The sequence below is a fragment of the Solea solea genome, chromosome 5, assembly GCF_958295425.1.
Source record: "Solea solea chromosome 5, fSolSol10.1, whole genome shotgun sequence".
NCBI classification, from domain to species: Eukaryota; Metazoa; Chordata; class Actinopteri; order Pleuronectiformes; family Soleidae; genus Solea; species Solea solea.
In genome coordinates, this window is record NC_081138.1 from 15506884 (window position 1) to 15651062 (window position 144179).

General features: G+C 39.9%; 1 protein-coding gene across 3 annotated transcripts; it reads left to right on the top strand.

Moving 5' to 3' along the window:
* The first annotated feature begins 28283 nt into the window (after positions 1-28283).
* LOC131459334 (protein unc-13 homolog C-like) lies at positions 28284-119258 on the top strand. Of its 3 annotated transcripts, XM_058629041.1 has the most exons (33): positions 28284-28819; positions 33881-38142; positions 45907-45929; positions 46520-46566; positions 47506-47584; positions 50251-50304; positions 54479-54698; positions 55686-55913; positions 59343-59484; positions 60740-60909; positions 62836-62951; positions 63167-63330; positions 69559-69715; positions 70178-70246; positions 76439-76528; positions 77411-77539; positions 83395-83528; positions 85435-85520; positions 95111-95237; positions 97313-97409; positions 97692-97835; positions 98075-98152; positions 99916-99993; positions 100697-100723; positions 103160-103248; positions 103596-103733; positions 105513-105636; positions 105941-106000; positions 107686-107766; positions 111049-111196; positions 114909-115001; positions 115355-115514; positions 117319-119258. In XM_058629041.1, exons 2-33 carry the CDS (start codon positions 34071-34073, stop codon positions 117602-117604), a joined length of 7710 nt encoding a protein of 2569 aa, XP_058485024.1. In that variant the 5' UTR covers positions 28284-28819; positions 33881-34070; the 3' UTR covers positions 117605-119258. The 3 variants fall into 3 exon arrangements, with proteins under 3 accessions (XP_058485024.1, XP_058485025.1, XP_058485027.1); XM_058629042.1 differs by lacking the exon at positions 100697-100723; XM_058629044.1 differs by lacking the exons at positions 28284-28819; positions 45907-45929 and having other exon boundaries at positions 38004-38142.
* The last annotated feature ends 24921 nt before the right edge of the window (positions 119259-144179 follow it).

Genomic DNA, 144179 nt, shown 5'->3' on the forward strand with positions numbered 1-144179 from the left:
TTTGGTACAGCAGCCATTCTGACATCTTCGAGCAGCAACATGTCAAAATGCACCCTGAAAATGAGGAAGCTGAATTCAACCCAGCCATCATTGATTTAATCATTTACATTACTGTGATTTTAAAGCTGAAATGCGCGTCATCTTGCCGAATGTTGTCTTTGTGTTAAAATGATTACACAGTGTAATGGTGATAGAAAAACAATACCACTGATGTAAAATGGATCCCTTCCTTTCACTGTTTCTGTCCTTTTATTCTTGCCCACCATGATGGTGTTTATGTGGAAAAACAAAAAAAAAGCAGCTTTCACGTTGTATCTAAACACCATGAAACACCATAACACCGACTTGTTACTGCAAGACACTCATAAGAACACAGGCACTGTTACTGACACCACTGCCCATTTAAATAACTGTATATTTGAGATGAAGTCCACACATTGGATTTTTGAATTGAATTTCCCAAGACTCACACATACCCTAAAGTGATACTGTAGTCATTTATTAGTGGAATAACAATGTCATAAATAACACATGCACACATCTTTAGTATTTTATACCGTATAAAAAGTGCCTCTATCAAATATGACATTTCTTTGGCCTCAAACCGGTTTAATTATGCAAAGTTGCCACACGTGCAGGTACGCTTGAATACACAGGTGACAAGCAAAGGTCAGTGACTACAAACTCAAAATTCTAAAACTTTAACCTCCTCTTGAACAGAATTTATACAGTAACTATGAAAGATTGGATTGTTTCAGAACCTACCAACTCTGGAAACGAGTAGGTTTGATCAGGAAGGGCATCAATATGAAGTCAGGGAATAGTGGTCATATACTATTATTCCAACCATGCCCAACGTGGTAAACTACTGTCTCACTTCACCCACCAGTTATGTCGAATCCCACAAGCTACAGCTTCAAAGCAAAGTAATGATTTCTCTCCGTGCTCCCTGTTTCAGGCTTTAAGAGAATCCTCTCTTCTGAATGAAGCTAAAGCTGTAAATCCTTAACACAGTCGACTTACCTTCTGAGTTTCTTGGCGATTCAATGGACAGACTGACAGGATAGCCTTTGTGTTAAGGTATTATTGATTATTTTACGAGCAACGGTCATTTCCTCTTCACATTGATCTAGCGAGGCATATGTTACTGTATGTGAGTGCATGTGTGTGTGTGTGTATGTTGCTCCATGTGGCTGTATACTGTATGTTGATATGATGACCACTATATTATGTACCCGTTTACCAAATATGACCACATTAGTAAAGCCAAACAGTCTGCTATTAAGTTTTGGTTTAAGAGAGTGACGTTAATAACTTTGAACAGATGGGTTTTAATTGACTTTTGAGCTTAATTGTAAATAATTGTGTCGGCTTGCTGGATGCAGAATAACCACTCTCAGTGAGAATTGCAGTTTCCATACTTGAAGTACAGGAACGATTGGGGGGGAGCTTTTGGCATTAACAGTTGTATAGAATTCCTAGCAAAGTCAAACTGAAAGTCAGATACTGGGCCAAGGGTCAAACATTGATTTCTAAGGAAAGGGAACACTGTGAGGGGGTGTGTGGGGGCGGTGGGGTGGAGAACATCAATAGTGGTGTTTTGTGTCTTTTTAAATAAATCCATCAGCTATATTTACCACAGCAATTTATTTCTTTATTTATTGTCAGGTATAGAACAGTTAAAGTGGGGTCCCACAAATAAAGTGACATACACATGGACCAAACGTTCCACGTTTTTTTGTGAGGAGAGAAAATGAAAAAAGTGTTGACTGTAGAAGTTGGTCTGTACTCCTTATGTTTTCATATTGGATTACATTTCCATGGAACAAAAGCAATCATTAAGCTCAGGTCTGATCCCTTTATGCTGCATCAGCACAGAATCTTTTAACCTAACTCTGACCTTGACCTGCAAAAGCACCGTGGTCAGCGTTACAGTATTAATGACCTACATTTGAACTTGGCTGCAGGTTATGCTTTTGTGAGGAGTTTCGAGAAAGTTCGATTCTTTTAAACATACTTAACTCGCTTGGTTTCCACAGGCCTAAAATGCCCTTTTTCTGAAATGTATTTCAGAAAGATTAACAAACTATTTCCTCAAGAAAACATGATTCGGCCCAGCCGTGTGTTTCAATTAGTGCCACTGTTTTAGTGTGTCTGTGCTTTACAAATTACACCCATTCATCACTGTCTTGTCGCTGCACTGTAGTTCCCAGCTGTGTGTGTGTGTGTGTGTGTGTGTGTGTGTGTGTGTGTGTGTGTGTGTGTGTGTGTGTGTTTGTGTGTGTGTGTGTGTATAAGAGAGAGGCTGCACTGGAGCTCGTGTCTTTGGCCCACATCGCATGTCATGCAATTGAGAATACAATGTCACAAGGCATTTTTATCACCACTCATCCCCTTGAATCTCCCTCCATCCAGTTGAGGATGTGTAGGAGGCAATAATGAAGAAAGAAAATGCCACCTCTAACCAGGAACATGCCTGAGGCACAGTGATGATATCACACGAGAGTTGACCCCAAAAGAGTCAGCTTCTCACCTCACATGCAATTACAGTAATTGAGAAGTAACTTGAGTTTTCAGCCCACACGTGTATCACCTTCAGTTTTTTCACAGATAATGTATTGAAATGACATTCTAATTCATTCCATGGCTTGTATTGTGACAGTAATACGACAAAGTATTAGACATGAAGAAACATTTTTATTTTTTTTGCCATAACACGATTAATCTTGACGTGCCGACTTTAAAATTGGACATCCGGACAGTCGTTCTCAGACGTGGTTGGAATGGGAACATGGGTTTTTGACCTACTGAAACTCTTGTACTCTTTTACCATCCTTCTACACCTCAGTGAAACATCAATAATGTAAAGTCTCTCTCTTTTGTGACATATAGTTACCGAGTGCAGGCTGAGACAGACTGTCCAGATTCAGAGGCAGCTTCCGTGGAACGGTTGCTCTCTGTTGGACAGGTCGAGACGAAATGTGGGACATGCATTATTCCAACTTTATTCTCGAAATGTGGAGTTTAAACTCGACAGGTCGAGTTTAAAGTCGACATGTCGTGATTAATCTCGTCTTTTTTTTCTTCATGCGTGACCCTAATACCCTGTCGTACAGTAAGCTGCTTTTGGTGATCTATGTCAAAAGTAAAGCAGTAGGTAAATATAGTAGAAAAAAAAAATAATGTTACTGGACACTTAGTTGTATGTCTCTCCACAAGCACCGATAAGATTGTACTGTAGCTTCCTACCTGTTCAGCAGGAAATAAAAGTGATCCAAAATAAATAAGTGGCTGGTGAAGAAAGTCAATTAAACAGGAAGCAGCAACGTTGTTGTCTTCACTGGCTGCCTGATAATGGGTCCTAATCAAGTTATATTATGGGCTTGTAGAGGGAGAGAGGAAGAGATCAGTGGTCGTGTGACCATATCAAAGGTCCAAGAACATCCAGACAGTGCTTAGCAGTACTAGGAGAAGTTCTGCTCCCCCTGGATGTGGATGCTAGACATTATTCCATCACAGAGTAGATTCCTCTCCTTTATGCTGAGTGGTAAGCAAAGAGGCTTTAGGTACCCTTTTCCATGTGTTAAGTATGATGTGGGTTGGGTTTTAAGCTGACATTAACCTGGCAAATTTACTTTTTTTTTTTTTTTTAAACCATTTAATTATCTAGCATGCTTCTCCCACTAATAAACTAACTAGGCTGATAGGCCTCTGGATGTAGCACTGTGTTTTTGTATATAGATGAGAGAAGAAGTGAAGTTTGTGTTGCGGCCAATAGTAGCTGCCTAACAGAGATTTGAGAATATATCATTCTTGTAACTCTCAGCAATTAATCAGCAGGACTCCCACATTTTGAAATAAGTTCTTAAAGGTGCTGCATTAATAGGGATATATCATGAGAAAATGCACTTTGTTTGCACAACATCAAGTCCATCCATGCTCAGCCCAACAGCAACAGAAGAATTTTTAATTTACGTGAAGCGGAATGTATGTTCTATATGTTTGGGGAAGGTGATGCTTGGGATGTTAAGTTGGACTTCACAGGTAGATGGCAATAAACCTGTCACAAGTTTTTTTTTTTTTTGACATTTTGAAAGCAGAACACAGTTTAAAGGAATACTTCACCAAATTGCATTTAGCTTTGTATTACTAGAATTGGGGTATTATTTCTGAAATATTGTGCTCCCCAACCTCAGTTTCCCCAGAGTTGAGAAATATCTTCATTCTTTTCTTTGTTACATACCCACCAGTGACACTTGGTCCTGTTAGCATAACTGTTAGCAAAGATGGTGGACACTGTTTACATTCTGGGAATGAGGTCCCATCCCCCTACGACTGGGTCTAAAAAGTGCGGAATTAGCATTGCAGTTTTGAAGCCTCGGACCACGTCTCGGACCAAGTTTCACTGCTGGGCACGGAACAAAGAAAAGAATGAAGATATTTCTCGACTCAAATGCAAATTGCTGAAGTATTCCTTTAAGGCGTTACTTAAGGCAGTAAGTCTAATGATGCATGCAAATGAGGTATGCTGCACTGCTCATATATAATGGATACATACATTTGTGAGGAGTACAAGTAGATTTGTTTGTAGTGTTTTTCTCTTCTATCCTAGAATTCAACTCAATCAACCTGTCAAGGACAATTAAAAGCATGAACAAATAGGCTCATATATTTAATCAGTCAGTTCCTCCTGCCTCTGCATTCTTTCTTCCCCTCTCTTTGTGCCAGCACACACACACACACACACACACACAGTCATCATCTGTAAACTCAGACTGGGTTAAAGCATCATTTGATATTTGTGACCAGAAACAACATAGATTTGGATGCTGCATCTTTAATCAGAAAAAACAAGCTGTTTTCTGTTCTTTTGTTCTCTGTCTTTGTTTGACAGCTAACTCTTTGTACGCAGCGCACACACACACACATATACACACACACACACGCACGGACCTACATGAATGGCTGATGAAGAGAAACCACAATGTGTTGCAATGTGTGTCTCAACATATTAACTTTAATATGCTCTCCTTTTAGTAACACTATCAGACTCAGAGAGTTTTTATTTGTGTGTGTGTGTGTGTGTGTGTACACGTGTGTAGTAGACAGTAAAGACAACCTCGTGAGACAATTTAGCCTTGAGAGGACCAAGCCCTATTTCCTCCAGGCAGTCCATATCAGTTCATTACTGTACGATATGCAATTACGTATGTTTCCATTGTCAAATATTCAAAAACAACTCGTCCATATCATCCCATTTCTTGGCCCCCTCCCGTGGTATGGATCTGTGGTAGGACATTATATATGAAAGGTTAAAGGTCGGTCAACAAAACAGCTCACCGGAGCCAAGTTCATCTCCTTGTTTTTGCTCCAAGTAGTTTAGGCGAGATGATCTCCCTGAAGTTATTGGATGGGTCAAAATTTTGATTAGAAAACATGCGCTGAAAAGGACTTGCTGACCCCTTAAAAGTAATGGAGTGGCTCAAGATGTTTTGTCACCATAATGGGGAAAACTGAGCGTGCACATGCTAGTTAGTGTATAAAAGATGGTTCGATCCGAGCCCGACAGAGGCTGAATTTGATTTGCATCCATGATCCATTTCTGTTAACCTTGTAAGGTTTGTTAACTCAAAATTAAGCTTGTTGCCTTGCTAGGCTGAACCTTCACATCTGCCTTCATCGTCCTCATTTTCTCCACAACTGATCCTGAAATGTGGCACTAGACACACTGCAGTCTGTTGATTAGTCGACAGAATCTTCAATTATGTGCAATGGCAGTGAAAAACAGCTTTGTTTTTTCGTGCCGTCTGCAGCCTTCTCTCAAATAAAGCTTTTTGTCTTCTTGTGATAAACAGCCACATGTCAAGAAACAACATGAACTGTCCTCCACTGTTGCTCCTTGTTTACTGTGTTGCCTTCTTCTGCTTCGTTGTGAAATCTATTGGTGAGCTACTACTGATATGATGTTATGCTATTTACATAGCTGGCCTACACTGTGTGTCCACTGTGGGGTGCACAGTGGACACCAGGTCAGATCAGGGTGTACCATATCCAAAACATACCGTGACGAGTGGAAATGCACCGCACCACTTGGTGGGAAGAGGCTTTATAATACCATCTTGTGTGACAGCAGTTGTTGATGCTGGTGAGCAATAGCTGGTTATGAGACTATTGAGACTAGAGGGAGTACAGATCATCTCGCCACCCCCCTGCAATATTAAAATGTTAGGTCTTAAAAATCTCAAATAAACTGAAATGATTACAGTGTGTTTGCTTGCTAATCTGCCAATGCTACCTCTTAACAATCAGAAATAACGGGTCATTTTCAAGTGCAACACCTGTAACATTCCTGAACAGTGGAAGCCACGCATACTTTAATAGAGACACAGGTAATTATAGCCTGTCACCTGTCATGTGCAAAGGTTTAAAACAGTCCACACATTTGTCAATGGAACACTAACACTGCCAGGATAATAACAAAAGCGATGGATGCAAGGGGGCAGTTAAATATGACTGCAGAAAACGAGTAACATCGCATAATTTTTGCTACAGAATACTCTGCTACTAGATACTGAGAATGCCAAGATTAGATGTAGGCTATACTCAGAAATATTCCCCTCTCTTTGGTATTGTCAAATTGATATATTGTTTTGACAACTGTTTCATTTTAATAGGTGAGGGACTTGACTTGCTTGCCCTAATGGCACACCACTGGTACGTCGGTAATTTCAGGGTTGGCCAAATATGGATACGCTGAGCTGTCTGACACATGACCTTATTCATTGTAAAAAGAACTGGGTGAAGAGGAAAATGTTTAGAATGCATTGAAGAGTGACTCAATGGCTTCAACTGTGTCACAGTACATTCCCCCTCTACTCCATGTTGTCATTGAAGTAGCTACAATGGATCCTTGTCAGGTAAATGTAGGCCTGCTGCTAGAGATTTGAATAAGTGACCGACGCAGAGCTGTGGGAGATAAGACACTCGTACTCAAATGAACGTAAGATGTTACAATATGGATTCCTGTGATCAGCTGGATCTCATCTCATGCAGTCTTGCTTTCTTTCATCTCTCGCTTTCATCCATATTCCACCTTCTGGAGTGGCTCATTAAGCACTGATAATAATGTGCTTTTTTGACAAAAGATTTATAGCAAATAGAAAATACATGGTGAGCAGGTGCTAGCGCCCATTTTTGTGCAAACTATACGTAGATATGAGATAGTTTTTTTTTTGCCCCACATCTATTGATCAAACAGTTGCCGTATCTGTAGAAGTAGTAACATGGATTTATCACAGCATTCTCCCTTACATTTAAGAGCTGTTGGTAAGTTGGAGATGTGAAGCTTATCAAACCAGAAAACATGACAGACAGCTGCCTGGGTGACGCCTCACTGCTGCTGTGGTTTTCCCCCATCCTACTTCAGCTATACCTCTCAACTCCTCCTTTTATCCCTGCAAGGTTATCCAAGTTATTATGGATCCTGAATATCAAGGGAATATCTAGTGCTACATCTCCCAATCGTAATGTCATCATTCTTTCACACATCATTTCCAACAGTGCACAAATAAAAAAAATAGAAGCAGACAGAAAGGTTTAACCTGCACCTTTAAACTAGCATTAAAATGTGTATCACAGCCCCCTGTCACCTCCTTATTCTACTTTTGCATTCCCCTTCTATCAACAGTGTCATATGGTTGTGCACTGAGCAATGTGTTGTCAGTGTTACTCCGCTATTCACTCAACACAGGCAACATTTTTTTTATTGCTGCACCACTGGGATTTTTGGTTGATTAAATGTCAGCCACGCAATCAGGTTTTTCATTTCTGCTCCCATACAAAGGCTGACAGCCATTCATGGTGATGCGTATGCATCCGTTAAGAGTGTGGAAGTGCATGAGCAATGAAATCACTTAAGAAAGAGAAAGGCTTCCCGAGGGTCAGGTCAAACAGCTATACTTGAAAATGAACTTGGATTTCAGGGGAAACAAAAAAATCTATTTTTCTTTTGCCCAGTACACATTCAAAAAAGTGTTTTGCCCTGTGTCACCTGGGATAGGCTCCAGCTGCGGTGACCCTCATGTGGAGGATGAAATGCTAGAAAACATGTGCAAGTGTGTCCTGGTCTGCCAAATCTATAAATGAGGTTTGTGAAGAATAGGCAGATGTTAAAGCAACACTTGCCTGTATTTCCTTATTAACAAAGGGTCACATCATTAACAGCATCATCATTAGCACTCCCATCAGTAATTAAACAGGATAATCTTCTTGTTTGTATTGCACATCATGGCCTCTTGGGGCATCTAGTTAAGCCTTGCAATTCATGTCTTGTTATGTTTCTGCCAACCATAAATAGGACCACAAGATGAAACTATATCCATGTCTTCCTCCTGTATTGACGACTAGTGGTTTCACAGGGGGAGGATGTAAAGTGCACAGGCAAAAGGAAACCAGAGCAACGATCTTCAAACCATTAATTTCATGTTTTCCAACTGGATTATGCTTCCTGAAACAGAGAAGCACTATGCTTGGCCTTTGGGGATTTTGATTAGGATGGCAAAGAGGTGGGAAGTGGGGGAAGAAGAGGGAAGACAACAGTTCAGTTTCAACGGAGCCATGAGGGATACTATCAGTCTCTAAGCAGAAAGGTAGTATTATCACCCTTATGTGTTTATCTTATGTAAACAGCACTTCTTATCTATCCTCACCTCCTCATCTGGAAAAAAAATGTATGCCTTTTTGCAACTGTGAGATGCATTGTAAAGCATAGTAAATCCACATATACTGTGGCTGTGTTACCCTTAACTGAATCATGTTCCTTTGTCAATGCATAGTTCTAAATTTCATTTACCAAACCAACTTAGAGAAGAAACACATCTTCCTTGTGTTTGTGTGACTCTGTTCTCTCTCTGTATGTCTTGTCTTTGTAATCTGTTTTGTTCCTGATGTATTCCTGCTGTTGGTGTGTCTGTGTGTGTGTCAGTGAGGGAGGGAGGCACCACGTGAATGTTGATAGTGTAGACTTGTGGGGACAAGATGTGGGCGAGTGTCAGCTCAGATTACAGCCGACCAGTTTCATCACTCTGGCACCAAAACACCAGGAACAGGAACTTCTGACGTGATCCAAACTGCCATAGAGCCTACGGAGGAAGACTATAATCAACTTCATCATTATCATGATTTTCATATTTAAGATCTTCACACCTTAATGCTGTGGCTCTTTTTGTCTCTTCAGTAGAGTGCAATAACTCTTGACAGCAAAAGTAGGGTTGTTTTTTTTGCTAGAAAAAAAGACCAACACAGAAATTTAATATCACACTTTTGAGATATTGAATTTCTGTGTGCTGTAACCCCAGGAAGCATTCCATGTCTGTGTGAACTACACATGTGTAATATACAATGGAATAATGCTTAGTCTGTCATATTCATTGCATCTAATTCTGCAAGTGAAATCCATGACTTAAATCATCAAAGAAAACAAAAAAACTACAGGGTAAAATAACAGTTGTTGCTTAGTTAAACAACACAAAAAGCAACACTGATTGCTTTAGGAAATGGTTGTATTGTGGGCCAGTAGAGGATACTGAAATGTATATTCACCTGCAGAATTACTTAACAGCATAATCAGCAAAAAAGGTGTTTTAGTCATTAATATTTCCAGCATTAGTGCTCTACCAGATGCCTGGGAGTTGTGTGGGTTCCACACAGTATCTTAGCACATAGTTCAATACATGAGCAGAGCCCAGAAAGGCAGTAACACCAGGGGAGCTCAGCTGCAACTACTGGTTGATAAAAGACTGTAATACAAGGAACACCAACCTGTGCACTGATTTGATAAGAGAGCCCTAGGACTTGATGCCACACACCAGGATACTGGAATACTTGGAGCTGTACAATTTCAACAGGACTCTGCTGGCCTTCATTAAGAACTCAGTGGAACTGTGGAAGACAACTCCAGAGACCAACTCAAAGCCCATTGCACAAGAGAGCTGTATGCCAAGAGTGAGTGGCATGTTGACTCACTGATCTACCTCACAAGGGTCTACAGCGAAGACATTGGAATATCATTCGGATTTGATAAATGGGGCCGAATGATATCAAAAAGGCGGAAGGTGACCAGAACAGAGGGAGTAGAACTACATGATGGCAACATATTTTATGTGCAAGACAGCTACAAATACCTTGGGCTTCCACAGGCATATGAGGCCATGAAGTGGCTGCAAGGAGATCTGCCACAGATACATACCTACACTGAGTAAGACAGATCCTCAAGAGTCAGCTGAATGATCACAACAAGATCCAAGCCATCAATACCTACTTCCTGCCGGTAATCAGATACCCTGCTAGCACAATTGGAAGAGCTAGAGATATAGGCCACCAACATCAAGACAGGAAAGCTCATCACCAAGTCCAGCACCCTGAGGTTGTACACTAAATGGAAGGAAAGAAGTCAAGGCTAAGTGGAAGGAAAGAAGTTAAGGACTAGTGAGTGTCAAAGCCACTATCCAGGATGAAACAAATGACATCCAAGAATACATCAGAAAGATGGCTAACAGTGAAGACCTGCTTTGTGTGTGCCCCAGAGCCAGAAGGGGAAACATGGAAGGACAAGCCTCTACATGGTATGTTCCATCGTCAAATTAAAAAAAAAAATTGACGATAGCAGAAAAACATACCAATGGCTGGAGAAAGTTGGATTGAAAGACAGCACAGAAGCGCATGGCTGCCAACCAGACAGGACCTCAGATGAAGGCTACGTAAAGATGCCCCTGAGACAGAGCTGCACATCACAGCAGGGTGTAATATGCTGGCTGAGGGGGCGTACATGGAACGCTACAACCAAGTGGCTGGAGTAGTGTTACAGAAACTTCTGCACCAAATTAGGTCTGGAGGTCCCAGGATCAAGATGGAAGATGCCTACAAAGATGGTTGAGTCAGAGAGAGCTATGATCCCATGGGATTCCCTAATCCAGACAGACTAACTGGTTAATAATCAACCGGACATAGAGGTTGTTGATAAGGAGAAGAAGGCAGTGGTGATACATATGGCAATCCCAAGCAACAGCAACACCCCGAAGAAGGAATTCCAGAAGCTTGAGAAAAACCAAGAGCTGATAGAGAAGCTAGAAAAGATGTGGGGAGTAAAATAATGTATGGTGATAGGAGTACTAGGGGCTGTAACTCCATCAGATTCCATGAACAACATCTGATTTACAGGTCTTCCCACAGGTCCTTGAAATCCTTGAAAGTGTGTCAATTTGAAAAGAAAATCACCCTAAATGGACATGGGTGTTGTGGACACTATACATTGTCCCTCTCCGTCGTTGTATGTGAGTTTCCATACAGAACAATAGGCGAGTAACTTTAAGCAAGAGAGAGCAAATTACGTGATGCCTGGGAAATGCAAATTCCGAGATCTCGGTCTCTCCAAAGAAAATTTCAAAGACTAACTTGCCCAAGATCCCAAGGATAATCACTCTGCCAGAGTGTGCTGCAAATCAATAAATGTGGACGCCATGGGCGAAGCTGCTCTTACAATTTGCCCTCCCATCTTAAGCTGCGTCAGCACATTCGGTCCTTGAATTTGAGGGTAAATGGTCCTGGAAAGTAATTGAAAGGTCCTTGAATTTGATGCCAACCAAGGTGTGGGAACTCTGGATTTAAGATATAAAGCCTGCATAGAGGATTAAACAAAAGTGTGATTTGTTAGAGTCAACCGTGGCATTTATTGCTGTAGAAGATCTAAGCAAAGGAAAGGAAAAACTCAATAGTATTGATTGTTCTCCTAAGGAGTCAAAGCCACTTTTACTTCAGTTGTCTTTGTTTAATTCCAGTCTGTCCCTTTCAGCAGCATCTGCTCTTTATTGTGACCCCTAATAAGTGATGTCATCAGCCATCACTGCTAGTGGTGGGAGGGCATTCCTCTGGGACAGCCCCTTTCCCGTCATTTGCAGTTAGAGAAGAACTCGGAATGTCCTCTCCCCGGGCCCTGATCACACAGCTTCCTGCAAGTGCAGAACTAACCAAACCCACAAGCAATATAGCTTCTCTGTGTGTGCATGTAGATCTGTGTATGTCGCAAACATGCATATTTACGTCATCACCGTTATGTAAACCAACCATATGAATACTGTATCTGTGCTACCTTGTCACATAAACATCCACCCACAGCCCTGCTTCATACACACATATGTATTTGCCTCTCTCTCTTTCCGCCTTTAGCACATGTTTATGAAATACAGTATGTCCCCCATTACACTGATGTTTTTAAAATCTCTGCTTTTTATTGGATGATTTTTGTTATTATTACCCTACCCACACGCACACACATGCATTCTCATACACACACGTGCATATTTTGTCCCCACATTTGCCTGCACACGGTCTTCCACTCACATACAAGCCAAACCGATAAATGATGTGCTTCAGCAGACAGCTTTAGTGCTTGGAAACAGACCGAACCCCCTGCAGTCACACACATAAACAAACAAACACCAGACACTGTTTGTGATTTGCTCAAAGTTCAACAGAATAAGTGAGCACGCAAATTACGGTTGTTTGCTGAAATTTGGTAGAGAGGCCGAATGTTATAATTTGAGTCTAGCGAGCACAAATCACTGTGTTTGACCAGCTGTGGTTTGGTAACTTGTGATTTTCAGTCTGCGGCAGATCTGCTTACAGATGCATTACGCTTTGTGACCTCAGTGCAGTCTATTCATGTGGTCCATAATTTATCCAGATAATATCCGAATGTACTCAGTCCCAGAGCTGCCAAAAGCAATACATTTCATTATATATTATTTTGTGGATTTACCTTTACAAGTGATAAATGCGCCTGAGTTTATTTTATCCATAAATTAATTACTTGTTTTGTTTTAAGCAGCCAAGCATGCAAGCAGTTATAAAAAAGAAAACAAGTTTTGCCTGTGGAGTTTTTGTGACAAGAAGACAACATGACCAGCATGACGCGCAGTTCAGTCAAAGGAGTGTTTGATGGTCAGTGCTGGTTTCAAACAGCATGCTATTTGATGCTGAAGAAAAATCAGCAAACATGCCAGACTGAGCAGGAGGATGGTGTGTTTCATCTCTGAAATATTAAACATTTGAGCAGATTTTTTTTTGGCTCTTTTTAGAGTTGAAACAACATGAGAAGTCTCATTAAGGTCTCATTTGTTTTTGTGGTTTTCTTTCTAGAAATTGATATCACCACCACGTCTTTGTTTTAGTCCGCCTCTTCTCGTCAGCTCGAACAGTGATCAAAAAAAGTATGGTGTGAGTGGAGGGGGTATGGTTGGCAGTCAGCAGCAGCAGGAAGCAGAAGTGTGCAAATGGCTCCTCAAAGCAGTTTCAGGTGAGCTGATCGACACAGCCGGCGCATGTTTTCTAATCATTCTCTCGTTTAAAATGCAGCAGCATGCTGGATGGATGATGGATGGATGGCTGCTTGCATTATTTATTTATGTCGTTTGTGTAAATTCAGACTTGACACACATGTCAAGACACGGGGCTGAATACAGTATGTTTATGTTGATTATTTTTTGGTCGCAGTGGAAATAAAAATCAATTGGCTGTGTGCGTATGTGTGTGCATGGTTAAGGGTTATCAGTGTGGGTGCGAAAATTAGATGGGCATTAATGATGATTAGATCATTTATATAAACCTGACCAGGCGAATTTTTCCATTGGTCTAAAAATTACATATAACTAATACTTATTAGCTGCAATGCTAGTAATGGAGCCTCATGTTTTCTTTTGGAATAAGCTCTAATGATTCCACCAACCCAGTCCTGGTTGATGAGTCTCCTCATTGTATGCTACACCAATGCTGCTTTCCTTTTTCACTGCTCGTTAATGTATTAATGTTTGGATTGGTAAAGTTAACAATGTTGTTTATCATTCTTATATTGGAAATTAAAAGTCATAAATCATGGTCTGACTGGTCTAGTCAGCCCTACAGTACAGAGTGTGGCTAGAAGAAATATGGTGGGATTAAAAAATACAGTTATTTAACACATGGAGGAAAATGAAAAAGCACTTGAATGAGGCTGAGGGTTCTTTATCAGTATGAGCAGGTTTGTTATTCCGAACCGAAGACATTGTGCCTGGGATCCCGTTTGTGTTGCTTTGGATGAATGGACGGATTATCCTCTCATATCTGAAGCATGAGGACCTTGCAAATATACAGGCATGAAGTTTACGAGATTTGCAGTGATTTGCAAGTCATTTTCAGGACAACATGGGGTTTGAGCCTCAAGATACAAAGAGGTGACACAGGCCTCTAAGCAAGGCAAAATGAATTTGTCTTGATCTTTTTTTTAGAAGGAATAACTAAAAAGATAAAAAATATTTAATTATCAGTATTTTTTGGTGATTCATGAGGTAATAACAAATGTTTGAAAAAATATTTAAGACATAAATCAATCACCTCCATTATTCATCCACTCTGCGCTCTGCATCTTTATATTCTGTGCCTGAATATACGCCTGTGCAGTCAATCCTCTGCCACTGTATATGATTTTTTTAAATAATATTAATATTGTTTTATACTTTTTCATACACTTTCAAATTCCTGTTCTATATCCTTTTGTAAAGCTCATTCTATTTCTATAATTGTTTTGTGCCTCTCCTTTGTTGCTGTTGTAATGAATATCCCCGGCATGGGATTAATAAAGTCTAATCTAATATAATATGATCTAATAAAAGTAGTCTTATTGAGATTTACTGAAGAATATCATAACCACAGGTTATTTTTGGGGGGCTGATACTGTATAATATAGTTAAAGAGGCCAAAAAAAAATCATTGCAGGTGAACACTGGAAAAAATGAGCGTCCAGTGCAGTGAGACTTCTGTGTTATAGTCTATAAATGTCAATGACTTGCATGATTCTCATAACGTCAGAGCAATCAAAATGACGAGATGAAGCAAGCTCTTCAGCTGAAACAGCCTGTGGGGAAAATCAATCCAAATAATATCACAAACAGACACTTTGGGCTGGATAATTGATTTATGGCAAAAGTTAATATGCTGTAGGTTTGCGGGCATTTTGTCCACCTACACTCTATCAGCTGAGCTACTGAAACCACCTCCTGGGTGGATCATAGACTCAAGGATTGGGGACATAGTGGCACCGCAGAGCATCTGTACACAGTGATTATACGTCCACGTATGAAGCATCTCTGACAATGTTGTCTCAAAAGCTGACATTGGTCAAAATTCGTTTTTTTATATATTGAATTCGAGGATTTTATTTTATTTTTTTAAATTGAGCTGGAATCACTGGTTTATTGTTGAGGTGATTGTTTAAGGTTTTCGGTCAAATAACTTAAAACCCGGGTATTGATGGTCTGATTATTACAGAATTTGACTGAGTGGAGGTGGAATCAATGTGCAGGCTACACTTTATTCCCATGAATCCATTGTGCATATTAATACAGAAAGCATTGGTCAGCTGGGTTCTTTTTTTTTTTTTAGCCACCAGCTACTCAACTGATTGGACCAACTTCCAATTAAACGTGGTGATTTTTGATTTTGTGTAATGAATGAAGTCCATTGTGATGATTGGGGGTTCTTGTCAATTCCTATATGTTTGGAGAGCCTACACACAAGTCAGTAGTAGTGGCTGATACTTTTGAAAGGGGTCTGTGACCCCTTTTATAGGAAGCAAAGAGAGGCAACATTCAAAATATGCTTCAATTACATTGCATCAAAAGCATCATAGACTATGCCATTATTGCTCAAAAAGAGTGTTTCTGGCCTGCATGTTTGAGATGTTTCCCTGCTCCAACACACCTGGTTCAAATGGTCAGCTTGTCATCAAGCTCCCCATTCATTTGAATCAGGTGTTTTATCTTTTCTTGGATTCTGTGTGTTTGTACATGTTTTGTTACCTCTTAATGACTCCCTTTTTTATTGCAATATATGCACTTGTAATAGGAACATTTAAGCAAAAAGCAATTTTATAAAGGTAGGGTCAGCACAGCAGTGACATGGGAGCTACTAGAGATTCACTGTTGACAAACAGGAAGCTTAACACTGTGGTCATCTGTGATCGTCCAACAGGCGTCTTGAGTACTAGAGTACTCGCTGTGATTCCGTGTGTGGGTGTGTGTGTGCTCGTGTGTTCATGATCCCTATATGGAGGAAGTCCAGGGAAAGACCATCTGTTGTGATCTTGCCTCGCCTATCTCTCTCCTGTTGTCTACCCTCCTCCTTCTCTTTCTACCTCTCAATAACCAGATTATTGTCCATAAAACTGAAGGCAATCACAAGCTTTCCTCACTAGCATGACGTTTGGAGGCTGAGGAGCAGATATGTCCTCATATCTGACATGGGTCACATTGGATTTGATCAAGAAATACAAATGTTTGTTTTTTTTAACCTAATATTTGGTTAGCATGTATGCATTTATACTCACTTAGAAGCTGACCACCGACTCTATCACCAAGAGTAAAATAAATTGATTTAGTTTCCTTTGACTGATAGCTGTGACATGTACATATGCAGTACATGCTATACCTGCCCTTTGGAGAATGCATTAGTCAATCATGTTGATAGCATTTCATTCCTCTTAAACCAATTGTATTTTTTTTTTTTCCCTTTTAGTACCATGAGCATGTGCAATCTGATTTTCACTCCCCCAAAACCTTGCGGCATGGTCGTCCACAGATGGCATACCCTTCTATTACAGAGGCATTTATTGTGAGTGCGCAATACACTTCAATATGCTCTAAACCGCTAGGCAGTTTACAGAGATACTAGTTTGTGAATGCGGAGAATCACATGGATGAATGTCTGTATTTCATATTTCGACTGTCTCGCACTGATGCATTGTTAAACGTCTGTGGTCAGTAGAAATTACATTAGTGCCAAAAAAAAGATACGACTTCTTCCTCGGTTAACTTTGTTAAATCTCTCATGGCAAGCATAAACCAAGCTCAAGTTGCAAGAAATCAGGAGCTGCAGGGAACATGTTAAACATCAAACATCACTTCCACTTTTGTGTTACATCACATTCCCCATCATTGAAGGGCCACTGTGTAATATTTAGGAGGGCTTATTTTGCAGAAAATGAATATGCTACCCATGGGTTGTATATGTGTATATAATTGCCTTTGAAATCACAATACGCCTTTAGGTTAAGGCTGTGCTTTATGGAGGTCAGCGTCTTGCAATAGAAAAAAAAAAAAAACACAGCCACAGTGTTTAACGTCTTTAAGAGGAAACTTACTACAAAAACTAACAAAAGTGTCAGAACGGTGACTTGTTAGCATGTGCACATTGATGCCGATGAATCAGTTAGCAGGGAAATCACTTAAAATATCAATATTTGATGCCAGCTCATTTATAATCATAGTGTACCAGTCATTGTGGTGATACATTACTGTGGTGATATTTTTGATCTGCCCTCTTGCACTGATCCTGTGGTTGTTTGTGTTTGTTCCTCAGGGAAGTTGTTATATACAATATACTTTATGTAACAGCTAAGACACTCTATAAGGTATATAGGGCCTCATAAGATACCTCACACTTTGAAGTGCTCGGATTATATAAGCCAGCCTGTTTGTGCCTGTAATCACAGACTGCGGTGAAATCTATTGGCCGAGAATTGTTCTGTAAAAAAAAAAAAAGGGCCATTTTGTCACAGCAGAGTCGGTGAAGAGATTAATAACACAAGTGCATCCTGTACTATTGATGATAATTGCTCTCAGGGGGAATGCAGCTTTGTGTGTGTGTGTGTGTGTGCGTGCATGCATGCATGTACAGTATGTGCACATGTGTTGCTGCGTGAGTGTGTGAGTGTGAGAGAGAGAGACAACAAGAAAGAACCATGGCTATGAATTCATTCAGTGAAGGCAGCTGCAAACTAAATCAAAGCAGAGCCTCATTTATCACTGAGGTTGAAATGTAATTAGCCTGTTGTAGCTATTGCAGGCATATTCTCCAACAACACACGCATACATACACCGCTTCACTTTAACCAGGTACCACAGGTTATACACACACCCTTATTTGACTATATTACACTTTTATTTGGCCTATGCGGTTGTAATGTACAGTATAATTGTTGTCTTTCTGTGCTCTCTGCATTCCAACAACACACTGCGCTAATGCCTTTTACATATAATGTAAGGCCGTAGCAGGTTTAGCTTGTATCTTGTCTTTTTTTCTTCCAAGTTACAGTTGTAAATTTACAGCATTATGGATCTCACAAAGACATGAGTAACCAACGTAAGTTTGGACTCGCTCTGAATTGATCCGTTTCCCACAGCTGCAGTGGACTAGACAGATTGGTGTGGCCTCTCTGCCCCTGCTGTGCTCTGCGAAAATTGTTGTTGAACTATTGAGGTGGAATCAGCAAAGAACCTCTCCAGGAAAAAAACAAAAAAACTGCTATTTTTGAGGAATGGCTGTGACCTTTTTATCTCAGCGTTAAACTTGGTATGCAGGGCAGCTTTGAAGGTTTGCCATTGTCAAGGAAATGCCAAAAAGACACGAGATGAAACCTTTTTTTTTTAAAGCACAAGTATGTCATGTGAAGCATCTTAAGAAGGCTTATTAACCTTCTAGCCACTATGTGCAACAGAGGTCAGTTGGTCCATCACTTTCAACTTTACAACTAGCTGATTAAATGCATTTACATTTTAAAAAAAGACATTCATGGTCACTAAATACTGTTATCATTATTTATAGAGGTGATGATTGCCAGACTAAACCTCTTATACAAATAATCACAGTGTAAATTTTGTCCAGTCACATAAATGTTGGAATTGAATTTTCTTTATAGCCAAATGCAACATGAAATAACCAAAACTACTGTACAGTAGTTAATATATTAAACTAGTACACTATGACAAACCCACTCATCTCAGCTGTGCACAGTTGTCTATAGGAGAGTACTCAGAATTAACAGTGATTGATGCCACATCAGCCAAACAACAAGCACTTTGGGGGCCCCATCACATTTTGTGGTGTTTCCCAGCATGCTTTGTGCTGCTCTTATCGGGCATCTGCAGCCTGCTGTGGGACTAAATACAGAAAAGTGCTGTGCTGACACAGCCATGCTGCGTATGCTGTACCGCAGGGAGCCCGAACAATGCTCAGAGCTAATTTTAATGACAATTAGCTACAGTCTGTCTCATTGTTGATGCATCAGGCATCTACACCTGAGCGACTGTGTGTTGTGTGTGTGTGTGTGATTGAGAGAGAGAGAGGAAATGAAAGAGAAAGAGAAGGGGAGAGGGGAAAATAAGACATGGGCGCTATGTGCTGTTATCTGAATACTTTATTTGGTTTGTTTATTTGGCTTTTGGTTTGAGAATTTAAGGTGAGCTTGTGATGTGTTGGCATGTGTTGCACTATATTTATATGTAGTTGACTCGCTGGTGTCATGCATGCATGTCTATGGTTGCAAAAAGTGTATGGTGATATTGTGCATCTGTATGATAATGAGACTCATTGACTCTTTTTACAAAATGTATGATCTTGTCTTAAAGGTAGGGTTGGAGATCCTGGAGAAACAATTAGAGCAGGCTACACTTTTCAAATTCAATTCTTCAGACTACGCCTCCAGAGCACAGGAACAGCAATGAACACAGATTCCCGAGATTGATACAGCATCGGTAACTTTCTGTACTTTTCGGTGACGCTAACTTACTTGCTCAGTTGACAATGTGAGGCCGAAAAACCACAAATACTCTCAAAAGATCACAAAGACATGAAGTTAACCTACTGGTCCAGTAGAAACAGAGCCCCCGTCACATCACTTTGCAGCCCTTTCTGGGCTTTCAGTTGTCGCCATGGTTCAAACGTAGCACCAATGTTTACACTGTTGTTGGCACCTTTTCTGTGACTGTCTTGTTGGATTTAGCAAGCTCACAAAAGCTCTGGCGTTGCCTTCTGAGCATGCGTGATTAGTGCACAAAGAGGGGTATGCACATAGGGGGAGTATGGGGGCAAATTGATTGATGCATCGCAATCCAATTAATTTGTTCGGGCCATTCAATATGATGAGATGGTGTTTTTACAGGCCTGTCCGTTCCACAGGTGACTAACATTCTGTGTGTGACAATGCATTAATTAATTGGTTACAACCGGGGTGTAACAGGATCTTAAGCAATACAGTTTGTAACTTGTTTTTGAAAAGTGCAAATGGGAATACATTTGACAACAAGCTACAAAGCATTTCACTAAAAAATAAAATAAAAAACACAATAAGCAGCAAGTATAAATCAACGTTACAATAAAATTTGCTCTAACAAACGGGCAATTCCACCACTCATACGTCCCTTTGCCGTGCACACCGTGATGATCTTTAGGTACCAGGAAAGATGAAAGGATCTTACTTCCATATTTATTTGTTCTTCTTCTTAGGTTTACACTTTGGGTTTATGTAGGCAGAGCCATTCTTCATTGATTACATAGTAAATTTCTGCTTCAGAACATAAAATGCCCACTCTGGCTGGTTTGTCCATTTGAGCTGCTGAGGAAACACAGAGCAAACCTTTTTTATTTTTATTTTAAAGCAATCATACACTTATACAAACTACTTATGGGTGCTCATTTCAATGTCTGACAATACATGAAAGCCTTGGTTTCAAATGTTTGACAGTCATGAGGTTACTTACTTATTTTCTATCATTTATACAGTTTCAATGATATAATTAGGGAGGAGACATCTCAGTCAAGAACATCATGCATCACAGTATTTGTTTTTAAAAAGAAGCCAACTGTGCCCATAGCACTGCCAGAGGTCATACTGTGGTTTCAAATGGCAGCTCATTCAACTTCTCTACGATACTAAAGAACAACAGGTTAGCCAAATGTGGATCGTCATTTAAATTGTGAATTACAGTCTGACAAATAAACCTCTAAATCCACGCTGACAGCCAGTCACAGTGCGGGTGTCGACAGCAGCAGTAATTGAGACCATTTTTGCTGTGAGGAAGTGTCAGCAATAAGCATATATGATTGTATCTGTGACATATTCCAACTCAAAAACAAATCCAGGGTTTTTTTAGAGAAGCAGGGCAGTTTGTTGTCTGTGTGAGCTAGCATACTGTTTTTTAAGAATAATCTCTCAGCTTATTAAAGTTTAATGTGTTGAGCAACACTCAACAGTATTTGCAAATGTCCTGGTTTACCTGTCACAGTCACCAGAAGAGATGATGATTAGCTCAGCGCAGCAGTGGAGACACAACATACTGCAGTTAAGTAGAGACCAATTGCTTTGCCATATTTACACCCCGAGAAAATAAGTCCAAAGGTTCATATCGCGTTGCATCATTGCTGTTCTTTAAAGACTTATCTTGTCATCATTATTTTCGGCAACGGTCATTGTTTTCTTATACCAGAGTTTTATAATTGTATAAAATATTTAATTTAACCCCCATCCCGAAACTGATTAGCACTTAATTATGAATTATGATAGGCCTTCAGTCTTACATTGCCTTCAGCTTTGATTAATGTGGCTTTAGACTTATTAGTTCACATTATGGGAAAGACATGTGTTGTTTTTTTGGATATACCTATACACAGTATATTAAGTTAGTATGAAGTAGTATAAAAAAATATCAGCAAAACAAAAAAGGCGAATATTGCTACTTACCACTGCTTGAGACAGCATATATTGCATAATGCTCTGCGATGGCCCCCCTTTAAGATGCCATACCACCTTCCTTTAAGTGCGCCCCTGCTTGTGTATAAGGTGTCTGGAAGAGGAGGGTTTTTATCTGCAATGCAGCAGCTGGACGCAGGACTCAGACTCTGCCATCATCTTAAACACCATCTGATTGATCCGGAGCATTGTATCTCAGCATCTTGTAAAGATCACTCCCCCGAAATCTAAACCCGTAATGGTGTTTTGTTTTGTTTTTCGTGCCCATGCATGACAAAAAAGGCTGAACATTGGAGTGCAAGGAATCCAGATTTGCTTCATAAATTAAACACAGCCCTCTTCATCTGCTGTATCTTAACATTGCAAGTCTACTACAGACCCCGCTCAAAAATTCACAGCTGTCCTTGATATTCTAGTTTGTATTCTAGTCTAGATTGAAACAATCTGTTTATAACCTTTTTTGAACTTTGGTGATCTTTACTTTTGAGTTTTGCAATAGTTCAATCTAAAAACAATGAATTTAGTTTGTAGCCTAGTTCATTCATATACTGTATATCCCAGTGATGGGGAAACAAGCAGGCCACACGGGTGGTGTAGTGGCTAGCACTCTTGCCTTTGCAGCAAGAATACCCCAGCCTGTGTTTTGTAAATACAGTCCAAAAACATGCAGATTTGGGGATTAGGCAAAGTGGACACTCTAAATTGACCGTGAGTGTGAATTTGTTGTTTGTCTCTGTGTGGCCCTGTGATGGACTGCGACCTTCATGTGGACGATATAGTAGCAGAAGATTAGTGAGGCTGCCATAGGATTAGATACAATATACAACATTATAGATATGAGATATTCTGTGGTCTCCCATGAACATCCTTTGTTGTCCCATAAGAGATCCCATTATATGTTGACCATATTTGAGTTATTTTTCCCCCTCATCTGTACTTTCATTTGTCCTCCATGCTACACAGTACTTGCCTGATGGTTCAAATACGTTTTGTGGCGTGTGTCTCTTTAAGGACAGCGTTGCTGGTTAATTTGTCCACAAGTTGAGCTGAGACACCTCAACAAATATTTGATGGATGACTGATATTTTATGCAGACATGCTTGGCACCGCCACACAAAGTACGCCAGTGGCTGTGGAGATAACCTGACTTAAAGTGCCACCAGAAGGTTACACATTTCATTCAGTGAAAATTGTCAACAGCCACATTTTAGATTACTAGAAAATGTTTCAGGTACCCTGAGGAAGAACCCTTCATTCAAGGGTTGAATTTTTTGTTCCATTTGGCATTGGGACTCATGTGGCCTTCAGGGTGACGGTAGCGACTCTGATCCCTTTACTCTCCACCTACCAGTATTATCAAGTTAAAAATCTAGATTTTTCCAGTAAATTAATGACATTCCAATCGGCCTCAGCAGTAGCTCATTAGAAAATGTTATACAAAACTAAACTAGAATTCTGCAGGACGAAAACGCCTATTATAAATTATAGCTGATGTAATGATATAGTAGACATGTGCTGTCATTTAGCTCAAACTCTGCAATTTACAGTAAGGACTGAACACCGTTTTCTTGGTGACAACATTGGAACACACGAAGGAACTGTGACGGTCATGCTCAACAAAACTCTACTCAAAAACAATTGTTATTCAATATGAATTAAAACCTATCCATGAACATGCTCCCCAGATTGCTGTAGATCGGAATTCATTGGTGCCCAACTTTCAGATTTTATCAGATGTGTACGAAAATGATTCCTCCACAGCAATTCCTCGCTTAAACACTTCTACTAAAAGCACAGAACATTTTCTTTCTCATTCAGTAAACCCTCAGCAACAGTGTTAATCTCTCGCTGGTTCACCAGGTGCTAATATGAGGAAATTGTTACTACTGTCCTAAATTAAAGAGTGGATGTCAGCTGTGTGTGAACAGCTGTGCGATCTGAATGTCGTCCTTTAATGCGCTCTCTCTCTATTGCGACATAAATGAAACGATATTTTCCCCTCAAGCCGATGCTCATGTGCTAGATTTACTGCTGCATCAGCCCACAGCTATCCCTCAGTGCTTGAATGGAAGGTTTCAACCACTAAAGGGCTACGCAAAGAAATACCATCTGCCAGTCTCATTAGTGCCGTCTCTCCTCTGTTTCTGCCTCCTAAGGATAAAGGTCAGTCATTGGAGATGTGGGTGCTATATTTTCTATTCATTCTGGGTTAAAATGAAAATGTCAACTTTGTAATTATGACCGCTCTTATATACAGTTGTATATATTTTTCTATCTGCATAAGTCAAAGGAACCCAGCACTTTAGCATTTACACATATGTGAACATTGACAAGGCCAGCCAAAGGTGTTTTTTGTTTTTTTTTTCTGTAGAGCAGTGAACAGAGGAAAAGATAACTTAACAATAATAGGAGCTTGGCATCAGACACGGGAGCACAATGACAAATGCAGTGGATGTAGAAAGCAAATGAGTACGTTCAGGGACACTCCCAAAAACAATGGCTGTAATTGCGTTTTAGGATTCTTTTCAAAACTCTGGACTTATTCGGTGTCTGACACTTCAGTAAATGCTGTTTTTAAACATGATGAGCAGTGATGGAGAACAGTCCCATCCAGCTTTTAGCCTTGACCCTTGAACAGCAAACAGTTTAGATGGCGAAAAACTAAATTATTGTACAAAATTGTATATGAAGAGAAACTGAAAATCCAGACTGTTGCACCAAAAAAAATAGTTTTTAACTGTCTGGGATTTAATTCACATTACTTTACTTGTTAGCTTACTAGCTTTTAATATCACAATGTCAGCATGATTACTGATAATACAAAAATGAAAAATGGTGTTACAGATTTGAAAAACATCCCAAAGGTGATGGGATCAAAATTAATCAAAAATATATTAAAGTGTCACACTCTGACTGGATAAGTTTTAGTTTGAGATTAATCACAGGAATACAATAGTTAGTTTTGTTGTAGAGTTTTATTCCAAAGAAATTCGGACATATTTTTTTAATCTCGCACAATTTTATATGGCATCTTACTTCAAACAGTGGGGCTTATTGGCAGAAACGGTGTCGCTGCAGCAGCGGAACGACGATAACGGAGCTCAAAAGACCAAATTCTATTTCCTATGGGGAACACGTACTGAACAAGAGAGGAGCGAAAAGTGAAGTCCGTGGAAACAGACACATGTTTGTTTTGTGTATACGTATATATTTGAACCTACTGTCTATGCAAAAGCATCAACACTATGGCACTGCATATAATGCGATGCAGCATGGAGTCTTGTTTTGAAAATGTAACTCAACAGAAATGGCATGGTGGCATTTTATAGCCAGAGACAGAAATGACTTAGACTTACTTTTTCTTCAGGGTCATTTGTGATCGGATGTGATACTTTTTTTGGGTGGGAAAAAAAAACAAGTTTCTCTGCAAAACAAGGTTGTTTATTACTTGTCCTGTCTTAATTAGTGTTTGAAACTATGCTATGGTATCCTCACAGAGAATGACTGGCAACTGGAAAATACCTTGTTTTTAACAGCACGTCGGGAGCAGTGAGGCTGAAAAGCGAAGCTCATTAAATTGTTTTGAGGCTCTTTAATGCCGCTGTTTGCCATATAAAAATGTTGCTGAACGATATATATCCGCTATAAATTTGAGGAAATATTCAGTTTACAGTATGTCTCTGTTACAAGGAAACATCATTAATCAGAGACATGTTTGTCTTACAGTATCGGACATGAGTGACATTGAAAGAAACCTTAGACGGTGAATGTTCACAGGCCATGACCAGTAAACCAAACGGTGGAAAAATACCTCAGGAGCCTTATAGTTCGCTGTCCCCCGAGGCAGCTGAAGGCACTGATATGAGCAAGGGTCTCTGTCTGTCTGTCTCAGGCAGGAAGAGGCAGAGGGAGATACACAAGAGAACAACGGAATAGTGCAGGCCACTGAAATATAGAGGTTGCGAAATGTTAGGAGAAAGAAAAGAACAATGTGCTATTTTATTTATAGAAACGCCTCCTTGTATTGATATGCATTAAATAGATGATGTGTAATGTCCAACTGGGACAGAACATTAGAGCATTACTCTGTCTCTGCTAACACTATCTGGACACTCAACTGCACCGCTCACTCACTCAACCAGTGTGTGCACACACACACACACAACATGGCCCTTAAAGGAACCCCAGCACTCTTACAAGACGGGAGTTGCATTAGCAGATTGTGTGTCTCAAGTGATCCCAACAACAACCCGACTCAGGTGAAACTAAAGGGATGTACACAAGCTCAGAAAAATCTGCTACGGTTTTTTATTCATCAGCTTTCTGGCCACACAGAACTGACGTTTTCAGCGCATTGAAGCGCTATTTTTTTGAAAATGAATCCCAGAATGGGAAGATCTCAAAGCATCACCTTTGCGTTTTTCTGTATAAACCATTCCATACTTTGGGAAGACGATGATGTCAGAGTCCCACCTCTCTCTTGAGCTTTGCTGTCGCCATCTTCTTTGTCTTCCTCTTGTGCTTGGCGTTTGTTTGGTCTATTCGCTTGGTTCATTCCGTCTCTCTGTGATTGTATACATTGTGCTATGTGATTATTCATACACAGTGTGTATGCGCTATGTGTGTGATCGCTGTCTCCCTCTCCATTTTTAACCCACAGCGCCACGTACCGACCTAGCATATGTACTACAGTGTTTAGAGTCATTTTGAAGACCTCGCGCGAAACAATGCTGTGTTTAGGGAAAACTTTTAACAAAGAGAAAGAAGAAGATAGTATTCAATTAAAAAAACTTTACTTGTCCCCACGGGGCAATTCAAGGTTAGTAAGTATATGTAAAAGTTCTGTTTCAGTGTAAGGCATAATAACCTGAAACTGGGTCACTGCATTGTTTAACATGAACTTACTCTCAAGACAGGTATTTAACCTATAGAGGCTAAATACCTGCAGTTAGTCAGAACTGAAGAAGCCTCTTGGATGAGAGCTTTGAGAACGTCTTGAACCTAACCAACTAAAGCAAGTCTACAGCAAACCCCTGAACCTTCACAACCAAAACATAAAACATATTCTAATAGTATTTTTTCCATCAACTTTATTTTACCTTTTGCTTTCATTTCTGCCCTTAGTGAAATTGTAATATTCAGTTTCACGTATAACCGAGGCTAAGATGAAATTAGCCTTGAACCGACTCACATAAAATGCTAAAACACATCGGCATTTTCCCTATTATGTCTGATTGAAGTGTTCAGCAGAAATTGGAAGTGATTATTTGGGTCAGATTGGATCAAAAATAGCTTTTTCACGATGCAATTACTCTCACTGTCGGCAGGGGACGAACGGGAGCCAGACACACATCCACAGCGTTCACCAGCCACCTCACCGACTCCCCAAACCACGCTGCTTGCGCGCGCGCGTCTCCAAACATCCTACAACACCACTCTCTCCCATGTGACAGGAAGGGAAGAGGGAAAGCGAGCACGAGGGAAATGTGATTTCGCTTGAAGGCCAGACAATTAGTGGCTGCTGGAGGAACGCATGACACACATCTCAGCTGAGAGAGGAGAGGAGGAGAGGAGAGGAGAGGTGGACTGTCAGCTGGAGGCAGACTCACACGCACCGGAGCACAGCTGAGAGAGAGAGAGAGAGGGGTGGCGTTTATGTATATGCTTAATAACCACCAAGGCTAGAGTCGGTGAAATGATGTGGACTATCAGGTGATTTTCAACCTGCAATAATTTCATTTCACTGTGTCCGTCTCCATTCTTCCTTTCCACAGGAAATTAAAAGGTCAATTAGTGAAATGTCACAGAAGGACAAATTAGATCAATTGTCTGTCTGCTGCCATTTTGTCTCGCGGATTCTGTGTATTATTACACATCCAGACAAATAAGGATCGTTTTTCTTTTCCCCAGCTGTGAAAATGGTGCACCATCAATGACCAATCTGCAGTGCCAATGAGCAATCATGTGTGATGATGTGAGTGTGTTTGTATTGGTTAACTCTTTAGGGCCTTTGTGGCATGGGCATTAACCTTGTCAGGACCAGTAGTCCTCACGGAGACCAAAACCTGGTCCTAATGAGGCAGAACCTAATTTCTGAGGAACTGGGCTAATAGATGAATCTGAATTGTGGTTAGGTTAGGTTAAGGTTAGGGTTCGGCATTAACTGGTTATGGTTAAGGTTAGAGATAACGGTTTTTTTTAGGCTGACCAAATGAATGGAAATCAATGCAGAGTCCTTAATATGATAGCAGTGCAGTGTGTGTGTGTGTGTGTGTGTGTGTGTGAGACAGAAGGACATGACAGTGCACTCCTCGTGCCCCTCCGACATGCCTACACCTGCACGCGCCAGACACTACAGGACATTACGCACAAACCCTTTTGAAAAATGAAACCTATAACTTTGTTCTTTGGCGCGTTTTGGTGGTTCCCAGGGTTTATTGGCCGGTTAATGCATAGTGTTGAATTATGATATCGCCAAAGCGATTTATTTGTTCATGCTCGTAATCCTCATCTTGCCCTCGTGCCTTTACTTACATCTCACTCACGGCTTCTCCCGCTCTCTCTCTCTCGCACATGTGAAAGTGTGTGTGTGTGTGTGGGGGGTGGGGGTGTGCGTAAATTCGCTCATTCTCTCAGCGAGCACAGAGAGAGAGAGGGGAGGAGAAAGTGATTTCCAACAGGAGAGGGACCGCAGACATTCTCCATTCTCTTGCCGGGCAGCACAGTCTCTGTCTGGGCAGCCATGAACAGCCGCAGCGCTGCCTGCCTCCTCCTCATCATCACCGTCAGCATCCGCTGTCTGCGTCCCATTTTGGACAATAAGTGACAGTGTAGTGTCTATGAAGAGTGTGGACCAGCTGACATTAACATGCAGCATCTTTAAGTCTCAGACGGCGGAGCTCGGCAGCAGCAGCGGAGGGAGAGGGGAGTAAATAGACGGCGGAATGGCGGAGAGGTGTGTGCGTTTTTCTGGGCTGTGGTGTCTGACGGCGGCGGAGAGATGCTCTGAGCTCTGGCATTAGACGGCAGCTGCGCACCGAGCTGCTCTCGCCCCCTCCCCTCCCCTCCTCACCCTCCTCCTCCTCCTCCTCAGCATCATCTCTGGTCTGCTCGCCCCGACCATTCACTGAAACCGGGGAATCGGCTCCACACTGCTCGCTGTGCTCACTACCATTGGCGTCCTGCACGGGAATTTGACACAACCAGGTATGTGCAGCGGTGTCGCCTCGGTTCGGTCGCGGTGTGCGTGCTTGAATGGTGTAGGGTTGTTGACTGCTCGACTTCCCCCTAAATCTTCTTGTTGCTTCCCTTCCCCTCCCTCTGTGGCCCTGTCACTGGATTAATGTAACGTTATCTGAGAAAAGATGCAGAGAGATGGCATCATCTGTGGATCTGTCTCAATCGGAAACACACACACAGAAATGTTGGGTTTTAATGTCGTTTAGTCCTTGTGCCTTTTTATTCCAAAATCCAGCTGTGACACAGTCACTGTAGATTCTACACATGTGCCATTGCTCCAATTCTCACCTTTTATACATGAGGCACAACATGAACGCATGTGAGCAAATGGTGTTTCACGTTTAGCAAAATTCGATGAGACTGGTTCCCGTCACTCTGGACAAAGAAATGGTAATATTTTGATTCATGGGGGGGCAAACAATCTGTTGTGATGTTGGCTGGCTCTCTGAGGCTGCAGGCTGTTATTTCACTGTTGGGGAAATACGCTGGGAAGAAGAAGGGAGGCAGAATGTAGCTGAGGATGGGCGTGCAGGCAATATGATCTGAGGATGCACACATCCTCACCCCCACCCCCCACTGGTACGCTTCTTCTCAGTGAGCAGCAAATGCATGCTTAAAAGCAGCCATGCAGGGATGGCGCACATGTGTGTGCACGCATGACTGCACACACACACACACACACAGGAGCATAGGCATGCACACAGTCACATGTCCACTAATCCACACTCGGCCATGATGCACAGTTCTATGTTCTGAAGACATGACGTAACACATGAGCATCTCTCATCTGTATGCATGTGTTCCCAAAGGTTTGCACTGAAATATTCTTGTCTCACTGGAACGGAAGGAAGGAGCGTGAGCGGCAAAGCACAGCGTGTATAGTATTATACTTACCTGCAGCATGTTCACATCAAATTAGCTTTTTCATTAAAAAGGGAGCGAGATTATTGTACAATTGTGAGAAAAACATGTTTGCACGCCCCAGTAGTCACTCGCTTTCATTAACGTCGTGGGACAGAGAATGATCCATTGTGAGAAACTGAGTTTATTTGTCTAATCAGATGCAGTTGGAGAGGGGAGTAAATCGGTCCCTGGGCATCATGGCAGTGCCTCGGAGCGTTTGGAGTGGGTGTGGCTGAGGTGCTCCTCGTTCTCTGGAGGTTTTTCTTAGTCTGACTCACAAATGGGAGGGACTTTACCTTGGGATCCCAACAGGAACTCCTAGAATTTATTTGGCAATTTATATATTAGAGCTGGAAGTTCAGCCTTACTCAGGGGTACGGTGTAATCTCAATCAAAAACACAAATATTCCTTCTTAGGTTATCCTCTATTTAACATTACCTGAACACATTTAAAATCAAATACCATCACTTACCTCATCATTTCATTTCATTATGTATTATATCATGGGGGCCACACGGTTGGTTTAGTGGTAAGCACTCTCCCCACGTGTGTGTGGGTTTTCTCTGGGTTCTCCAGCTTCCTCCCACAGTCCAAAAACATGCAATATGGGGATTAGGTAAATTGGACACATAGGTGTGAGGGTGGGTGGTTGTTTGTCAGTGCATGTGGCCCCGTGATGGACTGGTGAACTGTCAGCTGACATTGGCACAGCACCCCCGCGATCCTCATGTGGAGGATAAAGCGTTAGAGGATGGATGGATTATGTCATGGGCTTTAATAACACAATAATGGATGTAATGGAAGGACTGAATGCTCCAGATGCTACCATATTTATTTTACAGTGATCAGAAAGTGTGTACGTGTGAGCATGTGATACTTCAATACATCAAGTCCTATTATTAAAACAATAGCTGTCCACTTATCTATACATATAGGCACCACAGAATGCCTCCATCACAATGAATCTGCCTTTGACATGTTGCAACCCACAGATGGAGCGAACAATAGCTCCGATACTGCACTTGCGGATGAACCCGCATGTAATCTCATTTTCACATGTGCTTGTCATGAAGGTGTGGAATAAATGGCACCATTTCATTTGTGGCTCATCAGCTACCAAGCATGCACACTTATACAAAGACCCACACAGGCACACACACATGCATGTCTTTGCTTATTCTCGGTGGATCTTAATAAAACACATACAGACAAGCGGGATAAGGTGATCTAGTTATCTGTCATCCTTTTCTCCTAATTCTTGCATCATTACACTCTAATGGGACGATACAGGCGATACCTCATGGGCATTATCAAGTAATTTGCGTATCAACTCTAGCTCTGGAAGAGGGTAAACGCATCATTTGTCAAACCTTAACATGCATATGTCAGGGTGTTGGCTCTGTAAGGAGAAACACAGCTCCCTAATTGGTAATCAGAACTCATTAAACATTAGTACTCTCTTTGTGTGATTTGTCTGGACAGTGGGCAGCCTCAGTGCAGTACAGTGATTTGTACAAGTGATGTTCCGGAGTCTGTCTGCAACAGCAAACACTGACAGCAGTCAGGTGCTGTAGCCTAGTGTTTAAAGCACATTGCAAAATAGCACAATGGCCCATCATGGTGGAGTCATTCAGCAAGGTGCAGTTTCATAAAAATATGTTAGATACTTTCCTAAATCACTTTTACACAGTGTATGTGATGGACTAAAAGAATTTAAAAATCATGCAAAACCTACAATATGTGTTGGTGTAATGAGCAAATAACTTAGGTCTTGGTATATGTGATGTAATAAAACTGGTGTTGGCAAATAAACAAAACACCTACGAATTTACTTTACGCAGGTTGTGGTAAGTCTGTATTTGTCATTAAAAAAGGGAAACCAGAAGACCTAGTTGGCTCTGGCATATATACATTTTTAGTGATCATCTTATCACTTGGTATGCTCCAGATGGCCATGTCGTTGATGAAATTGAGCCCATATGTCCAAATTAAATAGGAAGATATGGAAGAAGGTTCATAATGTACGAGCCCCTTGTGTGCCGTCTTGGCGTAAGTTGTTTGCTTGCATAGTCATTTCCGTGTCCCTTTTCATTTCTGATTGGCTTGAACTAAATGGCCAGTCACAGTGATCTCTCTCGTTGATGGACGGTGGTGCCGATTCAATGTGCTGAATCAGCAGTAATGCTGTTGGCAGGGTTCCTGTCTGCGCCGACAAGGGCCATATCAGTGTTTTGGGTTTTCCCCATAAATCATTGATTTAAAAAAAATAAATAATAAAAAATCATATTTACAGTTTTATTCCTTGAAGCCAACCCATATTTTGAATAACCACTGGTGGCAACAATGCTGGTTGTAAAAATGAATAAAAACTCAGATTAAAGAAAAATCTGCCTATTTACCTCTCAATTTACAATGTCGGCACACAATTCCCTGAGAGGTTAATAGTCTTTGTGGCTAGTTGCAGGTCTTCTTCAATAGCATATGATATCAGTTTTGTAAATTCACATACACATACTGTATGACACAAGTTTAATCGACAGCTAGTATCATCCAGTAGGTACCTGAACACCAATTTACAAAATGTCAACATCTCACTGGGAGTTCAGATTCTTATGGGTGACGTCATGATTGGTTGCCGCTTAGTTTTGCCCTTTTTTGCATCATATAGGTGTTGCATGCTAAGTGAATTGCAAGTATGATCATTCCTGAAGGATTTTTCCTTGTACTTCAATGTGGTAAGACAAAAAGAATCATCCATCCATCCATTTTCTACCACTTTATTCTCCACAAGTGGGTCCTAGGGGGTGCTGTGCCAATCTCAGCTGATCGCAGGGCCCCATATAGAGACAAACAACCATTCAACCTTTCACTATTCTCTGGTAGAATAAGTCAAAAATACATATTCACTCTTACATCAACAACTAAAGGTCCCATAATCAGGCCCTCAGCTGCTCACTGATTAACATAAGTTGTGCTGTGGCACCTTTCAGTTTTGCATGCAGTCATGCATGAGTCTAAAGATGAGAGTTTAAAATGGTGATGAAAGTATTTGTGGCATGGCCAAACTATCATATGTGATTAAATTATAGGGGCAGTTTTGAGTCGTGACTTGTGACCCATCAGTTGCAAAGCTGCTCATTCAAGACAGATGAGTCATGAACCTCCTCTTACCATAAAATATGCTGTACTCCTTAACGTCACCCCCACCTTTTTAATTCCATTGCTTTAATGACAATTTTTGATGATGCATATCCTTTAGCATATTTTCAAGTATGAAAACACAGGACTTTTTAATGTTTTTAAGTGTTCTGTCTTATACATCTGAGTAACATTTTGGAATGAAGTAAGTCGTTTTTAAGTAGCAGATTAATTGTTGCTTAAAGATTTCGATTAAATGCCTTTATTTTATAAGACATTCTCTTTTTGAAGATTCTAGCCCAAGGCTTGCCTCAAACTTAATCCCTTAAAGTTTTCAAGTCGTCAAGCTCCTTATTCCACCACGCAACACTGGCAAGCTTGTCTTAAGCCCTATTTGCTAATTGTTGGTCCTTCATCAGAGCCCAGCAATAAAAGTTAACTGTGATGCTGTGTTTCTCTTCTGATTTGAAGCAAGCATGTGTTCGTGCTCATGAGATTGTAGACACACCAAACTCCTAAAAACACCTCAATTTATGTGGAGCAGCTGTCAAATACCATGCAGAACTAGCATCCCTCTTTCAATGTTGTTGGCCAGTTCTTCACTACAGAAAACACACCTAAGAACTAATCCAAACTGTTTATTTAGTCAGCTGTACAAAAGCTGACAGGTTTCTCTTAAGCTTATTATATTATTGTTATTATATTGTTGTTATTATTATTATTATTATTATTATTATTGTTATTATTATCCCCAACTAAGCTATACTAGGCTCTTTACCACATTGAGTACTTTAAGGCCATTAAATGAACTGCTGTGGGTAACAGTGGCTCCACTGTCATACACACAGTCATACTGTACACTGTAAATTATTAGTAAGCCTCCCCCTTACAAAATACACTCAGTATAGGATTTTTTCAGTTTGTGTTAAAGTCTAAAATGAGAAGTTGTTACCAAATTGTAAAGTACTTGTTCTTTGTTCTTTCAGAGAGATGTTCCTTCTCTGGAAGTGGGGGACTGGATTAAAAAGTAATTGTGAGCCTCAACGTGGACTGTGGTTTTAGTGATCGTGAGCTGCTCACTGCAAAGCTGTGTGATTGTGCTTGGCTCAGCACCGCTGCATTCTCAGCCAACTTCTTCTTTCACTAGATGATTAACAGTCCACAGGATTACCATCCATGGTTTCTGCCCTAATAAAGACTATATCATCCTACATTGAAAAGATTTGCAAAGGAATGTTTACAAAGAAATTGGCAAACCCAATAAAGAAGAAAGAGAGAAGTGAAAATAAAGAACCTAAATTGACCACCGATGTGCAAGCAAACAATCCAAATCTATCTATTACACTGAAGACCACAGTGAAAAAGATTTCCAAATGCTCTTCGGCACGTAACATATCACTTGAAGACGACGACGGAAAGAACGACTGTTCATCTCTGTCACCCACTTTTAGTTATCGTGTAGCTATAGCAAATGGACTCCCAAAAAACTCTCCTTTTTTGAACAATAATGAATGCATATTTCCTGAGGTTCTTTCAATTGATAGTAGTTACTCTGACTCTTTGAGTGAGACAAAACCTGTCCGGAGACTGGATGAGCATAAATCACACACCATGCCTGTAAGACGAAATAGAAAGAGCCTCATTAGTTTGGCTCCCTCTGACGGCAGCTCTGAAGGTGAAAGAGTGGAACGCTCAAGTCTTCACACACTTAGACTGGGTGCTCTACGCAAGTTAAGAAAATGGAAAAAGAGTCAGGAATGTGTCTCCTCAGACTCAGAGGTGAGCAATTGGAGGAAAACACTGGGCATCCGGAGCAAGTCCTTGGACCGTGCTGGACGTCAGCAGAAGAGTTCAACCCTGGAGCCTGGTTCCTCCTCCACAGGTTGTATCAGTCAAACACAGGATGTTATGGAGATGATTTTTAAGGAGCTTCAAGGAATCAGCCAGATAGAGACTGAACTGACTGAGTTGCGTGGCCACGTCAATGCCCTAAAAAGCTCCATTGATGAGATCTCCAGTAGTGTGGAAGTAGTTCAGAGTGAGATTGAGCAGCTTCGCTCAGGATTTGTCCAGTCCAGAAGAGAGACACGGGATATCCATGACTACATAAAACAAATTAGCCACCAGGCAAATAACTCAACTTTGCGGTTTCTCAATGTTCCTGAAGAAAGGTCAGAGAAAACAGAAAGCGTAATATATAAAATATTAAAAGACAGAATGGGTTTTACTGATGCCCGTAAAATAATAAAAATCGAACTTGCTCATAGGCTAGGTCAACAAAGAGAATGTTCTAATGCGAAACCCCGCCCCATTATTGTCATTTTTGCAACAACTCAAGATAGGGATGTAGTCTTGAAAAAATGCTATAAACTTAAAGGAACAGGAATCACAGTTTCTACTGATAGTTTAACTCATGATGGAAAGGAGAAAAAAGACAAAGCAATGTCCTCTTCACAAACATATGAAAGCATGGATTTAAAGGTTTCAGGGAAGGAAAAGGTAGTGGAGAGTGATGACTGGGACTCAATGGACAGTGATAAAGAATTAGATGAATTAAGCAGAAACAAATATGCAATGGTGATATCCAAGCCTGTTCACAAGAGTAAATCAGAGAAGAGACGGTCACATGACCATAGCCAGTCAGGAGAAGAAGCAGGCTACTCAGGAGCAGTTCATTATGCTGATGACTCTTACTATGACACAGACAAGCATGCTAAGGCATACTACTCTGATATGACCCCTGGTTGGCTTTCCCAGAGTGACTATTCCTCCCCTAAACTTAGCCGATCAGAATCTGACTGCTCAAAACTTTGCCAATCATACTCTGAAGACTTTTCAGAGAGTCAATATTTTACACGTGCTAATGGAGGCTCCTTGTTGTCCTCCTCAGACCAGGAATTGTGGCAGAGAAAACAAGAAGACATGGCTTCCTCATGGTATGCTAGCCCCAGTCATCAAAATCAAACCTATGAACACAATGAGGTTGAGACAACAGAAACGATTGACAGTGGAGTGAGCAATGGACTTGTATGCATGTCTGGTGATAGAAGCCACTATAGTGGCTCTCAGGTCTCTCTGCAAGGTGATCTGTCACCCTGGAAAGACTGGCATCATCTGGAACAGGGTGCAGACTCTGGCTTGGAAGCCTCCATAGAGGTCAGCAGTCCATTTGACCCTTCAACCATCCCAGGTTTTCCAGAGAACATAACTAAATGTCAGGAGGTTGATTTACAATTTGAAGGAGATGAAGAATTCATGATGTTTGACAGAGAATCTTCTCTGCCACCTGTAACTACCCATGTCATTCCTCACATCGCAGAGCGTGAGCCTGTCATCAAGCCATCTGCTCGGCAGTCTAAAGAGGGATGTAAGGTGAGCACAAAAGAAAGCATGAAACCATCATCTAAAGATGCGCCTAAAGCTGCTGCTAAAGCAACTCATAAACAAACTAAATTGGCTCCTAAAGAAGAAAGCACCAAGATATTACCAAAGGAAAGCCCCAAACTAACCGCAAAGGCTACACCTCAAGTGACCTCTAAAGCAGCTCCTAAAGAGTCATCAAAAGAAATTCAGAAATCAGCAGCTAAAGAATCTTCTCAAGTCCCCATTAAAGACAGTTCTAAACAAACAACTAAAGGTGCAACAAAGCCCATTGTTAAAGAGGTATCTAAAATTCCATCCAAGGTAACCTCTAGTGAGACTGTAAAAGTCACACCGATTATGTTTTCTAAAGAAAGTCCTAAAGAGTCACCCAAAGACAGCCCTAAAATAACTCCAATTGAAAGCCCTGTCTTAACACCTAAAGAATCCCCCAAAGAGTCCCCAAAAGAATCCCCTAAAGTCATAGCTAAAGAGTTACCACGTGTTCCATCTAAAGAAGGTCTAAAAGTTGTTGCTAAAGAGGTCACCAAAGAAGCTACAAAACTACCCCCAAAAGAATTATCAAAACTACCCCCAAAAGAATTATCAAAACTACCCCCAAAAGAAGCAACAAAAGCAACCACGAAAGTGGCACCTAAGGAGACAGTACCCACAAAAGACGTTTCTAAAGTTCCACCTAAAGAATCACCACCAGTTCCTAAAGAGAATTCTAAGGTGCCCCCAAAAGACAGCCATAAAGCTGCCTCAACAGAAGCCCCTAAAGTAGCACCCAAGGTAGCCTCGACAGAAGCCCCCAAGGATACCCCAAAAGCAGCTCCCAGAGAGAAATTCCCTGAACTGGATGTCAATCATAGTTTTCATCAAACCCAGAATAAGTCTACAGCTATGTACCGCAGTCAGAGTGAGATTCGGACAGAGAAGGTTGAAGAGGTTCCTAAGTCTTGGAGTAGTAGGCTCAGTATAGATCTCAGTGAGAAGTCCTTTGGTTTTGGTTTTGGCTCTACTCTGCAGAGGGCTAAGTCAGCTCTGGAAGTTGTTTGGAAATCTGGTGCTCCAAACACCCCTGCTCCTCCTGAGGAGCCAATCAATCCTCCTTCATCATTCATGGGACGTTTCCGCACCCTGTCCACCTCCACTGCAAATACCTCTAGTACGGCTATAGACTCCGATGTCCACAAAGAGCCTGTCTTCTACAAGGCAGAGGAAGAGAAACCAAATGTAGAAGCAAAAGCTGGTGAACAACAAGAAGATGGTGAAACCCACTATGTTGAAGTGATGGAGCAGGTACTAGCTAACTTGGAGAACAGAACTAATGCAAATGAATCAGATGAGTTTACACAACAGTGTGAGACTACTCAGGACTATAATGTGTCTGATGACATTGAGGCATTAGACGATAATGCCTTTCAGGATTTTGAAGATTCTCAAGATTTTGATGAAAGCAAGAATTATGAGGAAAGTAAAGAGGCACATGTTTTGGAGTATGATTGCAGTTTGGATGATCAATATGATGAAGAGTACATTGAGGAATATGGAACCGAACTCACTGAGGATACTGCTGCATATGATGCAATGGTGGAGTATGTAGATGTTGAAGAACCAGATGAGATGACTGAGGACAATGATGTTACAGAGGAGATGGACGAGGGTGACGAAGAGCTAGAGGAGATAGATGAGATAATAGAGGAAGCCACCGAGGTGACTGAAAAAGTGGAGCAAAAAGTGGAGGATGAAAACAAAAATGTTGCAGAGGAGAAGCCCATAGAGGCCCCACCCAAGAAACGAATCCGACCTACATTTAAGGAGGCAGCACTCAGGGCCTACAGAAAACAGATGGCTGAACTGGAGCAGCAGATCCTGGCAGGAGGTATGACTCATTTTGTTTGTCAATGTGTACCTTTTCTATCAAGTTTTACACTGTCAATTGTTTACAGGGCATAGTGATGATGTGTGATGTTTCAAGCATATGTCAAATAATACCAATAACGCATGAAGATGCAACACCATGGGACTTCAAATTATATATTGTCGGTTGTATTAGAGTACATGTACGAAGGTTTGTGAATACTTTGCATTGATGTACAATGAGACAATCTCAACAAAAGTTTTGAGAGGCAAAACTAAAATCCATTTGGAAAATGGTAGAAAATACATAATTTTTCCTTAAAAATAAAACTTACAAGCAAATAAGCTTTATTAGCATGGCCTGTCTATTTGAACCATCCATGAAATCCTTGGTCTTGCCATTGTCTTAATAACAATAAATTATTTTTTTACAAACACTAGCCTGAGATTTGAAACACCATTGGTAAATAATAGTAGATTAATGGGAAAATCTCATACTGTTACAATTCAGGGTCCTCTGAAGAGATTATTTTTTTGAATTGAAGAATGTAAGGGGATTATTGATGAAGCAATAACAATGTCAAGCACAGGCACAGAGAGCCGCTATCCAAAAATGTAAGTATTTTAATAACCTGCCACTCAGAGCCAGCAATTTATTACTTTCCTGCCTACAGCAGCTTTAATGTTTGCTTTATAATTTGGTGTCAAATTTGTCTGGCTACAGGTAATTAGCCTTTGCTTACTTGAAATGAAAATTATATATCTGGTGTTCCCTAATTGATGTTCAATGTTTGCAGTAATGTTGATGATACGAATATTCTGTATATAGCGAAGCTAACCATTGCTGGATATTTTGTCGAGTTGGTTACTAAACTTGTTTTAGCAATTACTTTGACTTTGCCACTGTGAATCAGTGTTCTTATTAAATGTTTTGTTTAAATGAAACATGCACCTCCAAATACATCCAACATTCATTTTTACAACAGTGTGAGCAGTTGTTTATAGTCCATGTTCTACTGAGAGAAATAGCCGTAGATGGGAGAATATGTCCATGCTGCTGGTAGGTCAAATCAGTTTCAGCTTTGGAAGTCCAGGTAAAACAAATCAAATAACTGTGTTGACATTTCAGTAAAATGAAGGACTTAAGCTTTTTATAGTGTAAGTCCCCCTCATTAGCATTGTGCCTTCATCTTTTATAGCTGATGTGTGCTCACCACGCTGGTCTGAGTCGGAGCTGTGAAGGGAGTCACACCAGTATTGCCACTCCTGCCAAGCCTATCTTCAACTGGCTATAGCAGTTTGTCTGTATTCAGATGCTAATTCACACTCCCAAGGGCATTCTGTAACCAGGTCAGCCTTGCTTGGAATATTTATAGAGGTCTGCTGCTCGTGAAGTTTGCTGCTTTCTCCTAAGGGAGTGAAGGAGGTAGATCCTCTTATGCTTAGTGCACCATTTCCAGAAAGAATGGAGAAATGAAAAATGCAGACACAGGAATGAAGAATCTCTAGTTGTTTTAGGCGAAACAATCCCCTTCAAAGCACTGACTGATTCAATATCAGCCTTATCATCTGACTATTGTAAACAGGGAAATCCTTTTCTCCATGGTTTACTTCACTACTAGGAGGAGCAACAGTATGACAATAGTTTTACCAGTGACACTGTTTTTTTCTTGCTTGTTTGGCTCTCTTTAGACCTGGTATTAATATCAATCTGATACCAAGTGGACAGCAGTATGAGTATACAATTAAGGCTGCCTATTCTGCTGATGTTGTCTGCCTCACTGCAGTTTTGCAATGAATTGAACTTCCAAATGAGTAAAATCTTGCTCGTTACTTACTATTGTGAAGCAGACCGCACTACGAAAGTCTACTTGTAGTACTTCCTTGACCCACCAAACTGGAGACAACCCTCCAACACTCAAGTGCATCCCAATTGAAAGGACAGAATGCTCCACCAAAGGGGCTGTCAATTTCAAACAATAAAACCAAACAAAAGTGTGTAGTAATGACTAAGTGGCTGCAGCACAGATGTCCCTCACAGATACCCCTTTAAACAAAGCCCATGATGTTGCCATGCCCCTGGTTGAATGTGCTCTCACCCCATAAGGCAACTGAAGACCTCTACTGTTGTAAGCCAGGGAGATATGTAGGTCTGTAGCACATGCACAGGACATAGGGAAGGCAACCTCCTCTGCTCATCCAGTGCAAACAGAGGGAGATGAATGGTAATTGATCAAAAGCCATAGAGCTATAGGCTACAGGGATAACCTCAGGCAAATGTTCTGGATTCAGGCATATAGTAATCTTGGAGCCATCTGAAGTGAACATGAGTAATGCACAGACAAAGCATAGGGCTCCCTAACCCAAATTGCAGAAGTCAAAGCAAGTCTCAGTGGAGACTTGTATGGAAGAAACTTCATATCAGTAGGGAACCACAACGTTTTCTCTGCTGGTTGATGAGAGGGACACTCCATCTCCAGTTTCTTAGCTCAATTGTCGTACAGAGAAATGAAGGATATATTGTCCTGGCTAACCAATGCAGCAGTGATGCCATACTAGCATTGGCATTATTATGAGGGATCAGCCTACGTTGCGGCTGGTTAGTTCTCTATGAAGGCTCTGGCTCATGTTCCCTCAATATATTTCATGTGGCCAGCTTAGTTACCACGTTGGACTTTCACCTAAACCTTCTTGCTGTCGGACTCGAATAAAGCTAGGTCTCTGTGAATAAAGGGGATCATTCTGTGTGACAGTAGTCTTTCCCAGGACTTTCACTACAAAAGTGACCTGTCTCTCCAGTGTGGAACACTCCTAGCATAAACAATTCCTACATGCTAAAAAGTCAAAATTACCCCACTGCAGGCAGCCACACTCTCAAACAAAGGCACCTGGTAGTGGTGTTCTCAACGAGGTGAAGAGCGAACAAACTGAGGAATGACTGTGGTTATAGATTCTTATACAGTATATACAGGCAGAGCCTTTACATACAGTACTTCACCACTATGCAGGGGTATCGTACATCATACTATATGTGTTGTACTGTTGAAGTAAGTCCCAGTCACACGTGATAGCTGTTAATCCCTGGTCTGAACAGAGACTTTGATTACATTACAAACCATTTTACTCCAGTTCTCTACCTTTGTTGGTATGAATAAAAATAAACAGAATAGAACAAAGTAAAGCCTTTAACATCTCCCTATCAAAGCCATACATTTGTTGCCATACATCATTCATCAAGAAAACAAATGAAACAAAACAAATTTAAACAAATGCAGTCTTTGAGGAGAACTGTCAGTGTGAATATTGCCCATCTACTATAGTTGATATGTTCCAATAATGGGATTATATGTTATAATTGTTAACAATAGTTTAGACACTTGGGGCATTCATATCTCAACTTCTTTTGTCAAATACTTAGTTTTGTCCAAAATTATTATGTAACATCTTTAAAGATCCAATTTGTGGCTATTATATGACACATCTGTGTGCTTAACAAAAATTCGAAGAATACTACATATTAAGTTATTAATCCTAAAAATGGATATAAAATAGGTGCAAACCATGAATAATCTCCAGAATAATTAATACATAATTTTAAAAGGGTCAGCTGAGATTGGCACAGCACCCCCCGCGACCCTCCTGTGGAGGATAAAGCGGTAGAAGATGGATTGATGGTGTAGCTATGAACGTCACGGTCAAATAAATGGTAATACTAAGTATAATAGTAATAATATAAAAAGTAAGTAGACACATACACACAAATAAGTAGATCAATACATAATAGAAAAAATGTACTAGTTGTTCTGAAGCCTTATCAAACATCACATTGTAATACTCAATAATTCAGTGAACAGAAACACATTATTTATTAGTGTCAAACATTATTGCCTTACACTAAAACACTAGAAAAACAAACGCAGAGCTTCTGAAACATCTTTGTTGTCCATTGGCATCATTTTAGAAAATAGCATACAGAATAATATGTCTCTCAATACACTTTGTGTTGGATGGGCTAAATTATTTCAACAATTTAAAAGATATTTTGTAAAGCTGTGTTCCATTTTTAGATGAAATTCGCAATGTATTTAATTCCAGAAGATTTATTGTGCTTAACTGGGTCAATATAAGTACAAATGTCCCTGTGTGTGAGCAGTGGTTAGTCCTAGTTGTATAATCAGCCATGTGCTGGCTTTCCTGCTCCAGTGAACTCTGATTTATGTACGGTGTGACCATGTGTGTCGGCACACTGAAATTCAGGATTTACCGCTCTTGTTGCTACCTCACACTTTTATCTGCACTGGCATGCACTGGTTTTCTCCTACACAAATATACACATTTAATTGATGTGTGATATGAAGTTTATATATCAGTGCTCTATAGCTTTTGTGGTTTTGCTGATGGAGGAGATGACTCTATATTGTAAGCTGTGTTGAGACGAGTTTAGCTGATCACTGTCTATGGCAGTTAGCTTGCTTTTGAGTGATGTTGCATTTCTTACAATGTTAGCATAATGTTGTATTAGTACCAATGCAGTGTCTTTAAAAAAAATAAGAATGTATGCAGTCTTAATGTCTTTGGACATTTGCTGTTATCCAAAGTACTTTATGACTACTGGACCTACTTGACCCCTTCTTCAGTCCTAACTGACTGCAGGTGATTCTCAGACGTTCAAAACTAAAGAGGCCTTTCAGATGAGATATAAAGCATAATTGAAGAATTTCAAGCAAGTCCAGTTGTCTGTCGTCGAATAGCATTTGGAAAGATGTACAACCTTATGTTTGCTAGAATGCGTTTTTAATGTTTTTAAAATATCAGCGCCTCCACAAGGACCACTCACTATGAAAAGATATGCTTGTGGTGAGCACTAATGGCTATATAAAGTGCTCTATGTGGCAGCATGCACCAAATATTATGTACTGTGAGCCCTGCAAGTGTGCAGGTCCAGAGTAATTGCTATGTTAATGGTGTCTATTAATATTTTTATGATGTGATTTGTTTTGTCACCTTTGAAAAAAAATTGTAAATTTTACTGGCAAACTTAAGCTGTAAGCATCATGTCATTTTAATCAGATCAGCTTCTTTCTTTTTTTTTTCTTTTTTGCACTTTAGAAAGTGACTGTGCTGCTAATCGTCATCCATGGGCCAATAGCAGTCCGTGTGTTGACGGCCAACACATTTTCATTTTGAAAAAATTAGGGATGCACCGAAATGAAAATTAATGGCTGAAACCGAAAACCAAAAATCAGGAAACAATTTGCAGAAAACTAATTATTATAGAAAAAATATTATGCCAATTCTGTACCTTTTGTGTTTTTTGTTTTTTTTTTTGTTTTTTTTTTAATCTAATTTTGTTGTTATGGCTGGGACTGTGTGTACTCACCTCACCAAAGTCAAGGCAGTGCAATTGTATAGATTAATATTCATGCTTCAAAGACTGCTTTTGCGCAAAGAGGCTTTCCAGCATGTAATAGGTGCTGTTCCACCGTGTACTCACATCTCGTTGGAACTGTTTTATTGGTGTTCCAAACTGATCTTGGACAGACTCTAAGGGGGAATAGACAGGCGCATGCTGGCCGCAGTTTTTTCATGCGTCATCACAACATCCTTTTTCGGTTGTGTTGTTTCGGTGTTAAAAGTCTTTCGACCAAAAACCCAAAATGGCCAAAAAAGGCATTTTCGGTGCATCTCTAGAGAAAATAGAACCAACATCGGAAAACAAGCCATTTCCCGATTACCGTTTAATTGTAGGGCAAATAATTGAAAACAGAAAAAGACAAAACAAACAGTTTTTTGATTTATTTTGGGATGTGCATATAAAATTTGTTTTTTGATTTTGCATAGTTTATTTTGTTGTGACCCAGGAAACTAATGTCACAATGCTATACAAGAAGTCAGGATTCAGGATTTTCAGATGCCCTTATGCTGTTAGTAAACTTCCTGTAAAACTCTCTAACTTTCATAATCAAGTCCTATTATGTTGTTCTCTTTGTACAAGCACAACTATTCACTTCATAAATGTTCTATATGGAATGATGCTAGCATCATATAAAAATAAGTCATTTTGGTTTAACAACAACATTTTTCTTGTACACTATTGTAAGAATTTGACAGTGACGGGGATTTGTCCATGTATTGCTTTAAAAGAGAAATATAATATTCCTGTCTCCCAACAAGCATATAAAACTGTGGTAAATGCATTGCCAACTGGCATTATTACGCTGCAACTCATATTTATGATGATATCTCTATAACCAATTACAGCATTACTGTGCCTGGAATCCTCATTTTTTGACAAGAAATTCAACAATACTTTCATTAGAAATGCCTTTATCCCGAGAACAGTAGCGCATGCCAAATATAAATGGGCAGTTCAGGCTCTTGATGGTGAGACATGGAGTAATATATTCACTCTTTCTTACAAATATGTGTTGCCCAACAAAATGAAAACAAAATGAAAACTGCTCTTCAAAATCACATTACAATAATACAATTTTACCCCCCGAAAATTGTATTATTTCTCAATATGTTCCTAATATAAATGACTAACATACCTCCTGCAACAATACGATAGAAACATTGAACATCTATTTTTTATTTTTTTTTCATATTCAAAAATCCAAACTTCTCCAACAATGAACAGAACATAATTAACCTGCTAATTATTCTAGCCAAATGTAATATTCATAAAGCAATTTTTTCTTAAAAAGCACATAGAAATAATGATCTTAACCTGTCTTACCTTAACACAATATCAAATTTAAGAACCGTTAATTTATTGAAATCAAACAACTTCATTACTGAATAAACCCTATATGTGAGTTTTTGAATGCATTATATGTCTGATCATATGTCTGTTATTCTGTTATCTTTGAGACTGCCAATTAAAAAAACCCCAAAAACTTCAAGTTGGCTGTCAGGGCAGATGTCTCTGCAAAGTCCCTGCTCAGCACACCACCTCTGCACATTCCTCTCAGAGAAACCTCCAAACTGAGTACATAACGCAGCAGAGATATCACCACAGGACTTTCCATTTATACTGTTTTCTGCTATAAAACTGGCATATTTGTGCAAAGACATGTTGTGTCTTTAGACTTGAAGCCTGTTTGGTGTATTCATTCAGCACAGTGCTCCTGACATCTGAGTGTAGCATTGGGACGATAGCTATTTTTCCCACACGGTTATTTTGTTTCCCGATTTCCATTTATAACGGATCGCTTAGTCTTTTTCCATTTGTTTTTCATTTTTCATTTCTAAATAGTGATCGGGAAATGGCTCATTTCGCGATTTTGGTTCGATTTTTTTTCCAACACGAAAATCCATTGGCCGTCGAGTACACGGACCAGTAGCACAGTATTACACCTCTGCAGTCTTGCTTATTTAGAGGCCAGGTTATTTTGCAGTTCATCTCCAAAATGGCAATATGATACGAAACGCTTAGCTAATGTTCCATGTCTGGTCAGTTAGAAGTGTTAACATAGATAATGTTATCGATTAGAGGGATCTTTCTTTCTTTTTTAATTTGCGCTGCATTGATTTTTCTATATTCAAGGATCTTCTTAACTCATCCTGTAGCTAAGAGCCTTTTGTTGTGTAACGTACTTTTCTGGTTGTGCTGTATTCACGGCCGTTCTCTTGGGGCACATGTTGACTGTCTCCATTTCTGCATAAACTGTTGTCACCGGGCTCTAATAGTAGATTAGTGTCCTTAATACGCAAAATAAGTGTGTGTTTTTAAGTGAGCTGCTCCTTTCTAACTCTGCATCCTCCTGTCATTTTCTCTTTCCAGACACCAGTGCTTTGGATTCTCAGGTTTTAAGTCCTTATTTATCTGTTATCATGTGCAGTATAACCTCAAAGACACCTGAGGTTTCTTGCATGTGCATGTTTATGTCTGTGTGTCTGTGATTTTGTGGTGTGATGGTGTGTTTGTGTCACATCTGCCTACAGTACATGTAGTGTGTAGATGGATTGAAGTGATATCTGTAGATATAGAATAAAAATGCAGCATGTGCCTTTGAGCCACCTCACAGTCACTCCGTGCTGGTTGTCCCTTTATTCCTCCCGTCTCAGAAAATGATTTGTGTTTCAAACTGGACATTTTGGTTCGTGAGGAGGGAGAATTACACAATAGACGAATCTGGCCTGAAGCACCAGGAGCGACAAACACTCAGTCTTGAGCCCACAAATTACATTGATGTGGAATAATTTGGTCTTTTGCCGGTGGTCCTTCCCTCCTTCCTCCCTTTACTGTATTTCTTCTCGTTTATCATTTATTTCCATCCCGAATTGACCTCTGTGTTTTGCCAAGTGCACTTTGTTTTTCTGTGTGCTTTTTGTTGAGACTTGTGCATTTACCTCATATTGCTTGTCTTACATTTTCTTGTCTTTTCTCTCCGCAGCCTCGCAGTATTTTGGATGTCTGCATGCCTGGTTTGCAGACTGGAGGGTGAGTGGTGACTTGCATCCGGATCTGCTTTGTTCACAATGACATGCATCTGCAATTAGGCTTTTATGTTCTGCTAAGTGATGTGCTGCCCGGGAGTACCTCAAGTTGTCCGATGCATTCATAACTTCATGACAAGTTTGTGAGAAGAATACATGTATGCTTTTCTTTTTTTAAGAAATCTGTAGAAAGTTGCAGTCAAACGTCAAGAGAGTCATGGATGGCTGAGAATCATCTTTTCTCCCAGCTCATGTCGAGACTATGCAGCTTTCTGCAGCATGCATAGTGCATTAATGCTGAAAGAGGCAGGGGGTCTGGGCGAGGCAAGGGTCTACACAGCTGGTTATGTTGCATGTTTTTAGAGTCACACAACTGATTGGCTTAATCTGTGCGGAAGGGATCTTGACGTCTCATTGAGGTCATTGAGGGAGGCTTGGAATGACAGCTGAGGTGATACCACGGTGAGCCCGATAGGAAAGGGGGAAGACTGGTGGATGTGCACAGAGAGCAGACTGGTGTGTTGTGAAGAATGATAGATGATAGATTATAGATGTTGCTGGAATGTGTCTTGAAGACATAACAATCATCACCCACAGTATTTACGGTGTGGAATAAATTCGGTATAGGGATAATATTTCAGTAGTAATGTGCCTGCACCTGTACAATGCACAAATTGAGATTAAAAGGGGAGAGTCTGTGAGAGCAGAGGTGGAGAGACCAGATTATTTGGTTGTCTAGTGTATGGGGTCAATGCCATGGGAAATGAAGAGGACGTGAGGAGGAGGAGGTGAGACAGGTTATGTAGGATGTAGGAGGCATGATCCAATGTGTTTACCAGCTGTGTAAATCAAGACCACCCCCTTTCTTCGTTGTAATGTCCCCCCCCCCCAAGCATGACATTATTATGTTATTAATACATCTTAAATCTGTCTGCTTCTCCAGGGCTGGCAGTATTCTTTATGGTATTGACAGTATGCCAGATTTACGTCGCAAGAGGACAATGCCTCTTGTCCGAGACCTGGTGAGTCATCTGCCTCAACAAGGTTATGTGTGATTTATGTGGACTTTTTTCAGTGACCCCAAATTACCACTCTGTTGAAATCCTGTCCTGTGTGAGTATGAACTCCAGTTGAACACAATCATTTTACTGTCAGTTTGATAAAATGTGATTATGTGATTTTTTTTTTTTTAAACATACAGGATTGAAAATAGACGATAGTGCTAATCTTTTGGCTGGAGTTTTCCATCTTATATTCTGGGTTGTTTTTTTAAGTGTACGCTCGTTGCAACACGTGATGGAGATTATCGTAGATTATTTACTTGACGTGACACCTCGCAAGTAGAGCTGCTGTGCACATAAGACAGCTTTTAAAAAGTCACATAAACTTTAATTGTGATCAAAACAAGCCAATAAGGAGCAGATTGATGATAAATGCCAACCACTTAAATCCATGCCTATTTAGTGTAGAGCACTTGTGGGAATGTGAAATGTAACCTTAGCCGTAACACAATGGTTTGATTAATTAGCCCTAGAGAGGGTGTTTAAGACATTGCATCACAACGATGCTCCCCCATTTGTTTTTTTATTGAGACGTAATGTGTCATAACATATCCCACACAGAGGCCTGTTGCAGTTCAATCCACTTTAGTACTGCGTATCACGTATAGTCTTTCTGAGAAACGTTAGCAGGCTATTGCGATGCCAGAGGTATTCGTGTGTGAATAGAACTGTTTGTCCATTATGTTCTGCATTATATCTGTCTGTCTTGTGTCTACTTGTTCCTCATCTCCATGTATTGCAGAGACAAAACAACAGATATATGATCACACTCTAACTTAAGTTTCTTGAAAAAAAAAAGAAGAAGCAAAAAACAAAAAAAATTTTTTTTTATAATGCAGCTTGATGTTATACACACAGATGCTGATGAATGTTTATACAACAGTGAACAACATGAGTTGATGCTGTATTTGTCCATATCTCTTATGAAATTAATAACCAACAATGTCTTGGTAAGTATGGGATGTCGTTTTTAATTTTTTATTTTTTTGGACTTTGTATATTTGCCATCCCTACATAGACCCATAACAGCTATGGGTGATATTTTTCAGTGAGTTGTCAGATTTCACCCTCGCCGATGCTTGGCCATTTTTCTCCTCCTTTGTTGCTCGGCAGGTGTCGAAGATTTGTATTAAACTTGAAATGTTGACAACTCCACCCAAAAATATATCCGAGAGACTTCATTGATTCTGATTTAACTGTGTGAGGCTTTTAAATCATGTAAAAGTGACACTCAGCAAGCCTTTTACACTCGGGATGAAGTCACTAGTCAGCAAACAAATTGGTCCCCTTTCATGCCTCTCCTTTGTCAATGTCCCACATTTGCTGTGTGATTGCTTCAGGGCAGCGACAGCGTTTGATTGGAACGGACAGCAGGGCTCCCCCATATTATGGCGGGATGTGAAAACAAACACGCAAACGAAATGCAACAACAACAACAACAACAAAAAAAAAAAAAAAGTTGGAAAATCAATTCACATGGCACTGAACACTATATAGATAACTATCTGGACAGAGGGTCACATTGTATTGCCTGCAGCAACCTCAGCAGTGCTGGTGCATGTTGATAAACTTACATCAACACTCACAGTTCATGTAGAGGTCACATTCCCCTCCTACATTCTCCATGGCTTCCATGGATCTTTACCATAGCTGGGCTGTACAGACAAGAGGGTGGTGGTAAAGACTGATCCAATATTGTCAGCTGTCCATGTCTGCATTCCTGTCTTACGTAACTTCCTCCTGTACGGGGGTAGATGTTGATCAATTTCTGGTCACCCAGACTCAATGGATATTAATACCAAGTCAATTTACTTGTGCATTTGTGCGTCTGTGCGTGTGTGTGTGTGTTACCCGTTTGTGTTTGTTAGACTGTCGTGTCTATGTGTGTGTGTGTGTGTGTGTGTACTATACATTTTTGAGTTAGTGAATGAAAGTGTGTGTGTGTGTGTGTGTGTGTGTGCGTGCGAGACTCGGTGTTGTGCAGTACACCCGGCTCCACCCATACATGTGTGCGAGGGTCTTGTGTGCATTTTTCGTGTGTGTCAAACTAATGTGCAGCGCAGACAGCAGAAAATATGATCAAAGCTTCATCCAACAGAGAAGTGAATAGAAATGCCAAGCATGACTGCAGTTTAGTGACCACCACTGCATGAGTGGAGAAAGAATCGTGCAACGGCTCATACGACCTCTCTTAATGAATAGTTGAATCTTTCTCGAGCTCTGTGCCCTGACCAGCAGTCCTGCATGGCAGCTGAGACACCTCTGCACTCAGTATGGATAACAACAATAATAATAATAATGATGATAATAATAATGATAATAATAAACACCACAAATTCTTCTGCTGTTTGTACATTCAACAGTCACCCTCCAACTCCCTGGCTAATTCAATTTCTTTATTTCTTTTATTTTCCATTCATGGGCTCCTGGAAATCACAGGCCTTGGTAAGCCTCCATTCTCTTTTCACAAGCCAACAAACTCAGTATAGATGTGTGTTGTGTATACCTCTGTACTTCATATTGTGTAAAACCTTATAAAAGTGCAGAAAGGTAAAAATAGGTCAACGACTTCATTCATTTTCAACAAAACTCTTCTCCTCCTCTCCCAGACCCTCACTGCTCGAAAGGCAGGCATCTCATTCGCTCTAGTGAACCGGTCCACCCTGAATAATGAGGACCTGGTGAGTACTAACATTCCCTTCATTGCTTGCATGAAAAGCGATTACTGGCTATTATCATGTCTTTGTGGATAATGGAGAGTTCTTCTAGGAAAAAGGATGTTGCAGCCATGGTCTCATTATTTTTTCAAGGATGTTGCTGGAACTCTGACAAATGTTTATAGCTGTTCTAATCAACGTGGCCATTGTGCCTCAGCGATGTTGCCGGGGGAAACTGGGTTCCAAAATGAAAATAAGATGGACTGCATTAGGTACTGGTCTTATATCTTCTCTTGCATATGCACAATGCCATCATTGGTCCATCTACCTGTCTCTCGGTTTGTTAAAATGGTCTGTAGATTTTCTCAACGGACTTTGGCGCAGGAAAGTGAGTGGTTTTCAAACTATAGTTCCAGTTGGAAAAGACTAGATATACACAACTGCAAGATAAAATGGGCGACAAGATATCTTAGACTTCAGTGGGTGTAGACCAGGGGTGTCAAACATACGGCCCGCGGGCCAAATCTGGCCCACCGGAGGGCAGGATGAATTTGTGTCAATTTCAGTTCTACCTGTGACTATGTAGATCCACTGTGACCTGTAAGAATGTGTAATGCATGTGTGTAAATGGTAAACTTAGGCACAATATTGTTGAAATTACACTTGTTTTCCCTCAAGAAATTTCAGGCTGTTCATAATATGTTTTGTGAAAAGATTCTTCATCAAATAAAAAAAAAAGGGAGTTTCATGTTGTTAATCTGTTGTTTTACTGGTCCGGCCACTTGAGAGCAAATTGCTCTGTATGTGGCCACTGAATTAGTTTGACACCCCTGGTGTAGACTTTCTTTGGTGTCTGAGTGTGGCTTGTGTCCCTGCTGGTGGACATATTTTCAGTGAGACCAAATGTTCATTTTGTTTCTCAAGCTGATTCTTGGCGTAGTTCACAGCTTCCTCCATACAACCACCCTTAAAAAAAAAAAAAGCACTTTAAAAATCTAACACATACAAATACAATATGCTTCATTTATTGCAGTTTCTATTTCACAACACAGCAATGTGAACATGTGAAAAGGGATTCTGAAATCACCACATTGTTTAATACAAATGTTTTTTTTCCCTTTACAAATCGTTTTCCCCTACGTTTCAAATGCCTTCAGTAAAGCGTTCATTTATCTGCTGTGTTTGATACATCATTTTATTCTCCCCTCTGAGCAACTGAGATTTTATCTATAGTTTTACATGAGACATTCTTGCCCTTCCTCTTGAGCAATTTTCCGCTTCTCTCTCCATCCCCGTCGATGGCGAGAGACACTATTGAGTTGACCTCCAAACCAGACTCTGCATCAATTAATTGCAATTCTTTCCTCCCGGAGGAGGAAAAAAACAGAGGATGAGGGAAACGGCAGGAGGCAGCAGTTTCACAGCAAGAGAAACAACTTCATATCAATGTGTATGCAACATGGGGCCTAATCCTACCGGATTATTGGATACTAAAGAGTTGTGTACATGATGTACAGTACGTATATTTAATCAGCTGCTAAGTAAGAGGGTCTTGATTGCTTACGAATAGCCGTGGGTTAGATTTTAGGCGCTTTAAATGTGAACAGCTCATTTCCCAGATGAGGAAGGAATTGAGTGATAAATGCATTGTGTTAATGTGTGTATGAAGAGACCGGACTCTTGGAGCTACCATGGCAAGTGTTGAACTTCAGGATGTCCGTTGCATCTGATAAAAAAACACCCAAAGATTTTAGTCGTTGGTGGCAGAGGGAATCTGAGTTCAGAGTAAATGCAGGTTGTGTGGTCTTGATAAGTGGGACGAGCAGATGTCAAGAGCTTTATCGGCTGCATTAAACCCAGGGAGTGCTTTACTGTGAGGACTGTGGACGTACTCAGTAAATGACCATATGTGTTTGAGTGCAGAGGAGGTCTGTGAGAAAAGGAAAGACTTGAGCACTGAAGAAGAGAAGGTTCAGAGCAGAGAATGGCTCATCACCAGGACTCCCTAAACCTGATGTCCCTGATGAGTCAGAGATGTTGACAAATGCCTCACCTTTGGTCCCTGGAGAGAAGTCTATTAAGACCTCTTCCTTCTTCTGTCTTTTCCCTCAACAAAGCTTCCATCAGATTCCATTGCCTTAAATGTCTTACTCTGTCATTGCTGACACATGGACCTGTCTTGATGCGGAGCTCTTTTTGCATCAAGGTTCCCATGTACCTGCTTTTTGGAGCAGAAAGAAACCTCACGTGTGGGCCTGTGTGTGTCCACCGTGTGTGACTGGGAGCATGCTCCACCATGCTCATCTGCCTTGACAAACGCATGATCTCTTTGTACTGAAGAAAAAACGGTGACCTGACAAAGGGATAGGATTATGTCAAAATGAAATATGTGAAGTGTACATATCATCTGGCTATGTGCTGTACACATTATGCTGATTTTATACTGTTTGCCTGTTTCTTGATCCAGGCTTTGGATTTTGTCAACTAGAAGATTGTCTTACACCTACCTCATGTGGTTTATTAGAAAAAAGACATTGGTTTCTTTGCTATGGCTGCCTGCAACTTTATGCTATATAGATAATTAGAGTTGTAGAAGGTGGTAACAGAAGCATGTCAATGTCATTTAAGTGGCTAACGGCGACAATAGGTGGTGAAAACTCAGAAATGACTTGGAGAGATTAGATTCTTCTCTGCCGTGTTGGTCTCAGACACAAGCTGAAGCTGTCAATCAATTCTTGCAGTGTCTTGCACAAAATCACCAGGGTTTCCTCGCAGCGTAACACATACGACTCACACATGCAGCTTTCTTCCCACATCTGCTGTGCTGTGTGACATCGGGTGTCAGGACTGAGAGTGACGAGATAGTGTGGGGGGGGGTTGTGTGCCGGATTTGAAAATACAGAAAAGAAAACTGGCCTTGAAATAAGTAGGTTAAAAAGCACCAACATAGAAAGTTATATACAGACCTAATGTGGCTTACCGAATTAGACGGTTCTGTATTACATTTGATGAAGGGTTTTGGCTTCCGTTTAGGGCTCTGGTATAGCTGTGGCTAAATCTTAGACATCTGCCTTATATCATCGTCATCAGATTAAAAGAGAAATCTCTCTGTCTGTGCTTCATTAAAGGTCCTCTGCGCTCCAGCATCCTCTCAGTTGCATCAGCAAATCCCAGAATGTGAGATAGCCTTGTCATCTGGTGCTTTTTAATCGTGTGTGTGTGTGTGTGGGGGGGGGCAGTGCAGTAATCTTCATAGCAAAGTGTAGAGCTGCTGCTCGTGCTCAGGTGTTAAAAGCACATTGTCCACACACTGGGGGCTGATGGCAAGCAGCGAGTACCTCGCGGAGATTTATTTAACGGCCATAGATCTCCTTCTCTTTCTCTGCCACTTTCTCCCTCACTTTTGCTTGCTCTCTCAATCTGGATAATGTTCACTTTTAAAACGTTATTTACAGCATCCATTGATTCTGCCTTCAAGAATTGGCAAGTCCCAGCTCCTTTTCCTGTCTTTGTGGATGGAAGGGCTGTGGCAGTAAAGCATTCAATTTAAAGATACTTCTGTTACAGCGATCAGTTTAGACAGGTCCCCACTAGACTTAAGTATTTGATCTGAAGTGGTGTTTTTTCAGCAAACCACTCATTGTGCATCAAGCCAGTGGGCTAAAGACGTTGTTAATCTAAAGTTAATGAGATGTTAGCCTGATTTACTCCTGTACCTACTTAATGACAGGAAAGGAAAGGATAAACAAAGCCTCCTCCTCGTTATCTCCCGAGTGTTTGATATTATTCTCTAAGAAAGCCTAAATACTGCTGCAACACAACGGGATAATTGCTGCAGTTTACTTATTCAACTGCTCAGGCTGCAGATCGGACTGAGTTAAGCCTCCAGAGGCTTCCTTTCTGACAAAGTTTATAATTCTGACTCAAGTTTTATATTATTTTAGTAGATAGTGGTCTCTGAGCAGGTTGTGCTGATCTCAACATGTAGTGAAAGTTTTCGAAAAAGCAATTTCAGCACAAAATTAAAGTTTTTTTTTAATGAAAGATGGTATGAAATAACATAAGTTTCTGCAGCTCCTTGTGCCATGGGAGTTTAACAACATTCGCTTTACCTTCCCCGTCTCTCTCATCCCTTACTATTGTATCTGCCCATATTTTATTTTTCACAGTGTCTCATTGCTGTCTCTGCTGTTTTCAGAAACTGCATGTGTTCAAGAAGACTCTACAGGCCTTGATCTACCCAATTTCCTCCACAACACCCCATAACTTTGAGGTTTGGACAGCGACAGCGCCCACCTACTGCCATGAGTGCGAGGGGCTGCTGTGGGGCATCGCCCGTCAGGGCATGCGCTGCTCAGAGTGTGGCGTTAAATGTCATGAGAAGTGCCAGGACCTGCTCAACGCGGACTGTTTACAAAGTAATCAATTTTGATTTATTGATACACAAACACCGTTGACAATATAACTGTGCTATTTGAATGTGCTCATGACAAAGACAAAAAATAAATAAATCTGTGGTTTAAACTGCAAATTATAGAAATAACATTGTTTTCCTTCCTTTCTGTTACAGGTCTGATTACAAATTATTATTTTCCTGTAAAAATCACTATTATGTCACGATCAGCTTAAAAATAAAAACATGAAAAATGTTTGTTTTTTTACATTTTAGGTGTCACTTAAATATTAAGACTACAATTGTGCATCTAATAAATGTCATTATGGCAACATATGTAATGCATTACATATCCCCTTTAAGTCATTACTGCACGTGACATGGTGCATTTACTCTGCTCTGTCCAGTCGCTTGCATCCTAATCACTTTTTTCAATCAAGGACCTCGCTGTTACACCATAGACAATGTGCAACAATATCACATGCAGGCTTCAGGATGATCCCTGCGGCAATCCTCATAAACCATAAGTGGATTAGTTACACACTGGCTCTTATAAACGTCAGTGTTTCACAGTTGCACACTTGTGCTTTTATAGTTGAAACTGCAATATGTCTTTATCATGTTGTGCACTCTTGGAGGCACTGCAGATACACGATCCTGATACAGATAAAGAGAATTAACCTTCACATGTACCTCCTTTGTCCTGTAGACAAACGGTAACATTAATTTATGCTTTCTCATCTTCCATGCATATCCACACAATCAGTATTCAGTGAAAATCAGACACTTTCAATCTCAATGTATCCTGGATGCTTTAGTACTGCACAATGCACTTATTATTATTATTATTTTTTTAAAAGAAACTGGGCCACATGGTGGAGCCAGGATACATGCTTGTTTCTGTATGTTTGCACTGTGACCCGTCCACCTTTAGGATAAAGCGATAGATACACACATTCAATTCCTTGTTACAGTGTCTTTAAGTGTTAAATAAGCCAACTCTTTGTTGCAGGGGCTGTGGAGAAAAGCTCCAAGCACGGGGCAGAGGACAAGACCCAAAATATCATAATGGCTATGAAGGAGCGCATGAAGATACGAGAAAAGAACCGCCCAGAGGTGTTTGAGGTGATCCAGGAGATGTTCCACGTCTCCAAAGAGGATTTCACCAGCCACCTGAAAACAGCCAAGCAGGCTGTGCTTGATGGGACCTCCAAGTGGTCTGCCAAAATCAGCATCACAGGTTAGCCTGGTTCCTGTAATTATATCAGACATTTTTATCAACACAATTTCCCTCAGGGAGCAATTAAAAGATTTCTGTTTCGAGGGTATGGTATTAGTGTGTATTAGCTTTAAACACAACATAATTTGTCATCCAAAATGGAAATCTCCTAATTCTGCTGTGCTGCAGGTGATCCTTGACCTTTGAACCGTGGCCTTTAACCTTTGGCTCAGTCCCATCGAGACCAGATCATCAAAAATGCCATCACAAGTCACTCCCACCTCAAATGAAAAAAAAACACTGCCATCCTTTTTAGTATTTACTCACAATTAACCTCAAGATCTTGGTCATTAACCTCTGACATGGAAGAGTGAATAGTGCGCCACCTAAATTAGGAACAGATATTGATTCAGTAATTCTGGGAGAAATAATTTGCTGGTTTTGTGGGCAGCGTTTGACAATTGTTCAGTCGTCGTATAGATTTATAGAAACATGACAAATCGCAAGACAAATCTGTATGCCTGGCTCATTCACGGATACAAGGCTCTATCGTGAATAACACTCACAGCTCAGTCCTCGGCGTGCAGTAATAATGAAAACGAGATAGAAAGTTGAGCAGTCGGGAAGCTAATCAGGATGGAACAATGCACTAAAAATGTGGCACAGCAATTACAAAGCATCCGAGAGACTCTAATAATGAGGCTATGGCGGATTCTTTATATAGTTTAATAATACCTGCTGCACCTCATGGAGGTGTGGAGGGGCCCCACCTCCTCCACAATGTGTTGCTGAAATTGGAGGAACCCAGAAGAAGGAGACGTGAAAAAAAGATCCAGAATAGCCATGGTCAATTTCACAGGAGCTTATTGAACGGCCCATTTTAGACTGCACTTATTGAGTTGTTATTTATTCATCATTCATCAAATAATGACAAACTGACAGAGAACGTGAGATACTGTATATCTGTTGAAAGTGCATTTTAAGAGGCCTGGCAGTAAACCCTCATATCCGAAGTACTATCATCAGTTACTTTTAATTACCTGCTGTTGTTAATTACCTTACCTTTACCGTTGACTATTAATGTTTTCCGTATGATTACATTTTCCTCTGCTGTGGTTTGAGTTCAGCCTGGCTGAAACAAACGTCAAGGTCGCTGCACTGAAAAACAATTCCTTCCTTCCTTTTTGTTCATTTGCCATTCATCACGTTCTAAAATGTTTTATTCCTTTACTTCTTCTGCATACACACTTTTGTTACTCTGCTCCTCTCTGATGAACAGTACGTTTTCACTTCTCCCACCTTGAGCACTTAAGGTTTTGTGAAATAATTACAATACATTTGTTTTCTCTGTGTGTGTGTGTGTGTGTGTGTGATAACTTCACAGAGCAATAGTATAAGAATAGATAAAAGAAATAGTCATAAAATAGTGATAATACCCATACAATAATTATGAAAAACTATAATTAACAACAACAATATCAGCAGTGGATTATAATTGCGGATCAGAGTGTTTATCTGACAGAATGATGTGAATGACAAGAAGGCAGTAGATTATAAATGAACTGCAGGTTTCCTAGAACAGAACCATGTGTCCCATGGGAGGAAACAAGGGACTTGAAATTGCTAATGCAGACAAACTGCCTTAATGCAATAAGAGAGTGGCTGGGCAGTAATTCACTAACTTTATGTTTTGGGATCCATTTTTCTTCAATGTCACTACCAAGGAATGTCAAGGTAGAATATTATTATTATGCTTCATTTTTTTTTTCTTTCTGTGTTTGTTGTTTTCTGTGCATTACAATGTTCATAACCAACATTACTTTATGAGAAAACTAAATTTGAGGTCTAAGTATACTGAGGTAATCAGAGTAAGCAGCCATGAGTGTGATCCTGTGATTCCCCTAGAGGTTTGTGCTTTACAACCAAGTATGCAACTTGGAAGAACATTGATATTATTTCAATTTGAAGGTTCAGAGTGGAAGAATTATTTGCATCCAATGGTGTGACTATAGAATGCAACAAGCAGAGGGCTCATCTGCTTACTCCTACCTTTCCCACGTGCTGCAGGGGAATATAATGGTCTCGGAATACCAGAAGGGATATAAGCACTCTTTCACAACTCTTTCTACTCTTCCACTCTCCCACTCTCTCTACCGTTTCTTCCCTCTCCTTTTTTTGGTTTATCCATCTGGTTTATGTGGGTTGAATTGTTCTTATATTTTGCCTTCAAAGCTTCCACTTTAAAAACATAAAACCCACATTCTGGCTGGTTTTGTCTGTGTGGGCTTCTGTAGAAACATGGCCACGTAAGATGGCAGCCTCTGTAAAGCAAGGTCCTTGCCTAAAGTAAAAAGCCCTTTTTGATGTTACACACTGGACCTTTACACAAACTTAGATGCGCATTAAATAAATGATCACAATAATAAATTCAGGCCTGGCACTATACACCAACTCTACTCCCAGTTCTGTTGACTTGTGAATAAGCTCAGCGCCTCCTCTCACTTTTCAATCTCACCTCAGAGAGATTCCTGTTATTGCACTTGCTTGTGCAGAGGAAATGTGAAATGTGAGGTTCTCTCGCTACCTGAAGAATTGAGAGAGGACGAGGGAGGAAGTTCCGAGTTCCTGAGTTTCTCGGCTCGGCGCGCATACTCCTGAGAAATCATTTGTCAGTGGTGGACAGGTCGACGTAACCGTCAGTGCTGGATAATCTGACAAGCGCTTCATTTAAAGCATACTAACGCACACCTTTACTCGTGTGTCTTAGACCCCTCGCTTACTAACAGGGGGCAGAGCAAGCAGGCCATGGTTCTTCAGACCTCTACATCCTGCCCACCAACTCCTGTCAGCATTGAGTTGAGGGATATATATGTACTCTGAATTATTTAGACCAGCCGCTTATGCATATTTAATGCTCCAGTGTCCTTTTTCCCCTTTTGTGGCACTGTGAAGCACTACTGTCTCTCTTTGCCCGTACAATCCTCTCTCTGTGTGGAAGTAAGCCTCCACATCACTGATCTTTATTTGAAGTCACATCTTAGCTCAGCGTGGACATTTGGAGGTGGGCACACACACGGGGGCGCGGACGCCTACCTATAGCTTAGATGCAGGAATGGACAAACTACGAACACTGGGCATATACAAACACGATAAACAATGGCTATTGCCATCAAATCAAAAGAGCTGCTTTATTGACTCAGCTTTTGGCAAGCCTTTATTCAATTAGAACCAACGAATCTGATAAACACAATTCTGGCAGTGAACACAGTGAAATAAATAAATAAAATAAAAAAGCAGAGATAGATTAATGGCTTTAAATTGAGTGACTCATGTAAAATATCCCTGGTCATAGCTCTGAGTGATATGAATATATGACATTAAATGTTTTAAACCATAAGATATAATGCCTGTGATCTTAATGTGACTCTTCTTCCTCTGTCTTGTTTCTAGTCATGAGTGCACAAGGCTTACAGGCCAAGGATAAAACTGGCTCCAGTGATCCTTACGTCACCGTGCAGATCGGTAAAACCAAACGCAGAACGAAGACCATCTTTGGCAACCTCAACCCGGTGTGGGATGAGAAGTTCTACTTGTGAGTGCCTTTTCCTTCTTATTTCACGCTAAAACATTACCACATATATTCAGACTAATCAAATGTTGGAGACCCAGCATCTGTACTACTGGATAAGATAGGTCTTGTTTCAGAAAAAAAAGTGAATATACCTTTGCATAATTTATGCCATTTGGTCCACTGATTCATTTTTCTGCCTTGACCTACTTTTTTGTTTGTACTGTTTTTATAGCGTTTTGTTTATTTTCACAGCAGCGGCGAATAAAACTGGAGGGCACTTGAACCACCTCGCATATTGTGCAAATCTAACACCAAGTGTTAAAGAATGACTGCTTGTATTTACAATTTGTAGGGAACAACTTGGAATATTTGCTTGACCCGCGAATGATTATTAAGCATACAGAACTGGTATCTTTTTAAAATCCTGTTGGTGCTGAGCTCATTTCTTTTTCTTCTCTCTCTTTTAAAAACTGTTATCCTCTGGCTAGAAATGGAGAAAAGGATCAGTGAGGGGTTGGTCTTCATATTTTATAATCATGCAAGTACTGAGTTTTCTAGCCCCACACCTGTAATGACACTCCAGTGGTGGCTATAATAAAACTTTTCCCCATTACTACAGGGATGTAGATTAATAGAGTGATACATTACCATGTGCTTGGCAGAGAGCAAAGCCCTGGACGAATGCAGCAGCGGTGGCAGCAGCCACTGCTTCTCTGGAACAAAAGAAAGAAAGATGCAGATTCTGTTTCTCCAACAGTCACATCCAAGATGTCATTAGAACAAAAAATGCTTTCTGTTTGCTTTAATTCCAGAGCTGAACACTCTGACCCTATCTGAAACCAAGTGGTGGCCACCTCTGTTTTCTTTTTTTTCTTTCTACAGTGTCATGTGACATGTGCCAGCAGCACTGATGCAAAGCAGCCGGAAAATATGGCATTCAAAGCTTCCACAAAGTAGAAATCAGCTCTCTGATGATCATAGCTTACACTTGAACAGAATACAAATTCAAAGCTGCACAGTAAAGGTCATGGCATGACTTTGGGTAATTCTGGCTGCCAGACAGACAGCGCTTCTCCACAATGGCATTCCAGACATGTCATTGCATACTCACTCGTACTCAGCTATGTATGCAAGATTTTTCCCGATATTTAGAAAAGAGTCGTGGTATGTGGGTCTCTGATATTTGTGCATCATCTTCATTCCACTCCGCTCAACAACCCGATCCAGTAATCTGCCACTCCAGCATAAGATGATGTTGCTGCTGTTTGTGTTGCAGTGAATGTCATAACGCCACCGACCGCATCAAGGTGCGCGTCTGGGATGAAGACGACGACATCAAATCGCGGGTGAAGCAGCACTTTAAGCGCGAGTCAGATGACTTCCTGGGTCAGACCATCATTGAGGTCCGCACACTCAGCGGGGAGATGGACGTTTGGTACAATTTAGGTATGTCGACCCATTCAATCTTTGTGTATTTTTACAATCAAGATACTGTTATTGTCAGGGTTTTAAATGCTGTTTGTGTCCGGGCCTTTAATTTCATATGTTAAATCCTACATGTCGCCACCTACCAAGTCTAATCTTGAGCAGGTCACATGGTTTAATCCAAATAATTTCACTTTGGTTTAAAAGATTCTTAACCTTTGTTACAGAAATCAAACACGAGGTTGTGAAGTTTGGGAGTTCGGTTGTTAACCAGTCTCCAGAGTTACTGAAAACTTCCCTTATAACGCATCATTTGTCCCCTTCTAGACATTTAAATTCACATTTCACTGCCCCCACAGGAAGTGTAAGACAAGCGCAGAATATGAGGATAAATACGTGGTCATATAAACGGTGCAGTCCGCTTGAGAAGCCACAGAGACCTGTGGTTAAGTCTGGGTCCTGATTCTGCTGATGCCGAGTCTTTTGCCGTTGCCACTCTCATACGCCGCTGGTTTTATTATACAGCACAACACTGAATGGCAGCATAACGGGAGCTCCCACTTCTAACTGAAGTATTTTGACTGTCGGCGTCTGTCATTGTTTGGCTCTCTAGCTAAAAGGAAGCAATTTGTGTTAATAGTGACCCCTGTTCACTGCTGCTGCCCTTTGCCTTTTTAAATGTCTACAACGAATGTCTAAACAGGCGTTTGCTGGCGAGAGCGTCCTCCCCTCCAGCTGCTGTCCACTTTAAGCCTCTTCATCTCCTCTTCAATCTGGGCTATTCCACTCACAGCTGTGTCGCTCTGACATGTTATTATTTTTCACTTATCTGTCTTTTGACCAACTGACTGTAGAGGAGCATTTCACACAATTGACACAGAGAAGATTATTTACATATGAGAGCGCAGAGGGGAGAGGAGAGGTGGGCAGCTATGAAGTCATTAGCTCCCAGCAGTGTGTCTACCTACATTAGTCTGCCTTTGTGAGTGTGCACTTGTTGGAAAAACTGTAAATCAACTTATTCTCTCCAATCCTACAACCCACTGATGCTGCTGATATAATTATTAGCCTAATTGTTTTCCTGTACAGTGAGAAACTGCTTGGTTGTGTGTGTAGAAATGTTGTCGTGCTGTTATCTAGGACATGTTTTCAGGTCACGAATGCCCCTGTCATCTGTGTTTTTATTGCATTATTATTAGGGCTGTCAATCGATAAAAAATAAAAAAAAATAATTCATTGTACAATTTTCTGTAATTAATCGTGATTAATTGCGAAAATGAACCCGAAGCTTATCAGACATTTATTTATATACAATCATGGAATAAATTTAAAGACTGTTTTAATGGCTTTCTTTAAACTTTAAACACAGTTTCTCTCCTGTGAAGTACATATTTCGCACAAGAAAAGGCATCTTTTAAACATGTGACTCCCTCAAGAGGGACAGAGAGAGACAGCGTCTGCACATGTCGCCACCGGAAGTAAACAAACAGCGTTAACTGCGTTTCAATTCATCTCCAAAATGAACGTTGACAGCACTAATGATTATATTTGTTTCTCGTGTGGTCAAGGAAATGTTTTAACTGAGGTGGATAGTACTGCTGTTAATTGAATTGTGCATTGTTTCAGTAAGTGGGGACACTCTCTGTGCACTTGGACCGTTTTTTTTCTTTTTAATCAAATGCTGTAAACCGTAAGTGAAATCTTTCCCTTGTTCCACTAGCCATCTACTGTATTAAAAAGACTTTTTCTTTAGAAAGGTGCACAGAGAAACGACTGCACAGTAAGTGTGCTGCATCGCTCAAGGCAAAACATTGAGATTGTAATGTATGTGTTGTAAAAAAAGAAAAAAAAGTCTTGCAGAGTTTGAAAATGACATTTTTTGACACTGGCATTTACATTTCAGGTGATTTTCAGTTATAACTCATTCAGCTTGACTGTGTTTTACAGATAAGAGGACGGATAAGTCTGCTGTGTCTGGGGCTATTAGACTCAAGATCAGTGTGGAGATGAAAGGGGAGGAGAACGTGGTCCCTCCCCATGGCCAGTATACCTGTTTACATGAGGTAACCATAACAATGGGATTCAGTGTGAGCCTGAACCTTCTCACTTTAATCAAATTCACAATGAGAGTAAATCATATATTGGTATTGTTACACAAATAAAACAAAGGTAACAGATTGACAGTTGCCGCACTTCAAAAAAACTGGGTTTTCATTCACTGTCATATAAAAAGAAATGACACCGTGCTCCATCTTTTTATCACTTGTGCCACTCACAGAACCTGTTCCACTGTCTGACTGAGGTGAAGAACAACGGCGTAGTGAAGATCCCGCAGGTGAAAGGGGACGAGGCGTGGAAGGTGTACTTTGACGACGTGTCTCAGGAGATAGTGGACGAGTTCGCCATGAGATACGGAGTGGAGTCTATCTATCAGGCTATGACGTGAGTACCACCCTGATCTATGGCCTTTTACCTCAGCGATCTGTCACTGTCTCATTTGGCAGGACGGACGTGAGACAGAGATGAGAAAAGGAGAGCAGAAGCAGAGGAGAAACTGTAAAGATGTCTCCTCAGCAGAATCAGAGCTTGGAAAAGTATCGAGCTCCTAAGTTTGATTGATTAATCGCTGGTCCCCTGCTGGAAAAACTCCTAACCTGACTTGGTCACATTGATCATGGACACAGAAATACAGTTTCATGTCTCCCCGTCTCTGTCTCTCTGAGCCTCTGTGACCCTGTGTGTCCACAAATGTGTCTCTCTCCGCCTCATACTGCCTCTTTACAAACATACTCCACGTAGACAGAAGACACACCATGAGAAACAGCAAAATCGTTGGGTTATTGATCAAGGTCATGTCGTGTCAACACTGCAGGGCAGTATAGCATTGTTGGTGTGTTGGGTTACTGCTGCAGATGTCTGCATTATCTAATCTCACATTAATTTATCTTCTGCTGCACAAGTGGCAACTGTGGGCTTTTTCCCTCCTTCTTCTTACACACTCATTAGTCACATGAGTCACTCTCCTTCTCTTCTTTTGTTCTTGTTGTGTTCATGTTATCACAAATTGTAGAACATAAACTTTTTATTGATTCTTAAAACTATCAAATCTGATTGATCTGTCTCATGTATATTAATGTAGTAACGATTAATGACTCAACTTTTTGAACTAAAACCACCATTTTAAGGATTTTCTTTTTGCTCGCTTGCAACCAAATTTTGGTAGATATTTTTTTACTTTATTTTCTTATAACACGGGAATGCTTCTATTATTGTGTGATCCCGTTGAGCCTGCTTTTTTATTGGGTTCATACTGTATGCTGGAGTGAAAATAAATCCAAGCTGCTTAGCTCAATAGACAGTCTTTCACAAGTAATACACAAACACATTTTGGTTATGGGTCTAAAATTAAAAAAACCCAAAACATTTTACTGAAAGTATATGGATTTGGATATGCCAGGGTCCCAATAATTTAATATATAATGATGGTGATTCTTCTTCTTCTTATCATTATTATTATTTACCTCATGAAAAAACACTCTTAAACTGCATTTGGCTATTCTGAGGAAGGAGTCGTCATCCTTGTGTTTTGGTCTGATCTCTAAATTAAGATGAGTTCTTTCTACATGTATTCCAGTACATAGTAATGGACACATGCCCAGTCCAGACCTGGTATTTACATCCATTCTCAGTGATCCAATTAGGGCCTGATCGTGCTAAGTATGACTGTTCACACCTGCCATTAATGCATCCTGGATGTCTCTCCTTGGACCACATAACATAAAAGGCAGTCTTTTATCCGTCCTTTAGATGGACGGAGTTCATACCTCAGCGCTTAGTGTGATCTGGCTGTGATCGGATCACTGAGGACAGGTTTAAATACCAGGCTTGAACGGGGCCACAGTGTCATTTAGGCGATAACCTGACTGAGCACATGCTGCACCTGTTTTCCTCAGCTCGGCAGTTATGCTGCTCAATTCCCTGTTGGTACGTGCTGTGAACTTGAATAGCTACGTTTGGTGTGCCAGGTTTTTTCTCATTGACTTTCATGTTTGGTCAGAAATACACAGGAAGCTTCCTACACAAGCTAGTTGTTTGTCATTTTCTGTGGATTATCACTCGATGATAAATCCATGATTTAAGAGAAGCTGAATTTTAAATTTAATTTGTTTTTCCAGGAATACACTTTTTAGTAGTTGATGCTTCTGCTCCATTCTTAGAGAAATACTAGTGATTCATATCTAGGGGCAGTAATGACAACAAATTGCAGTGGTGGCAATGAGAAGTCTGTGCCGTCCTCATTCATTCCAAAAGGCTGCAGGAAAGCATATAGGGTACTTGCAAGTGTGGGGGTACCTCCATATAATCTCCTTTTTACACAAACACAGTATTCATCTACTTCTCCTCCGTTTGGCTTCACCCTTTAGTAGTCACCATAGTGGATCATCTGCCTCCATCTTACGCTCTCTCTTGTGTCCTCTTCTGTGACACCAACTGTCCTCATGTCCTCGTTCACGACATCTATGAACCTCTGTGGTCTTCCTCTTGTCCGCCTGCCCTGCAGCTTTATCTTCAACATTTTTTTTTTTCAAATATAATCGCTATCCCTCCTCTGCACATGACCACGTCATCTCAACCCTGATTATTTTACTTCATTTCCAAACAGTTAAACCTGTGGTGTCCCTCAAATATGCCCATTTCTAATCCCATTAATCCTGGTCACTCAGCATCTTCAGCTCTGCCACTTCCACTTCTGCCTCCTATATTTTAGACAGTGCCACTGTCTCCAAGCCATACATCATAGCAGGTCTCACTACTGACTTGTAGCCTTTCCCTTTCACTTTTCCCGGTTATCCTTCTGTCACACATCACCCCTGACACCGGTCTCCACCCACTCCACCCTGCCTGATGTAATCCCCACCTCCACCTTGAACCCATCCGTCACTCCAGCTGCACACCTCACCACTGTCTTACTGTCCTCATAAATGTCCCGCACCAGCCTCACATACACTCCTGACTTCTTTATACAATACCACAGATGAGACGTTTTTCTCCAGATCCACAAAGACACGGTGCAACCCAAGCTTTAAAATGCTTCTGTCTAGCCATTGGCCTTAAATGACTATTTCTACTGATTGCTCCTAATCTTCCCTCCATTTCATCTTCGTGTGACATGTTCAGCAGATAAAAAACAATCCAATATTGTTTTCCTCTATTAATATTCAGCTGTCACAGTCCGAAACAAACAGATACAAATAGTGGCCGTGCATTACACTCCTTATCGGTGGTTCATTGTTACCTTATGACTTGCACTGCATTTCATTAATTCAATGAGGAATAATGAGTTAAAGACCATGTTTTATAGCATTGCCACAGTGATTTAAGTCTGAGCTGCTGTCTGCTGCAGCTCCGCAGACACCTATTACACCCAGATAGTGTTGGTAAATTGAATTATGAATAAATGAACCATGGACATTGAACACTGAATCAGTCACATTTTGAGTTTTCATATGAAGAAATGTGACCATGTGTGATGAAGCAATACCGAACATGTACATATTTAAAAAAAAAAAACGAACTTAAAATCTAGCGTTATAGAAAATATCCTTTAATTTGTCTGATTAAAATGATGTGCTGGTAAATTGAGACTGGTGGTTCCCTCCGGAGTTTGTTAGCCTATATTTGCAGGTTAATTGTTAGACCAACTGGTTATTATGTGTCTGATGAGCTGCTTTAAAGTTATATAAAGCACCTTTTCCCATTCAAACATCCCACATTAATATTAATTGTGTTCACATACCAGGGAATGTTTTAGTGCTTGCAAACTGGTATGGTGTCAAGGTGACAGAGGGTTATCTAAGTGTGGCAGGATAGTGAAGCATAGTGATAGTGAAGTGAAGCAGTTATTACCAACTTTTGCATGTGGAGCTAATGCTTCAGGCGTGAACCTTTAGTCAACCTTGGCGATTCTCATATGTAAGATTATTTTGCTCCACCGGGAACTTATGAAAGGCCTTGATTTTCTGTTATGTTCATCAGACCTTAACCTTTGACTTGATAACTGCATAAATCACAGCAGCAGCAACACCCAACCATCACCACCACCGATCCCCCAACACAATCCTCCTTTGTTTTCCTTTATCTTCGTCTCACTTGATCCCCAACCCCCACCTCAGTTTCTCTGTCCCTGTTTCTCGTCGTCTTTTTCTCATTTTTCTTGCCAATCTGAAACCATGAAATCCTGCAATGTGGGAGTGTGTGCATATAGACCGATGTCTCATCTGCTGGTAAAAACCAAGGCAGGGTAATGACAGGAGAAGACATTTCTTGAAAATTGGCTTGAGGAGATCTTGCTCTAAAAGTGCCATGGGAATTCAGCGGATGCCAACATCACTCTCATTGCATCACTCCTTTTCCTCGCCTCACTCCAAGTGCTCCTGGGTAATTTGGACGCTAAAAGCAAAGTAATTAAATAGGCTTCCTGATGGGAGCATGTGTGTGTGTGTGTGTGAGAGAGAGAGAAAGATAGAGTGTGCCTATGTACTGTATGCCCACACACATGCATGGATGTGCATTCTGAGGGGGTCCATTTGTAATCATTACTTGACATAAGCAGGTGCCTTTTCCAACACTTCATGAAGCAATGGGTCTCTGAGCTTCATTTTGTCAGTGCCATATTATCGTTGCACTCACATATGCATTGGATAGAATGCATAAAAATGAATACCAAACACTTATAGCTATTATCCAAACACCATTTCATGTCAACAGCATCTGATATGGAGGTTTGATATTAAGCAAATCCTTGTAGATGGCTGTAACATATACATGGAGTTAATGTGGGAGATTGGGAACAGCTTTCACGGCAAAGATTAAATCCATAATGTCATTAGATTGTTTTTTTTTTTGGCCAAGTTTTAGCCATTGTCAGTCTTATCTGCATGCACATCTGCTCAATCGGACATTGCACAAACTTTTTGCAAACACATTTGCATCAACAATCTTTTTTTTTGTGCATGTGTGGAAGCAGCTTTTGGTTCTGACTCTCTGAACAATGTGGGCACTCGGGGAGAGATTGTATCTCTTTCGTTACTCTCTTTTATGCAAGTCAGAAAAGTCACTAGATTTGTTGCTTCCTTAGAAATAAAGTTAATTGTAAATGGACAAAAAAATAGAATCTGATTCAATTTGTCGTCACTTCCAAATACACATTTAGCACACAATATTGCAAAATACCAAACCCTACAGATAAGATATAGACAAGACACAGCAGACGGCTATTTTAACTCACACAGAAAAAATCCCCAGCACTCAACCAGGCAACCGGTGGTATAGCTTGAGTCACACAGCACTTAGCCGCAATTCAGTCAGGAACATTCTCATCATAATTAAACCATTTATTGCAACAAATGGCAATGCAGTTAGACTTGGCACAGATGGCTCCACTTTGTAGATGCACCCTGGATCGGCCAAGCTGCGTGTTAAGCCAAACAAGGGCAATGCAGGAAACCACTGTACAGGAATGAGGAGGAAGTACTGAGGAACATTCCAAAATGTTGAATGCCTGCTAATCTTTGATTGAGAAAGGGTGGAGGCCGGGTTAGTGGCGGAAAATCTTTGCCAACGGCAGTGGTGTGAGGAAGCATCCATGGAGCAAGAAATGTAGCGATGAATGAACCACCTTGCTGAGAGAGCGGCTGCGATCTAATAGATTGCTGTCACCTGATTACAGCTGTGGTGTGTGTCCAACATGAACTACATTTGTTTTAAAGCCACAGAATATGGCATAGGATATAGAGTGACACAAGCTGTTACTGTATGTGCTGCATGAATGAGGACGGAGCCTGCAGCTCGTCTTTATCTTCACCACAGGTACCAGTCAATTATTATGTGGGAAGTTTTCAACGTGGCCCGTGAAGCAGCGGTATGGAGTGTTAACTTCACTAAGGCAGACATTTCTCCTTGAAACGGAGGCCTCTCAGGCTCCACTTCTTAATTACTGCTGCGCAGTGCTGCGGCAGGTGAGTGTGTGGAGGAACGAGGATGAGAGGAGAGAGAGAGAAAGCTCATGTGAAATCTGAGGTGGTGATGCATATGCGTCTCTCATTGAGGGAGTTAGAAAGATTGACCTCAGTGAAAATCACATTTATTGGAAAGTGCACATACTTTTTTTTTGTCCCAGTGGTCTTTGTTAAAGAATGGAAGAAACCGCTGAGTTTAATGATACAGAGTCAAAAATTGCATCTATCTTCACTGCTTTTTGGGTATGTTTTTATCCTCAGCCGCCAGAGGAAAGCTTGATTGATCAAATTCTCTTATTTCATCTATTACTTTGTAACTTTGTATCATTAATTTGTATATGCTGCCTAGTAGATGAATGGTTGCTTGGTACATTAAAGTACACTGTTCTTTTTTAGTGTTCTAATTTTTTGTTGCGCTGTGGGTGGCTAGACATAGACATTTTCATGCTAAACTGCACACTGGAAGCAAAAGTTATTTTCCGACAGTGTGTTTATTTTTGTTATTTTCTTTTGGGCATATCGATTGTTTTATAATTCCGTCTACTGATGCAGAGTCTCATATTGTATGTGTTATTGTATTTGTGAGGGTGAAGAGATGATTCACTCCCGCTGCAACACTGTTCCTCATGCCGCTGTTTACTTTCCTCCGCAGGCACTTCTCATGTCTGTCCGCCAAGTACATGTGTCCTGGTGTGCCAGCAGTGATGAGCAACCTGCTTGCTAATATCAATGCCTACTTTGCCCACACGACCACCACCACCACAACCACTGCCTCTGCTTCTGACCGGTTTGCTGCCTCTAACTTTGGAGTAAGAACATATTCACTCCCTCAACTTTTGAATGGTTATTACAGCAGCAATTTTGACATTAACAGGTTTAAGAGAACCAGTGGCATGCTATTGTTCAGGTGTAAGGGAGGTCTGTTATTGTTCCTGTATTTTCTATTTATATTCAAATCAACTTTACTTTTACACAGCACTGTATAGACCGCTTAATAAAAAGGTGGATCTACAGTCTTGTATATGTAACACATGTACGAAATCTCAGCACTTCTTTGATTGAACTTATAAGCTAATGTTGTTAGGCATCAAGTAATATTTCCAGGCAGAAAGCCGAGTCTGGCAGTGTAGATGATTTTGTAAATCACAAAAATGTAGTTCCAGGAAGTGAAAATGAATCAATGCCATGGTCCACGCAGTGTTATGATTCTCTTGGTTACAGTACTGTGGGTGTGGTGACACTCTGAGTGATGGATTTATTTTTCCTGACAGAGGGAGAAATTTGTCAAGTTACTGGATCAGCTGCACAACTCACTGAGGATCGATCTCTCCAAATACCGGGTATGTATTGCACTTTTACTCGAAGAAGTCATGTACATGCGTGTGTGCGACCGCTGTCGCTTCAAAAGAGGAACCTTTTGACACTTTCCTGTGACATCCGATGTGGATTTCATGGGGTCCCATTTGTACAAATTTTCCTTTTATCATTGAAAATGCAAGTAGCTGTTCGTTTAGAGAGGTGTGGCCATTTCGGCCTCCTGCCATCTGGTGGATATAATAGAGGCCTCTAGGTTGATTCAACTTTGTTTACTGCACACTCTGTGCTTTCTACATCTGGTGTGGAACAGCAATTCATTTACACGTGGCTGTTAATGTCAAATATGTCTCTGTTGCCCTCTAAATGTGTTTATCGAGTGGATCCTTCCTTTATCTTGGATGCAGTTCACTGTGTATCGCATGCATGCTTTCCCCCGGTGTAAATCTCACACAGGGCAAACATTACTGCCACATGTACTGTAAAAGATGGTCCACTAGAAGAACTATTAAGAACTATTAAGAACTATTAAGAGGTAAATGTAATTATATGTGCGCTCATGTCTCAAAGAAGGACATTTGGTAATGTCACATGTGCTGTTCATGTCGCTGTTCAGTATTTGCACTAAATATATGGCTTGGAAGAGGTGAGCGTTTTAGGCTGTTATGAGGAAAAACCTATAACAGGTTGGTGCAGAAAATGAGAGACAAAGACCAACGTCATTCTGGGAATTGTTGCTCAACAGAAACAAAACAAAATGCAGTGGATTACTGTTTGTTTCTAAAGAAGCCATGTGTGAAGTCATTGTCATTTAGTAAAGTCACAGAGGAAAAATGCAGCCACTCTGAGACAGATGTGCCCGCCTGTTTAATTTTAATTTTTTTTTTTTTTTATAAAAAAAAGACATGAGTAATGTGACTCATGCTGAAAAATGTTTTCCTTCACTCTCTGAGCAGTTTTGTAGCTTTTAGAAGACTTTTAGCCATAAAAAATATCAATAATCAGCCTCTGGTGCATGGGACCACGGGTGTCTGATGAAATACTGACGTGGTCTAATAAATAAACCCTGTCTTGAATGTCCAGCAATTGCCCCAGTGGTTCATAGATGTAGGATATTAGACACAGTGGAAACTAAGCTCTACAGGTTCACATTTCTATATATAAAAAGATATATATTTATTGATTTGATGTTGACTAAGTTGCAATAGCATCTTATATGGCAAAAAAAAATCATGTAATACCTACATGCATGCACACAGGTTTATTTAACTCAACTGTATAGCTACAGGCAACCAAAATCTATTTTATGTTTTTGATTGATTGACATGATTTTGGCAAACCAACCTTTTTAATCCCCTGATGAAATGTGAATCGGTCTATATGAACAATCAGCATCACATTCGCTTGCTAAACATACGTGACAAAAGGTGCCGAAGAGATTGAACATCCCCAGAAATGGTGGGAGCAAAGAAACTGGAATCAAGTGACAAGAAAGTCAGCCTTGGTTCCCAGACATCTGTTACTCTCAGGCCACAGATGGTGCCGCTGTATTTTACTCTGGCAGATTGAAATCCTGACATACAGTACATAATCATCCAGAAGAATCCCAGAGGAGGGTAATCCTGTTAGGCCCCACACACCACCACCGACTCTCACACAAGCACACACACACACACACACACACACACACGCACTCTAAGAGCTGTGGACATTGAACAAGTTTCCCCTTAACCATTACCAGTTAATGCCTAACCATAACCTGATCTAAATCTTAGCTTAACTTAACCAGTTCCTCAAAAATGAGGTTCTGTCTTAGTATGACTAGAATTTGGTCCCTGAGGACTTGTTCTGTGTTTATCCTGGAAAAGGTCCTTTTACCCTCAAAATGTCAGCTTTTGCCCATTTTTCCACAATCACTTTCAATATCTGGCAGTTAAAATACTGTTTTAACAACTTGAACAAAAAAAGATTAATTTAAAAAAAACACTGTAGTTGTACATGAACACCAGGTTTTGCATGTTAAATGTGAAATTTGAACAGTATAAAATATTTAAAATAACATTTGTTACGTACAGCCGTTTTTCCTCCCGACTCTGAATCGCCTGCTTCCTAAAACAGTGCAAGTAAAATTACTGTGATAAGTACATGTGAGCTTTGACATGCAACTTCTCAGCTTTCAGAAACCGTTGGAATTTTTCCCATAGCGAAAACTGCCGCGTAATTACGGTAATGCAGAGTGCGCTTGTGCAAACGTGTCATCTGCGATATGCTCAGTGTTAAAGTGGTTAAGAGATATCAAAAACCTGGAAAAGACAGTGCCACACTGCTACTGTGCCAAACATCCCCTGACTCACACATGCGTATTTGCACCTGAGCAGCCAAAGACTCACACATCATCACACTTCTAGCTCAGTTCAAGCCTGTGGCATTCCACAGCCAACTGTAAGATGACCCTCTAATGTCACACAAAATTCAACGTGTGGTTCAGTGTGCGATTGCCACCGCTCACTGTGTGAGGCCACACACACACACACACCCTGACAGCAGCTGATCCTGCTGTCTGCCTACACTGTAAAAAAAAAACCCTGTTATTTTTATGGTAAAAAACTGGCAGCTGTGGTTGCCAGAATTCTACCGTAATAAATACGGTAGAACTTTTTCTTACATTGTGGTAAAAGGATATGAGTACTGCTGATTTTACGGTATAAAGGTTGGAGGTTTTTCCATATTCTTCCATATAAATAACATTGTTTTTAATTGAAAGTAACAATGAAAATACTGTAAGTAAAGGATTTTCCATGAAATAAAACAGCGTTTATTAACATAAAATACTACTTTATTTAACAACCTTATTTTTTACGGTAAAAACTGGCAGCTGTGGTTGCCAGGAGTTTTGGCTCTTATGGTTTTTTTTTTACGTAATTAACACAATGGTTTAACAAGTTTAACAGTAAGAAAATTAATTTTTTACAAAAAAAAAAACCGGCAAAAGACACAGGTTTGGGATATTTCTGTAATTAATACGGTGCAATTATTTAACTAATTAATTAATGTAATTTTTACAGGAAAAAATATACAAAAATTACTGTTTCGGCAACTATATATATTTATGCTATTTCACTGTTACAAAAGCTGCAATAAACTCTTTTTAAGTCTTGGTTTGACAGTTTTTCACTGTAAAATCTAGGGACATTTTTTACAGTGTACAAGAGGAAACAAAATAAAAGAGAGAGGGCGAGTTAAGAGACAGCAAGTAAATTGTGACTTGAGGGAGACACGTAATGAAGTTGCATTTAATGAGAATAAAGCGGATTCGAAGTGAGGGGTGTGTGAAACAAGCAGGGAGGAGCATGGGGTTTGGACAAAGAGGAAGAGAGTGGAGAAACTCAGTGGCTGGGTGATAGAGAAGGAGAGAGAGGTTCACTTTTCAGACAGCCTTGCTTGTCTGACTGTAACACATTCACTGAGACTGGTCACAGAATATCACATTGGCTTCACCTGCCAAGCGCTGCCCTGCTGCTCTCTTGTCAAGCCTGCCACAGGCTAGTGGTTCTTACACACATATGCACACACACACTGAACCTGTCCTAGAGACACAGCCTGCCACTCTTGGACAGTAATAAGATTCAGATTGGGTTACTCTGCTTCTATATAATCTATATCTTCTATATAACTTATATATATTGCTTCACTATAATGGGATTCTGAGGGAGATTGAGTTTGCTTTTCGTAAAAAAGAGTGCTAAATATGTGTTTCTTCCCCCCCAAAAAACTTTATTCTAATAGCCTCGGGCAACACAGCAACACCTTGGATAGCTACGGTGTTCAGGTTGGGATCTCTGAGATTTGTTCATTAAGCACCCTAGGGTGTTGTATGCTAGTCTTCTAAAATGCAAGTCCACCGAATCCCGTTAAACCTTTAGCAAAGGTTACTTAGTGCAACCGCTTGGTTTGTTGCTTAAATTACAGGAGATTGTGCAGACTCACCCACTGACGGGGCCGCCAGAGTGTAATAGCTGTTCCATACGTTACCTCTGTACAGCCGGACTGTATCAGAATCAGCCGCACAAGCTGATAAAGCATCGCATAAGCAAAATGTCTCTGGAGGTAATTTCCAAAGGTTTACTGCCGGAACATACACCCAGCCTCTGTCAACTATAACAGGACTGATTATCTTCTTTCTGCAGGAAGAAAACTCTTACTGTAGAGCTTACCCCGTCCAATTCTGATGGACACAAATTCATATGCATTGTGTTCCCGGCAGTTAAAGGTCTAATGTGTTACTGATTTATGGCACACAATTATGTGCATTCGCTCCCCTGTTGCCTTGACCTGCAACTTTGTTGTTTTCCCTACATTGAGCATAGTACACAGGTACAACCAGTTGTCCATTCTGTGTTCCATCACATGACGAAATATCACCCTGGGTGTTAAATATTTAAACATAGTGGTGTTCATGCAATGTGGTGCATATGGAATTTATCAGAGCCTACAAACCAACAGGCACCCATAGCTGCCTGCAAGATATTCAATTCTGGACACACAACTGTCTTCAGCTCAACTCGAGCAAAACTGAGATTATTTTACTTGGACCACATAAGCTGATCAACTGTTTGGTGAAGTGTAAAACAAATCACATTCTATCCAAGAATGAAAGACACTCTTATTCTTATAAATCTAAACTGAACCAGTTACTTCTCTTGAAATAGCTGCAGGTCTGACTGTGCTGTCATCATGTATTCAGAGGGACCTTGTGCTCATTAATGCTGTTAATGGTTTTTTTTCATCACTCTTGTTCCTTTTTTTGTCTTTTCCCTTTGTGTTTTATAAACACTTTGAAAGGACTGTTGTATAGTTGTTAAGCTTAATTCAACATGTCGGACATTGATGCACAATAAAGGTTCAAACTGGTCAGTAACAAATCCTAATTTAAAGCCTCGGTTTGCAGGGCAGGTAGTGGCGTGTACTGTATACGTTGAGACGGAGTTCTTCTGATTCAGTGGGCAGACAAAGTCAGTGGCAGACAGACCATAGAAAACTGAAACAGCAATCTGAAAGACAAGACGAGAAAAATAGTTGCTTATAAGGTTTAAACATGACAAGGATACTCTGAACGATGATGCAAAGTAACCTTCTTTTCACACTGTCGGCTTTTGTCAGTTTGGATGATGGAGCATTTGGATTGACCTCTAGACTTTGGAGGATGTCTTAAAAAGTAACCCAAAGGAAAGTCTTTTACAAGTTTGGCAAACTGAAATAAAAACTGCGAGTGCCAGACGAGTGTGTTCCTTTTCCTGCTTTTCTCTGAGCGATTCAGTGGAGCCCATTTTGACTCCAGTGAACTTGTTGAAACGTCTTGACATCTGCTGATAGAAGTAGAATCCACCAACGCGCTGTTGCAATAGTCGTGTATTGAAATGAATTTGCAAAGAATTTGCAGAGCATTATTGACTCGTCAAATAATGCTGTCAATCCTCTATCACTTCACAGAATGCTAACCGAGGACAAATCAAATAAATAATTTATTTGTCTTCAAAACAGCACCAACTCTTACAGTATAGTTTGAAGGAACTCTGGTGTAAGTTGCTCCTCACGTCTTGGAGACCTACCCATAGACCTTCTGTGGATGTAGGCCACCTTTTAATCCTTTTGTCTCTTCCCACATGACCACAGACATGCAGCATACATAGCCTGTACTGTAGGTGTGAATGGTTGTTCATCTCTATATGTTGGTCCTGCCATGGCACCCTGTCCATTGGCTCCAGCAGACCCGCCAACAGGTTGTGGTGAAGATTTTACTTTATTTCCTGCATCTCAGGTGTGCTTTACTGAGAGCAGGTGGGAAAAGAAACAAGGCTTTTCCCGAGCACAGAGAGTAGGAGAAGTAGGATAATGTATAAGACGGTGATGCCTTTCCCCGAGGGCTGTCAGGGCTTTATATGCTCCCCGTCACGCTGTTCTGCTCTGCCTGATGACTTCATGGCCCTGAAATAGAGGTTTTCATCAGGGGAGACCTCCCTTGTCCACTAAACGATTAGACAGACAGTCATTTTGTTATGATTGCTGGCGTTGCTCTGTAATCAATTTCAATGTTGTGGCAGATGTGACAGTCGGGGGTGGAGGGGTGTGTTTGTGTGACGTTTAAAGGCCGTTTCCAACATGATGTCCTGACCCCCCCCCATGTTATTCACATGTCTCTCTCTACCCTCTTTCTCCAGGATAATTTCCCTGCAGGGAACCCAGAGCGACTTCAAGATCTCAAGTCCACTGTTGATCTGCTGACTAGCATCACCTTCTTCAGGATGAAGGTACCTTGTGCGCATGTGTGTGTGTGTGTGCAGTGTTGCAAAGGTGGGGAACAATTTGCGGGGCAGGAGGAGAGCATTCCATCTGAGGGACATTGAAATATTACAGAGAAAAAAAACATGATGGAGCGCACACGGTAACCTTTCCGTCCCTCTAAAGTATGTGCCAGTCATTGCCTTTCATCAAAGAAATGCTATGCTATTGACTGAGTGACACCTTCAATGCACTGTCCATAAAATCTGCCTCCATTCAATTACAGAAATGAGCCCGGATTGATTTTAGACACGTCCCATATAGGTCAAATCGATCCGGACTCATATGTATTGAAAACCTGTTTCTCTTAACACAACAAGCCATTCAAAAACAAGTGATTCATTGTTGGCTTATGTCTTGACTGCAGGCAGATGCACTAAGGTTGCTTTTGTGTAGTATGAGATGGCCTGCATGATGCATACTACAGTGAGTCTCTATGTTCAAAAATGCTTCCAGCTCTGTCTTACTATCCCCCCCCCCCCCCCGACTGTCTCCCTCTATAAGAAAAGGTTGACTCCATTCAGTAGTTTCAGGGGGAAGGGGGGTGTACAGCTCGGGCACTGAGGCATAACTAAGATGGCAGCTGTGAGTACAGGAATGAAAACTGTCACTTTAGGTTACCACAGCTTTCACTCTCTGTCCTGCCCGTGCTCGTCCGTACTGCACGTATTTCATTGCTGCTCATACACGGAAGCCACAGTGCATGATCAGTGTCCAATATACTGCGCATGCACATACAGTTTGCTCGCGTCATGTCACAGTTTTTGGAGGATTTCATACTCTGTAAGACCGAGAACGAGCACTCAAACCTGGGAATGTATAGTCATATGTGTTTACTTATGTCTGTGCAGGTGCAGGAGCTCCAGAGTCCACCGAGAGCCAGCATGGTGGTGAAAGACTGTGTGAAAGCATGCCTGGACTCCACATACAAATACATTTTTGATAACTGTCACGAACTCTACAATCAACTCCTCGACCAGGTAAACAGCCTCACACGTTCAAGTGACACATTTACGGCCTGTCAGCATGTTCCAGTTAATCAATTCTGGCTTGTGTTACTCAGGTAAACATAGGAATCATTACGGCAGTGTTTGGCTGCCAAACGCTTCATATATCTGTATTTATTTAACATTTTATCACACCAATCTATATATACGGTGGATTAAAATGCGCAGTGCTTAGTCTGCTGTTAGTTGCACTGTTATGACACGAGAGAAGATAAGATTATCCTTAATTTGGGAAATTTGCAGTGTTGCTCCAGTAGAAATAGTAAAAATGTCAAGGTAATACATAGTTACCAGAGGATATATACTAGAAAAGAAAAGAAAAAAAAAAAATGTATATATAGATATATATAAAATAAGACTTTGAATATTAACATGACATAAAATAGAGTAATGTATTTAATCAGAATATGTACATGAGGTTCCACGACAGCCCAGGTCAACCACATTAAAGTTCAATTCCCTTTAATAGCTATATGGATGTGGTAGTGATATAAATATGTATGTTCTGTTTGGTTTGCAGCAGAAATAACATCATTTCCACATCTATTGATCTAAGTGGCAAATTAAGAAATGCATCATTAGCCCTGGTTTAATGGTAAATGTTTTTTGTGTTCGCACCTGGTCCTCAAATACTGGTCCATCCAGACAAATCAACTGTGGAAAAAATCAACTCACTTAAACAATAAGTTTTACATGGTAGTGTTATGAATAGCACGCACAGAATAATGGCAAGTGGCCTGGCATCTCCCTTCTCACTTTATGTGTTAATATGGCATCACCTTCTGCCTCCCATAAATCGGACATCACACTTTCCCTTTCAGCGGCAGCGTGCTTTGTATTGATGTGTTACACTGCCGGGAAAAAATAAATTCAATCCAGCATGACTGGAAATCAATAGGCTACATATCATGACGGACGTTACAAAAGCAGCGTCAGGCAGAACCTACCTGGTACAAATCACCATCTCTGCTGTATATGTTGCACATAATACAAGCACAAAAAGGTTTCTTTAACTGACAACTCACAGTTGGTATTATAAGATTCTAGAGCTGAAACGATAACTGGATTATTAATTGATTACTAAATTAATCGCCAACTATTTTGATAATCGAGTAATTGAAGCTTACTCGATTGTTTTTTGAAGCTTTTTTTTCATGATAAAAACAAGATTTCGGATTTCTTAAATGTAAGTATTCTTTGTTCTGGATAACAAAGAAATCATTAAAGGTTCATCATTCTGGTTTGTGGACAAAACGAGACATTTGAGAACGTCATATCAACGTTTTTTAAGGTTCTCTGATATTTTAATCGTGAAAATAATCGACAGATTAATCGATTAGGAAAATAATCGTTAGTTGCAGCTCTATAATATCCACCAAACTGTTGACTTTGCTTTTCAGGTAGATACAGTTATCATTTTCCTGTTCGACATCCATGTGGTTTAAACGGTAAATGCACAGCATCAATCGAGATCTCTGGCAACTTGATTAATAGTTGTGATTAACAAGTTGCTGTAGGTGTGAGTATGAGAGTGACTGGTTGTTTGGCGACCTGTCCAGGGTGTACCCAGCCTATCGCCCTATGTCAGCTGAGATTAGAACAGCTCCCCGGGGACCCTCATGTGGAGGATAAAGCGGTAGAAAGTGGATGGATGGATGGATGGGACGTGTAATACGTATTTTCGTTTTATGGCCACAGTTGTCTTCCACACATGAAGAAAATGAACGTGTGTTCACAGTCCAGATGCAGACGGTGTTTTTCTCAGTGTTTGACAAACATTAGCTAACGAAACAATTGCAGTGATCGCACAGATGGGACATCCTCATTAGACAGCCTACTTAAAAAGACATAGCAAGCAAGCAGCAACAAGATAATTGTGCATTAAGCATTAAAAGGTCCCCTGGAAGCTCTGCATTTACCATATTCACCACCGATGTTTTTGTTCTTGATGAGTAAATGACTGAGTGACTTATCTTTATTCAGATTGTACAGCCGACACATGGCACACACACACTAAGAGGCAATGTTGGAACGGGTCTCTGTAGCAAGATGTCAGCCTTATTCATAATTTTACAGTTTAAAAAACATCCCTTTTCTATTATTCACCAGTGGCCGGTTGTTATTATTATAAAAACAGATGCAGTCCTTTGCGTTTTAAAAAATGAATAACTAAACTTTATGAATATGTATAACGTACCGCAAACGCTGAAGTATAATGTGTTTTTATATCATAAAATGTCCCCAATGTTTTGCATATTTTGATATTTTGTGGTGTGTGTGAAACGGTAAACGTACAAACTCACACTCAAACTAACCAAAAGGAAAGTATTTAGTATCACACTTTAAGTATTGTCATATACACTGAATAAGCCTAATTCTCTTTGACAATAATTCATTACAGTGTGTTTACTGTATGGTATTTTTCCACAGTACAAGTTGTTTTAGACACAACCAACATTCTCGTGGACACACCCAAGTCCATCATTTTTTGCGAAGTAATAAGGTACAATCTGCTCAAGAGCTGAATAATAAGCTCCCTGTGTTTAAACAGCTCCCGGGCTTGAATGAAATTATCAAACCAGACAGACACTTTTATTAATTACACCTTTGTCCACCGCTATTTCGCACAAGACAGCCTCTCCATTAATGTTTCCTTCAAGGCAGAAGGAAAAGACATCAGAAATCACCCCAAAACACACCCTCAGCCCCAATGTGGCTATAAATGATGATGTTCACGTATTACAGACCCCAATTCTCCAGATGCCAATGATGTCTGAGACTGGCGACAGAACAGCTGACGTGGTGGCATAACATAAAATGACTAAAATGGTGGTGGGGGGGGTCAATGGTCAATGGAAATGTAGCTGAACAGTTTGTTTAATGCCAGCTGGAGAGGGAGGAGGAAGCAAGGAAATGCAGAACTGTAAGGTCAAAGAAATCATGGAAAAGGGCAAATAGGAAAGATGGTGCACGGCCCAGAAATGCCTGCACATGCATTTATGATAAGTGTACAAATATTTATGCAAACATGCTTTTACATATAATGGAAATATTAATGCATATGTGGAAGCAAAAAAGGCTGGTGATTGTTGATACGTGCGCACAGGCAAGGAGTTGTTTGTTGTGAATAGCAACCTCACTCCTCCTGAGCAAGCAATTCATATTGATCTGTTAAGTATCTCTCTCACTGAGAATATCACATATTTGCCAACGGTACCCCTGTGGCTGATTTAACAGTGTTTGTTGAAGTAGTTGTTTATTTTCAGACCGTGTGTCTTTTGAGTGTGTTTCCTCACACGTGCAACATACGACTTATTTTACACCTGCGCCTTTAAAATGAATTGCAACAGGTTGAGTTCATCGCACGGCTCTCTGCCTTGGGACTTTGATTGGATTCTCTGAGCACATGCTTCAGTCACAGCTCAGTGTGGTTATTGTGCTTCAATGCACATTAAAAATACGGCACACTCTCATTAATATTTCTCCTAGTTTTCCTGTGCAGTGTTTACTTCATTTATTTCAATTCGACTTGTAGTGTGTATAATGAATGTACTTGTTATCCAGTAAATGTGTTCTTGCTGTATTTATCACTTCAGCACTGAACTGAAGTGAGAGTTTTGGGGAAACTTTTTTCAACAGCAACTGAGAAAAGAAAAAAAAAGTATAGCTTCACCTGACTCAGTCACGATTGCGAGGACGCTGAGTAAACCTGTTTCAGTTCACTTGAGGGACTCAATAACGTAGATCAGAGATGCATTAAGGTAATTTAGTGCTCCGCAGAGTAATAGGGTTTTAAAGTCTATCTGTTGGAACACAGGAAGCTATCGCAGTGATTTAAGCACCTTTTGGTAATTGAGGACTCTGGCATCTGTCTGGTTGAAGACATCATTACAGATGTCCGGCCAGCTGAAAACAAATGCATGAGCAAGACTTCTGTATTGTTAGTTGTCAGAGTTACAGTAACTCTTGTGCGTGACAGCATAGTTGATTTGTAGTTTTAATGCCAAAGACAAAAGGTCAACACTGACTTCTGATTTTGTTCTTTGGTGATTGCAGTTTTTTTGCTGTGTTCACTTACAGACACTGAAAGGACAACCACAGATTTTCTTAAAAACAGGACCCAGATACAGACACTAAATAACCAACATTGGCTTGAAGGCTGATTGGGAAAACATGAAATCCACAGAATCACAGAATAAAGGACATTATTGAAAAGACAATATTGGAAAAACAGCACACTGTAGAACTATAAGCCAAACTAAACCATCAAATGTGCGATGAAGACTGAGATAGGGATCATTTGAGTACATATGAAATACATGAGGAAGGGGCAGACAGCAGGAGTAAACTGGGAAAAAAAAGACAGTTAAAGGATTTGTGAGAGGATGTTTAATAGTTTTTGCTTTTAGTGCCCTTGAGGGAAAGGTCTGACTGGGGTGAACTATAGACTGATTCTATGCAGTTTAAACATGTTAAGCAGCTTGTAGGCAGAGGCTGCAGCGTAATCTCAGGGGGTGAAATGAGGCGGTCACAGACCGTGCTGTTTTACTTCTCAGCCATTGTTGAAAGCACTTCCACTAGCACGTAGTGTTGATGATTTACTATTTTGGATGCATATAAACTCTGGCGCAAACATGCACCAAGCGTAAAGTGCCCAATACAATGCCAACACAATTCTGTTTCTTATGAAGCTCACACGGCCTTCTTGCTGCATTCATATTGCGACACAACTGAAAATACAAATGAAAAAAAAGTATGTATTTAATGTTTGCTTAAAATTGAGCCTCCCCTGGAAGCACATCTATTCCTGTGTATGACTATTGTGCACAAGATGATAGACGTGTGCATCCTTTTATGGGCTGACATGATCACTATGAGTCAGTGATAATCCATAGGATCGTTTTTTTTCCCCCCCCTTGTTCCTGTGAGATTAAATTCTGTTGCTTCTCAGCTGCAAATCATGCAACAGCATTACCATGTATTTACTCCGAGAATCAACATCAGACACAAGTTGATTGTTTTTGAACTGATTAGACTGTAAGGATTGTATTGAGTTATATATTGAATGGTGTTGCTCTGTGCCGCTGAAGGTTGTTAAATAATTCAACCTTGCATTATTCAGCAACTGATTAGAGCATGTTTCAGTTTTAGCACCGTTTCCTATTCATCAGAAATGCATTTTGCTCCAGCGAGAGTCGCGAATTGTATTGTCGCCTCCTTTTTTTTTTTTTTTTTGAGGCATGCCCCATGGCCCATGTCAGTGTATTTTTTTTTTCCATATAATCGTGTCTGTACACCGAGTACTGTCAAAAGGGGTGCGTTCCAATATGTACAGTATGCACACTCTCTCACCCTTCAGTCTGCTCAGCCTCTGTGACTTTCTGTGGAACCTGTGCACCACGGTGTGAGAGGCGGTGACAGTTACTTGCTGACTCGAGATCAGTGTGGGGTGAACAGATGGTAGAGTCAGTAAGTGGTTTCATATTCGACACCTCGCAACAAATATTTCTGTAACCCTGTGAAAACCACCACTACATACCAAGGCACATTTTTGACTAGTGATTGTGTTAAAAAACGTAAAAGATACACAGGTGTCTGTAAACAGTAGAGTGTCTTCTTGACTTGGAATACAAAAAGTGCTCCTAAAGTGTGTATGTTTAGTGAGCAACCCAACTTCCTGTCTTGTCAAATACTTCCTGTGACTGTGTCAAAATAAAAGCCAACCTTTATTACGATCAGTGGGAATTCAGCAGGTGTTCGATCGGCAATAAATCAATGAAACATCTTTCCTAATCACGCCATCTTAATTTCCTCCTCCTCCTTCACAGAGTCGGAAGCAGGAGATTCCCCGTGAGGAGCAAGGTCCATCAATAAAGAACCTGGACTTCTGGCCAAAACTCATCACTCTCATGGTGTCTGTAATCGATGAGGACCGGACAGCTTACACCCCAGTCATAAACCAGTATGTACTTCTTTACTGTTCCAAACTATGGTCTGTTGAAATCAATCAAACTCAACATAACCGGCTACTATATCATTTGTCAGTTTATCCACAATTTAGTTTATCAAATGCTTGAAAACACCTTTCTGAAAACACTTGTTTTGTATTTGTGGGATTGGTGAGATTTTCTTTCATGTTTTTTTTCAGAGTGTTTTATGTGTGAGAATATTATATAACAGGCTGATAATGATGTTGTTTGATGCTTCAAAATACTTTGTCATGCATATTTATGTATATATATATATACACATATATATTTTTAAATCAATTAAGTTCTAACTGGGCTTTAATATTAATCAAATATGCTCAAATAGACAAAGGAGCCACATTCTAATAAATATATCACCTTATTTTTGTTCATTGTAAAACATTTGTGTTATTTGTTAGAGACAGTAGGAGAAGACAAACACCCGTAAATCAGAATCGATCAAATGCTTTTTTCTATCTGTGGTGAGGAGTACAGTGTTGTGCCAGAGGGGTTTGAGGTAGTCAGAGAATCCAGCAGTGAAGAATAGTCTGAATAGCAGTTTGTTTTTGTTCTTCACATGATGTGGGTAATTATACATTAAGTTGCAGCTTAAGAAAGTGGAGTGGAGCTTATCCTAAAAAGCAATCGTGGCATACATATTCTCATAGTATCCTGTCATACTTTAACATCCCCCTTCTGGAGGCTGATTTATGATTCTTATTAAAAAAAAAGAAAATGTTCTGAGCTTTTCTCTTGTGCAATATTTATGTCCATTTCCTCCACGTTACCCTGTCCAGAGTGGTAGAAACCCAGGACTGAACGTGTTGCCTTTAAAAATGAGGATTGAGGATAGAGCAACTCAAATCTGTAGCTATGTTTTGTGAACACTTCCACGGTATTCCAGCCAGAAGTGTTTTCATGGCATTGGACTGATCTGGTGAATTTCATTTATAAAAGCAAATATGAAATTGGATGCCACAGTTATGAACATGTGAGGGATAAGAGGCTTTAGGGATTATTTCCAGGAATACTGTGGGTTGTTGACATTATTTGTTTTATCATATAGAAGTGGATTGTAAACTCTCTATATAAATGCATTGTAAAGCTGCAGATACTACATTCATTTTCCCAGGAACTTTTATTCATTGTCTGGATCCACCTACACTAACCAACACCAAGTGGGTGTGTAGCGAGACTGATGAGGAGAGTCTAAGGGTGATGGATATGTGAAAGGTTCTTTGTTTTGCCCCCAGTTTCCTCTGGGAACACCAACCCAACATCGAGGCCTAGTCTTTGCTCCTTTGCTCCACAATGTAATCTCCCAAGAAAGAGTTAGAATGTAATGTGTGAGTGTAGCGTGCTTAGGCTTCATCGGTTCGCAGGAGCGTCCCGGGTGAACACATGATTACTGACTCAATCGAAGTCGCAGGACAAACACGATTGTTGTTGGATAAAGGCTGGTCTTCAGCAAAAGTGAAACATTTCTGGGTAAATTGAACTTTCTCATTCCAGGGCGAAGTGATTTATAAATGTCCTCCCGTTGTTGTCTGGAGATATGGATAACTGAACCATTGACGGCTCCCATTCGAAGCTTGACTGAAAATCTATAGGCATTCAAAGTTGTGGATTACTTACCTAATAGGTCGCCACCCTCTGTCTCTCTCCTTCGCTGTGCGATTTCCTCCAGCGCACAGCTCCTGTTCCTCCTCGGTTTTGGCCAGGTGTGGAAGTTACCTCTAGATTCTTAAATCGCGAGGTTCACCTGCCTTGTCGTCTTTGCACATCTGTCCAAGTCAAGTCGCTAGAGAATTCAAAACGGGTCCAAGCCATCAGGACACCCAGTCAAGCTTGTCACTACACAAAAGATGAGTCTAATTGGAATCCATTTCAATCCACCAGGTTTCCACAGGAGATGAACGTCGGGAAGATCAGCGCTGAGATCACATGGACCCTCTTTGCTCAAGATATGAAGTATGCGATGGAAGGTCAGTAATGCCGCCGGTGTCTCATGCTCGAGGGTGTGTGGGTGCATAAGTGGATTTATTTAATTTAAAGATTGATGGCAAAATAACAATCCCTCCAGATAACACTTAGAAAAGCCGCACAACATTCTTATCGGGTGCTTCCTTCCTTCTCTGCAACAGCACAGGGATCTGGTTTAAGTGCTCATGTGTTAAAACTCTGTGTATCTGTTTATCGTCTGGTGTCGCAGTGCTGTTTATCGGTCGTGTCTGGCTGTGGTCAGCTCCACTGCCTATTTAGATTACACAGCCCTCATTTCACTCCACTGATCATGATATAGAAACTGAAACTACTTGTCCCTCCTCCACCTCTTCCTCTTCAAGATAAACACTAGGATCAGTGGCAGAATCAGAAACAGATGGGTTGCTTAGGTTTCATTGTTGCCGTGTTTTGGTACCTGTTAAGTGCAAGTGCTTCTACTCTATCCTTTGCTTTCAGTATAGACATTTATTTTTCCACTTTAAAATTTAGTGACAACAATTGTGACTTTTAATATACCATTAAACACAGATACTGATCATATTGTAGTATCGTGGGAATTAAATTTAAAAAAATAAAGAATTACCTGCATGATGAAGGAATAAAAAGTGCCACCACATGTCCAAAATAATCAATTTCTTCTTCTACTGTCATTCCATACCAGTGTTTAATTTAAATAGAAATTGTGCACAAACTTTGATTCACATTTAGTCTTCTTGTAATCGTCCGTGGTTTATAATTGATGTTGTCAACATGTGTGAGTCAACAGCAGAGTCTTGCAGCAAATCCCAGATCTGCTCCTCTGGCAGATATAATATCAGTTTTGACTCCAGCTCACCGCTAAAGGGAGGTTATTGAACGATCTGCTTTTCTAGGATAGAGGCTTCTACATCAAACCCCACTGGTTATAAGGATATATGGCAAAGATGGGCAGAGCAGAAGGGGATTAATGGGACTGTGGTTGTAGATAAATGTTAAAATCTCTCTAAATTTCTCCCCCTCTCTCTCGCTTACTATCCAATCTCTCTAAACTCAACTAAACACTACCACTTCTATATCTCTAAACAGCCTCGAGGGATTTTTTTTTTAATCTGTTAGATAAAAAAAAACAACGTTCATAAACCCTATACATCGTTCCGCAGTTCATCTACAAAAGGTCAGATGAAAACTTATCAACTTCACTTTACAAGAACTGCAAAGCAAAGGGTTAGTTATTCACTCCCAAAGTTATTCACTTTTTTTCTTTTGTTTTTTTAAATTGCATTACCATAGCATTCATGCCAAAAGTACTCTGTCTTTTAATGAGGTCTTATTTCATACTTTACACTAGGGGTGTCAAACTCCAACGTTTTCCATTTGCTTTACTTTTAATGAATCTTTTCACAAAACATATTGTGAAAAACCTGCAAATGTTATGCTTAAAGTTACCATTAACACACATCACTGATCACAGTGTCTACAAAGGTACAACACATTTAGTCACATGTATCTGGAACTAACAATTCTAGTATTTCACATATGATTAGAACATGTCGGGATCTAGAAATGATTTGTTTTATGTAGTATTTCTGAAACTAAAGTGGGAGCTAATAAAAATGTGACCCCAGGGGACAAGTAAGGAATGACTCTATGTATAACTACAAAATTGTAAATGATTATCTTCAATGCATTGTTAACTTTCCTGCTCTGCTTCTGGACGTTCTGGACACCCCTGCTGTACACTGTTTATACTATTTTATTTTGTCTTACTTTATACTGCATGTAACTTATAGGTGGGAGGCATATCTCCAGAGGGAATTGCCACTGGCAATGCGGCCTCAGTGACCTCGGGGTTCAGGTGATAACCATTCCTAACAAAAATCCGATCAAAGTCACTGAACCACATATTTTGCCATTGTGTGGCGCTTTATCTTCTATTATCTCGTGCAGCAGGTGTAACAGTGTTTTCATGCGATCTGTGTCCAAGTTGATCCTGTGAACCACATCCACTGTATGTTGAGTGAGGTGTGATATTATATTCTCTGACGACGACAAAGGAGGCAACGATGCGTTCGTGGGAGAAGCTCGCTGAGGTGACTCAGGGTTTAGAAATGGAAATGGAAGAGAAAAGGCAGAAATCCACAAAAATAGGTCACTGATCAATTTTATTTTATTATAGCACCATACCAGAAATTATCTCAGGGCACTTTTCATATGGAGGACCACACTTTGTAATATTGCTTGAAATGTATGCCCATCTACACAGCACATACAGCTTTCCCTTGGCCAAACCATCCTGAGTTGCTATGGTAACCAGGAGCCCAGCTTGCTGCTGTAGCTTATTATATTTATGAGATTGCAGTAGTTGGATTGCATATAGGGGGGTATGTACGCCCCTTGCATTTCGTATGGTGTTCTTATTTTAGGTTCTGTAAAACAGTATTTTCTCTATTGATGAAGAGTGCATGCTGGGCGTTGCATCAGGCTTTAATGAGATGGGTATACATTTCTGGTTGCGTTTGCCTACGAGAGATTGCATTGCTGCGGTGAGCTAATGAGCCATTAAAAAACAGCATGTCCGTGTCATGTGACTGAGATATTTCTTTCCGCGGTTCGACGTGAATAATTCTTCATACACACCGCAGTGTTGTGAAATTAACAGTGAAGTCTTAGTGGGGAATTTATTGAAAATGAATGAAGCAGCAGTCGAAGTTACCAGCAGGCTTTGTCTCATACCAGAGACGTTGTTGAGGTTTAATGTTCTCTCTTCTGTCATTTGTAGGATTGGGCTATTTTTTACAACATGGTCTTCCTGTAAGAAAAGGGCTTTTGCTTTGACAATCTAGTGCACGATGTGTAATGGAAAAATTAGCAACATCTTCGCTGTCTGTTTAATGCCTTAACAAAAACAAACCCCAATTCCAGATAATCTATTTCAGTGACATACCATGCAATTAAGAGGATTGTAGTAATACAGACGTCATGCCTGAGTAATTTAACGTTGCAAGCATTGAAGGATCGCTATGGTAATGAAGAAAACAATGAAGTCTTTGCCCACAAAATCTGTTATATGAGAAATGATTCTTCATCTGTTGCCACAAATAAAACCACAGCTGGACAGAACTGACGTCTTCATCGCTGCCATGTTTATTTGATAAAAGACTGATTGACACTCATAATGGGTGTCAATACAGCATTAGTGAAACTTAAGCAGGTTTCATTTTTCTAATAATGTTTCACTGCTTTCGACAAAACATCAGCCCCAACAATCTTTCACCTGCACGTTCACATTTACTGGAGTGTGGTCATAGCACAGGTAGGGAAGCTTTGTCAGGGTCACCGTTGATTCATTGCTTTTCACCCACTACGTAAGAAAAGTATTTCTTTTTTCTTTTTTTTTTCTTTAATTGCCTCACGTGACATTTCAACCATTCTCATCCCGGGAGCATCATATAGCACTGCTCTGTCACATCCCTCGGCGTCGCCCGACAGACGCACAGGGTAGCCTTCTGTGTCTGAAAGAGACGCACCAGGCTTTCTATTGACTCAAATTTAAACCCATTAAACTGGTGGTGAATTTACAGTGGACGCTCAGAGCAGAGCAGCTGTACAATAAAAGTATGCGGTTAGGGTTATGACTGAGGTTAGGGTTAGGGCCATGAAAAGGACTGAGGTTAGGGTTAGGGCCATGAAAAGGACTGAGGTTAGGGTTAGGACTGAGGTTAGGGTTAGGGCCATGAAAAGGACTGAGGTTAGGGTTAGGGCCATGAAAAGGACTGAGGTTAGGGTTAGGGCCATGAAAAGGACTGAGGTTAGGGTTAGGACCATGAAAAGGACTGAGGTTAGGGTTAGGGCCATGAAAAGGACTGAGGTTAGGGCTAGGATGAATATCCAGGTTAGGCTTAGTGGTTATTTACTGTGGACTCAGACATACTTTTATTTTATTTATCGCCTGCATTTCCATTACCAATAATAAATCATAAATAAGTCTAAATACTGACAAGCACCACGTATGTGTGTGTGAGTGAGAGAGAGAGAGAGAAAGAAAACTGCAAAGCTGTGCACAAATGGGAACCACACTTCATGTGCTTTATGTATCCATGTGCCTTTAGTACTTAGTACTTAGTGATTGACAATAACGAGGTGGTAGAGTAGAAAAATCTAGCTATTCCAAACTGTACCGGCTCAGTATTCCTCTGTACACCATGTCCAGTGTGCTGCAGACAAAGTGAAGCAATGCACAGTGACCTGTTTACATAAGAAGGCTCATAAGTGGCAGGGCAGCTGACAGAGGCACCCTGAAGGAGAAGGGTGAGAGTGTCCTGCTTTGTTAGTCTGTCTTTCTCCAGTTCTTTGTGTGCCGTCGTGCAAATGTGCACTGGTGGAAGTTGAGTTGTGCAAAGTAGGGGGGTAGGAAAAAAAAAAAAGGAAGGAGAATAAGAGACGTCTGGGTGTGTGCACGCACAGACATGCGTTTGTGTGTGCATGTGCACATGCATTACTTAATGAAGTCTTTGATGCATCCTCTGCTTCCTGCTCTGAGGTCTCTGGTGCCAGTGCTCGAGCACAAATGGATGCTGCTATTTTTAGCATCTCAGTGTAGAGATCTCTTAATGTGTGAGAAAGAGATCAAGAGGGTGAGATGAAGGGGTGAGACGGAACGATAAAATGAGAAACGGAGAAAAAAAAAGAGACGTGAGAGAGGGATTGAATGTCTGAATGGTTGTGAATGGCAAAAGTGGAGCTCACTCCCTCATTCAGTTATTTAATACTACCTAGGTGCATGCTGTGTATATGGTCATTTAATGATTAACTTAATGATAAAACATTTAAATATTTACAGTTTCGATTTACTTACGAATTATTATTATTATTATTATTATTAATAATAATAATAATAATAATAATAATAATAATAATAATTAATATTACTAACTTCAGCAGATCGCTGGTGTGTACCTTAATCAAAACAGCACCTTGGAATACAGGCTGTGTACTTTCAACCAACAATCCTGGTTTTGAAGTAGAAATAGTGACGCAGTTTTTTAATACTTCCACTGTAGTTTAAATGTCGTGGTCTCTGGAGCGTGTCATTGAAAACGCGGTGCTTCAGCAGCCCATTAACTCATCTTCAGTTTGTTGGAACAGCTTCACTCCCTAGAATATTTTAATTGAATTTCAATTAATGTGACTCGGTGGGAGTTTTTGTTAGCACAGAAATATAACGTGTGTGCGGGACTGAGGCGCTGCTGTAGATCTTATGTTGCAGTATGATTATAATCTGCTCTACAATACAAAATATCACTTGATCTCCCTTTACTATAAATGTATGACTTTTATATTAAGATGTTAATAAAGCACTGGGGTGCTGGTCAAGCCTTGTAGGTGGTGCATGCTTCTTTTTTTTTAATCCTAGAGCGATCCCATAAATGTTTGATTCATTCTCTTCGTCATTTATTGCACAGATACACCTTCAGGGTTTTGTAGTAAACATGTAAAAGCTAATTATATTTGAGCGTGAGTGTGATGCAATGTATTGTAACTAATGAAAATATTCATTTTGTGAAACATTTACGGCCGCGACTTTAGTGAACCAGAGTGGACTTACACGAGTGAGACATAAATATGGCCTAAAACATGAATTGTTTTCGTCACATTAACAGTAGTTAGTGTGTCTGTGGGCTGCGGTGTTAAAGCAGAGCTGCCTCAGCGGGTCCCTTTGAAGCAGCTTAATGGACCCTTTGACAGAACTGTGTCATATGCCAAGATGAAGGAATAATGTCGCAGAGAAAACTACAAACTCTTTTCGGCTGTCAATATGTCAGCGTAGTCCCTCATTTGTTTGTCTCCAGACAGCGACGTGTATATTTATGTATCAAAAATATATATATATCTTTGTAATTGGAGGGTTGGGGCGTGAAGGCTGTGGTGAACCACTGCAGTTCATCATAATACCCGTGGCATTTAAATCAATGGAGCACAAAGACTGAGTTTGTCTGTCCCTGTGGGCTGAGTCGTACAGGATGACATCCTCACCGGGGACCTTGTGCCTCGTGGGTTGTCCTCCCTGAGGAAAACCCACACTTTTTACCACCGGCTTTCACAAAGGCACACACGCACATACACCAGCACGGAGGCCCTATTTTAACAGCCTGACATGCTCACAGACAATAAGAGCACACTTGTTTAGTTGAATACGTGTGCCATGTGTGCTTGTGCAGGCTGTTTACAAAAGCATTTAAAAAAAAAAAAAGAGTGACTATAAATAGGAAAATCATTATTTTTTTCAGCCAGTCTCATTATCTGTTTACAGCTGTGCCAAACACAATAGTTTGTGATAAAAAAAAATCCCAAAACATTTCAAAAAGAGACCAAATATGGCTTTGCCAAGCATATTATTGCTTGACATTAGAACAGAGTTGAAGGAATAAAAATGATGCATTGACCTCTATTTGATTGGTCTATTTTGTGACTTTTGGGAAGTTGAATATGCCAGGCAACAAGTCGATAATGTCACGCGCGACGGAATGTCATGGACACATGTACAGACACACATGGAGTCTGCGTTGACTGTCTAGAGCTAGACTATATCTCTGAGTGCTACCGGATGCTGAAACATGTTTTCTTTGTCAAAATGTCATAAAACAAAAAACAAAACAAAACAAAAAATGATGAAATGAAATGTATGATGATAATGGGGACGGGACTAGATAAGCTTTGCTTCTCCCGCTTTCCCTTTCGGTTATGTACGTTGTGTGAACTGCACTGTTGTGTGATCAGTGATCTAAATGTCATGACCGAAATAAATTAAATAACTAAATAAATAATAGAAAATAAAGAGGAGGAAACTCATTATCTAATTTGATGATGTGATAAAGAAGGAGGAGTCGATCTTTTGGATGGATGTGTGTGTGACTTGAAAGTTTTCAGTGCTGCCAACTATAACTGTATGTGCGGTTACTTTATAATAGTATGACATGTCAGGTCTGCCAGTCAAATAAATTAAAGGGTTGGTTCTCACAGAGTCTACAAGCAGGACTGATGTGGATGTTGATGACAAATTATTTCAATAATTATTCCTAAACACAGCTCGATTGGTTATGGTTAAGACACAGTATGGTTTTTAAACGTATTTCATACTTGAAAATTGGAAATAATAAAATCTCAACAAATATGACTCAGTTGGGAGTTGGACGCGATGTTATCCCCGATGCGTTATTGCAGGATTTCTAAAACTCATAATCGCGTTTCACTCAGTGAGTGGGAAATGAAATCCTTTCGCTCTTCTTCAGCGCGTGCGAAGAAGAACATTCTGCCCTTCTGTGTTTACATTTCCTACACACAGAGAGAGGATATGAGCTTCTTGCGACCTCTGGCACATTTTGTCTGTCATCTTACCGCAGATTTTTTTGGAAGTTTGAAAGGTAATTGTTATGTGACAATATTTTGGGCGAACTTTTCATTCAGTCAAACAAATGCCAGAGTATAATAAATGTCTCCGTGTTAGAGTACGTCCACATTTAAAAATGACTTTTGACTCTCTACGTTGACTTAATATAAGCTGTATTCCACAGCGTCTGTCCAAAATCATCACAACTGAATATGAAAACGTAGTAAAGCTCAAGCCCTGAGGCAGTGACTGCAGTGCTTCAGTTTCAAAAGCATGCTTGACAAAACCAAGTGGCTGACTTGAATCTATCTCTTCTAATACGTGGATTTGAGCACACACATGTAAATACCATATATTAATTCCTCGTATGTAAATATTTTCCATGGAGCTTCGAGAAGAGTGCGGGGTGACAGGTGTTGCACTATTCATCAGAGTAAGCTCCTAGGTTCTTATCAGGATTAAAGTATGACTGCTAACGTGCCATACATTTGAATGAAATCTTTCTTTGATTCTTTCATGTTTCATGTTCCGTGCACCCTGTTACTGTTAATATGTGTGCCTTTACTCGTGCCTTACGGCCAAGAAACGGCAGCCGTTTCACTTTACTTTTACACTTTGACTTCATCTCCCCTGCCTCTTTAGCTCTGTATAAGATGAAGCTACACCTGGTGATAAAATACATTCACATATGGTTAAAATGAAAACTTTATGAGCACATGTGGCTTCGCACCCCCCACGTTGTTTTTTTTTCCTGAAAACTGCAACAGCTGCTGAACAGAATAAGATCTACAGTCGCTGTACTATAGAGAATTTGACTTCTGAATATATAGTTAAAAGTCTAAAAGAAAAAATGAAGGAGAGAATGAAAGGGTTGCATAACAAAAGCAAAACAACACAGTGGAGAGCAGATGACAGAGGCTAAGAGACACACAGAGAGTCAGTCATGTGGAGGAGGAGGGAGAGCGAGGACGTGATTTGTCCTTCATTAGTGGACAAAGTTACAGTTGTTTTGTCGTGAACTTTTTACTGCGTTATACAAACTGCTGTTTGCTTCCAAATTGATGCCTTTGTTCTAAATCTAAGAACCTTTGTGTTATTAAAAATAAAAAAATACAAAGGAACTGTTCCTTCAATATACACTGATCAGCCATAACATCAAACGATAACTGCTTTTAGTGTTATGACTCAACGGTGTATTTAAATACACTGATGTACAAACAACACAGTTGGCAAAACCTTTTAAATGTTTTAATCTGTGTAGAAATGACTGATTTTCTCAGTGGTACAAAGCATTTCCTCATCTACTCTGTTTCACCTTCTAATTGCCATTGTATCATCTCTTGAAATGACAGAATAACACTTTTAGTTTATCCAATACTGCAGTTTGTGAAAGAATAGCTTCCTTTTTATTATTGCCTTGTTGTCTTATTGTGTTTCATCTCAATATCTTATTTCTCCCACTGCAACAGTTGTTTCATAGATAGGGGACTGGGACAATTCCGCACTGATGCATAATGAACATTGCCTGTTGATTTCCAGTTGCTACAAGCTGCAGCTCAACTGCAGGAGTAGGATTTATTTCTCTTTTCTTGGTGGCGGTGGTTTTATTTTCGTATCATCATATGTATCGGACTGCTTTATTGATTGATAAAGACAAAAAGGGATTTAATGCATGGTGGAATTTAATTGAATGACATGATAATCACAAATGAATTGAATTGTTGAGACCTTCTGGTTTTGGTTCTTTGCCCTGATCTTCTTTACTTTCTGTCTTACAACACTACCAATGGTTTCCCCTCTAGAGGATCCCATTGAAATGTCTAATTGTTCTGAAATGTGTACAGTGAACTTGACTAAATGACTCAGCCTCCATGTCAGCTGACATGAAAGTCTAATTATTTTCCACTTCAGTTTGTTTGCTGTTATTCAATGGCTCTCTTCCTTTTATTCCCTTAGTCTTTGATGGCTCTATGCTGTAACTAAGTCAGGCCGTTAAGATGTCAGATTAAAAGCAACCATTGCTACCATGGTTTAACCTCTCTCTCTCCCTCTCTCCCTTATTATTTACAAAACTATGTACCACTCTGCCCCGTCACACTGCTGTTTCAGGCTCATGAAATGTATGGTTTGTGTGCTGTGGATAACTACTGCGATCTCAGTGAAAACATGTTTGTTTGTTTGTTGTTTTCTTAATCTCCTTTGCAGAGCATGAAAAGCAGCGTCTATGCAAAAGTACAGAATACATGAATCTTCACTTCAAAGTGAAATGGTTCCATAATGAGTATGTCCGTGATCTGCCGGCCTTCAAGGATGTTCCCCCGGAGTATTCGCTGTAAGCATTCTGTATTTTTTTCCATTCACACATATTTTTTACACATATGTACAAATATGATTAGAATTGCAGTTCAGTTAAAGTTAAGATAGTACAAAGTAGACAGAGTGCGACATAAATAACAAAACGTAATTGGGATGTTTGCGTCCCAGTAAACAAACAGTGTAACAAGAGATAAAGCGGAATATTTTATTGAACCAAAAAGATTGAATAGAGAGTAAAGACCCTATTTTACGCCCCAGTGTAACGCAACACAACCAGTTTCCAAACGGTGCAGTTTGGAAACCCAGAACCTATGCACTCATCGATGTGCCCGTGGGTGTGTTGGTCTTGAAATGAGTTGTGGTCGTGTGAAATGTTGGCACATTGCTATCTGGAAAGCCACTTCGCTGTTGACCAACACAAATCTGGGCTAAAGGCACAAATTGGCACAGTTTTTTCATGTTTATTCAAGTGCTGCATTAGCGGTGCCAACGTAGGCGGGTTCACAATCTACATTCACTCTCTACTTGTGTCACATGGGGAGGTGCTTCAGCGCTCCTCCTCCTCCTCCTCCTCCTCTTCAGTGGAATGCATTTTGAATATTGGTGCATTTCTTTATCCCGTGCAGTCTAATGGAGTTATTTATGAGACAGTGGGTCAGTAGACGATGGAGGGTCCACCAGCCAAGGACCATGTACTCATTACTGTAGAGTGGGGGGGGGGAGGTGCTGCCTGCCTCCTGTGTGTAAAATCAGGCGCTTCCTTCATCTTCAACGGCGAGCTTACAGGACTCATATGTGCTTACTGCACTTGTGTTACTTCCTGATTCAGCTGAGAATTGATATATGAACAAGCAGAGTGTCTCACACGCTAGTGCCGATGCTGTGTGACATCTTAAATGTAAGACAACAATTGTTTGACTTGCAGCTGCACATTGTGTGAGACTGTGTGCTCCTGTCTCATCGCCATCGACTTCTGGCGCTCGTTCTTCACTTCAAACCTGCCTTTGACAGATTTCTTTAAAGTTTAAAGTTCTTAAACCTTCATTTGGATTTACTTATCTCCTCGGCAGAGAATCGTTCACCATTTAAATAGCAGCGCGCCAGGCACGGGAGCACCTGGCCTTTAAAAGACAAGAGAAGCGAGACTCCTCGCGCCTCTCTTTGCACTGAGATTATGCACCGTGTAAATAGCAAAATTGGAGTTGGAAACGCCCCCTAATGTGCTTGCGCCACACACTTTAGATTGTGTAAATAGGGCCCTATATATTACTTATTTGATATTAAATGGCAGATACACATGTCATCCTTTGGACCCCTACTTATTACCCAGCTTCAAAATTAAGACAACAATAAACAATAAGAGTCAAGTAAGTGGAAGTTTATATTGTATATAAAAAACTGATTTTTTTTCATTTTATTTTTCTGTTTGCCATTGCAAATGCATAAGAATTTATAGCCAAGAAGAATTGGCTGCAGTACAAAAAGCATGTACCGTAAGTCAGGATGGCAATGCCCTGTCCGCCTCACACTGTCACTCAAACACCATTGATTTGTTGCAGACGAATACTCATCACACAAACACACAGTTATCCTCTCGTCTCTGCCTGTCTCTCTCCCTCTCTTTGTGGACACGCCCTTTTTTTTATTAGCTTACCCTCCTGTGGCAGATGCCCTTGGTGAAAGTATAAAGCACATTTTGGGGGACATCATTGCTCTGAGGACAAACCCCTGCACTGTATTAAACTAATAAGTGACAAAGTGAAACAGACAGAACAGCATTACAATTCCACGAACAGATGCACTTCCTTACCGGCCTCATTCGTCCCATCTCCGCCTGTCCTGTCCTCTGTCTGAGCCTAGCAGTCTAATCTGTCCACAAATTGAAACCTGATATAGTTGTTTGTAAAAACGGCAACCTTGCCCGAATTTGACATCTCCTATAAATGCAGTGGCCCTATTGTCATTTTTGTTAATAACTTACAGGCCTTTTGACTCATTTGATTCATTCTCATGTCGTAAACCCTCACTCACCTGTAAATTGTGATTTTAGCCGTCAATAATGGAAGTTGGTTTTTTTTCCCCCCTTTTCAGTTGGTTCGAGCCATTTGTCATTCAGTGGCTTGATGAGAATGAGGATGTTGCAATGGATTTCCTGAACGGAGCTTTGGGAAGGGACAAGAAAGATGGAGTGAGTAGCGTCAGCTTCATATTTATATTGAATCACTCGTATAGCCACTCGTGGCTGCTGCCTTATTCACTGCACACTTAGAATCTGCTGTACCTCTTGGGGAATGTGTGGGAATAAGAAACAAACTCAGGATTAAGTATAAAGCTGAAGAAGAGATAGTGAATTCATTGATAAAAAAAATGTGACATCTTCTGTTTGCATTAACCAGCACCTGCGTCACCCAACCCCCTCCACCACACTCTCTCATGTCTGCCGTTTCCATCCCTGTCTCACTTTTCACAGTTTCAGCAAACCTCAGAGCACGCCCTCTTTTCTTGCTCGGTGGTGGATGTGTTCACTCAGCTGAACCAGAGTTTTGAGATTATCAAAAAGCTAGAGTGTCCAAACCCACAGGCTCTGGCTCACTTCATGTGCCGCTTTGCAAAGGTCAGTGTCTCTGTACAGGCTCCTCGGTAAGCCCCGACCATTTTGCTGAGAGTAATGTGTCACATTTAACGATTTTCGTATTGATTTTCCTATTGATGTCAGGAGACCGTTCGGTCTATTTATTGTATTTGATAGTATACGTATTGCTATTAGCCCGTGACTCACTTAAATGTGTTATTGACTCTCAGAGATTTAATAAAACAGAGTTTAACTATTAAACCGTCTCTCTTCCTTTACAGACTATCAACAAAGTTCTCCTGCAGTATGCAGCAATTATATCCAAGGACTTTCCGTTGTATTTGAGTAAGGAGAATGTGGTAAGTGCCCACTCGAAGTCTGCAAATGTCAAAAGCAAAAGATGACATTATTGTTTTCTGGTGCCAGTACAGATGTGCTAAGGCAGACGATGGTGTTTCCATGATAACTGTGTTGAAGAGCTGTTGGCATGGAGACCACATGAAAAATGTGTCCGATAGCAGTAAGAGCATTAACGTAGCGATGGCACGTCTCAGTACAAGGATGACAGTGTATGAAGTGAGAGCTGCTCATTTCACTGCCCATAGTTGATGGGGAGTGTGGGGGGGGGCAATTGTTTTTTCTCTGAGCTTTTTCTCCGTCAGTTGATTAATGTGACGGTTTTACCGAAATGCAGTCACGCCCTTATGAGTGGCTTAATTATCCACATTGGTGTTTGACGTTGCAGTGATGGATAACACGAACTAGCAGGAGGCAAACGTTTCTTTACCTTCTCATCACAGAGAAAAAAAACCCCACGTGAATTGTTTCTTCTCGAGACAGCGGACAGAAACAGGGAAATCAGAGGCAGAGGATGTTATGGCAGGATTACACTTAATTAAATCTAATCTCAAAGTTGTTAGGCTGTCACATAAACAGTACACGGCATACATCTTTTTTTAAGTTTTAGACCACTAATAGCAGCAATACGCAGGTGTTTTTTTTGTCGGTGATGGAGTTCTTGCAAGTACTTCCAAGCAATGTAGGGAAGAGGTGTGAATGCGAGTAACCGCTGGTGTGAACAATGCTGGATTTACTGTAAATAGATCTAAGTATAACACTCTGTATAAAGATGACCTTGGTTGCTTTGTCTTGCAAACCCACATAACCACTGATCACAAGTATATGTTTTATTCTCTCTGCAAAATAAATGCTGATATATACAGTATGATATTCCTGAGCATAATGTTTGCATATGAACTTCTAAGCTTGTAGTTATTCCTTTTCAACTGCAGCACGAGGTTGGTTCTTACCCAAATCGAGGGTCTAAGGACAGAGAATGATGCATCATGCATCCATTACTATGTATAAGAATGTGCAATATAGAGTGTCTTATATCCTTTTTTTTTTAGCACAACTTATAGGCATGCATAGAAGAAGATGAAAAAATGCACTTCGTAAAGCCTGAATATGTGGCCTATAAACACACACCCCAGGATGTCCATATAAGGACTTGTGTATTATTCCTGCAGCAATTTACCAAGGGTGCGTGAGCCCTAAGGGTTAAACAAGATTATTTTCTGTGAACCACAGATATAAACATACATAAAATATGCACTTCTATGCATAAACAGAAAAACAAATCCCTCATCCAAATGGGTGCATAAATCTGAACTGCATTGTCTGCTAGAAACACTATTTATTTGTTGGTTTTTGAAAGACACCAATCACTGTCCCGTGGGATGTGTAATTATCATTAGTGTTTTCCATTATCATTGTCATAACTTTTGGATGTTGCTTTTTTTGTCTGATCATGTAAATAATATGAAAGTGCTGGTGAATTTTGAATAATTACCCACGGCCTGCCTAAAAAGCAGTGTGATTAATGTCTGTCGTCTGTTAAACCTTGAGTTAAGCTGTGAATCAATAATTCTCTGACGTAATCGGTGCAGACATTTTCTCTCCCTGTTTGACTTCCCTACTGACTGCTGTCTGTGAAGCCGTCTTAGAAGGTTTTGGAATATCCCAGCCGATGGATTTTTTACATTTAATAATATGTTTTAAATGATGACACATTAGATTGGACACTTTTAATGCATTTATAGAATGTGTTGTACTTTTACAGCCCTGCATCCTCCTCAACAATATCCAGCAGCTCCGTGTCCAGCTGGAGAAGATGTTTGAGTCCATGGGAGGCAAACAGGTTTGTGTTCACCTGTGTGTACATAAACTGCATGTCAGCGGTGTTTGTGTCACATTTTGAGGCAATGCACTTTCAACTGAGATTTCATATTTGAGACCAGAGAAAGTCTAGAAAAAGGTTTGTGAGATACAACACTGCAGAGATCATTATATCACAGTACTGCTATGAAGTTTTGCAGAAGAACAGCATCCTCTGAGCTGAGGTTTTAAACCTTTAAACCCTTCGAACCATTCTCAGATCATCAGGTGGCAGCTATGAGCATGTATATGTGAAAGTGAATTGACCCCAAACATGATGTTTTCTGTTCTGTACTCACTATTAAAATGACACGAATAACACGTGTTGACTAATATCACATTTCTGATCTCGACTGCAGTAATGTCCCTTGTACCCCATCACGATTCCCCCATCTCTATCTCTATTCTCCCTGTGTGCAACAAGTGTAAAACATTTTCATAAATGTTAAGTTTAACCTTATGAGTCGTGTGTGTGTGTGTGTGTTTGCAGCATCATTGGATATTTTCCTTGTCTCCCTATCAGTCTTTCAGTCTAACCTGAGAAGAAGCTGCCACGGTTTCTTGTGATCTTAGCTGCATGTCTCTCTTCAGTATCTAATGCCTGTCTTGCCTTGCATTTTTGTCTCCTGTGGTTGTGTCTTCTACTTCCCCCCCATTTCCTGTCTGTACTCTCTCTCTGTCTCCAGGAGGAGGGGGTTGTGTCCTTCTGTAAGGTGTGTGCAATAGGACTCGTCAACACCCCTTCCCGCCATTTAATGAATGATATGACAAAAGCACGCCCCCTCTCCCCCTTTGTGCCCCACCACCACCCCTCACGCACCCACGCTTCTCACCCCATCACTTGTAGCAGCATGTCCCGCTGAGCATACGGAATCTGAAATGACCCCATCACCCCTCTGGACAGGCTGCTCGAGCTCACCACCCAGAGCTTTAGAAATAGCGCCTCAACCCACCAGATACCATACCTTATAACTAGCCTGCTTTGTTTCTGTCTGCCTCTTCTCTATTTATGGCTAATTTATAGGTGTGATAGTATGTATTTTAGATCATTGTTACCTGCTCCCTCATCCCCACCCACCCATTGTAAAGAGCAGAGTCAGAGGCTCACCAGAATCCTGGCTGTGGCTTTGATCATCTATCAGTTCCCCAGGTTGCATTCAGACAATGCTTCAGACGGGTGTTTTTTCAGACTGTGCTTAATGAGCGTCTCAAACATTTACAAATCTTCCCAGCTGGGCTTTCAGCCGAGGTGCCGAAACTTCCACACAGTTTGCAGATCTAGACCTGGATTATTCCCAAGCCATTATTGTCTGAAGAATAATGACACGGGGAGTCTGTGCGTCCCTGCCGAAAGTCAAATTGTGTATGTTCATGGCAAACAGACAATCAGGCTTATCTTTAAGAACGTCCTAAATTATTTATCTTGACGATAATGATGCAGTGAAAGTCTTTTTCTGGTAAAAGGTTCTCCATTAGTTTCTTCTCAGCACAGCATTTGTTTCAGAATAGTTTCCCATCAGCAGTTAACTCACCGAGAGTTAATGTTATTACCACAAGTTGTTATTGTAGCATTACCATTCACAGAGATCAGCAGTTCACTCCTTCAGTGCCCACATTTATGGAATCATCACAGACTGATCTCCCTACTTTGATACCACACTTTAATTTGGGTATGGACGTGTTTGCTAATATGCTTTTCTGGCTAATTAAACCTTGTGGAGCCCGATACTGCACAGATCCAAATATGGATCTTTCCTTCATGTTAAGTCTAATTTCCATAATGAAACATATGTTATACGCTCTTTTTTTATACTCACTGACAAGTTAAACTAGTTTCTAGAGAGTAAAATGTTATGTAGAAGTGCCATTCATGTTTGGCATTCAATGGCTAAATGGATTCTCACAATTTTCTTTCATCAGAAGATGACAGTTGTTGATTCAGACGACATACAATAGAGATAGATAAACATGTCTGCACTGACATTGTATAAAAGCCCAACACTGCAGATTTCAGGCAGACGTTTGACTACAGCATCAGGTACCACACAGAGTCAGCACGGAGTGTTCTCCTCTCAGAAGATGACATCTGTGCAGTGGTTTAACAAAAAGCGGGGTTTACTTCCACGGCCAGCAGTGTGAATCTCACCTGTATGTGCAACTTTCTACAGTGTAAGTGACTGAAAGATCTTGCATGCTGCGATCTCGTCCACTGGAGTGACCGCAGTATCAACAAGTGCACATGGGAACACACAAATCTAACAAAACTGTCTCATTCACGCAGCAGTTAAAGGCATTTCTGCAGAATAACCGTGTCCATAAAGGGTTTTCGTTTTGCGCATCTGCTTCCAAGCTGAGCCATCCACATTTAAAAATGTGTGAGATGAATGTCTTCTTGGCGGTTCTAAATGTGACAAACTGTCATGCATGTGGTGCAGTGCCCTGTCTCACACATCCATCTCAGGCACTGAGTGATCTCCACCTCCATCCAAAACATCAATATTTGTACATTTGTATATAGTACGCTGAAATTAGAAGCACTCTACTGCAGGTAGTCACACAAATACACATAACCCATGCATTGTCTCAGCTTATCCCCACAGATGAACGCAAACATCTGCACATCCATCACATGCATATTTATGGCACAGCAGGAATCCAACACTTACAATGCATGGGCACATAAATGCTGTGAATACATTTATGAATTGTCCTCCCCGCAAGTGAAAAGTCCGTATACAAGTAAGACTTAAAAGTAGATGACCGCAACCTCTATGCCCTGAAATAAAACTGGCTGACAGCACACTCTTTCTGCGATAACATGTGTAGTTGTGCACAAAAAAATCCTTTGAGAGATCATGAGCTGGACGCCTCTTTGCTGACACTAGATCTTGTGACTCTGCAAGCAGTCATCATTGCGCTAGGAGGTGAGCCAGCCATTTGTATTCAGAACATCACTTGGCACAGATGGCAGGCTGAATGAGAGCGGGGGGGCCACCAGCGAGGCAGGTTACTCTCCTCTGTGCCTGTTGTTTTCCTCCCCACTGCCCCCGCCCCAGTTGAGGCATCGTCCAGAGATGCAGGCCTCACGTCAGTGCAGCCTTGTGTATGGAATTGAATGATGTACTAACTGTCTTGTCTCTCACTGACAGCTGGATGCAGAGGCCAGTGATCTGCTGAAGGAGCTGCAGAATAAACTCAACACCGTGCTCGATGAGCTCAGCGGAGTGTTCGGCTCCAGGTGAGCGTTTGTCTGACTTGTTTGGGTGTGAGTGGATCATTTTAATCAAGGCTTAGGTCTTAATTCATTTCTTGCTCTGTCGAAAGAAAATTGCACAACAAGCCTGCGTAGTTACTGCCAGACACATTCTACCGACGTAATTGAATTTAGTGCTTACTGTGCACCATGCGTAGTGAACACAGCACGTTCCTAAACATTTGAGCTTGAGCAAAAGAAACTGTTCTCAGCGATCTAATCGGACCAACAGGAGTGAGCTTGTGTATCTCATGTTAAATGACTGCTGCAGCCTCAGATGAATATCTAGCGATAAAAGACTTAAAGGATTGTTTGTGTTGTCCCTCACCCAGTTTCAAACCTGTGATCGAGGACTGTGTGAAGCAGATGAATCAGGAACTGGTCCAGATGAAAGGGCCAGCCAAAGGGAGCAACGCTGCCATGGATGCAGAGAGTGTCCTTCGTCCTCTCATGGACCTTCTGGATAAAAAGTGGGTATTCACTGAATGCAACACAACAGTTCAACATGTAAGGTCGTTTTTTAACCACCTTCATATTCCAAATGAATCAAAATAGGGACATTATTACAATTAGGTTTGCCAATTTTGTACTCATCATATGTGAATAGTCTGAATAGTCGGTGCTGATTTTAGTTCAGTCAGGATTTAAACCTGTTATTAACAACTTAAACTACAGGAACTCCTATCTATGCTCAATCCTCTTGTGATTAAGTACCATTTACACGTTATACCCAAGTACCAGCTCATTTTTACGAGGATTTTTTTATAGATCTATAATTTTATGATGACGGATAAAAAAGAAAAGTGTTGAAACAATGCTGCAAGCTGTATTGATGCAGGTGGCGTCTGTATCTCTCTGGTATCTCTGAGACAGTAAAAAAAAAAAAAAAATCGAAGATAAGTTGAAATATATCATTCTTCTTCAGTCATATACCAAAACTGTACACTGGCAATGATTTGATTCGGCAGTACCCGGAGCTAGTTTCAACTTTATTGCCAGTCTACACTGCATTGTGTTTTTATTTGTTTTGCTGGAGCCCTCTGTGTGTGTGATTCTATTTAAATAAAGAGGGAACTGACCTTTTTCACTCAGTGCTGTTATCTTTCACCTTGCTCAGACCTGGTGTTAACATCCCTCCTAACTACGTGGACAGTGACTTCACCCATTTGTCCTTAAATCTGATCACTTAGACCACACGCACCACAAGCAGGCCACGTATCTAACCATCTCCTTTTTGCTTGCAGTGCGAGACATCATGTGGTCGCACAAACTGAAATGACATACTGCAGTACATGAGTCTTCACATATAGGGCACAGAAGTGAGATGTGGTCATAGTGGAGCCACATGAAGGATGCATGTTAATGGTGGATGTGAACAAATTGAATTATAACAGTCCATAATTTGTGATCGGATTTCTCATGGATGTTACTCCCAAGTCTGACTGGGCCAGAAAATGTCCTTTAACTAAGTGCTTTTGCCCATTTTTCCAGAATAACTGTCAATATCTGGCAGTTATTTACAATTTACTGCATGTTAAAATAGTCTATTAACAATTTAACATGGAGAAAAAGAAAAAGTTTTACTTAAAAAACACTGTAGTTGTACACAAACATGGTAAATTTGGAATGTGAACAGTATACAAGATATTTAAAGTAACATTTTTTAGAGTTTTTGTCTCAATGTCCAAATACAGGCCAAAGAAAATGGAAACTCTGTACAGACATTTTTTCCAACTGACAAAGAACCCTGATTGACGTGTTGTCTGCGATACGCTCAGTGGTAAATGGTTAATGTTGTGCGTGCGTTTGACTTTCTGCTCACTGACAGTGTCTATATTAGTGTCACTGTAGTAACTACATTATTATAAAAAGTACAGAATTTCAGGAAAAATAAATACATTTTTGAAAGTACAGTGGTGATGATACGGTTCAGCAGAGCTCTGGTAAATCACTTTCAGCTCATTTTCAGTGCCACATTAAGGCCAATGGTGTATTACAGGGAATCCTCTTATTAATGGAAATACCAAATCCTTCCTTCTGTCTCTCAATCCCTACTTTCACAATAGGGTAAGATGAAATCATAACATTCCTGCATTTAGTCAGTGAGTCACAGGTGTTATTTTCTTTCCTTGATCTCGTTATTCATGAGCGTGTCATCACTTGGAACTGTCAGCCATGTTGGCTCAGCCTGGGACACGTACTTTGAGTGATGACCTGACAAACGCTCTTCTTGTTTTGCCACTTTGCAGTTTGATGTTATTTGCCAAGATTTGTGAGAAGACCGTGCTGAAACGAGTCCTCAAAGAGCTTTGGAAAATCGTGCTGAACACCATCGAGAGAACGATTGTTCTCCCTCCGCTCAGTGACCAGAATGTGAGTCTGGTCATTTCTCTCTCTCTTTTTCTCTTGTTTATCTTCTTTAAGGACACATGGGGTTTTAATATCACTAATAATCCCTCTGTTGAAGCCAAAATGTCAGATATATCTTATTTTCTTCATTGTTGACAGTAGAACCATAAGATTTAATTTTCTATTTATTCTTACACCCGTTAAAGCAAAAGAGTTCATACGTTTGAACTTGTGTCCCATTTGTATTCCTTTGTTCATGTTGTTCACATTCATGAATTGAGTGTTTCACACTAAATTGTACTAAACTAAAAACATGTTTTTCCAACAGCAAGGAGCTCAGATGATCTTCAGTGCCGCCAAGGACCTTGGACAGCTGTCCAAACTGAAGGTAAGAGCGGAGTTAAAGTTTAAATATACACTTATTATCTTCATCACCCATTATTTTTAGACACAGGTAGTCTAATCACAGCCTGTAATGTTCAAAGTGGCTTTTCACAGCTTGGCCGTCGTCATTCTGGTGAAGGTGCTATAATAGAGTCAGTAGAGAATGATACTACAGTATTACACAGGTTAGTTACACTGCACTGCAGTAAGAGCCCATTTTTTAAAATATATTCATTCTGAAAAGTGCTTAGTGCAGCATAAGCAGAAAGGTATCTACTTACTGATCTGACCAGGGGCTGTTGGATCCCCTGAGCTTGTGTAGTAGGTGTAGTAAGGCACTGGAGTGGATTACTGATTTGACTAACAAACCTTTTTATGGCAGCACCTCAGGTATTTCAGCTCCCGAGTCTGAACACTGTTGATGCATTTATACTTGTGTTTGTGTTTTGTGTGGGATGATGTGGATGATATACATCAGTACACAGTTATGATGTCAGTGATGACTGTTTCATTATGAGACCAGACTCGTGTAATTGAGTACGGTCAAATCATTATTCAAGTACTGTGACCTTTGACCCGTGTAATGGCATGGAGCCATGGAGAAGCAGAAGAATGATTCAGGTGGTTGAATCCCCAACAAAGCCCATTTCGACTCTTGTGCCCTTTGACCCCAAAATCCCATGGTCATTCCAAAGCCCTATACACTGGCAGATGAGATTGAAATTGACGAGATGAAAGTATTAGACTGGCCGAATGAAAATTTGACACAATGACATAATGAATATGGGGCGAAACATAATTGTGTCAGCATCTCATTAGTTGACTATGTACTTCTGATTAGTCAGGATCAAGTCAACATATGATCACAAATAATTGTGAGACACAACACTTGCATCTGTGTCAGGACCCTGTGATTGAAGGGAAAACAGACGAGAAAAATAGATGAGTGTCGTGATACTGAATGCCTGTTGATGACTGGCAGAGAGTCAAAAATGGACTATCAAAATGAAGTGTTAACGAAAACATTTAGGTTTCAGAGCTCTTTAGATGATGGTTATAAACATGTGTCCATCCGCCTGTATCATGGGGTTCCAATTCATTACAATTTTGTCGTTAAGTGAATGCATGAATTAGGAAGATTCTTGGATCAAAACAAGTAGTTAGGACTGCAGACTGTCTTGAAGAGGGTTTATCAAAGCAAGCAGTTCTGTTTAGAACTGATGGTTTATTTCAAATTCACAATACAAAACTCCCTTGCTTGGGTATTAAAGGACCTACTGTACATATTGCATCCTCATCCCTGTGTGGTTGTTTGGACGAATGTTAACAGCAGAGTTTGCATCTGTTTCTTCAAACCCACTTTTTTATAAAACATTAATACTAGGCCATCTATCCCCCGGGGGAAATGTGTAATTATTTCACATATCACGAAAAGTAGAATTGATGAAACCATTTTTCATTCCTGAAATCGTTCTAGAGAGACGGCGTGGCTTAGCGAGGCTTAAACTTACCAGACACTGTGCTGTTCCAGTGACTGCAATCATCTCTGTTTTTGTAAACAGTCCATTTCCGATCCAAACGAAAGGTCGTCGCACGTTGCACAAAAGAGACATCTTAAAATGTCGGTGTCTGAATGTGACGTCTCATTTGTTGGCTACAAGGGTTTGACATGGTGTGCCATCTCCCCAGGAGCATGTAATTCGAGAGGAAGCCAGAAGTCTGACTCCACGCCAATGTGCAGCCATGGACCTTGTGCTTCCCACCATCAAGGTGAGTGTTCTTCTAATTATATTATTGGCTGTACAGCAAGACACACATGGATGGTTAAACCTGACCTTTGTAAAGGACATCAGGGCTATGTAAGACACAGCAAAGGGCTTATTTGAAAATGTACTTAACATAGTATTTTATTTTTTTAAGGGTTTCAGATATTCAAAATGTCAGTGGAGCCTGGATTTCTGAAATTCACAATATGTGCTTCGGACATAGCAGGTTGAAGTGTCGTAGGTGTCCACTTATCATTTCCCTGACATTGTTTAATCTTAAGAATATATAGTATAAGCAAGGCAAGACCGAAACAATCGCTGAAAGGTTTAAATCCAGATTTAACGTGCTGGTAATGGGGCACGGATTATATTTCTCTCTTTTTTAAAATGTTAACCATAATGATGCAAAACACAGTACTTTATGCAAATGGTGGTTACAGGAAGATACAAACAAATTAATCCCCAATGTGCTTGACAAAGAAAAACACCTGAAAGATTTTAGCAGAGACCCATGTGAGGAATATGCAATTAATATCTACAAATGTGGAAAGACGCCTATAATCTCCCAGGAGAAGCAAGTGTGAAATATTGCTGTGCATTTAATGCCATACAATTGTTTGTTGAGAAGGTTTATGAGAAAATTTCAAGTCCAATCCTCAGTTTTACAGGGACTTGAGGAGAGTTAGGTGCCACAGGGGGAAACACTGCATCATAAAGAGTGTTAAAAAAAACTCATTGATTCTGCTGTCTCCCAGGAAACTACCTGCAGGTTTAGATCAATCATGTTGCTGGAATTTAATCAGTATTCCAATGAGAACAGTCAATTAACAGTTGAGTAATGCTGTAGGAGAGTTGGCTGGTTGCAGACAAAGAGACAAAAAAATGGGAGCAGCACTAAGAAAAAAAGTAGTATTCTGTTTGTTTGTGTGTGTGTACAAATAATAATAAAAAAAATGTAATGATACATTTCTATCAGAAAACACCACCTTTAACATGGCGCGTGCTAATCCACTGCCTAAAACCTACTTAAAACAGAAACAGCAAATGAACAAGAGATTTTTTTTAAAGCTCATTTCATTGACGATGATAAACATAAACGATAATGACTTCATGGTGATAAAGCTGAAACCAAGGATTATCAGCATAACCATCAATGGATTAAAGAACACAATTCACTCAAAACATCTCTCTGGTAGAGGTCTGCATTCTACTGAAAGCATGTTTAATTATATTATTCCGTAAAATTAAACAATAAATATGTATTGTTTTTAGAAAGATCAAAGTCACAGTTGTGGTATTTTGACAGCGCTGATATTTTATTGATGAGCAAGTGTTAAATTGACCATTTAAACTTTGATCAAAAGGTGCAGCATATCTACCTGAATATTGAGCCATGGCCGTATTTAGTGATTATACCACTGACGATAGCAGAGGATAAAGCGGTAGATGATGACTGACTGACCACTGACGATAGACATGGAAAGTCTGTTTCATCGATTTGACCACATAAACATATGATTGACTACATGTGCTACAGAGTATATATCTGATTAGATGCTCTCTTTTTTTACATTTAACAATGTACTAAAAACATAAAGCCCCATTGCACCAGCTTTTCTACAGCCAGATAAGTAGATAATGCACGGGATTTCTCCTCGTTTGTGTATCCAGTGAATGTCAAAGACGATGCGCTCAATAGCGGAGCGTTACTTCTCATTCTGGGTTTATGTCAAGATGCAAATCCTTGGCAAGCTTTAAGACCAGGGGGAGGAGAGAAGTACAAAGAAAAGACAAAGAAAGAAAAGTGATGTACCTGGGGAACTAAGAAAGAAATGAGGGAGCTAGGAAAGAACCAATGGAAAGGAGAGAGGAAACAAGGCAAGAAATAAGCAATTAAGGAAACATTGCCACATTTGTGGCAGATAATTCTGCCAGAGCCTTAGAGCAAAATTACCTGGGTTTGCTACCTGGTGCGACCAAGGGCCTTTCTCTGTGCTTGTGGGGGTTTCTCTGGGTTCTCCAGTTTCCTCCCACAGTCCAAAAACCGTGCCGAGGTTAATTGCCTGTAGGTGTACCCCGCCTATGTCAGCTGGGATTGGCTCCAGCAGCCCTGCGACCCTCATGTGGAGGATTAAGTGGTAGACGATGAATGAATGAATGAATTCTGCCAGAGGCATGGCGATGTTTTTATCACCATTTTTATGTGGCGGTTTATTCTCCTGTGTTAGCTGGGCAGTTTTCTACAGGGAGTGATGAAATGCTGCCTCGCAGTAACATTGTGACCATATTTCAACATGAGGCACCACTTTTTTTTTTTTCCATACAAATTCACTTCCTTGTACCGCAATGGTATGCAACGATAACATGATTTGAGTGTCATCACCTATAACCACAGCTGATATGCTGGATAATAAATTAGGATTCCTCACAGGACAGTGGATATAATCACACATAATAAATACTGTGGGCCACACTGTACTACAGTGGTAAGCACCGATGCCTTGCAGCAATAAGGTTGCACTATTAGTAAATCCCCATCCATGACTCACCCCCCTGCATGTCAGATTATTTGCAGTTCACAAGAGGCACATGTTGGTCAAACCTTGTGACTCACAAGTCACTGGGGGCTGAAAACCTTGCCTTTAACTGTGTCAAGTCATTGCCAAGTACTGACCTGACACCAGTCAAAGATATTTATCTACACCCTCTCTATATGAGCATCAGGATATGAAATGAGTGTGCATCGTCTTTTGTAACGTCAATGACCTCATTCTAAAACCTCAACACATACAGTCGTGTCTAATGATCGTGTGTTCTAGAAGAGAGAGGCAGAGACAAGACATAAAAGACGTGCGTGTCTTCAAAGACGTAACATTTACTGCCACTTCTTTTCTGCAGTGCCTCCTTTCTTCATGAGACATGTTCATGGTCACTCACCCACCTTCCATGTGTGGGATTGTTGACAGCATCTGAAAAGAAAGGAGAGCCTTTGTTTGTCTTCGGCTATCGTGCATATCAGCAGCAATGTGCATTTACTTTCACATTTCTATGTATGGTAATAATTAGCTACAGAGGGGGTTATTACTGCTGTGTCTTGTCTGGTCTCACTGTAGGTTTGCTCCTCCGCGTAAATACATACTGTCCATACAATGCGGGGCGGTTCCTCAGCAAGCAATAACCTGTTGTCACGTGTAAACTCAAAAGAAGCTACTGTCAAGTAATTTCAAAGTTTCGGTCTACCTTACGAAACTATAAATATGAGCTCTCTTCTTTTTTTTTTTTGCAGCAATACTTCCATGCTGGAGGAAATGGGCTGAAGAAAACCTTCCTGGAAAAGAGCCCCGATATGAAGTCCCTCAAATATGCGCTCAGCCTTTACACTCAACCTACAGATGCCTTGATCAAGAAATATATATGCACCCAAACCTCTCAAGGTAAGGTTGCCCTTGTTTTGATCAAGTTTAATTTCAGGGAGTGGAATTACAGTACATCGCAGCGTTGCAGAGCATACATCTCACACGGGCTCATGTCAAGACAACCTGATATCTTGTGAAAACGAATGTTCTGGTGGATGCTGTACGCAGTGATGAAAGGCACAGACTATGGATTGTGATGTTAAAAAGCACAAAAGCACTTTCCCTGGGCACCAGTAAGAATATTCTAGTTTAACTTGATAAAATCGGATCAGTTCCTCCGCATTTGTTGTTCACAGTATATATACATTGCACCACTACATTATAATTATATCATTTTTAAAGATAACGTGTAACATTTCTGCATTAAAATATATTAAAATATAAGTTTTACCCAAACACAAATCTGTGTTTCTACTCAAGGTAATGGACCATTTCATCTTGGTCACCTTAAATTAATGTCATCCACTTTACTCGTCTCTGTTATTTGACTTGACCTTGGAGGCTTTACAGAACTTTGACTGAATTTAAGTAAGTACCAGAATAACACTTGACAAACACTTGACTCCCCCACACACTCTCCTTCGACTGTAAAGTCTTAAAGTCTTAAAGTCTTACTGTAAAGCACATAGCAAATGTGCAACCACATTTGTTTATAACTTTATATGGCAGCTTTTGTTGAGGAAGTAAATATTTGTTTGCCAGTGTTTTGTTCTTAGCTTTTACATTTCATTGTGTGTATTTGTCGACCCGTCCTCCAACTGAAACGTAACTATGGGTTGTTTTGTCCAACCCCTGAGTACCCCCCATATGTAAGTTTTTAGCACACCGTTATATTTAAACTCAACTAGGCACAAGTGTTAGTGGGGTTAGGGCCCACAGAAGGAGTGAGGTTAGGGTTAGCGCTACAGAAAAGACAGGGCTAGGCTACAGAAACAAATTAAATTACACTTTTTCAACCTACATTTATTTGCTACAGCGCTGAGAAATCATTTTTCTCTCACTAAAAAGGGGTCGTTCATCCCAAAAATGTATCACAAACAAAAAAAAGAAAATTGTGTCGTGCGGTGTCCATTTATTCACCTTTTATTTATTAAACATTTATGTCAAGAACAAAAAAGGCAAGGACAAGAAGTGACGACGCAAACGGGAGAGAGTACGAAGCAGCACCATTCAATTCTGTTGGAAACATAAACACTGAAGTCAACATTCATGCTAGCAGGGTTAGCTACGGCAGCTAGGCTAGCTAGCTATTTGATGACGACACCCGAGGTACCAGGTTGCTGTTATTAATACTACCTCTAGGGGCACCTATTTTAAAAACAAACCTGGCTCGTACTTCCTGCATACGACCTATAGTTGCGTTTCGTTGGAGGACAATCTTAGGGATCAAAACAACTCTCAAACATTCCCGTTTGTGCTACATTATGCTGCTGAATCACATGATTCCACGCTGCTTCAAAACATGGTCAAACTACTGTTATTGTTTTGATTACGAGACCCCTAAAGGCAGTAATTACATATTGTGCATGTAAATATTACATTTTATGGAAATTCTTATTATCTCCAATCACTTTCAGCTTCTTATTTATAGTTGTTCGGAAAATACTCTTTCCCATCAATCTTTACCCCCCTTTTCGTTATTGTCTATGCTGAGAATCTTTGTGTGTCACTGTACTTTCCTTAGGCTTATATGTGGACATTGCAGTAATTGCGTCTATCCTCTCGCTGCTTAAATCATTCGTCTCTTTCACTGCAAATAAATAAATAAATAAATAAATGCACACAAACGAGCACAGCTATCTGTGGCCTCTTCACTCTGCACCCTGAAGGGTTTGAATGCTCCTATGACTCAATGCTCTCTTGCTTTCTATCTCATTAGAAACACGCAAACACACAGTCATGACAAATTTTTAAGATATATGTGTAGTGTAAATCTATAAATTCCCTACTGTGCCCCCCCCCCCCCCTCTCTCTCTCTCCCCTCTTCCTCACTGTCATCACTGACCCACTTTTACATGTTGCTGTCTCAGTCATCCATCTCCCACTCTCACTGTATCAGAAGGCAGGCATATCATCAGGTGTCCGAGGGGAGATTGGAGAGCGAATTCAGCCCAGTGGGGCGTTGAGGCTCTGAGCTGCCTCAGAGTGTTCAGCCTTGTAGAAAGGCAGGCGGCAACAGGAAACAGAATGACAAGGGGGGAAAAGGCGAGTCAGTGAGGTGGCCAGCAGAACAACAAGTGACTGGGCATCGACGCACATTTATTCGCCGTGTGCTCTTTGGAGATTGCTTGACGCGTTTCTCTTCCGTCTCCCCCCTCTGAATCTCCCCTCCCGTCCCTTTCTCACACCATGCTGTCGCTCTTTATTAGCGGCGGTCTAATGTGATGTCTGTAAGTGGAGGTAGTGAGGTGGTAGATGTGCATTCAGTCAGTAGATAGAGTGGGGATGTGCTCATGCATGATGTAGCACAGTGGACAGTGATTCATTAATCACCCCCTGTGCTTTGACAGCAACACATATAGACCAATTCATGCACTGGTTTATTCCTGCTTAGTGCACTTGTGTGTAGTTGTGTCGTTGCTTTACGCCTCGAAGGGAATACAGTACCAACAGAAATATCCACGTCTTGTTTTATACGGTAATTTCATGTGAGCGCGTCACAGATTCTTGCGTATGAAGTGATCTCATTTTGTGTTTTAAGTCAGCATTTGAGAACAAATAAAGGTCATCGGAGCTAAAGTGATGCTTACATCTAAGTTCCTTTTTTCACATTTTCTTCTTCTGCTCTTGCTTTTCATATTCATTTACCATTCATCTTAATCTCATTCTTCTCTCCGATGTCTTTTTAAATTGTCCCTTTAGTATCTTCTGCCTAATCTAGAGTGTCTCATTTCTAACAATCACCAAAAAATTAAAAGTCTATTTATTACAGTATTTTTAGCTGATAGCTGAGGGAACCTTTTAATTTCCCCCACGTCTGTGGCTTAATTGTGCAGCTGCAATGTTTGTCTTCTTCTCCGTGCGTCTCGGGGTATCGTTACAATGAATCACAGGGCTTGTTTGTTCATTACCAGCTGTAATGGGCACTGCATGTTTGGCACATATTGATTCGCAATTGGATCAACATGCGCCTTCATCAACAACACTTCAATGTTGTCAATGTTCAACACCTGTTTGTCCCGGCGAGGTGATACTAAAAGCATTATTTAGAGGCCGCTAAAATAAGCAGGACTCCCTGCTTCTCGAAAAAATGAGACATGTTGTTAACAATCAATTGTAGTAGTTTCCTGGCAACAACGTTTCCCTGTGTGTTGAGAGCTGTAATGCTACAGAAAAAGTGCAGTGTGTAATAAAAGGCTTTGTCTCCCTTCCTCTTACTCTTGCCCCCTCTTTACCTTCTATGGACAAGTGGAAGGGAATCAGGCTTATATATATATATATATATATATATATATATGTATACACAACCTCTACATTTTCTTTTGATGTTTAGTCTTTCAACTTTGACAGATTTAGAGCTGTTAATCCAAATATCTGATTTCCAAATCTGCAAAAAAAAAAATCTGCACCTACAGTGCTGGATTCTTTCCTTTCATCCTCTTTCTTTTTCTTTCCGTCTTCTAATCTCTCTATTTCTCCGGCTGGCTCCTTCTCCACCTCTCCTCCATCCTTTCTGATTTTCATTAAGACTCTTTCCAATTCTCCTGTCGCTGTTTTGGTGTGTTTCCAGGTCAGTCATCTAACGGATCAGTGGGGGAGGTGTCGATGGAAGTGAATCTCATCTCTCATCCTGGCACTGGAGAGCACAAAGTCAGCGTGAAGGGTGAGCTCTTTTTTTTTTTCTCCCTTTATCTCAGACCATTTCTAGTCGTATGTGTCCACACCTGCAAATGTTCAAGGGTCCGTCATCGACGGGTCAATGTGTACGTCTGGAAATAAATCCGTGCAGTGTAATTCAGGCACGACAAGATGTTTACTATTGATGTTTTAGATAAGCTGAAATGTTTTATAGTCCCTCTGACAGTATCTCAGCATAATGTGACACTTTCTACACTTACTGTATCTGTGTGATAACTTAAAAATGATACCTTCTCAAAGAACGAAAAGAAAATGAGACCATACATAGGAGTTTGAATAGCGCTTGTGTTTTACATAGAGTGTTCTTCCGTTTCTCAGTGGTTGGCGTGAACAATCTCATCTGGCAGACCAACGCCATGTTCCGTCCGTTTGTGGAGGTCAACGCGGTGGGACCACACCTGGCCGACAAGAAGCGCAAATTCAGCACCAAGACCAAGAATAACAATTGGTCACCAAAGTACAACGAAACATTCCAGTAGTGAGTAAACCTGTCTCCCTCCTGTGTTTGAAACTACATAGATTAAGATAAGTTAAGATGCCTTTATTGTCACGTAAATTGCTACTGGCCATCCCAGTAGTATTAACGTTCACACACGCAATCATGAAACTATACAGCGTGAAAGGAAATAAAACAAGGCAGATGAAGATTTGAAAAAAACATTGCGCTTTGCATTACCGCAATTATGCGACGGTTTGTGCTATTGGAAAAATTCCACTGGTTCCTGAAAGCTGAGAAGATGCACATCAACATGTGGTTATTATGTTTATTTCACACAGGAAGCCGGCAAATCAGTGTCTTTTGCACCAAAGTGGAGAGAGTTGGAAAAACACCTGTACATAGTTTCCATTTTTTGGACAGAGACAAAGAATCAACCAAAATGTTATTTTAAACATGTTTTATACTGTTAAAATGTCAAATTTAACGCGCACAATCTGGTGTTCATGTACAACTACAGAGGTCTTCTTCATTTTAAATTGTTAATACACTATTTTAACGTGCAGTAGATTGTAAATCATTTCCAGATCTTGAAAGTTATTCTGGAAAAATGCACTTACCCACAGGACATTTTCTGTTCCTTTTTATGGTTAAAATAAGTAAAAAAAAAAAAAAAAGTCCACACATTTTGAGGCTTAGGTGTTAAAGGGGATAAAAATTAAGTGCCGTGTGTGCAAAATATTGCACTAGTCATGTATTGCACAGTATGTGGGTAAGAAAGAGAGGGTAACAGAGTCAATTTGTTTGTTTGTTGAGAGTCTGGGTGGCTTTAGGGGAAAAACAACTGTTGTTGTGAGTTTGTATTGACCTGTATCACCATCCTGAAGGCAGCAGTTCAAAATGGGAGTGACCAGGGTGGGAGGAGTCTTTTATAATATATATAATTTGCTCTGGAAAGATAGCGGGTGTGGGCAGACGATTTTTTTGTGCGCTGAATTTCTGACTCTTTGCAGAGCTTGGCTGTCAGCTATTGAGCATCCCTCACACCACACTGTGAGGCAGTATTTGATGATGCTCCCAATTGCACAGCAATTTTTCCACATTATTTCCTCTGCCTGTATTCAGTCTCCACACGACACATTCAAATGAGCATTCAGTCTTTCTGCTCACATCAAGGCAAGAGCCTGCAGCAACGTACAGACTGCATAATAATACCACTAATACCTTTTATCAAATTCCCCGTGTTGCCCCAAGAAGTGAATCGAGTATTGTCGCGGCACTCCTGCTCTTTACATCGAAACATTTAAACTAAGTGACTGAGACGGATTCATCGATCCATAAGCCTGTCCTCTTTACAACACTGCATTTTCATTGCCAAGCCAAGTGAGGTGACAGTACAGAAGTGATCTCACACCGAGTTGTAACACCATCACGATCAGTATTTAGCGCATAAGCCCCGCTGACGTCTGCACATAGACTCATTCCTGCACCGAAAGCTCCATTTTTAAAAAGCAATTAAGTCACAGCCTTAAAAAAAAAAAACAAGCTGGTCCAGAATAATGCCTCATGTGATTGAATTGTCACATCACAGCCACCTATACAATAGCAAGGCTTTTGAGTGAGGGAAAGTCTCTCAGGCAGACTCATGTGAGGGTCCAAAGAGCAGCTGCTCTACACTCAAATACAGTTCTGCAGAACGAGAATTAAATTAAAATAAAGTACATCAAAGTCAATTTACACTGAAGTCTTATACTTCACTCTGCAGCACCTGGACTGATTAGGAATTCTAAGTTTCTTCGTAAAACTACATTATTAATATTTGAATACCTCCTGTCATTTTCCCTAGTGTTCTGAGTAATGAACATGGTCCGGAGGCCTACGAGATCCATGTTTCAGTGAAGGACTACTGCTTTGCACGCGAGGACCGCATCGTCGGCATGACGGTCATCCAGCTCAGAGAGCTGGCAGACAAGGGCAGCTGCGCCGCCTGTTACCCACTGGTGAAAAGCATCTGCATGGACGAAACGGGCATCACCATCATGAGGATACTCTGTCAAAGGACCAATGACGAGGTGGCCAAAGAGTTTGTGCGTCTCAAGACCGACACGCGCTCCACGGAGGAAGTGTCGTAGTGTGCGGCCAAAATGCAGTGCTAAAAAAAAAGAAAAGATAAAAGAGTCGTGTTGTCTTAAGTGAGCGATAGATAGAAAAAGAAGGTGAAAGAGCAGTAGCAACCGTTGTAGAGGCTGGAAACCGATGGAGAGAGAGAGAGAGAGAGAGATTGTCGTCCAAAGAGAAGCAGAGCAGGCCCAGATGTGGCAAAGCGGCGAGAGATAGAAAGAGAGAGAAGTGTTTGTTTGTTTGTTTGTTTTTGTGCATGTGTGTAAAACATCTGTTGGAATGTTCATTTTAAAAACTACAGTATGTACAAGTGTTTACTTATCGTATGCTTACTATTAAGTACTATATTCTACGAGTTATGTTAACAAGACATGAAAAAACCTTTTGTACAACATTTAGTCTTTTTGAACAGAGATTTGTTCCAATAAAGTGCCAAACCAGTGGAAAAAAAGAACAAAAAGTATATGAATTATGGTGAACTTAGTATGTTTGAAATTTGCTCAGTTAAGTTGTCTGTGGTAAGTCATTTTTGGACCGTGTGGCATTTTGATTGTTGCGGAGTTTTTTTTTTCATTTTGCACCCCTCGTTTCTTGGCTTCGTGTTCTTCCACACAGCACCGTTGTGCATGTTCTCTTCTCGGTCATGTCTCTTCCATGATTCCACACCGTGACCAACGAGCAGGCTCCTGTCCCCTTTGCCTTCAGACTGTTTGTATTTGAAGTCCACCTGAAAATAGACCATGTTTTTTTAATATGGCGATGACTGCTATGTAGACCTTCATAGGTGTTTGTAATTTTATAACCATAACAACAACAACAACAACAATGACGCGACAGCCTCCAGTGCTAACAGTCTTAGGAGAAAGGATGGAAACGTGTTTTTTGTTCTTTGATTTGGGCCATCGGCTTCCAGCCTTTCTGAATGACCACTGTGAACATGAGCTTTGGAAGGCAAGCTTACATGATATTGCTGACAGTTTGATATTGTTTCATGTTTTTCCGATAACTTTGTTCCCGATAAACTGCCAAAGTTACTTAAAATATTTGTACAAAAGCAATCCATCACATGTATAATATATATGTATACATACTTATATATATATATATATATATACACATGAGATCTATTACTTTTTCAGTGCTAACTATTTTATTGTTCATAGGGTGGTACTCAGATCTTTTTTTATTTTTATTTCCTGTGAAGCTGTTAACAGATATTAAAGTTGCACATGTTACTTAACACATTAGTTATATTAGCTTCTGTCACTGGAGTTATTTTTCTTCATAAAGGAAAGAGTCTAACATTTGGTAAATATGCAACATTCCTATGTATTGCACTGATGGCGAATTATATGTCATGTAAATATATTTAGTGATATATTGTACAAAAGTCTACTTTTTCTTCAATGTCCATAAAGTATGTGCAAATGTGTTAAGAAATCTGTGCAGTAAGTTTCCCCTTTAACACCAGAATGCGAATATATATCATGTCTGAGGATTTTTATAGTTGAAGTGTCAAGTTCAAGTGACATAGTGCTAGTCATGTGGTTTGAATCTACAAAAAAAGGAAGAAAAAAGTATCCTGAATTAGCCTTAACGACATGTATGTGGTCAGTGGTGTCCAGTGTGGCTGTCTCATAGACCCATCGGTTCTATTATTTCAGATTTTTCTTTTCCTTTTGCTGCTCTTCACATCATTTGCTGTGTTCATACTCAAGTGTGGTCACCAGTGCAGCCATCCAATATGAGATCACATCTCCACTGATTTAGCATTTCATTACAACCGTCACACTCTTGATGGACAGTTTTAAAAAGAAACTGAATGAAATTGTTGATGTTTTGAATATTGTCTTTTTTTATTACCTGCGTTCTTTCTTGTCAAACACAAATGGACCAAGGGCGGCGTGGTACAAAATTCAGGTGTAGTATAAAAGTTGCAGGGATTCGTCCTCCGGTCGCTTTTTCCTCAAGCTAATATAACAAGCTGGGTAAATTCACTCTACAGCCACAGTCTGACTCTGGAGCTACCAAATACTTTAAAAATCCATTTAGCATGTGTGACATGACACACTTTAAGACCCTTTGAGTTTGGTGTGTGAAGTGTGCATTTTCCTTTAAATGTTTAGAGGTTTCCCCTAATTAACTGTCAAACAGTATATATATTTTTTACTACAGGATTAAGTTAAAAGTAAGTAATTTGCCCACATGGCCGTTGTCTTTCCCTTTACTTATATTTTGAAAAGCACATATTTATTCTTTAAACTTAAGTACTAAATGAAGATTTTATCAAAGTTTCTAATTTTAGAGATGGTTTTCTCACCTCACAGTCATTCAACAGTCTACCTCTATGCAGCATACAGTATGTGTGTGTGTGTTTATATTTGAGCCATCAGTATTATTAAATAAAGCTGTTATTTTCAGGGTATAGATAATCGCTTATGGCATCATGAGTTAGATTCGATGAGTTCAATGTAAAGAAGTGCAACAGTACATGACACTTCACTGTAATAACTTAGAATAATGATTCTAATAATGTTTCAGAGAAACCGAAACGCTGCACCCTGAGAGCTTATTATTCATGCCACGGGGTCATCCCTCATTTAAAAGCCAACATGTTTTTTCTAATCACCTGGACTCTTTTTGTCCTCTCCTTATACGTAATATCTTTCTTTGAAAAGGGAGCAAGGATTAGAATGAAATGAAAGATTTCAAGAGGTCGACAGAGAAATAATTATGGATGTGATACGGATTAAAGCTACAGTGTAGACGGAGAGGCAAAAGCAAGATGGAACTTTAAAGGAAATACCGTCATATATGACATTTATTTTCAGAATTGTAATGCCTTCACAAATAAAAACATTCAGATTATAATGGACTATTAATAATGACATTTGTAGACTCATTTCTAGATTATTCTTTGTACATTTGTACACATGTTCAGGGGGAAAATAACACAACTAAATGGTCGATAAAGAAGACATGATTCAAACCAATGATATTACAGGACATTCAGTGGTTACATGGAATTATAAATATAATCTAAAGGAATGAAATATTAGGCTATAGCTTATACTAATGTAATGCAACCTCTGTGGCCTCCCTAACCACGTGTTTGTCACTACAAATTCATAACCACTAAACTGGGTACATCAGTCACACTGGCTTGTTTCCAGTACCAGGTCATTAGGGACCGTGGAGGCAGGAGCATAATGTGGCTGGACGAGGCAAACGCTGTCTCTCTCGCTCAGGAACTCCCCGTAGGAGGGGAAAACACTAACCAGACTCATCCTTTAGTGGAGCTGCCAAGATGCAAAATGACATCAACTCGGACTGCCACAACCTTGACCTCTCATTTGCATATCATCAGGTCCTCCAGGATTATTTTATTCCTTACCTGAGCACATTACGAAGGACAAACTGGTGGTGGGCAAATTGCAATGTCGGACAATTAAAAAGTAAAATGACGACTATCTTCTATCCTAACATTCTGTTGTGTGTGTGTGTGTATACTTCAGGACCAGTCTTATATAACACACACTTTCAGAACCAGTAGTCCTCATGATGACCAAAGCCTGATTCTAATGAGGCAACCCTCATTTCTGACGTTAGAGGGTAGATGTAGATTAGGTGTGGTATGGTCATAATGTTTTGGTCTCAGCTGGAAGTCAATGCAGAGCCATCCATGAACAGCTAATTTACCACAACAACATTTTTGGGTTAAATGAATAATTAAAATAAAGCATACATTGTTCCCATGGGAAACTAATGGAGCACATGGCAGCAGTGAAGCTCCACAACATCACAGACACTGTATCCAGAAGTTATGGGCTGCAGGAATGTGTCCATCTGTGTGATAATATAGTATATAATGTGTGAGCTGTTGTGCATGAGTAACAACCTGAGAGACACAAAGCATCCAGCTTGGACTTTTCTGTGTCCTTCAAATCAAGGGGGCTGTTTATTCTTCACGGTAAAACTGATGGAATTCCCCTCCGGCCAAGGGATAGATTTCTCTCTTTTTTTTTTCCAAGCAGCAGAACTAAGATGTTGGCGCTAAACCTTTAAGCAAACTGAATGTTTTTGAAGTTTGTGGTCCAACATAATGCAACATGCAAGAGTCAAATCTGACCTAGTTCTGCACAGTAGTACAGTATCATTTAAAAATGGATAATACAATGAAACAAAATGCAATATTATCAATAAAACAAGTCAAATATTGATCAGTGCTATACAATATGGAATGGCCATGGCCTCAGCTTCAATGCCTGATTGGGATTTAATTGGGAGGAGCCTGTGCTGAAATATTTGCATAATGTGATTTGGTTTGTCCAATGTGCCTGCTGTTACTTATAAGCTTCAACTTATATTAGTCCCGCAATGCAGTTTGGAAACACGAGGGACCCTTTTAGTGTATGTGCGAGTCATTTTGTGTGCTTAACTCTTGAGCGCATACATCACAAAGTAGGGATTTGTCACAGTGGGAATTGCAAACTACACTCATATTTTATTTATTTGCTTTTTACTTTTTTATCTCTGTTGAGTCCACTCACACTGTCCAAGTTTAACAAGTCTGCCAGGCCAAGTAAATGTCTCCACGGCCTCCTTCCTCTCTATCACATCTGCCTATACTTATTCACTCTACTTAAATAAATCATCTGAACTGTGTGTGAGAGAGAGCGAGCATTTCTTCTCTGCCATATACTGTACAATATACAGTTTATGATAAAAGACACTTGTCCTGTGTTGTGTTGTGCATGAGTTATCTATAGTATTTACAATTCATAGTGTGGTTTTAATGTGTTTTGCTTGTTTACTATGGCTGTGTCCCCGCTCTGACTCTCTAGCTCATCACCTGCTCCTCCTCCTCCTGCCATTACATGGGAAAGGCAGGTCTTCTTCCACAACAGGAAGGTACAGTAAGAGCCACTCATTAAAGCACAGACGTTGGCACTTTACTTGTGCAGCACTAAATATTGCACCACCGGAGAGGCACCAGGGTGTGATCTCAGTCATTAGGAGCAGTGAGGGATTTCTGCAGCAACATCTGTGACGGTGCACAGCACAACAGCCTCGGCATTTTGACCTGGATAGATTAGATGGTGAACTGAACCATAACCATTAGTGTGTAGTTGGCACAAACAATGCAGAGATTGCCTCTGCTGGTTGACAGTTTTATATATAAAAAAAAAAACAACACACAGATGACAACAGAGGCGGGGTAGACATAATGTATTTCCTTTTGCGATACAGTCATCTGGGTGTTGTTTTCAGTTGATTGCACACAGTTCCAATTTACAGCTTTTGATTAAAAGGAGGTTCCTGCATCTAGAATGTGGAGAACAGATCGCTCAGTGGTAAATATATCACTTTGGTTTGACAAATCATTACATTTTAAAGGCTGGGGTTGCCCCATCTCTGTCAAGCACTCAAAAATGGGACTGGAAAAACAGCTCAACTGGGGCCCATCTACAATCCCCTGTTTGTTAAACTGCAGGGCCCTGGAATAATTTATGTGTTGGCCCTAAGTACTTGGCATGGGGCCTTACTAAGCAAGCAAGTATATTCTCTCAGAGGTTTCCCTCCATTTTGTTTTCTCCTATTTTCTTTCTTCGCATTGTCTTTGCCTGATAAGCTGCTTAAGTAGGGATGAAATGTAAGTGTCTGTTTGTTTCTGTGCGGATTCACAGGAAAACACAACAGAGACTCTTCGTATCCCAATCACATGCCGATTTCAAACGGAGAACAAAAGACACAGTATCTATACTACTTTATCTCATGGGAGACCACAGAATAGATCTCAGAAAACACCTTCCAAACTGCACGGCATACATTGTTTTCTTTCTGTTGCCGTCAGTGAATGCAGCTCTCATACATTTTCCATGTCCGGTAAGAACGAGATATCTAATGAAATGCTGTCAAACACAAGTTCAGGCTTTGGGAGGATCTCTCTTAGAGAATCATTTATGACATGTGTGTAGAAACAATAACACCATATACAGCCCCAGGACTTACATGTTTTGGCTTTTTCCGTGATGGAGCTCACTGCGCTCTGCTAACAGCCGTTTCTCCAACTAGAAAACCAGGCTGCCAGCAGCGCATTTACTGGACAATAATCTATGAGCAACAGTGCTTTGAGGGCGGTGAGTGCTCACAACGCTGCAGGTAGTAGGTCTCAATGAGGGAGGAATTGAGGGTGGAGATTCCTCCGGCTAGGCCATCTGTTCACGTGTAATTACAGCTTTGGGCCCCAGCTCAGCCTGAACCAACCTATAGCTTGGCTGAGAGGTTAATGCTGGCTCTGTCTGCTGTACTGCAGCCTACATGTTTTTTATTTTTTATATAAGTCAGGAGTGAACTGTTAATACATCTTTTGCTGACTGGATTTAAGCATTAGGGATATCAGAAGAGGAACTGTTTCCGACAAGGAGCTTATTTGCAGGAGTTTATTGCCACAAACCATTAACATCCCCTGTGGTATTTCCTATGGCAACATCATGGCCAACCGCCCAATAATGTTTGTAATGCCACATAAAATTCTATGTTGCATGACAGCTGTCTGACATGTTATATCTACATGACGATGCGCTGCCTTGCAGATGCTCCAGCGTCTTCATGGAGCGGAACATAATGCTATATGCCGGCACTCATTAATCACTATGACAATGACAATTCCACTATTAATCATTATCAGTGCATCACCTTTTTACGCATGCTGTATTTTTTGCTCACTGACATCTGGCTTTTTTTCCTCGTGTGTATGTGTGTTCAGGGTTAAGTGCATTCATATATGCACAAGTACGTCCATGTTTGCGCAGCATGACATTTGGAATTTGGGCAGGGTGTCAACACTTGCAAATATCGCCAGTGACAATTTAACATGTGGCTACATCTCCCTCGCCGCCCATAAATAACCAGTCGGAGATGTACTGCCCGATTTGGACACCATCTATTTCTCAGTTTTGACATCAGGTTACCGCAGTCTGCTGCTGTTTCTGTCCAGTTAAGAGGAACACCCCTGAAGCAGATGGTTAGAGTGGCTTCATTGCTTTCCACTAAATTGCTTAAGAGTGATTTTCTAAATACATGTTGCATTAGTGTCCCATGCGCTATTCTAAACTCATGGAACATGTGTTCATGTGTATTTCCCGAGGTCAAAATTAGAGAATTAGCACTATTACATAACAGTTACAGAACTGCCTAATAAAGCAAAATTTGCGACCCGGTCAGAACAAGGGTCTTTCTGCATGGAGTTTGTGTGTATGTTCTCCCCGTGCAACCTCCATGCAGAAAGGCCCTTGTTTTCCATCCAAGGTGTGTGTGTGCATGGGATTTCTCTTCTGGTTTCCTCCCACAGTCCAACAACATGCATATTTGGGGATTAAGCAAATCTAAATTCACTGTAGGTGTGAGTGTGAGAGTGGATGGTTGTTTGTCTTTTCATTATGTGGTCCCTGCGATGGACTGGCGACCTGTCCAGGGTGTGACTCCGCCTATCGGTCTATGTCAGCTGGGATTGGCACAGCACCCCCTGCAAACCTCGTGTGGATGGATGGACGGACAGATACAGATCATGATATTTAAGAATGATGAAAGAACCTCCTCCACAGCAGATTATCTTCAGGCTGTTGGATCCACACGTACAGACGTATAAATCTAACTTTTCAACTCTGAGTTCAAACTGGGTTCATATGGGATTCTTTTCCTTGGTGATTCGTTATATCACATACTGTACCATTGTTTGCAATTTGCGGGCCATTTTGTCACACTGGCTACTAGTCAGCAAGAGCAAATGTAAATAGCTTACAGTGCATTAGCTGACCATAGTTCTCATAATGATCTGACTATTACTCTATGCGGAGCACTGCCATCATTTCCCATGACTGGTGTAATAGATTGCATCCGGTTTCCCGATGCACAGCCCTGGGGAGCCTGAGGCCAACTCCTCAACTGAAAATAATGTCAGTCCTAATACGATAATATGATAGCACACTGTTTGCATCTCCACATCTCCACTGTGCCTGGATTGTAAAGCACCTATTTATTTATGCCCTTACGCTTTCTGAATCTTCCCATCAGTAATTCACTCTAAAGGCCTCTGTATCCGAACAGTGTTACCACTCACTGGTACAGTAATATATGTAATGCACTTGCTTTTGAAAGAACAACCTAGACCATCAGAACTTTTCCAGAGAAATTTAGTTGTTGAGTGCATTCAACTGCACTTCGAAGTGTCTCCATAGTGGATCAGAATATGTGGCCTGTTTCGACCACAACTGAACACTGCTTTGTAATTTAATCCTATTTTTGCCATTGTTTGTCATGTTCATCATCTGGTTCCAGATTAGACTGATCTACAAATCTCTTCACATAAAAATAGATGCTGTGGTCAAACAATCTTATACTGTTTGTCTAACCTTTAAAGTTTTGTGTAAGCACACAAGAGAAGATTTTCATTTAATTCTTGGCAAGAGGGGAAAATAATTGTCATTAGGGATAGTATGAAGTGCTTGTCTTGAAGATCTACTCAACGATTTTATCTCTTTACTTTTCTCTCCAAACTATTTAACCATTATGCACAAATGTAATTTTACTGAACTGGCTGGACAATGATATTCACAGCAACAGACACCTGAGATAATGAATACTTCACTACACATGAGTCCCTCAGGAAAGATTAGCACTGGCTAATTCAGCAAAATCAACAACCACTTTTCAAATGAAGGTTTAAAAATTAGCAGTAAAATGCAAGCAAAGCAGTGAAGAGGGAGGAATTTTAATCTAAGCAGATCTCAGATCACTTTATTGTCTTAAAGAAGGGCGAGAGATGGATCGACATCAGATTCAGACTTACACTGTAAGTAGTCATTTTAGTACTTTAGTAAAATATATGTTTTTATCTGTGTCACTTCAAAACAGATATAAAAACAGCATAAATGTCTTCAGAACAGCAGTGGGCAGAAGCATGGCAAGTTGATATGCGAACAAATAACAAGGGCTTAGGAAGACTGTCATTGCTAGTGATCGGAAATCTACCAGGAGTGCCTGCATTTCTTTTAGGGTTGATAAGAAAATCTATTTTAATTGCATATCAGGGAGCAAGACAACGACTGCTCTGTGGTTCTGGCGAGTGAGCATCTCATTTGTATGTGTTGCCCCAAAAAGGTCAAATATGCATAAAGTCAATTTAAGCACACCATCTCTGCTTTGGGATCTAATCATAGTGGCTTTGAAATGTGTTTGAGCTGGAAAATAAGGAAGTCAATAAAACCGTATTTATTGACACAGCTAAGATGTACAAACCAGTCCTAATGTAACTTCACCAAATATGCCATTTGCACCTAGTGACAAGGTATGTGATTTGTGAAGCTTAAGCTGGTTTAAATGGGTGGAGGGTGTGATACGAGCTGCTCCTTTATAGAGTAAATGTGCACACTGGAGACACACATGAAATCATATCTATATAATACCTCTGTAGGAGAGTCATATCAATACTGGTAACTTGGGTAACTTGGGTAACTTGGGTCCTCACTTCTAATATAATCTTAACTGTCCCTGACTCAATTAACAGGCAGTCAGGGAGCTGTACCCAGGACTGGCTCTATCAATATCCAAACAGCTGGAGCCGTAAAGAGAAAAGACAGAATATGCACCCTCATCATCTGCCAGGGTTAGCTAGGCTGTCTTTTACCCTTTTCAATGTGTTTCCCTCGAATTCACACATCCCTTGTGTGTGTGTCCCCTATTTGACTTTGTTCCAGTCTGTGTGTATTTTGGTGTTTGTAAAACATCAAACTCCTTCTCCAGCCTGTGAGCACCTCCTGCAGTAATTTACATGCATCAAAAGAGGTAAAAATGCCATGACCAGTTTTTTAATTGATTTATTCCTTTGTGGTCAACTCTTCAATCCTTTTTGGGATTCTATCTTTTTTTTTTTTTATCTGTGTGTCATGTCCTGTTGCCTGTTCCACTTCCACCATCTCTCACCATTGCCTCCATTTTATCCAGAACCTCAACCATTATGTTTGAACCATCTAGTCTACAGACTTAAAATCCTTAAAACAGATTACTCAATAGATTAATGAAGACACCTCTGGCCTTCTGTTTGCACTATGTTACCTTTTAAAGCTCCAGTGCAAAACTTCAGCCACGCCTCTGAGGAATTCTCAGTAATTATAAAAACACTGCCAGTGGCTCTACATAAGTTGTGCCAGGGCAATAGCTCACCACCCCCACTCTTCCTCTGCCCGACTGCAATAAGTATTTATCACATCAAACTGCTGAAAAAAATGTTCACTTCTGAAACTTGGTGTTTTCAACCATACTCAAACTGTTGGCTGCTGCCTCGCTTTACTGGTGCAATGTTACGATGGTGCTTCTGCCTCGCCGCCATGAGTCGGGGTTGTAAAAAGGATCTCTTCCTGTGAAGATTATTACTGGAAGACATGAAAACAAAACAAGGCTATACTGAGAAACACAGAGTCGTGTAGAGACGATAGGCTAATCGACATCGTGTGAACCCCATTGGCAATGGACATGCAATGCATGTGAAATGTAGCGTTCAGCGCTCTGACTCCAAACCTGAGCTGCCAATATACTGTTCACGTTATGGCGTCCAATAGAAATATGGCCGTGATAAGCTGCTGCCAGAGTCCTTTCAGAAATGTCCACAGTGATGCAAATAAATAATCACAGTTCAGTCTCCGCGCTGTGGAAAATGAACCCTGGCACACAATTAAGGAGTCATTGCAGGGAAGAGTTATGTAAAGCTTACTCAGTAGGAAATGTCACAGTAAATTCTTAATGACGGCTGATTGTTTGTTTCAACTGGTGAAGTGATGGCACATTAGAATGTCATTAGAGGTATTAGTTGTATTCCGCTGTGGCTGCAGCTGCGGCGCAGTAATAAAATGCTTTGAAATGAGGCCGTGACATGTTGAAAAAGGTTAGCCCGAGGGTAGACAACTGTAATATCTCTCACTGCTACTGTTGTGCTTTCTGAAAAGCGTCGACAACCTGATCCAAAGTGAAGAATATCCATTCAGTTATGTGTTCTTCTGTTTTGCATCCTCCACGTTCTTCTGTTTACGTTCATGAGGTGAAGGTGCACGAAATTCCGGAAATGTCACCGTTTTGACGAGTGAATCGTGGGTTCAGCTGTGCCAGCGATCGTAGTAATGCAATCAATATATTCATTGTTAATGGAAGAGACATAATACTATAATAATGGCAGCTATTCTGATTTATCGTAAGATCATTACAAGTGAAGAAGCAGTCAACGCCGGCTATGGTTTCCAATCTGTGCAGAGATGTAATTGCATATTAGATTTACCAAATAATTATGGACAGGGCAAAGAGGTTGTTCTGATAAAGATTCATTGGCCTTTTAGTGTCAGGTCATTTGTCTTCTAAATGAAGATTTCTCTAACAAACTGTTGAGAATTGCTTAGGTTAACTCTCTTAATCCGAAGGTTATTTGTCCGAGCTGGCCATCTATAGAGGCTGCTGTCTCAATAAACACCTACATGGCAAAGAAAACGACTTAACATGGCTGAACCTGGGAGGATCAGTGAGAAGGACGGCGAGTCAATCCTGTATCGATTCCCCTCTGTCTCCAGAGACCCTGCACACAATTCTTTGGTAAGAGCTACTCAGATTCTTGGTGGGAACCACATAGATGGGCTGATAGTGGCTATGCTGTGAAAAGAACAAGCTCAGGCTAAGATTAGAAACGTGTATAAGAGAATGTGAAAGTGTGCTGTACTGAATTCCGCTGAGCAGCTGTATAGAACTGATCCCAGTCCCTTCTGAGGGATTGGCTCCACAGTGCAGCATTTAAACACTCATCTGTCTATGGTTCTCCGTATGATTGGGTGTGGAGTGGTGGAGCACCTCTAATAACCTTTGTGGTGTCGCTTTGGGAAGAGGAAGCTGCCTGCATAATCATCTCTGCTCAGGCTGGTTGTTGGAATCATTCATCCGCTGAGCACATGCAGGATGGACTAGTGTCCTCGTGGCCATGTGTTATCATTCATCTGCTCGGCTCGCTGAACAAAATACTCAGTTTGTCAGAAAATCGAGTCTTACTTGGGATTCTTGAAAGCAAAATAGTAAAATAATCTCAAACACCGGATATGACTTTGTTCAATGTACGATGCACAAGAAAAAGTAATGTGACACAAAGTCTCAAACTTTGCCTGGGTTAATTGATGTTTCCTCTTGAGGGCGTGCATTGTTTTGTAATAACCTTTCATGGCTCTTGTTTAGTGTCCATGGCAGCAGTGAAACCAACCCTGCAATAAAATCAGCAAGGCCGTATTTTTATGTACGTTCACTTTTACTGTTCATTAGAATATAAACTCTCATACTTTTGTGTCTTACTCAGTTTGTCTTTAACTTATTTTAACTGTATGCTAAACTAAGAAAAATTGATTATTTTTGGCAGTGTAATCTAAAAAAATCCCTGACTCAGTACCTATGTCTTTAAACACTGTAACCTGGAGCAGACATCAAGAGGATATTTGTAGATTTGTTGTGTGTGAGGTGCAGTGTATATCCCCAAGGTGATGGCCAGGAACCAAACCTTGGCTTTGCATTATAAACAGAAAATGAGGGTCGAGACTCAAGTCCAGGGTCATTTATGCACCAAGCCTCAGTGAGATTGCCGGCAAATGAAAGCTGATGTATAGAAAACCACTAGTGTGCCCCTTGTTTTCCCATATCTTTCCACACAATGCACCAGTTGCTGTTTGTCAGGTAAAAAAAAAAGAGGTGCAAAGCTTATTCTTTTCATGTCTAGTGCCTGTAGTGCATGGTGATTGTTTTTATTTATTCATTTTCTGCTCCGAAATATGTGCACTTGTATCGACCATTCTCCAATCTCCCTATTACGTGCTGAAGTCCACAGCTGAAATGGCAGCTCAGAGTAGAAAATACTTGACTAGGCTGAGAGAAGATCTAATCTCGTAACTCCCGGTTTAAGAGCCTCTGGAGTAAACCTCACCAGGTGGGGGCTACACATGGATCCTGTCAGTGAGTGATAAGTCTCTAGTCAGCACGGATACATCTTCCTCCACCGTGACAGTCTTTTGCATTAGGAGTGTAAACCAGCTTAGTTATACACATTGTTTATAGCTCGTACCAAAGAGCTGTTTTTACTACTGTATTATGCATCTCATACATCAAAACCAGCTATTTTTTTTTTTCCTTTTACTTGAGCAGTCATGTCTGCCATTATCCCCAGTCAGGGATGCAATGACAAACAGAGGTTGCAAGGCAACAAGACTCCACCTACATTATTGCAACACTGATGCCTCATGTCTGAAGGATATGGCTACAAATAATAATGATAATAATGATAATAATGATAATGATGGTGCCGGATGACACTGGAATTCAATAACACATTTTACAGGCATTTGGCCTGAAAGGCATCCCACAAGCACCTAGAATAAATAGTTTTAGCAATAAATCAGCCATGCAGAACTTGCTCTGCCCTTGAGTCACTGCTCGTTCAGTGGATCGATACACATGTAAATGTTAAGTTTACTGTATAATTACTACCTTTTGCTGTAGTGTTGAGAGGGAGCACTCAACTAGAGTGTGTAAACGGACAACCCAGGGGTGATTACACAGAGATGTCCAGAGATGAAGACCAAAACACTTGGCTGTGTTTGCAGGTAAGAAGCCACTGCAGGTCCTCCTGTGACGTGGAGAAGCTTCTTTTAAAAGATGGCTAGACCTACCTGGGCAGGATAAACAGGAATCAAAAAAGGTTTAAACACCAGTATTAGGAAGTGACAAATGTTAAATTAAACTGATATTGACCATTTTGTTATTGGACTGAAGACTTTTGGAGCACACTTATCACAGCTGATTTAAATTTTATGAAACAGTACATTTACCAGTGCAAAAAGATTTCACTATCTCTTCTTTTGTCTGTGAAAGGATGTGCTTTGTTTTGTGTATTAAGAGTGCATCCATTTATGCTTGTCTGTCAGTATGCATCAGTAAATCATAAACACAAATATTCCAGTGCAAATGCAGTTTGGCAGTTTTCATTTAAGCATTTAGTTTGACTTTTAATGCCAAGAAAGAATTGTATAAATCTATACAAATACATACGTTGCATTGTTGGGCTGTTATCAGATAATCAGATACAACCAGTGGCTGATCACTTTTACCTTAAGTTGGATGTTATGGACAGTGATTTGCCAATGAGTTTTTAGGGGAGAGAGCTGTCAATCAAGACAAATCAAGTCAATCCAAACTGTGTACATATGGCATGTTTATGACCAAACGTGCTTGAACATGCTTGAATACAGAATAAAGAAATATGGAATATGTAAAATGTAATCAATTCAAAATGCAAAAAACAATACAAATGTCAACACCACAAATATTAGAGAATTCAATTAGATTAGTTTGTATGTGTCCAACAAATACAAGAACGAGTCAAATTTATCACATTCGCATGAAACATGTCGGGGAAGAAGAATAGTGTGACATTGGAATTCCTTGACTTTTACCAAGAGGTGAAGGATTTGTAAGATAAATCACACAAGAGTGCAGATCAGATCCAAAGTGTTGGAGTGTTTCAAATACCCTTTCTGTTTCTGTTACTATAACTCAAATGCAATGTTAGTGTTTTTAAATTGACACCCAATAAAAACTGTAGCACAAAGCTTCATTTTTCAAGGGACTTGATTGGAAATACCAAAACAATGGTTGAATTCAGAACTGTAGCTGCTGTACTGTATTTACTGTATTTATTTATTCATCCACCTAATGCCCTTTCTAGCTCTATAGCTTATCTCTCTCTCTCAGATCCAAAGTGTTGGAGTGTTTGAAATACCCTTTCTGTTTCTGTTACTGTAACTGAAGTGCAATGTTAGCACTTTTAAATTGACACACAAGAAAAACTGTAGCGCAAAGCTTCATTTTTCAAAGGACTTGAATGAAAATATCGAAATAATGGTTGAATTCAGAACTGCTCCCATTGTATTCCAGTGATGCGTTAAACTTACTGAGGAAACACTGGCGACTAAATGAGGATCTTTTTATTTATTTATTCATCCACCCAATGCCCTTTCTAGCTCTATAGCTTATCTCTCACTCTCTCTCTCTCTCTCTCTCGCTCTGTTAATATGAGCTTTGTCCTCTGCTCCTCTCTGGATTAAAAAGTCAGCGATGTCAGTACGTGATGAGAGTCACACTGTCATTCACTCAAACACAGCTGTAGTGATCTTCTATTGGGATACAAACTCTGGAAGCTCAACTTTAAGTGTCTGTGAACTGTACAGTATAGCGACTCAACATGGATAAAGCACAAACAAAGAGTCTCATGCTTGCTGTCGATGAACATTCACCAGTTGTCTATTACTTTTTTTTTACCTTGAATATAATTCAGTCAAACCTGCAAAACTAACAAAACCTCTTGAGCAGTGTTTTGATGGCTAATGGCAGCAGCAGCAGCAGCAGCAGACTATGTTAAAACAATTATATAACAAATTATTTTCAAGTCATGTTCTTTGTGCTATGATTGGGTGGTAGACATGCCTCTCTGCTCGATGACATGCCTCTCCGTCATCCCCACAATTGAATAATGACTTCCAGTGAATCTAAAAAAAACTGCCATCTGATGTGCAGCACACAGCACTTGCATTTACTTGCACAAGTGGGTCACCCAGCCTACTGAGATTCAGCGTGTACCATTCAGTGATGTGGAAATAAGTCTTCTCAATCAGGCCCAGCTAACAAGGCTGCACTACCAAACACTGCCACATTTACACAAAGCTCAACATTGACTGAATTATTTTAGCTCACCAGTCTTTATAATGTTAAAAGACTATGGCATGTAGTGAGCTGATCAATACATTGCTATTCAAATTTACTATTAACCAGGTGGCTTATTATTTCAAGTAGTATTGTTGAAGTATTGTTTTTGGTGGCTCTGTGAGTGTGTCTGTGCTTCCGCAATTGCTTGCAAAGTGAGCAAAAGAGGTCGACAGAAGCTTGTTAGAATTTGTGATAGACACATTGTGCAATAATTTCAACCCTGATGTGAATTTGAACACAACCTTAAGATTTAAAGTCAGAAGTTCTACGATTGTGCCACAGAGTCTGTGACGCATACAGGCTGAAAGAGGCTTGTTGCATGAAGTCCGCCATCTCTGATTGCCTTGTTTAGTATGTCGTCCACAATGTGACAAAAATGTCATAGTTTAGTATATTGCCCAGAAATTCACCATAAGTCATAGTTTAGCATGTCTCGAAAATTACTCAAAAAAGTCATAGTATAGTAAGTTGTCAAAAATCACTCAAAAAAGAGTGATGTCGTACAGAATCAGTCAAAAAAAGTCATAATATAGTATGTCATCCAAAATCATCCGAAAAAGTAATAGTATAATATGTCGTCCAAAATCACTCAAAGGAGTCATAGTATAGTATGTCTTTCAAAATCGGTCAAAATAGTCAGAATATAGTTTGTCGTCCAAAATCACCAAAAAAAGTCATAGTATAGTATGTCATCCAAAATCACCCAAAAAAGGCAAAGTATGGTATGTCGTCCAAACTCACCCAAAAAAGTCATAGTATAGTATGTCGTCCAAAATCGGTCAAAAAAGTCATAGTATAGTATGTCGTCCAAAATCGGTAAAAAAAACTCATAGTATAGTATGTCTTCCAAAATCAGTCAAAAAAGTCATAGTATAGTATGTCGTGCAAAATCAGTCAAAAAAGTCATAGTATAGTATGTCGTCCAAAATCGGTCAAAAAAGTCATAGTATAGTATGTCGTCCAAAATCACCCAAAAAAGTCATAGTATAGTATGTCTTCCAAAATCGGTCAAAGAAGTCATAGTATAGTATGTCGTCCAAAATTGGTCAAAAAAGTCATAGTATATATAGTATGTCGTCCAAAATCACCCAAAAAAGGCTTAGCATAGTATGTCGTCCAAAATCACCCAAAAAAGGCTTAGCATAGTATGTCGTCCAAAATCAGTAAAAAATGTCATAGTATAGTATGTTGTCCAAAATCGGTAAAAAAAGTCATAGTATAGTATGTCGTCCAAAATCAGTCAAAAAAGTCATAGTATAGTATGTCGTCCAAAATCAGTCAAAAAAGTCATAGTATAGTATGTTATCCAAAATCGGTAAAAAAAACTCATAGTATAGTATGTCGTGCAAAATCAGTCAAAAAAGTCATAGTATAGTATGTCGTCCAAAATCGGTCAAAAAGGTCATAGTATAGTATGTCTTTCAAAATCGGTCAAAAAAGTCAGAATATAGTTTGTCGTCCAAAATCACCCAAAAAAGTCATAGTATAGTATGTCATCCAAAATCACCCAAAAAAGGCAAAGTATGGTATGTCGTCCAAACTCACCCAAAAAAGTCATAGTATAGTATGTCGTCCAAAATCGGTCAAAAAAGTCATAGTATAGTATGTCGTCCAAAATCGGTAAAAAAACTCATAGTATAGTATGTCTTCCAAAATCAGTCAAAAAAGTCATAGTATAGTATGTCGTCCAAGATCACCCAAAAAAGTCATAGTATAGTATGTCGTCCAAAATCGGTCAAAAAAGTCATAGTATAGTATGTCGTCCAAAATCAGTCAAAAAAGTCATAGTATAGTATGTCATCCAAAATCGGTAAAGAAAACTCATAGTTTAGTATGTCGTCCAAAATCAGTCAAAAAGTCATAGTATAGTATGTCTTTAAAAATCGGTCAAAAAAGTCAGAATATAGTTTGTCGTCCAAAATCACCCAAAAAAGTCATAGTATAGTATGTCATCCAAAATCACCCAAAAAAGGCAAAGTATGGTATGTCGTCCAAACTCACCCAAAAAAGTCATAGTATAGTATGTCGTCCAAAATCGGTCAAAAAAGTCATAGTATAGTATGTCGTCCAAAATCGGTAAAAAAACTCATAGTATAGTATGTCTTCCAAAATCAGTCAAAAAAGTCATAGTATAGTATGTCGTCCAAGATCACCCAAAAAAGTCATAGTATAGTATGTCATCCAAAATCACCCAAAAAAGGCAAAGTATGGTATGTCGTCCAAACTCACCCAAAAAAGTCAAAAAAGTCATAGTATAGTATGTCGTGCAAAATCAGTCAAAAAAGTCATAGTATAGTATGTCGTCCAAAATCGGTCAAAAAGGTCATAGTATAGTATGTCTTTCAAAATCGGTCAAAAAAGTCAGAATATAGTTTGTCGTCCAAAATCACCCAAAAAAGTCATAGTATAGTATGTCATCCAAAATCACCCAAAAAAGGCAAAGTATGGTATGTCGTCCAAACTCACCCAAAAAAGTCATAGTATAGTATGTCGTCCAAAATCGGTCAAAAAAGTCATAGTATAGTATGTCGTCCAAAATCGGTAAAAAAACTCATAGTATAGTATGTCTTCCAAAATCAGTCAAAAAAGTCATAGTATAGTATGTCGTCCAAGATCACCCAAAAAAGTCATAGTATAGTATGTCGTCCAAAATCGGTCAAAAAAGTCATAGTATAGTATGTCGTCCAAAATCAGTCAAAAAAGTCATAGTATAGTATGTCATCCAAAATCGGTAAAGAAAACTCATAGTTTAGTATGTCGTCCAAAATCAGTCAAAAAGTCATAGTATAGTATGTCTTTAAAAATCGGTCAAAAAAGTCAGAATATAGTTTGTCGTCCAAAATCACCCAAAAAAGTCATAGTATAGTATGTCATCCAAAATCACCCAAAAAAGGCAAAGTATGGTATGTCGTCCAAACTCACCCAAAAAAGTCATAGTATAGTATGTCGTCCAAAATCGGTCAAAAAAGTCATAGTATAGTATGTCGTCCAAAATCGGTAAAAAAACTCATAGTATAGTATGTCTTCCAAAATCAGTCAAAAAAGTCATAGTATAGTATGTCGTCCAAGATCACCCAAAAAAGTCATAGTATAGTATGTCGTGCAAAATCAGTCAAAAAAGTCATAGTATAGTATGTCGTCCAAAATCAGAAAAAAAAGTCATAGTTTAGTATGTCGTCCAAAATCAGTCAAAAAAGTCATAGTATAGTATGTCGTCCAAAATCGGTCAAAAAAGTCATAGTATAGTATGTCGTCCAAAATCAGTCAAAAAAGTCATAGTATAGTATGTCATCCAAAATCGGTAAAAAAAACTCATAGTTTAGTATGTCGTCCAAAATCAGTCAAAAAGTCATAGTATAGTATGTCGTCCAAAATCAGTCAAAAAAGTCATAGTATAGTATGTCGTCCAAAATCGGTAAAAAAAACTCATAGTATAGTATGTCTTCCAAAATCAGTCAAAAAAGTCATAGTATAGTATGTCGTGCAAAATCAGTCAAAAAAGTCATAGTATAGTATGTCGTCCAAAATCAGAAAAAAAAGTCATAGTATAGTATGTCGTGCAAAATCAGTCAAAAAAGTCATAGTATAGTATGTCGTCCAAAATCAGAAAAAAAAGTCATAGTTTAGTATGTCGTCCAAAATTGGTCAAAAAAGTCATAGTATATATAGTATGTCGTCCAAAATCACCCAAAAAAGGCTTAGCATAGTATGTCGTCCAAAATCAGTCAAAAAACTCACAGTATAGTATGTCGTCCAAAATCGGTCCAAAAAGTCATAGTATAGTATGTCGTCCAAAATTGGTCAAAAAAGTCATAGTATATATAGTATGTCGTCCAAAATCACCCAAAAAAGGCTTAGCATAGTATGTCGTCCAAAATCACCCAAAAAAGGCTTAGCATAGTATGTCGTCCAAAATCAGTAAAAAATGTCATAGTATAGTATGTTGTCCAAAATCGGTAAAAAAAGTCATAGTATAGTATGTCGTCCAAAATCAGTCAAAAAAGTCATAGTATAGTATGCCGTCCAAGATCACCCAAAAAAGTCATAGTATAGTATGTCGTCCAAAATCAGAAAAAAAAGTCATAGTTTAGTATGTCGTCCAAAATCAGTAAAAAATGTCATAGTATAGTATGTCGTCCAAAATTGGTAAAAAATCTCATAGTATAGTATGTCTTCCAAAATCAGTCAAAAAAGTCATAGTATAGTATGTCGTCCAAGATCACCCAAAAAAGTCATAGTATAATATGTCGTCCAAAATCAGTAAAAAATGTCATAGTATAGTATGTTGTCCAAAATCGGTAAAAAAAGTCATAGTATAGTATGTCGTCCAAAATCAGTGAAAAAAGTCATAGTATAGTATGTCGTCCAAAATCGGTAAAAAAAACTCATAGTATAGTATGTCTTCCAAAATCAGTCAAAAAAGTCATAGTTTAGTATGTCGTCCAAAATCAGTCAAAAAAGTCATAGTATAGTATGTCATCCAAAATCGGTCAAAAAAGTCATAGTATAGTATGTCGTCCAAAATCAGAAAAAAAAGTCATAGTTTAGTATGTCGTCCAAAATCAGTCAAAAAAGTCATAGTATAGTATGTCGTCCAAAATCGGTCAAAAAAGTCATAGTATAGTATGTCGTCCAAAATCAGTCAAAAAAGTCATAGTATAGTATGTCATGCAAAATCGGTAAAAAAAACTCATAGTTTAGTATGTCGTCCAAAATCAGTCAAAAAAGTCATAGTATAGTATGTCGTCCAAAATCGGTCAAAAAAGTCATAGTATAGTATGTCGTCCAAAATCAGAAAAAAAAGTCATAGTTTAGTATGTCGTCCAAAATCAGTCAAAAAAGTCATAGTATAGTATGTCGTCCAAAATCGGTCAAAAAAGTCATAGTATAGTATGTCGTCCAAAATCAGTCAAAAAAGTCATAGTATAGTATGTCATGCAAAATCGGTAAAAAAAACTCATAGTTTAGTATGTCGTCCAAAATCAGTCAAAAAAGTCATAGTATAGTATGTCGTCCAAAATCGGTAAAAAAAACTCATAGTATAGTATGTCTTCCAAAATCAGTCAAAAAAGTCATAGTATAGTATGTCGTGCAAAATCAGTCAAAAAAGTCATAGTATAGTATGTCGTCCAAAATCAGAAAAAAAAGTCATAGTTTAGTATGTTGTCCAAAATCAGTCAAAAAACTCATAGTATAGTATGTGGTCCAAAATCGGTCAAAAAAGTCATAGTATAGTATGTCGTCCAAAATTGGTCAAAAAAGTCATAGTATATATAGTATGTCGTCCAAAATCACCCAAAAAAGGCTTAGCATAGTATGTCGTCCAAAATCACCGCAAAAAGTCATAGTATAGTATGTCGTCCAAGATCACCCAAAAAAGTCATAGTATAGTATGTCGTGCAAAATCAGTCAAAAAAGTCATAGTATAGTATGTCGTCCGAAATCGGTCAAAAAAGTCATCGTACAGTATGTCGTCCAAAATCACCCCAAAAAGTCATATATCGTCCAAAATCACCCAAAAAAGGCTTAGCATAGTATGTCATACAAATTGATACCAAAGAGTCACGACACTACAGACTGATGTTGTGCCAAGCAGGGATTGAACCCGAGACTTCCAGGTTCGAGGCAAGAGAGAAAACCACTACACCAAAGTCATGGTATAATATGTCGTTCAAAATCGGTAAAAAAAATCATAGTATAGTATGTCGTCCAAAATAACCCCAAAAAGTCATAGTATAGTATGTCATCCAAAATCGGTCAAAAAAGTCATAGTATAGTATGTCGTCCAAAATCGGTGAAAAAAGTCATAGTATAGTATGTTGTCCAAAATCGGTCAAAAAAGTCATAGTATAGTATGTCGTCCAAAATCACCCCAAAAAATCATAGTATAGTATGTCGTCCAAAATCACCCAAAAAAGGCTTAGCATAGTATGTCGTCCAAAATCGGTCAAAAAAGACTTAGCATAGTATGTCGTCCAAAATCGGTAAAAAAAGTCATAGTATAGTATGTCGTCCAAAATCAGAAAAAAAAGTCATAGTTTAGTATGTCGTCCAAAATCAGTCAAAAAAGTCATAGTATAGTATGTCGTCCAAAATCGGTCAAAAAAGTCATAGTATATAGTATGTCGTCCAAAATCAGTCAAAAAAGTCATAGTATAGTATGTCATCCAAAATCGGTAAAAAAAACTCATATTTTAGTATGTCGTCCAAAATCAGTCAAAAAGTCATAGTATAGTATGTCGTCCAAAATCGGTAAAAAAAACTCATAGTATGTCGTCCAAAATCAGTCAAAAAAGTCATAGTATAGTATGTCATCCAAAATCGGTAAAAAAAACTCATAGTTTAGTATGTCGTCCAAAATCAGTCAAAAAGTCATAGTATAGTATGTCGTCCAAAATCGGTAAAAAAAACTCATAGTATAGTATGTCTTCCAAAATCAGTCAAAAAAGTCATAGTATAGTATGTCGTGCAAAATCAGTCAAAAAAGTCATAGTATAGTCAGTCAGTCAGTCATCATCTACCGCTTTATCCTCTGCCAGAGGGTCGCGGGGGGTGCTGTGCCAATCTCAGCTACATCGGGCGATAGGCGGGGTACACCCTGGACAGTTCGCCAGTCCATCGCAGGGCCACACACAGATAGAGACAAACAACGATTCACTCTCACACTCACTCCTATGGTCAATTTAGAGTGTCCAATTTACCTATCCCCACATTGCATGTTTTTGGACTGTGGGAGGAAGCCGGAGAACCCGGAGAGAACCCACGCACACACGGGGAGAACATGCAAACTCCATGCAGAAAGGCCCTTGTTCCAACCGAGGCTCGAACCCGGGTCTTCTCGCTGCAAGGCGAGAGTACTAACCACTACACCACCGTGTGGCCCCCATAGTATAGTATGTCGTCCAAAATCAGAAAAAAAAGTCATAGTTTAGTATGTTGTCCAAAATCAGTCAAAAAACTCATAGTATAGTATGTCGTCCAAAATCGGTCAAAAAAGTCACAGTATAGTATGTCGTCCAAAATCAGTGAAAAAAGTCATAGTATAGTTTGTCGTCCAAAATCGGTCAAAAAAGTCATAGTATAGTATTTCGTCCAAAATCAGTCAAAAAAGTCATAGTATAGTATGTCGTCCAAAATCGGTCAAAAAAGTCATAGTATAGTATGTCGTCCAAAATTGGTCAAAAAAGTCATAGTATAGTATGTTGTCAAAAATCGGTCAAGAAAGTCATAGTATAGTATGTCGTTCAAAATCGGTCAAAAATGTCATAGTATAGTATGTCGTCCAAAATCGGTTCAAAATGTCATAGTATAGTATGTCTTCCAAAATCGGTCAAAAAAGTCATAGTATAGTATGTCGTCCAAAATAACCCCAAAAAGTCATAGTATAGTATGTCGTCCAAAATCGGTCAAAAAAGTCATGGTATAGTATGTCGTCCAAAATTACCCCAAAAAGTCATAGTATAGCATGTCTTCCAAAATCGGTCAAAAAACTCATAGTTTAGTATGTTGTCCAAAATCAGTCAAAAAACTCATAGTATAGTATGTCGTCCAAAATCGGTCAAAAAAGTCACAGTATAGTATGTCGTCCAAAATCAGTGAAAAAAGTCATAGTATAGTTTGTCGTCCAAAATCGGTCAAAAAAGTCATAGTATAGTATTTCGTCCAAAATCAGTCAAAAAAGTCATAGTATAGTATGTCGTCCAAAATCGGTCAAAAAAGTCATAGTATAGTATGTCGTCCAAAATTGGTCAAAAAAGTCATAGTATAGTATGTTGTCAAAAATCGGTCAAGAAAGTCATAGTATAGTATGTCGTTCAAAATCGGTCAAAAATGTCATAGTATAGTATGTCGTCCAAAATCGGTTCAAAATGTCATAGTATAGTATGTCTTCCAAAATCGGTCAAAAAAGTCATAGTATAGTATGTCGTCCAAAATAACCCCAAAAAGTCATAGTATAGTATGTCGTCCAAAATCGGTCAAAAAAGTCATGGTATAGTATGTCGTCCAAAATTACCCCAAAAAGTCATAGTATAGCATGTCTTCCAAAATCGGTCAAAAAACTCATAGTTTAGTATGTTGTCCAAAATCAGTCAAAAAACTCATAGTATAGTATGTCGTCCAAAATCGGTCAAAAAAGTCATAGTATATATAGTATGTCGTCCAAAATCACCCAAAAAAGGCTTAGCATAGTATGTCGTCCAAAATCACCGCAAAAAGTCATAGTATAGTATGTCGTCCAAGATCACCCAAAAAAGTCATAGTATAGTATGTCGTGCAAAATCAGTCAAAAAAGTCATAGTATAGTATGTCGTCCAAAATCAGTCAAAAATGTCATAGTATAGTATGTCGTCCGAAATCGGTCAAAAAAGTCATAGTATATATAGTATGTCGTCCAAAATCACCCAAAAAAGGCTTAGCATAGTATGTCGTCCAAAATCACCGCAAAAAGTCATAGTATAGTATGTCGTCCAAGATCACCCAAAAAAGTCATAGTATAGTATGTCGTGCAAAATCAGTCAAAAAAGTCATAGTATAGTATGTCGTCCAAAATCAGTCAAAAATGTCATAGTATAGTATGTCGTCCGAAATCGGTCAAAAAAGTCATAGTATAGTATGTCGTCCAAAATCACCCCAAAAAGTCATATATCGTCCAAAATCACCCAAAAAAGGCTTAGCATAGTATGTCATACAAATTGATACCAAAGAGTCACGACATTACAGACTGATGTTGTGCCAAGCAGGGATTGAACCCGAGACTTCCAGGTTCGAGGCAAGAGAGAAAACCACTACACCAAAGTCATGGTATAATATGTTGTTCAAAATTGGTCAAAAAGGTCATAGTATAGTATGTCTTCCAAAATCACCCAAAAAAGGCTTAGCATAGTATGTCTTCCAAAATCACCCAAAAAAGGCTTAGCATAGTATGTCGTCCAAAATCAGTAAAACATTTCATAGTATAGTATGTTGTCCAAAATCGGTCAAAAAAGTCATAGTATAGTATGTCCTCCAAAATCAGTCAAAAAAGTCATAGTATAGTATGTCATCCAAAATCGGTAAAAAAAGTCATAGTATAGTATGTCGTCCAAAATAACCCAAAAAAGTCATAGTATAGTATGTCGTCCAAAATAACCCAAAAAAGTCATAGTATAGTATGTCGTCCAAAATCACCCCAAAAAGTCATAATCGGTCAAAAAAGACATAGTATAGTATGTCATCCAAAATCACCCCAAAAAGTCGTAGTATAGTATGTCATCCAAAATTGGTCAAAAAAGTCGTAGTATAGTTTGTCTTCCAAAATCGGTGAAAAAAGTCATAGTATAGTATGTTGTCCAAAATCGGTCAAAAAACTCATAGTATAGTATGTCTTCCAAAATCAGTCAAAAAAGTCATAGTATAGTATGTCGTCCAAGATCACCCAAAAAAGTCATAGTATAGTATGTCGTCCAAAATCAGAAAAAAAAGTCACAGTTTAGTATGTCGTCCAAAATCAGTCAAAAAAGTCATAGTATAGTATGTCGTCCAAAATCGGTAAAAAAACTCATAGTATAGTATGTCTTCCAAAATCAGTCAAAAAAGTCATAGTATAGTATGTCGTCCAAGATCACCCAAAAAAGTCATAGTATAGTATGTCGTCCAAAATCAGTAAAAAATGTCATAGTATAGTATGTTGTCCAAAATCGGTAAAAAAAGTCATAGTATAGTATGTCGTCCAAAATCGGTAAAAAAAACTCATAGTATAGTATGTCTTCCAAAATCAGTCAAAAAACTCATAGTTTAGTATGTCGTCCAAAATCAGTCAAAAAAGTCATAGTATAGTATGTCGTCCAAAATCGGTCAAAAAAGTCATAGTATAGTATGTCGTCCAAAATCAGAAAAAAAAGTCATAGTTTAGTATGTCGTCCAAAATCTGTCAAAAAAGTCATAGTATAGTATGTCGTCCAAAATCGGTCAAAAAAGTCATAGTATAGTATGTCGTCCAAAATCACCCCAAAAAATCATAGTAAAGTATGTCGTCCAAAATCACCCAAAAAAGGCTTAGCATAGTATGTCATCCAAAATCGGTCAAAAATGTCATAGTATAGTATGTTGTCCAAAATCGGTAAAAAAAAGTCATAGTGTAGTATGTCGTCCAAAATCACCCCAAAAAGTCATAGTATAGTATGTCGTCCAAAATCACCCAAAAAAGTCATAGTATAGAATGTCATCCAAGATCACCCAAAAACGTCATAGTATAGTATATTATGCAAAATCAGTCAAAAATGTCATAGTATAGTATGTTGTCCAAAATCCGTAAAAAAAGTCATAGTATAGTATGTCGTCCAAAATCAGTCAAAAAAGTCATAGTATTGTATGTCGTCCAAAGTCAGTCAAAAATGTCATAGTATAGTATGTCGTCCAAAATCACCCAAAAAAGTCATAGTATAGAATGTCATCCAAGATCACCCAAAAACGTCATAGTATAGTATATTATGCAAAATCAGTCAAAAATGTCATAGTATAGTATGTTGTCCAAAATCGGTAAAAAAAGTCATAGTATAGTATGTCTTCCAAAATCAGATAAAAAAGTCATAGTATAGTTTGTCCTCCAAAATCGGTAAAAAAAATCATAGTATAGTATGTCGTCCAAAATAACCCCAAAAAGTCATAGTATAGTATGTCGTCCAAAATCGGTAAAAAAAATCATAGTATAGTATGTCGTCCAAAATCGGTCAAGAAAGTCATAGTATAGTATGTTGTCCGAAATCGGTCAAA

Coding starts and splice junctions, on each gene's coding strand:
- LOC131459334 (XM_058629041.1), top strand. CDS start 34,071: ATGGTTTCTGCCCTAATAAAGACTATATCATCCTACATTGAAAAGATT. Junction 103,734..105,512: donor ATGGACCTTCTGGATAAAAA/GTGGGTATTCAC, acceptor GCCACTTTGCAG/TTTGATGTTATTTGCCAAGA. Junction 115,515..117,318: donor TACAACGAAACATTCCAGTA/GTGAGTAAACCT, acceptor CATTTTCCCTAG/TGTTCTGAGTAATGAACATG.